Here is a 136,584-nt window from a genome sequence, read left to right as displayed (position 1 = left end):
TCTGCTCCACGTGAATTAACAAGTTTAAGTCAGATATATTCATTTCTTTGCTTATGGGGAGGTTCCCAGACTCTGCTGAAAATGTTATATAAATTTTGGTAAATGCTCTCATTTACTTTTGTAAAATCTGAAGAATTCCGAATTCCGAAACATATCAAACCTCATGGTTTTCTGGTAAGGGATTACATACTTGTAATTGTTAAGATTTTTTTATAATGTGTACTGTGTGCCAGATTATTCTAAGGGCTGTATTTATTTTACCTTAATTTATCTTAAAAAACTTATGAGAAAGATATAGTGGTTATTTCCATTTTACAGATGAGAAAACTGACACACACAAAGGTGAAGTAACTTACAAGGGGTGGAGCCTAAATTCATATCATGGCTCCAATCAGACAGCTGGACTAGCTTAGCTGGCTTTTGAATCGGAGTGCAAGGTTAACTTAGCAATAAAATCAGGCTAGTTTAATGACCACTCACACTCAGTTTTCTCATTGTAAAATGAGAATAATATGATTAGCTAGCTTACCTGATTACTATCCAGATTAAATAAAACAAGTAAATCACTTAACACAGTGGCACATAGTACCTACTCAATATACCTGTGCTGTTGTTATAAATGTTGGTCACTTTAAGTCAACCTGAAATGTCAGTCTCAATGGGGACCTTGAAGTACTTCGAAGCAACTTAGAATTTGCATCAATAAAAAAGTAAAATATCTGTTTGGACTACCTAGGAAGACACCTTAAAAAAATATGAAATCAAAGGAAATCCAAATGAAACCAAAAGTTTTGCTTGTGCTATGGTTTGACCTGTAGAACAGTATTTAACACAGAGTGGGTAATCAACAAATATTTCTTGAATGAACAGGGTTGTAAAGTTATAAAGAGGCAGCCACATGCTTCAAATTGTGAAATGATGATATATGATGGTAGGTAATAAAAATGTTAATGGGTTCATTGGCTTCCTATAAACAAACAGTAGAGTCCACAGTCTATATTTCATTAGAGTTGTGCTAAAGATCCTGCCATACTTGTCTGGCAAGACATCTAACAAAGAATAAAAGAATAGAGCTTTGCTTTCCATTTCAGTCCCTCAGGCTACAAACTGGCCAAGACGGGGGAAGATGGGCACTTGGGTGAGCAGAAGTAGGTAAAATGAGGCTGAATTTTAAATAATTGAATATGATGGGAAAGCTCTGGGTTCTGCCTGGGATGTCCTTAAGAGATGAGGCAGGGGGATTTGATATGAGTTCAAGTCATTTAGAAAAATATAAGATTTATGTTTATACTATATTGAGGGGAGACTATTTAAAACTAGTTATGTATATTTTTCTGACAAAAGGGCTTTGAAAAACTTTGAGCCTGTAGAGAGTTTAAAAACCCATAAGATAGTTCAGAAGAAAATAATTTATAATATATATGAATCACCCGGTAGTAACATTAGTAACAAATACATAGTGTACCAGAACTGTTACATTATTTGTTTCACTTAATTTTATCATGCTAGAAATACCACTTGTGAATTGTGATTAATGATTTATAATAAAAGCAGTAGAGCTTTCTCTCCCCGAGAGCAACTCACCCACCCAGGCCACATCGATCACTTAATCACTGACGGTCGATTTATTGGGAGGAAATAAATAGCCTGTTTTGGAAAAAGAAAGCCAAAAACAGTAGAACACCTGAAGTTATGTCCCTCCAGTTTGTGCCTGAAAAAAGCTCCTACTTATATTTCAAGACCAGTACAGATCAACAAAATGAAAAGGCAACTTACGGAATGGGAGAAAATATTTACAAACCAAATATCTGACAAGTGATTACTATTCAAAATATGTAAGGAACTCATACAACTTAATAGCAAAATAAGAAATAATCTGGTTTTTAAATGGGCAAAGGACCTGAATAGACATTTTTCCAAAGAGACATACACATGGTCAATAGTACAAGAAAAGGTACTCAGCATCATGAATCACCAGGAAAATGCAAATCAAAACCACAATGAGGGGCTTCCCTGGTGGCGCAGAGGTTAAGAATGTGCCTGCCAATGCAGGGGACACGGGTTCGAGACCTAGTCCAGGAAGATCCCACAGGTCGCAGAGCAAGTAAGCCCGTGCGCCACAACTACTGAAGCCCGCGTACCTAGAGCCCGTGCTCCACAACAATAGAAACCACCACAGTGAGAAGCCTGCGCACTGCAACAAAGAGTAGACCCTGCACAGCAACGAAGGACCAATGCAGCAAATAAATAAATTCTATTTAAAAAAAAAAACAACACACGCTGAGCTATCACCTCACACCTGTTAGAGTCACTATTATCAAAAAGACAAATGACAAATAAGTGCTAGTGAGTGTGTGGAGAAAAGGGAACACTTGGGCACTGGTGGTGGAAATGTAAATTGGTGCAGCTACTATGGAAAACAGTGTGGAGCAGTCTCAAAAATTAAAAATAGAACTACCATATGATCCAGCAATGCCACTTCTGGGTATTTATCTGAACAAAATGAAAACACTAACTCAAAAAGAGATATGCATCCCCATGTTTATTGCAGCATTACTTACAGTAGCCAAGATATGGAAATAACCTAAGTGTCCATTGATGGATGCATGGGTAAAGAAAATTTGGTGTGTGTGTGTGTGTGTGTATATATATATATATATATATATATATATATATATATATATTACATAGTGTCATATGTCAATTATATCTCAACAGAGCTAAAAACAAAAAAGAAACAATTGTTTTGGCACTAGATAGAGATGGGGGTTGTGCATTTACACATTACATTACATTGTGAATGTACTGAATGCCACTGAACTGTTCAGTTTTAAATGGTTAATTTTATGTTATGTCAATTTCATGTCAATAAAAAAAAGAAAGAAAAAGACCAGTAAAAATGTCACCTTTGGTAAAGTTATAACTAATATGCCTTCATATCATATTGTATTACAATTATCTGTTTATGTTTCTACTTCCCTAACTGGATTATGTTCTTAAGGAGAGGAACTGCATTTTATTTGTTTTGTATTCCTTACCTAGCCCCCCCGCCTCAAATAGTAGGCATTTAAGAAATGACTGAGATAATTACTGAATTGAGTAAGTCACATGTATTTCTCATCATTGAAAAGTTGAAGTTAAGTTTTGTATAACTAGCACATTTTGGGAAAGTCATTGATGTTTGTGATCATGAAGTGCTGAATGTGCTAGGTTATTAAGACCTTTTTTCATAAAATTACAGGAGATTTACCTAACAGAGCTGATAATTGACTTTATCACTCATCAAATTGCTGACACTAACACAGCTGCTAAAATTATAAAAAACATCTAAATTGTGTTGGCTTTTTAAAGATTGCTCTGTTTACTTCGGGCTGTGACGAACTTGTAACTAAGTCAACGAACAGTTCTAAGAGAGCTTAATTTCCCAGTAACGTGAGAGTGAGCTCAATGGTGGAATATGACCTAAGGCTTGCAATTCTACACGAGTGTTTAACTTCTTCAAGTAACTCATTAACTATTTGCCTTGCAAATAGAAAGGGCATGATGATTCTGAAAGAACTAGGCAGACTAATAAACGTTTCTGGAAATGGGAAATCCTTCACAATTTTACACTGTTATAGTGCTACACAGCTTGAGTTGTCTTTCATTCACTGAGATATTCCCTCAAATTTTTCACTGTGTGTGTAACTATACAAACTTCAAATGTGGTGCAGTTAGGGTTGTAAAGGCTTCATCTGAACTTTGTTTTGTGACTCATTTCTCATAACAAGGAACTTCCAACTTGGCACATCCTCAAATATGTGCACAGAAATAATTCTTCAAAGAAATAAACATGGTGACACAGTGATGAATTTAAAAAACATTCTATTAAAAAAGCTAATTTAATATTGTTTTGTGCAGATTCTTATATATGGTTGTATATCTTTTAGATTCTAACTAAAAGTGATATTGGTATTAATATGGCTATTATCTCAGTTTTACAAGTCTGGCTACAGGTATCTTCATATCTGTTGACTTGGGTAACGTGTCTAATGTAAATATAAAATTTTCTCAAATAAAGGAGAAATATTTTCAAAGTAGTACTAAGTGAAAACCAAGCTTAGCAACAATCTAGACATTTATTCCTGTCTTGTTCACCTTTTGTTTTTCTGTCAAAAAAACCCCTCAAAAAACCCCCTGAATTAATTATTTTACAATTTAAGAGTAAACTGAGCTGCAATGAAAGGATTTTCTTTCTTTTTGGTACATAACTATGTTTTCCGCACATAGATGGGTATGTTGAACAAGGAAAATAATAGTTCCACTGAACTGAGTGCAAATCAGACTTTTATAGGATTGTTATTAATTTATAATTCCATTAAAATAAAGACAAAAGAATAATACTCTTTTAATGAGTATGTGGATAAATATAACCAGAAAATCTAGGCTGATTATATCTGTGCTCCCTGGGAGCTAAAGTAATAACGGTAGTTACTAATATAGAACTAACATTTATTGACCATTACTCCATGCCAGCCAGTGGTCTGCACACTTTGTGAGTATCATTAACCTTCACAAACACTATGAAAGAGAACCACAATGAGACATGGGTTCTGAGGGGAACAGGTGTAGGACAAGGAAGGGAATAAAGTTTTGGACAGAGAGGTTAGTCATAATCTTAGCAGGAGAGCTCGGTTTTAGGTGGACTAGGTTTCAGTTCTGTTTCTGTGCATCTGTCCTAGCGAAATGTTCAATAAGAAAGAAGCAGTGAGTACAAATATATTCATCATAGTGGTTTTTAAATAGTAGAAAAATAGAAATAATATCAATCCAATTGTAGAATAATGGTGCATTAACTACAGTATATTCATTGGATAGAACCTTACGCTATCATTGAAAAGATGTTTCAAATAATGTGTACCAGTATAGAAAAATGTTTGTTGATAAAGGGAAACACTCTCAAAGAAATACAGTTCAAGTAGCCAAATATTTTTTAAGGAATTCTAATAATTTCCTGAGCTCTCGTCTAAAATTGTTAATAACTTCCCTTTGATACACCCCAGTAACACTTCTTATATCTCTTTTTCTCTCCTCTTCAATTTTCTGTAAACCCGTATTACTCTGGAGCCTCTTATTTACAAGCCACACTCCAATACACTTCCCCTTTTCTCAACTGTTTTGCGTTTCTGTTCATGCCTCTTTGTCACTTTTTTTTGTTTTTTTGTTTTTGTTGTTGGCTGCATTGGGTCTTGTTGCTGCTTGCAGGCTTTCTCTAGTTGCGGCGAGTGGGAGCTACGCTTACTTGCGGTATGCAGCCTTCTCATTGCCATGGCTTCTCTTGTTGCGGAGCACAGGCTCTAGGTGAGTGGGCTTCAGTAGTTGTGGCACGAGGGCTCAGTAGTTGTGGCTCGCGGGCTCTAGAGCACAGGCTCAGCAGTTGTTGTGCATGGGCTTACTTGCTCTGCAGCATGTGGGATCTTCCCAGATCAGGGCTCAAACCCGTGTCCCCTGCATTGGCAGGCATATTCCCAACCACTGCACCACCAGGAAAGTCCCTGTCACTTATTTTTAAATTACCCTACATCAATTAGTTTTTCTCTTCTTCCCACTCCTTACTAATCTTGAACTTTGCATCTCAAAAGTCCATCAATCCAGCCTGGCAGAGTGACCTTTTCTCTGGAGGAAAAGACGTGGCGGGGGGGAGGGGGGGGGCTAGGACAAAACAAAACAAAGCAAAACAAAAACAAAGTCAGCATTTTCTTTTTTAGCAGAGGGAGTGTCATTTCCACATTAAGATTTTTTTTATCCTGTTCAATTATGAACATGCTAACAGAATTTAAGATATCAAATATTGAAACTTGTTATCAAGTTCCAAATATTGAAACTTGGTATTCAAGTATGATTATCAAACTGGTTTTTTTTTGTTTAAATGTATCAACTTATAAATACTTGCACCAGAAATCCATTGTATAAGGCTTTATCAACATTGGGTATTTTACTTCTTTGTTTCTTTTTTCATGTGAAACTAGGAAAAATTATTTAAAAATACTGATAAATACACAGTTACAAGAATAGCAACATAAATGGAAGAACTAAAATATAAAGCACTAGAAAGTTCTCCCCGCCAGAAGGGCAAGGATTTTGTGGTACAAATGAAAACTTTTATTGGAACTATGTCCTAGGATCCTGCCAATCCCTTGCTTAGTCACATAAGTATGATTTACATATATCCTAGGTACACTGAGAGGTCAGAGTGCTGAGAAGTAGCCAGTTGTTAATAGGGAACATGTCAAGAGGAAGTAACACAGAAGTAGGGGCTTAAAAATACTTTAAATTGCTTCCTTGTTTTTGATTTTTAAAAAAATTTCCATTTCTAAACATAATTGATATCACTAGAGCCCTGCTGCTCTCTTTGATTAAATGAGAAAAGATTAATTACTGCACTTTGCACCACACTAGATACTTCCTGTAATATCCTGTTTTCTGTTAACTACTTAATAATTCAATTAAAACTCAGTAGAATTGTAAGTAGGTGGGATGAAGTCTCATGAGGTCTTGGATTTCCTTTAAAATACTTCAGCAATAAAAAGAAAGAAAAAGAGGGTGGATAAAGCCAGGATGGCTAATACTGATACGTTTTAAAATCTCTGTGTTGCATGTATTAGGGTTCATTATACTAGCCGCTCCACCTTTGTGAGTGTTTGTAATTTTTCATAATAAGATTAAAATCAGTAGTTACATTGAAGGCAATTTCAAGCTCTTAGCTTTAAAGAATAAGATTTCACATTCTATCGATGAAGATTTTTTTGATTTATGCAGAATAGCATTGAAAATTTCTTATATCTGAAAATGTTGTAACCATCCAAGGATGAAAAAAAACCCATGTATACCATAAATATCAGATTTAAGATATTTTGACATTAACAGTAACACCAATGCATTTCTTATTACAAGTGAAAAATCAAACTGCTCCTTGATTCCAAGATTCTTCACTAGCTCTCTCCCACTTCCCACATCACCCCTCTTCTTGCTCTTGTACCTCTGGAAATTTAGCTCTCAATTATTTTTTTACACCATACCTCTACTTTCTTAGGAAAATCACCTGTGTATAAAATAGTGTTGCTTGTATTTTAAAATTAAAGGAAATTAACTTAGAGCAGTTACAGTAGACAAAGCAAGAGGTATTTAAATCCATACCGCCTGTCCACAGCCACAGATTTCCTCATCCTAAAACCTGACTTAATTCCAACTTTGTTTTCTTATCTGAATAGTTCTGAATAGTTCTCACTCTTGATTTCCCCCCACAAGTCCCATTTTTGCCTTGAAATCTCACCAAGCATCTCCCTTCACAGAGATGTGTTTCTGCCTCCAAATTCCTATCACATTTACCACTTAATGTTCATACTCTTCTCTATTGTTACATTTAAGTATCTGAACTGAAATGGAACTTTTATGAGAGCAGTGACTGCTTTCTAGATCCCTCTGAGGTCTCAAGGGGCTGAATGTGATGTTTTGTACATAGGCTGAACATTAGACTAAAACTCTGCTTTGGTCAGAACCCACGCGTTCTTCCCTTACCCCTCTTTGGTTCCTTTTAGCTTAGTAACCAGCACGGACAATCGAATGTGAATCTTAGGGCTGTTATTGGTTTACCTAGCAACCAGGAGGGTTCCCAAGGATACAAACTCTGAAGACATACCCTTTTGATATGGTAATGAATGAAACAAAGGAGGTAGTCCTAAAACAGAGTACAGTTCCAACAAATTGGAATCATATGTCAATATTAGAACTACTGTATAATGAACCGTGGCTTTCTGGTCACAGGAAGAGCCATTATCGCCCTCTCTATAATCAAACGTTTTATTTCAGTCACATCAAGCAAACATCTCTAACATTTTAAAAGTGAAATAATGAGGACATATAGAGGAGTACCAAGAACGATATTACAACCAGCCATGTTCACATAAGCCAGATTCAGCAAACATTAGCATTTAGCCATTTTTCCTAAGAAATAAAAATTATTGAGTTGAAGCCCTCTTACCTGGTTTTCTTTCCTCTTTCGCCGGAAGAACAGCTATCCTGAAGTTGAAATGTATATTCTTCTTATACACGTTTTTACATTTTTTAGCGCATGTATATATCCATTATGTACTATGTAGTATTATTCTGCATGTTTACAAATGCACAAATGTTACACAAATATTATATAATACACTGTATCCTGCAAACTGCTTTTTCATTAAAAATTATGCAGGGGTTTCCCCCGCTGTCTGAAAGTTCATAGAGCGTTCCTGTGAAAACTTTCCTAAGTCAAAATTCTGTAAAGCGAAGAAGCAATTTCCTTAGGACACATCCTGCTAACGGGATGCACAAAATAAGTCGAGATAAAGCACGATACTCACACAGTTCAAAGCTATGGTGGCTTGATGCTGAGTGTAATTCCCAGGGAAGGAGCTTGGCATGCCATTCTCACTGCTCTGGCACACACTGCCTCTATAATCGTTGGCTGCAAAACAAATGCTGAAGGCGATTTTCACTTTTTGCCGTTTTCCTAAAGGTAAAAGTCCTCTTTGGATTTCATTAGATTAGTGTAAACCCATACTAATGTAGGTCTTTGGTGAAAGGGAAGCGGCGTAAAGCAAACGTTTGGAAAGCGGGGCATACCTGTATTTGAGATTGATGCCTGCAGATCTATTTAATAGATTCTTTTTAATTACTGCATAGGATTCCATACAGTGAATAACATACAATTTGCTTACTTATCAAAAAGCATTTAGATTATTTCCAATTTTTTGGAAATTATACCAAAAAAAGCCACAGTGAATAACTTTTACATGAGGACACGTGTGAGAATTCCTTTAGCGTATATACTTGAACATGAAGAAAACGTTAATATGATAAATTGTTACAGATTTTCTGGGGTTGGACCATGCTTATATTCATGGAATAAACCTTATTTGGTCATAACATTTTTTCAATTACTAGATTAGAAACACATTTTGTTTATGATCTTTGGCTCTAGTTCTTGTAGAACACTTAATTAATTTTGGTTCCAAGGTTACACAGCTTCATAAAATGATTTGGGGACCTTCGTGGTGGCACAGTGGTTAAGAATCCGCCTGCCAATGCAGGGGACATGGGTTCGAGCCCTGGTCTGGGAAGATCCCACATGCTGCTCAGCAGCTAAGCCCGCGCGCCACAACTACCGAGCCTGCGCTCTAGAGCCTGTGAGCCACAACTACTGAAGCCCGCACACCTAGAGCCCATGCTCCGCAACAAGAGAAGCCACCGCAATGAGAAGCCCGCGCACCACAACAAAGAGTAGCCCCCGCTCGCCGTAACTAGAGAAAGCCCTCTCGCGACAACGAAGATGCAACGCAGCCAAAAATAAATAAATTAATTTAAAAAAATGATTTGGGCAACTTCCCTTCTATTACTATTTCTAAAACAGTTTGATTACAACAGAACTCATTTCACATTTTAAAATCACTGGAGTATCTTTGTTTTGTTGATATGTTTTGAACACTTTTTCAATAAATATTGGAAAGTTAGCTTTTTCAGAACATTACCCATTTAACAATATTTTTATATTTATTGATGAGGTGATTCACAATATTTTTCTTATAGTTTTAACAGTCTAAACTGTATCTATAGTTATATTCTCTTTTCATCCAAATATTATTTATTTATGGCTTCTCTTTATTTTTTATTTTTGCTAGAGACATACTATTTTATTTATTTCTTCAAAGAATAAGCTTCTCCATTTACTTATTGTCTCTTTTTTCTCATTATTTTCTACTCATTATTATTTCTATTTTCTTTGTCATTGCTTTATTATTCTTTTTGTAAGTATTCCATGTGTGCTTAAAAATATACATTTTTCTGATTATTGTGTGTAGTAGGTCTATTAAAAAATGAATCAAACTCGTTCACTTGTATTACTCAAATGTTCTATATCCTTTAGAATTATATTTGTTTGATTCATCAGTTTCCAATAGCATTGACAGTTTTTTCTTGAAATGTATTGCTAGGAATACATATACCAGTATCTTCATTATTATAACTTTTCATGTGTCAATTCTTTCTCATGATGCAGCATTCATTTGTAACAGTATTAAATTTTTTGCCTTAAGTTTTTGTCTGCTGTTAATACTTCTATATCAACTGTCTTTTGCATAGTATTTTCCTTGCTAAATTTTTCCTTGTTTAACTTTTTCCATCATTTTATTTTCAGCCTTTTCATGTTGTTTTGTTATCAGTATATCATTTATAAGCAGCATATAACTGTATTTCTATGAATTTCTATTTTGAAATTATTTTGGACTTGCAAAAAGTTGAAAATCTAGTACAAAGAATTTTTATATACCCTTCACAAAACCCTCAACTGTTTACATTTTGAAAAATCACAATACCATTATCAAAATCAGAGAATTAACACTGACCCAATACTACTAACTAAGCAGTAGAATTTATTTAAATTTTGCCAATTACCCACTGCCATTTTTTTTTTTTTTCGGTACGCGGGCCTCTCACTGTTGTGGCCTCTCCCGCTGTGGAGCACAGGCTCCGGACGCGCAGGCTCAGCGGCTATGGCTCACGGGCCCAGCTGCTCTGTGGCATGTGGGATCTTCCCAGACCGGGGCACGAACCCGTGTCCCCTGCATCGGCAGGCAGACTCTCAACCACTGCGCCACCAGGGAAGCCCCCCACTGTCATTTTTAAGCCCAGGATTCAATCTAGAACATTAACTTTCCTTAATTCTGAAAAATTTTTAGTTTTCTGGTACTTCATCACCTTGACGCTTTTGAGGAGTACTGTACAGTTGTTTCATAGAATGTCCTCAACTTGGATCTCATTTTTCCTCATGATGACATTCAGGTTGTGTATTTTTGACAAGAATACAACATAAGTGATGTTTTGTCCATCTCAGTGCATCCTATCATGAAGTGCATAATATTGATATCTCACTAGTGATGTTGATTGTAATCACGAGGTTAAGATAATGCCTGCTAGCTTTCTCCACTGTAAAATTTCTATTTTTCCTTTTGTAATTAATATGTATCTTATGGAAAGATACTCTAAGACTGTAAATATCCTGTTTCTCAACATACATTTGCCTACATCCATCGATGACATTTTTTTAAAACAATTATTACCATGGTGTTTGCCACGTTGTTATTTTCTATTTGCACTATTCTTTCTACATTTGTTAATTAAAGTTCTCCTGTAAAGAAGAGCTTTCCCTCTCCACTTGTGGAATAAGAAGGTAGGTATTTGTTCTTTGTCCCCAGTTCCTGGCACAACACACCTAAAACCCCTGGAATTTCCTGAGTGGTAAGGGTGTTGTGAGCATCTTTTGTTCTAATACACTGAGTTTTGGCAGGCCCATAGATAGTTTCAGGATGACAGCTCGTCCTCAGAAAGACCAAACTTTGATTAGAAGCTTGGAATGTTCAGCCCCACCCATCACTAACCTCAGGTGAGAGAAGAGGGGCTAAAGACTGAGCTAGTCACCAGTGGCCAAAATCATGCCTACACAGTGAAACTTCCATTAAATCTCCCAAATGACAGGGCCCAGGGAGCTCCCAAGTTGGTGAATATATCCACGTGCCAGGAGGGTGGCGCACCCCAGCTCCACAGTCTCCTGAGTTCAGGACCCTTCTGGACCTTTTCTTATTTACTTCTTCATCTAGCTACTTATTTGTATCCTTTATAATAAACTATAATATTAAATATAGCAATTTCTTGAGTTCTGCAAGTTGTTCTAGCAAATTATTGAAACTGAGGGAAGGTTCGAAGAAACTGACTTTGTGGCCAAATTGGACAGAACTGTGGATAACCTGGGTATAACTTGTGACTGACATCTGCAGTGAGGGCAGTCTTGTGAGACTGAGCCCTTAAATCTGAGGAGTCTAATATTAGTACTAGGTAGTTACTGTCCAGACTGAATTGTTGAACTGTAGCCACCTGGTTGATGTTGTAGAGTTGGACAAGTGATGATGGGAAAGACACCATGTATTTGCCATCATTGTGGATCTGTATTTTATTTTAAAGGTTATAATTAGTGGTGTGATGGAGCCAATTTATACTGGCTCAGAAGAGCCATTTGTTAACTTCTATGAAATTTGTCGGCTGGTTGTTAAATACAATCACACACACACATACTACACAAATGGTAGCATTTTTATGTACTATTTTAACCTTGACTTTTCATTAATGATATATCTTGGAGATTGTTCTATGTTAACAGAACTTTTTTTTTACAGATACATTGAATTCCTTTTTTACTTTTAAGATGATCTAAGTTTGCTTTCATTATGATTGGTCTAGGTGTAGATTATTTTATTTTATAATATTTTATTTTGGACTTTGGTATACTCCCTAATTTTCAAGATTTATGGCTTTCTTTAAGTCTGGAGTATCTTATTTATTATCTCTTCAAATACTAGTTCCCACCATGCCATCTCTTTTCTTGAAACTCCTCTTATTGCTTACTTATTACGCCATTTAATCACATAGATATCAAACTTGCAGAAGTATCATTTCAGTTAGTAGCAAAACCTATGCCCTGTGTTTTTCTTAAGGTAAGCTTTTGTTAAAAAAAAAAAAAAGGCACCCCAACATACAGTGGCTTTAAAATGTCATTATTTAGTGCTCTCATATGTAAAAACCCTGGGGTGATTGGGCCACGTTTTCTGGACGGTTCTGCTCCACAGCAAGTCATTAAATGAACCTGTTTCCCTCAGCCTGCATCTCCACCATTGCCTAGGGTGAGAGTTCTTAATCATTTTTGTGCCGTGAACTCCTTTGGCACTCTACTCAAATGTATGGAATTTCTCTCAGAATAATTTTTTTGTTTTGTTTTGTTCATTTGTTTTCCGCTGTACGCGGGCCTCTCACTGTTGTGGCCTCTCCCATTGTGGAGCACAGGCTCCGGACGTGCAGGCTCAGCGGCCATGGCTCATGGGCCCAGACGCTCCGTGGCATGTGGGATCTTCCCAGACCGGGGCACGAACCCGTGTCCCCTGCATCGGCAGGCGGACTCTCAACCACTGTGCCACCAGGGAAGCCCTTCTTTTGTTTTTTATTTCTTGGCTAGCCGCAAGGCACCCAGGATCTTAGTTCCTCAACCAGGGATTGAACCTGCACCCCCTGCAGTGGAGGCGTGGAGTCTTAACCACTGGACCTCCAGGGAAGTCCCAGAATAATGTTTTTTAGTGTGTGAAATGAAATACACTTGGATTCAAAGGAAACCAATTATACTGGATTATGGTTAACAAAATAGTGTCCTATTGTGATACAATAAAACATACTTTTCTTCTTCTTCTTTTTTTTTTTTATTGGCTACATGGCTTGAAGGTTCTTAGTTTCCCAACCAGGGATTGAACACAGGTCCTCAACAGTGAAAGCGCAGAGCCCTAATCCCCGGACCACCAGGGAATTTCCAAAAACATATACTTGTTAATTCATTAATCCAACATAATCAATGGGTCTAATCACAACCATAACTCTGAAGTAGGACTGAGTTATGATATTTAAATGTTATTTAGAGAAATCTGAAAAAATGATAATGTGATATGAAAATATTCTTTTGGGTGGCAAATTCATAGGAATCAATATCACACTGTGGTTTGTGGTCTATACTCATAACTGAAAATATTAATTTTAGCTAATGGCTAGGTAAGACAAGGGTGTAATATTTTCCCATTCATGTTCATGAACCTAAGATTAAGAACCCCTGCTCTGGGGTGTCTCTTTGGCTTGAAGCTGAGTCCTAGGCAGCTCAGTGTTGTCACTTACAGAAAGGGGAAGAGTACAAATAAGTAAGTGCACACTCAGTGTTTTAAAGTTCTACTCTGGAAGTGGCATATATTACTTCTGCTCAAAAGGACTTAGTCAGTGGCCACATTTAGCTACAACAGAAGGTAGGAAATGTAGTCTTCAGCTGGGTAGCTGCATGTCCAAATATAACTACGTTACATGAATTTTAGTAAGCAGCTAGCAATCTCCTCCACATTCTTGTAAGAAAAAATAGTTTTTACAGATTTTGACTTATAGAGCAGATAAATGAGAAAGTGGGTTTAGCTGATCATTTCTTTGATGCATAAACTTCATAAGTATTTTTGTATAGTTTAGTTAGATGAAATATAGTTTCACATCACAAACCTATAGCAAATAACCTAAGTTAGGATAGAACCAGGGAATTAGCTCACCACAAAGTGGTGAATTAGGTAAGATTTATTTCAGTCATGAGAACATTCTCATTCTTATCCATTTTTTTCAAATACCCTCTTCACTTCTCTCCCATTTTATGAATCTCATCTTTCAATCTTAATTTCCAATATTTTATTTTGAAAATGTTCAAACATACAGGAAAGTTGAAAAAATAGTGCAAATGAATACCTGTATACCCTCCATCTAGATTCAATAATTGTTAATTGTTAATACTTGCCTTATCCTTCTTTCTTTATTTAATATTATATATATATATATATATATATAATATATTTTTTCTAAACAAATTGAATGTTAGTCACAGATGTCTGGGAGGAAGAAATTTTCTTCTGTCCTTCTAAGTTCTTCTGCCTGGTCCAAGAATTAAATTGGCATGGGATGGATTAACAGGAGAAAATCAAACAAAAATTTAATAGCATGCATAAATGGGAGAGACCCAGGAAAACTGAGTAACTCACAAAAATGGCTTAAATCCTCACCTGAGATACCATTTTCAGCTAAAGACAAAAGAGGATGTTGGGAGTAGTGGTTTGGGACTTCAAAGAGGAGGAAGGCAACTGACATGGAGATGGAAAGGCAAATGCTCCAGATTGCAGGTTGGGTGCAGGTGTACTCTATGTGTTTTTACAGCAGCTACCCAGGTCAACTCACCAAAGCACAAGAAGACAAGACAAACTATGAGCACACATAAAGCATGTGCTCACACAATTTCCTATCATATTATATTCTGTTGGCCAAAGCAAATCACATGGCCAAGCCCTAAATCAGTGGAGCAGGAAAATAGAGTCCACTCCAAATTGGAAGAGGGGTAGAGTGAATATTTGTGAAACATTTATTTTATCTATTACACTACGATTTCCAGGAATATGGACACAGAAGAGGATAGAAAGGATAGGCTTCAAAGGTCAGGACACAGAGAAGCTTAGATCTGGCCACGAGTGGTGTCGGGAAGGGGGAAATTTACCCCTCTACCCTTCTTGGGTTCTCGTGGCTGGACTAAGAGTAAAACTGACAAAAGTCAGATTAACAGGAGTAAAAGGAACAAATGTTAATTCACAGAGGTCTCATAGAAATGTGACCTAAGAAGTGGACAGAGGAGGCAGCTTTTATACTTTTTAGACAAAGAAACAGTAAAACTGTGAGGAATTGACAAGACAAAGAAACTTAGGTTTGGGGTGCTTAATTGGTGAAGAATCTAAATAGAGTTTAGTATTGGGGTAATTAATTAAATAAATAACAAGGTTTTCAATTATATCTCAATAGAACTGGAATAATTTAAAAAAGGAAAAAAAGTAGTAACAAGGTTGGTTTATAGAGGCTTTTCAGCCTAAATTTCCTACCTCTGGTGATAAAGGTGTCCTCCTCCAGAGGCTGGGAATGCACCTTGCACATGAGACATTTATTTCTTGTTTGACAGAAAGGAGGGTCAGGGTTTCCCTCTTTCACTGGCAGCTTCTTAAGAAACTTTAATTTAAAATAATCAATATGCCATTGAGACATATTTTGGGACAGCCTACCCTGGGTCCCAACATAAGAGATGGAAAAGGAGAAACAGCTCCCCAGACATCAAATATCAAGAATTAATGTGGAGGACCTACGATGTTGCATACGATGATAATAGTGATGAAATGATGATGATGCTACAGGTATCACAAAAAATCATAGACACTGATGTTGCGGAGAGAGAGGAAGAATCCAGAAATAAGAAGGAAAAAATAACATTTTATTTTTGATTGTATATGATGAATTATAGCTATTTGTGTGAGCTGCTTAGCCTTTATGATTCACAATCTTTATGTACAATAACTATCACAAACATTGAATACATCAAATTGTGTTATTTTAGTTATAGTAGAAAATTTATAGAATGAGTATTTATATATTTTTGGCATGCAATCTGATTTTTTGCTCATAATTAGAGGTATGCATCATCTAAACTAGGATAGAAACTAAGAGAATAGAAATTGTAAAATATATTTTAAACTATTTTACATAAATTAAGATAGTCAATAATTGGATTAGGTTTAAAGGAGATGGAAGAATGTAAGATACTTATGTACACAAGCCTATGTAACTTCTTGAATAGTACAGTCAACAAATAGTACAGCAAATAAGTTGTGAGGGGTTAGAGATAATCTCCAGAAATGACTGCCAGCAATTCCTGTCCATCCTGTACAACACATGCTGCTCCTCTCATTCAGACTGCCTTATGACTTGTTTTGACCAATGAAACATGGCAAAAGGTATATTGTACAGTTTTACCGGGCAGTTATGGACCTTTCCTTCAAGGAGTGATCTTGAACTTTTCAACCCTAGCTGAGCTCCCAGCTGGCTGTAGCTATAAGGGTAACCCTAGTCAACACCAGGTTGGCAGAGTTACCATTCAACTGAACCTAGTGGAGTCACAGAATCATGAGAAATTATAGTGATTGTTTTAAGCCATTAAGTTTTGGGATAGTTTGGTACTCAGTAATAGATAACTCAAAGAGAAATTGGTACTGGGCAAGGAGTCCAGTCACAACAAAAACCTTAAAATACACAGCATTGGCTTTGGGATTGGGTGGTGGGCAGAGAATGGAAGGATGCAAGGAGACTGTTGGGGGAGGCTGAAGAATCAGGGAAGAAGCTGTCAATAAAGGCTGGAGAAATTGCAAGAATAACACTTCGTGGAGACTGGAAAGGCAATGAGGAAATTACTACTGGGGACTAGGAAAGAGGAAGTCAAAGTACGTGGTGGCAGAACAATTAGGAAACCTGACAGCTGTAGTAACTTGGAAGAGAAAAAGTACTCAGTGAACCTATAAATTTTTTTATGGAGTTTTCCAGGCAGAACATTGAAAGTGCCAGTTGGTTTCTACTGGCAACAACAAATGATAAGGTATTAAAAGAGAAAAGTGAGAGTTAAGAAAGGGGATTGTTCTGTTTTCAAGCAGAATTTAGAGGACATATATATAAAGGGCCCAGGATGGTCTTTCCACCAAGCAAAAAATTCTCAAAGCTAAGAAATATCCTCAGAGCAAAGTTAAAATTCAGAGTTCTGCCAGTAAAACACAGTCAAGAGCAAGTCAAGGGTGCAGCTGTAAGATCCTTTGTTAAGACCTCAGAATGCTTAAGGAAGTGTCTTGTGGATCCTAAGAGTTACACCGAAGGGCTTCTAAGAATCATAAGGGCATCTGACCATGGCAGCCTAATATGCCCCAAATAGAAACACATGCCCTAAAATTCAAATGGTAGAAAGCAGGCTGCGAGACTGACTTATGGAAAAGGAATGATAACATAGGTGAAGCAAAGATCCCACAGAGGCTAAACCAAGAATCAATTAGACAATGAATTTGGAAAACTCCCAGGGATCAGAACTCGGACCTATCCATGGGGTCTGAGGACTGGGTCACAAGCTGACTTCAGATTGCTATGGACCAGTGACTTACATGTATCTTTCATTTCCTTTTTTAGAACATGAGTTCCTCTTGCAGTTATCTTATCCTTTTCTCACCAATGTATACTGGTATGTTGGGGAGTAGGGAGTGGGGATGGGTAGACAGGTATTTTTAACTCACAGGTCTCCAGGTAAAGATGAAATGAACCTGAGGAATCTCATCCACATCTGGATCTAATACAGATGACAAGATCTTGGACTTTTTGCTAGCAGCATAATGGGATGAGATTTGGGGGAGAGGGAGAGATGAATGTATTTTGCATATGGATGGAAGGTAAATTGTGCTGCTGGAGGATAGACTGTGGTAGATTGTTTCTCAAGATAGCTATCTTAAGAAACAACTGAGCCAACAATTCCTCCCATCTCTGCATGTGCATGTTCCTTCACCAATCCAAAGGTAGATTCTAATTTCCCTCCCCCAGAATATGGGCTGGATTGTAATTTACATGGACCTATACAATGTATTAGAAGTGAGGTTCTAAGTTATTAGAGAAATGTAGATCAAAACCACAATGAGGTGTCACCTCACACCTGTCAGAATGGCCATGATAAAAACGTCTATAAATAACAAATGCTGGAGAGGATGTGGAGAAAAGGGAACCCTCCTGCACTGTTGGTGGGAATGTAAATTGGTGCAACCACTGTGGAAAACAGTATGGAGTTTCCTTTAAAAACTAAAACTAGGACGACCATATGATCTAGCAATTCCACTCCTGGGTATATATCCAGCAAAAACAAAAACACGAATTCAAAAAGATACATGCACAGCAGTGCTATTTAAAATAGCCAAGACATGGAAACAACCCAAGTGCCCAACAACAGACGATTGGTTTAAGAAGATGTGGAATATATATACAATGAAATATTACTCATTCATAAAAAAGAATGAAATAATGCCATTTTCAGCAACATGGATGGACCTAAAGAACATACTAAGTGAAGTAAGTCAGCGAAAGACAAATATATGATATCACTTATATGTGGAATCTAAAAAATAATACAAATGGATCTATATACAAAATAGAAACAGACTCACAGACATAGAAAACAAACCTGTGGTTACCAAAGGGGAAAGAGAGGGAGAGGAAGGATAAATTGGGAGTATAGTATTAACAGATACAAACTACTATACATAAATAGATAAGCAATACTCATTTACTTTGTAGCACAGGGAATTATACTCAATATCTTGTAATAAACTATAAAGGAAAATAATCTGAAAAAAATATGTATATAATTGAATCACTTTACTGTATACCTGAAACTAACATAATATTGTAATTCAAATATACTTCAAAAAAAAAAAAGAACTGAGATTCTAGAACATCCAAGCACAGGTGGCCTTAAGAGGTTTCTACTTTTAAATTATAGTACAGATATGGATTTTAGGCCTCAAATCTCTGCTCTTGGTCCTTTGTATATTTTTTATTGTCATTATTATTGTGACAAGCCAAAGTTGAGCACTTGTTCTTGTGTTCAGTATTGTTTGTGGGCATTTGAGGCTACCTTCGTGAATACATTGGTGTAGACTTAATCACTCAATGTCCCTTTTTAAAGTAATAGTTTAACTACCACACACATAGCTATTTCAGTAAACCCCTTTATCTGAGAAATATGGTTAAGTGGTTATGGTCTTAAGGTAAGAGTAATGAATATCTGCTACTGTTTTCTTCCCAGAATCTACCCTATTCAACTGGCAACAGTATCTGAAATTTTCCTAGGGGAAATGCATCCTTTATAAATCATCAGTGTGGTTACTGTGGGACGTGGCCCTGCCCAGGTTTGATGCATCACACTTTCCCTGCCCAGAGAGACTGATTCTGAGGTTGGTGCATGAGCCGGATCAGGCCAATTAGTCAATGTATTGGAACCCTTTGAAAAGAGAAGCTATTTGTCTCCGAGTTACTGCTGGTAGGATTTAAACTTAGAGCTGCTGAATGCCACTTTTATTACCACATGTGTGGAGAGTCTGCATGAAAGTGAATCCTAGAGGGAATAGAGCCAAACCGAGGGATGGAGGGAAGCAGAATCCTGATCGCATCATCTGAGTCTTGGAATCTAGCCATGCTTGGGCTTTTCAGTTATGTGTATCAGTCAGTAACAATCCTTTTTCTTGATACATTATTAGTTCTTGATTATTATTTTCATTGTTATATATTATATCATTATTAAGTCTTAATAAATAAAACTTGTTCTTCAGCCTATTTTTTAGGGTTTTTTTGAGTTTTTTAATTGAAGTATAGTTGATTTACAATGTTGTGTTAGTTTCAGGTGCACAGCAAAGTGATATATATATATGTGTATATATATATATATATATATATATATATATATAGGTTATTACAAAATGTTGAGTATAGTTCCCTGTGCCGAACTGTAGGTCCTTGTTAGTTATCTAGTTTATGTATAGTAGTGTGTATATGTTCCAGCCTATTAGAATTGAGTTGTAATTAATGACTGAAGAAGTCTGAGTAGAGCTTGTTTTCAGAGCAGAGGTAGAGTCACAGATGTGGAGGGCAAACTTGTGGTTGCTAGTGGGGGGGGCGGGGAAGGGGCAGTGGGGTGGATGGATTGGGACATTGGGATTGACATATACATACTATTGTATGGAAGGGTAGATAACTAATAGGAACCTGCTGTGTAGCTCGGGGAGCTCTTCTCAGTACTCTATAATGACCTGTATGGGAGGGGAATGTAAAGAAGAGTAGATATATGTGTATGTGTGACCAATTTACTTTGCTGTACAGTAGAAACTAACACAACATTGTGGATGAACTATACTCCAATAAAAATTAAAAAAAAAAAAGAAAGAAAGGAAAAGAAGCCTGACTAATACAATGGCATATAAATTCATCAATTCTAGGACTTCCCTGGTGGCACAGTGGTTGAGAGTCCGCCTGCCGATGCAGGGGACACAGGTTCATGCCCCGGTCTGGGAGGACCCCACATGCTGCGGAGCAGCTGGGCCCGTGAGCCATGGCCGCTGGGCCGGCGCATCCGGAGCCTGTGCTCTGCAATGGGAGAGGCCACAACAGTGAGAGGCCCGTGTACCGCAAAAAAAAAAAAAAAAAAAAAAAAAATCATGAATTCTAGAACTTGGAATTTCAGATCATTCTGATCTTACCTCAGTGTCTTTCCAAACTGAATATTGGCTAAGACTGGGCCATACTAATGAATAACACTTTCTCCTTATCTAGAAGTGAGTTGTAAGAACCAGTGCGATTGTGCTGTTGCATCTACATGCATGCTTATCCCACAGTTCCCGCACAATATTTTTTTTCTCCAAAGGCATGGAGAATGTTGTAGTATAATAGGGGAAATAAACAAAGCATTCTCAAGTGACTGGTTTATTCATTTTAGGAGAGAGTATGTATAACGAAATGCAGTTTTGCTCAGAAATGAAAAGGGTCCTCTCTGCTATTGTCAAACTTGTTTTTATCAACTCCTATATTATATTTTATTTTGGTTTATCAGTCTTGAGTACTTTATTGTCAGGTCTTCATTGGTAAACCCCTTCCCTATGACAGTACAATGTGTACTCAGTTTTGGAGCATGGAAAATACATGTACTTGTTTTGGACCTGCAGTTTGGATATATAATTGACAGCTTTGTGCTTTGATGTTTCAAAAATTTGAAGGCTATAATGAGGAGTCACATTTACAATCATCAATATATTCTCTACAATGAATATGCTCCCTTAACTAAATCATGGTGCTGGAAAAACACACACACAAACACACACATACACACAAAGAGGTTTCTACTTTTTTGGGATCCAGCAGCAATATAAATAAGCTTGGGCTAGACCACTGAATAGTGAGAGACCATGCACTTCAAAAGAAAAGCCCTGGCTGCCAGTGCTCCCTGTTAAGGCCCCAGACTTATAAGGGAAGTCGTCCTGGGTATTTCCATCCAGCTTAGCTCTTAGATGCATGAACGACTTCAGCTGGCACTATATGAAACAGAGATAAGCCATTATCACCGAGCCCTGCTCAAACTGCAGAATCATGAGCAAATAAGTGATCGTTTTTAAAAGCCACTAAATTATTGGACTGATTTGTTATGCAACAATAAATAACTAAAACAGGGTGCCTAAGAACATTTTTGGGGATGGTGGAACACATTTAGGGAAACAATGGTTTAATAATTAGGGATTCAAATATGTTGAATTTGAGATCAGAGTGGGATATATAAACAGAAATGTTCTGTCAAATTTATAACACCTTAAAGAAAATAAAACAGGATTATATATTTATAAAATAATTTAAGTACTGATTGGTTTAACAACTATTTACTGATATCTATTATGTTCCAGGCATTCTGCTAGGGGTTGAAAGACAATGTAAATGTTTCAAGATGTCTTAAGTTAACTTAGCCAGTTAGCAATTTTGAGAATATTTTTGTATGTATTTGTAGCTTTTAGCAAAGGTAAACAGGTCTATTTCTGTATTCTCTCTCCATTCCCAACAGCCTTGATATCAGTAGTATCTTACAAGAAAGATAAGCCATAGGCCAAATTCTGGCAGATGTATTAAGATTTATTAGAATATCATTTTGATATATATAAAAATTATGGCCCTTCCATGATGAGAAAGCAGAATTCTATTTAAGAAACGCATATTAAAGTGATGAAGGGAACCAAAACTACAGTATTAATATTTTCATGGTAGGTTTGAGAATAAGTTGTTTGTCATTGGTATATTTTAATGTTTTATGTTTTGCTGCTTTGAGGAGTATGGCATATTTAATATTTTACAAATTATCTTTATGATTCCAATATAAAAATTTCATTGATTTATATTTGCAGTTTTAAGTTGAAAGGCATAAGACAAAGTTATTAGGCTTTATAAATAGCATTATAACTTTTAAAATAACTTAAGATTCAATATCAATACATATATATATTTAATTTTCTAGATTTAGGAGTTATTTACATACTTGGGGAGTTTTGCCGATCAGACAATTGAACTATTTAACTAAAACTATAAATGTGACAAATATTAATCAAAAGCCTCTTAAAAGTAATTGTTAAATTTTTTCATATTTATAAATTAATAATTTGGTAAGTGAAATTAAAAGCTTAAGAACAAATAAGATTTTTAACTTATAACTTTAATAAATCAGACATTAATTTTAATAACCTCAAGTAATCTTTTGGAGTCATTTTCAAGGACACCAAAATATTCTCATTGATATAATGCAGATCGAGAGTTCATCAATGTTAGGTGCAGTTTTTGCTGAAAAGGAATAAATGCTACCATGTATGTGTGTTTTTTTGCTTTGTTTTTCTATTTGTTTAACAGATAAAATTTACATTTCTAAAATTTAGTTTGAATGTTTAAGTATTTTAAGTAATAAACTGCTAAGAAAGAGATTTTTATTTTCTTTTTTTGAGTACTACACTGTGAGGAGCAGAATTGTTTAAAAATGGCCCAGAGAACTCACTGCAGTTTTCCCAGACAAAAAGCAGCTATCTCCCAGGGGGCAGGGCTGCTGTTAACCTCAGCTATCCATCAGCTGGTGGCTTCTTCTACCTAGCAGGAGGGTTACAATTTTCCATGGGTCGAAAGATCTCCAGAAAGGGCTGGATCTAGGATTTGTGGGGCCTGAAGTTTACAGTCTCCTTTTGATAACTTTCATTTTTATTTCCCCAATAAATCTTACTCCTTAACCATATCATGTGACACTGTGGAATTCACTTTGACCCTCTTCTTAAGTTCTGCTGTTTGTGTGCTGATTCAGTGCTATTACTTTACATCTCTTTCACATGCAGCAATGGGAGAAATTAATTTGAAATTTTATCCTGCTCAGATACAAAGGAAGTGTAAGATACAGCCCTGCAGTCACAATTACGTGGAAGTGGAATGTAAGAAAGCTTAGAAAGACACTTGGAATAATTAAATTAGAAAGTGTCATTCCTATGAGCAAATTACAACAGATGTGAAAAATGTTTTAGGAATAAAAGTGGATATTGCTGTAAATTATGTGTTTTTGCACTATACAACCCTTTTTCATCTATGCGGTTAACGTGCCTTTTTTAGTAAATACATGATCTTCAAGAGAAAACCTATCTTGAAGGAAAAAAACCTATCTTCAAGAAAAAAACATCTAAGTATATGAGCTTTGTTTTCTGCACATGCTTCTGAGTGATAAGTAGTTTTAGAAGGAAGACTCTAGAGGTTGGGGTTTTGTGCCTGGTTCTGCTCTGCCTTTTTCCTGCCATGTGACTTCACTTGAGATCCCAGGTAAAGCAGAGATCATACAGCTTACTCTGCCAACCTGACAAAGTTATTTTGTCGTTTAGCCAAGTGGACGTGAAAGGATCTTTAAAGTTCAGAAGAGAGGTGCTATTGTACCCATCACTTAGTCATTGCTCCATAATGATGAGCACACAGCCTGCCCCGTGCCTGGAATACACTGCTCTCCCCTCTCGCGTATTGGAAGGGCACTTCCCCTTTAAGTCCATGTTCAAGAGCTATCACTTCCTAGAGCTTTCATGTGGGTGTTCAACTTCATCTGAAGTCTTCTTTAGTCTGAAAGCATTTACTGATCATCGGATTATTTAGCTCATACTTTTTGTTATTTCCTTGAATTATTGTATATATATATATTTTAATTTGGCCACGCTGTGTGGCTTGTGGAATCTTAGTTCCCCCACCAGGGATTGAACCCGCACCCTCAGCAGTGAAAGTGCGGAGTCCTAACCACTGGACCGCCAGGGAATTCCCAATTGTATTTTTCTAACAGAGCGTAATGTCACGTATTGAAGGTAGGAAGTGTACAGTATTCAACTTCACAGGCTGAGCGGGTGTCTACCTATTTTTTGCTAGGCAATGTGGCGATTCTAAGGTGAACATTCTTCCTCTTTCTAGGAGTATCATAATGTAGTAGTAGAGATGAGACATTTTACTTATTAAATATTCATATTTATTACCACTGAACACTATAAAATCATTAACATCTAGACGGTATCTGAAGCCGTAGGAGTAAAGGAGTTTGATCTGAAAAGATTTTAGAGAGAAGAGAGCCTAGGGGAGAGAGCCTCAGAGATTCAGTATCTAAGACATCAGGAGAGGATACTGAGAGTCCAGGGAAGCCTGTGAGCCTAAAACTGCTCTTTCAAAAAGTCTATTTTTAAAAAACGAACACTGAAAAAAAAATTACTCAGTCATAAGTCATGAAGGAAATGTAAATTAAAACCACAGTAAGACACCGCTCCCCATCTGCTAGAGTGGTTAAAATTTATTTATTTATTTTTGGCTGCGTTGGGTCTTCATTGCTGCCCACGGGCTTTCTCTAGCTGTGGTGAGTGTGGGCTACTCTTCGTTGCGGTGCCTGGACTTCTCACTGTGGTGGCTCCTCTTGTTGCAGAGCACAGGTTCTAGTCTCGCAGGCTTCAGTAGTTGTGGCTTGCAGGCTCTAGAGTGCAGGCTCAGTAGTGGTGGAGCACGGGTTTAGTTGCTCCGTGGCATGTGGGATCTTCCAGGACCAGGGATCAAACCTGTGTCCCTTGCATTGGCAGGCAGATTCTTAACCACTGCGCCATCAAGGAAGTCCCTCTCATGTAGTTTTAATTTGTATTTCCCTAGTGATTAATGATATTGAACTTCTTTTCACGGACTTATTTGACACCTCTAGGTCTTCTTGTGAAGTATGCATTTGCGCACAATTATGAATATTAGTATACAAAGCCAATTTTTGCTCCACAGATTTCTTAGTTTGTTAGGATCATTGTTTTTACTGTGATGCTGTGAGTCATCAGTATTTTGTATTTGAATAAACTTTGCAAAAATTAAGTTTCAATGCTGATATCTTTAAATGGAATTTACAGTAACCTTCACAATCATGTTAGAAGTTTAGATGTTTTACCTTTGACAGAATGACTTTCAAAAACTTAATTTTGATTGCATGAATTGTATTAAAAAATTATTGAAATGAACTGATTTTTTAATTTGAAGCATCTGATAACACTGACATAAAAACAGGCACCATTTAACTATTTGCAAAGCTCTTATTCTGCTAATGGAGCCAACACATTAACAGCTCTTGCTCCACTTTTCATAAGAGCACAAGAAAACATTCAATAAAAAATGAGTGAAATTAATGGAAACAGTCATTTGACCTAATGCATCACAAAGTGATATGTTAATAGGTTTTCTACACCTGCACATGTTAAATTTTTGGTCTTTGGGCATAGTCTTTTTTAAATAAGTACTTACTTTTCAAGTATACACCAATGCTTCTTCCATTGATTTGTGTCTTCTGGATTTTTAGCAGTCATTTAGCAGTTATTACTGTTGTCCCCATGGTAGATATAAATAGTGGCAAATATACTGTGCAAGTAACACTTTTATCATCAATGTTCTTAAGAAATGGAAACACAGTACTTAATTTTTCATTGAACATGCATGTTATGGGTTGAATTGTGTTGTTTTCCTTAAAATTCATATATGTTGACATCCTAATTCCCCGTATAACTGCATTGGAGATAGGACCTTTATGGAGCTATAAGATCATAAGATCAATGAGATCATAAGGGTGGGGCTATGATCCAATATGATTAGTGTCCTCATAAGAAGAAATGCCAGAAATCATGCTTACTTTCTCTTCAACATGTGAGGACACAATGAGAAGGTAGCTGTCACCAAAGAGCTCTCACCAGAACCCAGTTATGTTGGCACCCTGATCTTGGACTTCTAGTCTCCAGAATTGTGAAAAAAATAAATTTCTGTTAAGTTACCCCCTCTATAGTATTTTGTTAAGATTGCCCAAGCTAATACAGATAGGAGGACACTAGAAGGTTTTGAGACAAGGAGTGACATAATCTGACCTTATATAGGGACTATTCTGGCTGCTATGTTGAGAAAACCTAGACAACCATAGGTAGCTAAGGGAAGAAACAGGAAGACCAGTTAGAAATGTGGTGGAATAATATACATGAGATATGCCGGTGGCTTGAACTGCTTGGATAGTAGCTAGCAGATGGTGAGAAATGGTAAGAATCTGGTTTCTGAAGCTGCAAGTGTGCTGACAAATTAAATGTGATGTACAAAAGAAAGAGGGAATCAAGGATGGCTCAAAAATTTTTTGCCTGAGCAAGTGGACAGATAATGAGAACAATTAATGAGATAGGGAAGAATGCAAGCAGTAATTTAGGCGAAGACTTACTAGTAAGATCAGGAATTCTATCTGAGAATGTTATACACATCCAATCTGCAGGAAAGTGATTCTGGCTGTGGATATAAATTGAGGAGCTGTGAGCATTTAAATAATTTTTAAAGCCATGATGTAACATAGAAGAGCAAATCTGACTCCACATTGAACCTATTGCTTGAGTTCTAACCCTTGTGCTCTGTAACCTGTGCTTATCATGCTGGCTCTGCACCTTTTGTAAAAGAATGTTGCCTAGAGCCTGAAATATGGAGGATAGCTTATCCTTAAGGCTCTGACCTTGAAAGGTATAACAATTTTCCATATAGATATAAAAAGTTGCAGAACAGAGAATAACATTTTTGTTGGAGGTTTGTAAGAACATTATGACCAGACCTATGTGGACAACTGCAAAAACAAAGGATTCTGGCAACAAGAAATTTGCAACAAACAGCCATACTTCTTCCTGTTTTCGTATAAAAGAAGCCTGAATTCTAACTCGGGTAAGATGGTTCTTTGGGACATTAATCCGCCATCTTCTCGGTCTGCTGGCTTTCTGAATAAAATCTCTATTCCTTGTCCCAACAATTAGTCTCTCAATTTATTGGCCTATCCTGCAGCAAGCAGTATGAGCTTAGACTTGGTAACTCTTCAACCAAAACAACATAATTCCAAAGGATTGAGTAAGAAGCAGAAATCAGAATCCAGCTGGCTCCTATTAAACTAGACAAACTAGACCAGGAATGGGCAAACTTTTTCTATAAAAGTCCAGATAGTTAATATTTTAGGATTTTCAGGCCATATGGTCTCTATCACAGAAATGCAACTCTTCCATTGTAGTGGGAAAGCTGCCATAAACAGTATGAAAGTGAATGAGCATGGCTATATTCCAATAAATTTGCATTTACAAAAATAGGCAGTGGGCTGAATTTGGCTTGTAGGCCATAGTTTGTGGACTTCTGGACCTCTAAACTGGACAGTAAAAGAGATTTTCAAAAGTGTAAAACAATGTCAGTTTTCTCAGTAATTTGTTTTGAAGAATACAGTTTTGTTTCATTTTTCTTTCATTAAAAACATGCCCTTGTACACTGTTGATGGGAATGTAAATTGGCGCAGTCATTATGGAAAACAGTATGATGTGATCCAGCAATACCACTTCCGGGTATTTATCCGAAGAAAATGAAAACATTAACTTGAAGGCCATATGTACCACCATGTTCATTGCCACATTATCTATAATAGCCAAGACAAGGAAACAACCTAGGTGTCCATTGACAGATAAATGAATAATGAAGATGTGATACACACACACACACACACAGTGGAATATTATTCAGCCATAAAAAAGAAGAAAACCTTGCCAATATGAACGGCGCTTGAGGGCATTATGTTAAGTGAAATAAGTCAGATAAAGAAAGACAAATGGGGCTTCCCTGGTGGCGCAGTGGTTGGGAGTCCGCCTGCCGATGCAGGGGACGCAGGTTCATGCCCCGGTCCAGGGGGATCCTGCATGCCACGAAGGGGCTGGGCCCGTGGGCCATGGCCGCTGGGCCTGGGCGTCCGGAGCCTGTGCTCCACGGTGGGAGAGGCCGCAGCAGTGGGAGGCCCGCGTACCGCAAAAAAAAAAAAAAAAAAAAAAAAAGACAAATGCTATATAATCTCACATATATGTGGAATCTTAAAAAAAAAATGAGCTCATAGATATAGAGAATAGATTGATGGTTGTCAGAGGCAGGGGGTGGAGGTTGGTGAAATGAGTGAAGGGGGGAAAGGTACAAACCTCTAGTCATAAAATACATGTCATGGGGATGTAACGTACAGCATGGCAACTGTAGTTGATAATACAGTATTGCATATTTCAAAGTTGCTAAGGCAGTAGATTCTTAAAAGTTCTTATCACAAGAAAAATTTTCGTAGCTATGTGAGGTTACATACCTAGTAACTAGACTTACTGTGGTGATCGTTTTGCAATATATACAAATATTAAATGATTATGTTGTACACCCGAAACTAATATATGTCAATTATACCTCAATAAAAATTTTAATAAAAATAATTTTTAAGTATTTATGTTAACATGTAATGGGTTTTTAATTATCATTTTTAAATGAATTAATAGATTTTCTAAGTTTTGACTTTAATTTTTAGGAGAGTAAATATTAATAGGTATAAGCCACATAACCAAAATCTCTTTGAGGTTCTCAATAATTTCGAAGAGTATAAAGGGAGTCCACAATGTTTGACTAAAGTACTGGTTTAGAAGTTGGGGACTTGAGTAGGAGCCAGAAAATGGGACCAAAGAGGACCAGCTCATGAGGAAAGAGGAAAACCAGAAATGTGATGTCCTGGAAGCCAAGTGAAGAAATTGTTTCAAGGAGGAGGGTGAGGGTAATTGTGCCAAATGATTGTCAAAATTCTAATGATAAGGACACAATCAAGGAATTGTGGAGCTTCCAGGGAAAGGAGGGCCAATTATTTGTGGTAGAACACTGAAGAAGAAGAAGGTGATGGCATCCAGAGCACTGGTTGAAGAATTTGCCTTAAATGAGTGAAAAGTCCCCCCTTCTGCAGAAACAAGAGGTAGTAAATGAAGGATGAGGGCAACTACTGGCAAATTTCTAGATGCAAGAGCAGGAAACTGAGGGAGTGCCAATCGAAGGGCTTGTATTTTCACCAAGAGGTTAGAAGGGAGACATCTCTTAGGATGAGGGTGTGATGTGTTTGGAGGCTTAGAGAGTGGAAAAAGTGAAAGGTGAGAAGATAGCTGACTAGAGAAATGAGAAGGCTAAGCAGGTAATGTTGAATTTCCACGTGGGGTTAGAGATATGAATGTATCATCTAATTCACCAATTGATGTAATTGATGGATATTCTCTAGCAAATATTTAACAGCTCAGGTGTTGGGACAGAGAAGACAGACAACAGAATGGCTGGACCAGTGATAGGTAAACTTTTTCTGTAAAGAGGTTGATAGTACATATTTTAGGAGTTTGGTTCATATGGTCTCCATCACAGCTATTCAACTCTGTCTTTGTATTGTGAAATCTGTCATAGACAATATATAAATGAATGAGCATTTTTGTGTTACAATAAAACTATTTATGGACACTAAAATTTGAATTTAATATAGTTTTTTAATAGTTATTTATTTAAATTGTTTTTTTTTAATTAAACATTTTTTTTTCTTGCCATACCATGTGGCATGTGGGATCTTAGTTCCCTGACCAGGGATCGAACCTGCACCCCCTGCAGTGGAAGCACAGAGTCTTAACCACTGGACCACCAGTGAAGTCCCTAAATTAGTTTTTATTATTCTTCTTTTGATTTTTTTCAACTGCTTTAAACTGTACAAGTAAATATTAGCTTGTGGGCCATACAAAAACAGGCAACAAGTGGATTTGTCTGTAGGGACCAGAGTTTGTGAGCCTCTACACTAGACAATGTGACAGATTAGAAAAAAGTTGCACCCTTGAAGAACTGCCCCAGAACTTTGAGTAGAGCCGGGGTTGGCTTTCATTTGTAGGGTGCACTTGTACAGTACACAAATGCACCTATGTGTGTGATGGTGCTCACAGAGTTAGAGTCTATCTAATGACATGACAACAGGAAACAAAGCATGGGAATTAAGGATATCAGCACAACAATGGCTGAAGTGATGTGTCACTGCAGTGTAAGCTGGATAGGAGTGGAAGTGAAGGTGGAAAGGGGCTGATAGACACCCAGGCAGGTGGGTCAAGGACCCTTAAGTCTTGATGAACCCAAGGAACTGATGTAGTAGGAATGGTGAAAGGAAGAGTTGGAAGGAAGATGAAAGTCCTAGAGTGGTGTGTTTGAGTTCAAGATTTTAGAGTGAAAGGTTTTCAGATAATAACAGGATGTATGTGGCTCATCCAGGGGTTAAAGTCTGTGATGAGAAAGAAGGAATGACCAAGTTGTCAATAAGTGAATGTACAAACAAAGGTTAGAGGTTGCTACAGCTGATGACATAAACCATAAAGGAATAGTGAGGGTGAAAGTGTAATGATCTGAAAATGGTTCAGAGCCAGAGAGAAATCCATCAGTTGCTCTGTCATATGCCTGATAGTCCCTGACCACCTCCCTTCCAAAAATTAGCTCCCAACTTTTTGTTCCAACATCCCAAGGAATTAAGTCCTTCAAGATCCATTTTTTTCCTCCCCAAGAATTGGTCTAGCAGAAAAACAGCAGTGAAGAAACTTAGAGGCTAAAAGGTGAGGGAGTAGGAAAGCTGGGTAATATTTTTTGCTTCATTATATTCATATATTTCAAGTCCTACCAGTGCTCCAGCTGAAAGTATCAGAGGCTTCTTAAACTAAGTATATGCCCGAACAGAACTTAATTTTCTGCTTGACACAGTCTCCCAGCTCCCCCTACCTACAATTTGCCTCCCCTTGAGTATACTCTATTAGTGAAAGACATCACCAACCCTCCCCTGCCACAGCTCCTTTCTTGGTTCTCCTTAATCCCCAACTGTGTTGAGATCCATTGCTACTCTTCTGCTTTAGGTTCTCATCATCTCTTACCTGGATGACGACAACATCCTTTCAATGATCTCCCTAATAACTCTGACTTTATTTAAAATTTTCATATATTGTTCTTCATGGATTTTTTGCATTGATTTTTGAAAATATTGCATTAAAATATCATTGATCTTGTTGACTGAGTTTTTGGGGGCCTCCTTAAATGGTGCACACAAAGTAAGTGCTTCACTCACTTCACCCTTGTCCCAGCCCTACTTAATATCTCTGTTCTTGTCTCCCACAATCTGTTTTCCATTTAGCGAGGGCAGCCAACTAAAATGCATATGTAATCATGTCACATTTCTGCTTAAAGTTCTTCAAGGGATTCCTCTCAGGCTAATTCGACAAGACCTCAATAAACTTAGTCTTTTTCCAATTCCCGCTTACTATTTTAGCCTCTTTTCTAGATTTCCTCCTCCTTTTCTCATCATCACGATGGCTAACATTATGTCTCAGTACAGAATGAGCAAGTTCTTAAAGCTTTCCATATATTATCTCACTCTGTATGATGAGGTAGGGTAAATACTTTTGTATTATATTATTTATTTATATATTATATTGTACCCAAAGACACTGAGCTATATACTTCCACATCTCCCTTCCTCTAGGTTTTTAAAAGCCTTTTCCACATGTTTCCACTGCCTGGAAGGCTCTCCAATCTCCTTTTATGTTTACTTCTTGTGGTAGACTAAATAATGGCCTCCCAAAGACATCCACAGCCCAACCCCCAGAACCTGTTACTTGACATGGTAAAAGACACTCTGAGGGGCTTCCCTGGTGTTGCAGTGGTTAAGAATCTGCCTGACAATACAGGGGACACGGGTTCAATCCCTGGTCCGGGAAGATCCCACATGCCGTGGAGCAACTAAGCCCATATGCCACAACTACTGAGCCTGTGCTCTAGAGCCTGTGAGCCACAACTAGTGAGCCCACGTGCCACAACTACTGAAGCCCACGCACCCAGAGCCCTTCCTCTGTGACAAGACAAGCCACTGCAATGAGAAGCCCATGCACCACAACAAAGAGTAGGTCCCGCTCGCCACAACTAGAGAATGCCTGCATGCAGCAAGAGAGCCAATGCAGCCAAAAATAAATAAATAAAATAAATAAATAAAAAAAGAAGAAAAGAAAAGACACTCTGAGAATGTGACTATATTAAGAATTTTGAGGTGGGGAAATTATCCTGTATTATCTGGGTGGCTACAATGGAATCACAAAGGCCCTTACAAGAAGGAGGCAGGAGGATCAGAGTGGGAGAGAATGTGACATAGAAGTAGAGGTCAGGGCTTCCCTGGTGGCGCAGTGGTTGAGAGTCCGCCTGCTGATGCAGGGGACACGGGTTTGTGCCCTGGTCCGAGAAGATCCCACATGCCGCGGAGCGGCTGGGCCTGTGAGCCATGGCCACTGAGCCTGCGCGTCTGGAGCCTGTGCCCCACAACGGGAGAGGCCACAACGGTGAGAGGCCCGCATACCGCAAAAAAAAAAAAAAAGAAGTAGAGGTCAAAGTGATGCCACCATTGCTAGAAGGGGGACATGAGCCAAGCAATGCAGGTGGGCTACAGATATAGGAAAAGACAAGGAGCCAATTATCCCCTAGAGCATCCAGAAGGAATACAGCCCTGCTGACACCATGACTTTGGACCTCCAATGTCCAGAACTGCAAGATAATAAAATCATGGGTTTTTAAAACTGAGATGTAATTGACATAGAACATTGTATTAGTTTCAGGTGTACAATAAAGAAGATGTGGTATATTTATACAATGGACTATTATTCAACCATTAAAAAGAATGAAATAATGCCATTTGTAAAAACGTGGATGCATCTAGAGATTATCATATTAAGTGAAGCAAGTCAGAAAGAAAAAGACAAATATCATATGATACTACTTGTATGTGGAATTTTAAAAAAGTGATACAAATGAAATTATATACAAAACACAAATAGACCCACAGACATAGAAAACAGACTTATGGTTACCAAAGGGGAAAGTGGGGGAGGGATAAATTAGGAATTTGGGATTAACATATATACACTATTATATGTAAAATAGATAACCAACAGGACCTACTGTAGAGCACAGGGAATTCCACTTAATATTTTGTAATAACCTTTAAAGGAAAAGGATCTGAAAAAGAATAGACATATATGTATAACTGAACTTCTTTGCTGTACACCAAAAACTAACACAACATTGTAAATCAACTATACTTCAGTAAAAATATATATATATATATAAATATATATAAAATGATTCAATATTTGTATACAATGCAAAATGATCACCACAATAAGTCTAGTTAACATCCATCACCACATGTTACAATCTTTTTTCCTGCGATGAGAACTTTTAAGATTTACTTTCTTAACAATTTCCAAATATGCAATACGGTATCATTAACTATTGTTGCCATGCTGTACAAATGTGTGTGGTTTTAAGGTACTAAGTTTGTGGCAACTTGTTACAGCAGCAATAGGAAACACTTCTACAGGGAAGCCTTTTTTGATGCCCCCAAACTGAGTTAGATGTTCCTCCCCAATGTTCTCTCCCCTCCCTGGCCTTGCCTTTCTCGTAGTACTTGCCTTGCTGCATTGCATTTCTGGGTTAGGTATAGATGAGCAAGCCTTGCTATCCACAAATGTCTCTTTGGCATGAAAACAATCAAGGCCCACAAGACTCAGGAAGAAACTTTGACCTTCCCCCAACTGCTTCAAAGAATTAGATAGAGAACCTGTTTCAGGAAGGGAGCTATTGTCATAGATAATTATAGTATGAACTATTTGTGTAGACAGAGAGGAACGTAGCAAAGTCTGTTTGTTAAAATTTCTCTCTGGGTCTCATTGTCTCTGCATGACCCAGCAAACATTTGTTTACCAAACATTTGCTTTTCCATCTCTGTGTAAATTGCCTTCCTCCACTTTGAGGTCCCAAACCACTCCCCACAACATCCTCTTTTGTCTTTAGCTGAAGATGACATTTCAGGTGAGGGTTTCAGCCATTTGGGTGGGTTACTCTGTTTTCCTGGGTTTCACCCTCATATACATGTTATTAAACTTTTGTTTGATTTTTCTCCTGTTAATCTGTCTCGTGTCAATTTAATTCTTGGACCAGCCAGAAGAACCTAGAAGAGTAGAGAAAATTTTCTTCCTGCCCCACAGGGGACCATCTCTAACTCTAGACTGTAAATTCCTTCAAAAGAGATCATGCCACTCCTTTGTATCCCCAGAGCCTGACTTACAGATACACAATTGCTGCTCAAGAGATTTGTTGAGTGAATGAATGAATGTGACTTCTCAATCAAAGAGGGCTGAGATTACGTGTCAACTGAAATAAAAATACGCACCACTGGATAAACAAGGTCCTACTGTATAGCACAGGGAACTATGTTCAATATCCTGTGATAAAACATAATAGAAAAGAATATGGAATATATGTATGCATATATGTATGTATATGTATATATGTATAACTGAATCACTTTGCTGTACAGCAGAAATTAACACAACATTGTAAATCAACTATACTTCAAGAAAATAAAATAAAATAAAACATAAAAATTGTGAGTTAAGCGCTTCCCTGGTGGCGCAGTGGTTGAGAGTCCGCCTGCTGATGCAGGGGACATGGGTTCGTGCCCCGGTCTGGGAAGATCCCACATGCTGCGGAGCGGCTGGGCCCGTGAGCCATGGCTGCTGAGCCTGCACGTCCGGAGCCTGTGCTCCGCAACGGGAGAGACCACAACAGTGAGAGGGCCGTGTACCGCAAAAAGCAAACAAACAAACAAACAAAAAAACATTGTGAGTTAAGCTTTATTTGGGGAACTTACTGAAGACAATAGCCTGGGAGACAGGCTCTCAGATAGCTAAAGTGAAGCAAAGTGTTCTTTACCCAAAGTGAGGAACCTGAAAAGAGCTCAATGAGAGATGAGCAAAAGCTCTATCTATATAGGCTCTTCCTCAGCTCAAGTCAGATGTTTCTAGATTTCACAGAGTGGGTAAATTATCTATTCATGCTTTGGAATTTGTACATTGTTTAGAAGATTAGAAATCCAAAGATTTCCCAAAGTTTCCTTTATATCATGCAGAGAACCAGAATTTTTAAGCAAAACCATTGTGACTTTTGTGACCACATAATAGAGAACAATATAAAAAAAAGTGTAAAGCACCCAAAGAGCAAGGTACCTATTTTCTCCTAGAAACTGTTTCAGTGGTTTCAGTTACCATCACCATGTGATGAGCCCATAAATGTATTCTTCTCTGTGGATAGGCTACACTCTAGGCGAGAAGAGAGCCGAAATGAGCCTTTGATTCAGTTAATTATGATTGCTACTGTAAAAAGTATTTAAAAGAACTGTTAAGTTTTAGCTTGTTACTTAATGAAACATCTAAACAAAAGCATCATATTCTGACATTGACATCAATCTCTAACTTATTTATTTAATTTGACCCCAAGCAAAAATTTTCCAGGCAAGTTCCAGATGCTGTTCACCAGCTATTTTCTCCTCACATCTTCATTATTAAATCCTCATGCCTCATTATTCCAAGCCTGTAATAATTGAGGTCATTGACGAAGGTGTCCTCACTCTGCTAATCCCCACTTATTTTTTCCCAAATTACTAATCTTCAGGGAATATCTCAAACCATCATTTCTATTTCTGAGTCAGAAAAACAAAAAGTGGAGAAAGATATGCATGACAAGGACTCTTGGAACATTAAACTTTAACATGGGCCATGTGACAATCTCTCCTTTACCTGGAAAGAGATAGATTTGATACACTGTCATTGGAAATTCAAGGTGCCTCAAAGCTAGGATTATTTTATTCTCAATACATAACTTTTAAAAACTAAAACAAGATCTAGGGAAAGAGTATGAAGGATGTTTTTGTCTTTGTATCTTTCTCTTTGTTATGAGAATTTTTGTGTACATGTGTTGAGGAGGGGGACATTTCCCCCTCTACCTTTTTTGCATTCTTGTGGCTGGACTACTAATAAAATTGACACAAGACTGATTAATAGGAGAAAAGGAAACAAAATTTAAATTCATGCATATGGCGGACCCATAGAAATGGGACCGAAGAAGTGACCAAAGGAGGCAGCTTTTATATTTTTTAGACAAAGAAACAATAAATTTGTGAGGAATTGACTGGACAAAGAAACTTAGGTTTGGGGTGCCCAATTAGTGTTCTAAACAGAATTTGGGCTGGGGGTAGTAAATTAAAGATGTTGCCAGGTTTGTTTACACAGGCTTCTCAGCCCCAATTCCCTGTCTCTGGTGATAAGGGTGTCCTTTTACCTCCAGATGAAAAGAGGGCACCTTTCACATGAGCCATTTATTACCTGCTTTCAGGGAGACAGAGAGGAGGGTCAGAGTGGCCCTATTGCATTGGCTGTTCTTAAATAACTTTAATTCAAAATAATCAATATGCCATTGAGGTACATTTTGGGGCGGCCTACTCTGAAACCCAATACATGTAATGCTTCAGTTAAAAGAAGCCCACCCTTCAAGGCCCTAAATATAAAAAAATAAAATGTTTTAATTTGGTGTCACTTTAGGCATCAAGGTCACTTTACAAGGAAAGAGGCAACTAGGTCATGACAATGGGTCCTGACCATAGATGGACTTTTCAAACTTTGGAGACAATTAAGGCAAGAAATTTCAGCAGCAGTTGCTTTTGCCCTACTGGAATTCTGCCTGAGACTACCATGTTAGAGCTAATCTAACCCGCCATAGGATGGCAGGCCATCTCAGGAGACCTGAGACCTGTTGCTGACGGCCAGTGCCAAACTGCTCGTCTTGTAAGGCCACATTTCCCCCTGGCCAACCTATATGCAGCTACAAGAGTGGGCCCAGCAAAACTGACAGAGGAGCCATCCAACCAACCCGCAGAACTGGCATAAGGAATCCTTGCTGTTAAGTCACTAAGCTTTGGGGTGGTCGAAACAGATTGGAACAGTTGAGGAAGACATCATGAAACTCAACTAAAAAGAAACAACAGGCCCCAAATGGAGTCATTTATGCTAAGTCCACATCACCAAACCAAGACTTAATACCTAACCTAATTGCTATCTCAACCCCCTAAGAATGTGACCTTTAACCAGTCAACCTGGAATTGTCTGTCAGGACTAATCGAGGTAATTTGCTCAATAGGTACTTTCCTTCCCCTTAGGAAGGTGACCCTGCCTGAAACTGCATTCTTTGTTAATAATTTTCTGTTTCTGCCCCCCTTTTTGCCTTTAATAACCTTTCCTTTTCTGTAACTCAAGGGAGCGCCTATCTATTTGCTAGGTGGATGCTGCCTGATTACCAACTGTTTAATAAAGCCAATTTGATCCTTAAATTGACTCCAATGAATTTTTATTGCTTAACAACATGTACAAAACTAAACTCAATTTTCTTGACCTTCCGAGTCCACTTTTTCTAGTAATAGTGCCTTCATTTCTATTCCATTGTGTCTTGAAACAGAGGCACACTTTTTCCTTCATTTTCTTTATTTCCCCCTCTAATATACAGTGTGTAAGTCTCATTAATTCTTCCTTAATAATTTCCTTCTCCATTTTCCCTTCTTTTAACACTGTTACCATGTTTATGTTAATTTAATAACTAAAGCACAGCAATGATTCTTTGTTTTTGAACTTTAGCAGTTCAGTTTATCCTGAATCCTCATGGAGCTGTCATTGTAGTAAAATATTGCTCTAATTATGCTTCTTTCCTCCAAAAAATCTTTAAATGGCTTCCTTTGCTGACACAACACTGTTCTTACTCCTTCGTTTTATTGATTGAATCACCTCCCTCCCAATTCTGGTTGCCATGTGTAGTCCGGGGCATAACCTATCTTTCTTCCAAGCTATCACTTTTCTCCAAAACCCCCAATTCTGGCCCAATAACACTAGTTATTATTTCTACACTAATCCATAAGCATTCTTTCTTCAATACTTTTGCTCTTCCCTGACCATTCTCAGATTCTTTTTTTGTCCAAACCATACGATTAACACCCACTATATAGGCATTTATTATAGTTACATTTTTCATATGTAATAAATGTTCTAACCACACACCTAAACTGCAGACTTCTGGAGATCAAGGTGCATACCTCAGACCTTGTATAAGGATGAAGTGTTGTCAGAGTAAAGAGTGATCAGTAAAGAGTAACTGATACTGAAGGAAGCAGTCAGGTTTGGGTAGGTGGGCAGAGAAAGGGCATTTGAGAGGAACAAGAGGAACAAGAGAAAATGCACCGCTTGTTTCAGAGGCTGGACATATGATATCAAATAAAGGGTCAATTTAATTCCTTAAGAACAACAACAAAAGCAGGGCTCAGCTATTCTTCTTCCCCTTGCTTACTTTTCTCCAAGGCACAAGGGTGGGTCATTTTTGCCTCAGGACTTTTACACTTTTACACTTGTTGTGGAAAATATAATCACCAAAATAGAATTTTAAAATTACTTTGTTGTTTGCAAGAGCCCTGTTACAGGAAGGAAAGAGGGGGAGGGTTCACGAACTGTAGGCAAATTACCACCGTACCCCAGTTCCTTAACATATAAAATGACAGGATCTATTTTATCCAACCCTCCCGCCCCCGCCATCCCCCAGAGTTTCCTTGTGGTTAGCAGGGGGGAAATGCCTCCTACACCCAGCAGGGTGGAGGAAGGGAGGGCCTTGGAGTCAAAAGTTCCTGAGAGCTCTTTAAAACGGCGCTGTTTGCATAAATTTGCGGGTTTTTTAAATTTTTAATTTAAAAATTTTTTTTAATTTTTTGGCCATGCTGCGCAGCATGAGGGATCCTAGTTCCCCAACCAGGGATCGAACCCATGCCCCCTGCAGTGGAAGGGCAGAGTCCTAACCGCTGGACCTCCAGGGAAGTCCCTATCTGCATATATTCGAGAGGGTCACACAGCTGGTCCAGTAAAACACTCAGGAACCACCATTTACACAAGCCCTTAACTTCTCTAACAACTGATACGAAGTGCTGTAACCATTCAACAGACTCATTTATTCAACAAATATTCTCTGAATACTAGAGAATATTTGAGATAAACACTGTTCTAAAGGAAACATGCCTCACAATAAACAATATACAAAAATCATATACACAGAAGTTTTATGAAAGAGTAGGGAAATATATATACCATGAAAATACTGATCAAAAGAAAGCTGGTCTAGCAATATTAATATAAATGAAATACACTTTCATACAAAAAATATTACTAACAGTTCACTTGTAATGTTGAAGTGATCATCAGGAAGACATCACAATTTTGTTTCTGTATCCTCTGAATAACAGCCTCAATATATATAAAGCAAAAAAGTTGACCAAACTGTAATGGAAAATAAATAAATCCACATTCTTAGTAGATTATTGTGGAGAAGCTAATTTCTTTACCATCCCTTCTCTCCCTAAATCTTTGCATTGCGTATTCCTCTCCTTTTTTCCTGATATTATCTTCTTAGAGAGCTAGTTTCAAGTTATTCTATTTAAAACAATGCCTCCCTATTCTTTTTTTTCATTAAATTATTCTATAATTTAGACAGTAAATATGGTCTATTTTTGCTTCTTTCCAATAGAATACATTTGATCACATTTTTTTTATACGGCAGGTTCTTAATAGTTCTCAATTTTATCCACATCAGTGTATACATGTCAATCCCAATTGCCCAATTCATCACACCACCACCCCCAGCGCCCGCTGCTTTCCCCCTTGGTGTCCATATGTTTGTTCTCTACATGTTTGCTTCAATTTCTGCCCTGCAAACCAGTTCATCTGTACCATTTTTCTAGGTTCCACATATATGCATTAATATTTGTTTGGTAATCAGATATTTGCCCCACCATGAAGGTAAATCTTTCAGATAGAAAAGTTATCTCTGGTAATAGCTCTCTCTCTGGGCCAAGCCTCCTATCTAAATTCTTTTAGACAGTTAAGAGAGAGAGAAAAGTTTTTCTTGAATCGGCTGGGTCTTGATTGCCTTCAGCCCAAAATAATCCACATATGCAGCGGGACATATTTTGGGGTGGTGTATTCTGCTTTCCTTCACTCTAAAACACAAAGAGTTAAAATAGCTATGACACTGTTATTATGCCTAAGAAACTTGATAATATTATCAAATTTCCGGTCAAAGTTAAAATTTTCCTGATTGTTTCAGAAATGTTCTTGCAGTTGATTTGTTAACATAAGGATCCAATTAAGATTCATACACTACATTTGGTAGAATTGCTTCTTAAATCGTTTAAAGTATGTAACATTTTGTCACCTTTTTTTTTTTTAAAACAATATGTTTGTTGGAGAAATTGTTCTATAGACTTGCCCTTAATTTCGTATTTTTCTGATTGCAGCCCCATGATGTTATTTAACATGTTCCTTTGTCCCCTGTATTTTCTGTAGAACTGGTAATTAGGTATAGAGATTTGATCAGATTCAGGTTTAGTTTCTTTTGGCAGGAATACTTCATAGGTGTTGTACACATCCTATGGTATCAAATCAGGAGACCTATAAGCCTAATTGTCTCTCCTTTTGTGATGTCAGGAGCCATTGATCACCATTGCATAAATCCAGGATTTCATTAGGGTTTGCAGTCTGGTAATATTTTTGTTGCTGTTTTTTAACTTTTTAAAATTGAAGTATAGTTGATGTAAAATACTGTATGTTACATGTGTACAATATGGTGATTCACAATTCTTAAAGTTATACTCCATTTATAGTTATTATAAAATATTGGCTATATTCCCCATGTTGTGGAATATATCCTTGTAGATTACTTTATACCGAGTAGTGTGTACCTCTTAATCCCCTACCCTTATATTGTTCTTCCTCCCTTTCTTCTCCCCACTGGTAACCACCAGTTTGCTCTCTATATCTGTGAGTCTGCTTCTTTTTGGTTATATTCATTAGTTTGTTGTATTTTTTAGATTCCACATGTAAGAGATATCATACAGCATTTGTCTTTCTCTGTCTGACTTATTTCACTTAGCACAATGCCCTCCAAGTCCATCCATGTTGCTTCAAATGGGAAAATTTCATTCTTTTTATGGCTGTGTAGTTTTCCATTGTGTATGTATATATATATATATACACACACACACCACATCTTCTTTATCCATGCATCTTTTGAACACTTAGATTGCTTCCATATCTTGGCAATTGTAAATATTGTTATGAACATTGGGGTGCATGTATCTTTTCAAATTAGAGTTTTTGTTTTTTTCTGGTATATACCCAAGAGTGGAATTGCTGGGTCATATTGACAGTTCAATTTTTAGTTTTTTGAGAAAACTCCATACTGTTTTGCACAGTGGCTATACCAGTTTATTGATACATTCCCACCAACAGTGTACAAGGCTTCCCTTTCTCCACTACCTCATCTACATTTGTTATTTGTGTTCTATTTGTTGATACACACTCTGACAGGTGTGAGGTGATATCTCATTGTGTTTCTTTTTTTAATTGAATATAGTTGATTTATAATGTTGTATTAGCTTCTGGTGTTCAGCAAAGTGATTCATATATAGTTTATATATATATATAAACTATAATGGAAAAGAATATATAAAGAATATAAAGAATATATATATATATTCTTTTCCATTATAGTTTATTACAAGACACTGAATATAGTTCCCTGTGCTACACAGTGCAGACTGGTAATATTTTAATATTACTATTCCTTCTTCAATTATGAACTGGAATACATCTATATAGAGAAACTTTCCCTTATAAACTATTCCCTCAGGTTATCCGGAGGTGCAGTTCTTCTAGGAAAGGCAAGATAAATGCTTCATTCATTCTTTGTTTAGTTTCTGTCTTCAGAATAATGAGTTGGTTTCCTAGCATTCTCCAAAGGGAACAATGAGGCTTTTTATTCTATTGTTGGAAATATCACCATGACTTTTACAAATTTGAAATGTTCCAATAAAAGTATACATACATTGATGTGGTCCAAGAATAAATGTATGTATATTACATACATGTATACAACACCAATATTACTACTAACAATTTGATCACAGAAAACAGATTAAGATTTCTTTGTAGTTATTTTTGTCCTTAGGATACTTCCCAGTGGGGATACATAGATAAATTCCTATGTTGTAAAGACATTTGGAATAATTTTTTTCTATGTGATTAATCTGCCATCTTTCTACATAATTAGGTTTATTTATTTTATTTTGATTTCAATTATTTTTTAAATTTTACTTGGCTTTAAACTCACATATTTCCAAAGTCTATGCTACAAAACAAGGTACCTTTTTGAAAAGATTAACTTTTTTCCTATCTCACACACCCTGTCTTCTCTATCTCCTCATGGCTAACCATTTTTATTAGTTTTCATTTATTCTTCATTTTAAAATAATATATGTGAATACATTTCTCTATATTGTTATTCCTCCCCTTCCTTAGGTAAAAGATACCTGGTGTTTTATTTTTTTTCCTAAACATGTTTGTTTTCTAAACATGCTTGTTTTTCACGCTTAGCCAGTATATCCTGGTAATTACTCCACAGTAGTATACAGATACTGTCTTTATTCATTTTATAGTTGTATACTATTTAAATATGCAAAATAACATAGTAGTTTATTCAACCTGTCTTTTCATGATGGGCATATATGTTGTTCTTAGTCTTTTGCTGTTACAAAGAGTGCTATCATTTATAGCCTTGTGCATTCAACTTTCTGTGTTTTTGTTAGTGTTTCTTTGGGATAGGTTTCTGGAAGTGAGAGTTTTGCATCAACGCAAACACATTTGCACTTGTCCTGAATATCACCACGTTCTCCTCCATGTCGGTTATGTAATTTTGCATTCCCACCAGCAATATATGGTAATATCTGTTTCCCCACAGCCTTGCCAACAGAGTATGTTGTCAAGCTTGTGGGTTTTTCTCCATCTGATATGTAAGAAATGGCAACTCATAATGGTATTAATTTGCATCTTTTTTTTATTATGAGCAGCTTTCTATATGGTCAAGGATCATGTGATTTTTTTTTCTGTGAGCCATCTGTTTATATTTCTTAACCATTTTTCAAAAGCTCTTTTAGATGTTCTTTATACATCAGGGATAGTGCTCCTTTGTGATACAAGTTCCAACTATTATTATGTGAGGAACATGTACGATTTTTCCTTTTCCATACAGCTATTCAGTTATCCCAACATCAGTCATTAAGAAATGGAACATGGCATTGTTTTGCAGATGAAAGGGGACCAATGTAGTTGGAATAGGTCAGTGGGAGAGTCATGAAAATAAAGCTAATAAAGTTGGTAAGGGGTAGATTATATAAAATTTTACAGTACAGATTAGAAGTTTTCATTTTTATCTTGGTAGCAGTAGATAGACAGTGAGGAGTAGTATATGTCAGGGGGTGTTTGAGCAAGCTTCCCTTGGCTGGGGGTGGTGGCAGTGGGTCAATTTCTTTACCCAAGTTGGAGGCAAGACAAGCCACAGAGGTTATGTAGTAGCAAAGGTCCCAAGGTATGTAACTGAATTTATACTTGGAATATTTATTCAAATCCCAACATATTTAGTATTAAAAGACATGTAGTTGACTTTTCTTGTTCCAATATGGTTCCCATAGGTATTGCTAAAATTTCAACTGGCCGCATCTGAATTGCAGTAGCTGTCTGCATGGATGGTGCCTGTAATGTGTGAAGCTACTCCCTCCTGTGGGAAGCAACTCAACCTACAGCAGGTCTAGAAATCCCTTATGCAACTGTCTGGAACAGAGTGTGTAGGCATCGTATCGCAGTGGGCTGTACAGGGATACTAGCCATAGATTCGGCTCACTTCTGTTCTTCCCATCAATTGCAGTAATTACTAACTGCCCCACTTGTTAGCACCCCTCCTCTAAATAGTCCACAGTGAGTTCAGCTTGGAAGCTGAACCTTGCTCAAGACACATTTAGTAAATATATCTCTCTAGTTTTACTTTTTAAGGTACATTGTATACATTATTGGACAGCCCCTCTAACCAAACGAAAATATTGGAAGTTAACAAAGGGGTTGGGAAATTATGTATCAGTGTAATCCAGTCAATGTTACAGTCAGTGTCTTTGTGAAGATAATAGCTTATAGCAGCGGTCCCCAACCTTTTTGTCATCAGGGACCGGTTTCGTGGCAGACAGTTTTTCCACAGACAGGGCGTGGCGGGGTGGGATGGTTCAGGCTGTAATGTGAGCGATGGGGAGCGATGGGGAGCGGCAGATGAAGCTTCGCTCGCTGGCCTGCCGTTCACCTCCCGCTGTGCGGCCGGGTTCCTAACAGGCCTCGGACTGGTACCGGTCTGCAGCCCAGAGGTTGGGGATGTCTGGCCTATAGGATTCTAAAAACTCTTAGTGCCACCTAACTGACAAAGGAAAAATAATGTAAATAGAGTGTTGAGTTAAAACTTTTAAGGGTCAGTTTTATAACTTGTAATGAACTGAGGTGAATTGGGATCTATTTCGGTTTGTATATACTGAAATGAAACAATTCATTCGAAAAACAATCCCCTTGAAATGGAACAATCTAGCACTAGGTGATAGGGTTAACACAGGTGGAGAATCATGGTTTGACTTGAAACAAACCCAACAAGGCAAAAATTAAATAAAAAACCCACTTCGGACTGATGCCCTTCTCTTTAAGTTCTGAACATTTTTACTTTCTTATGAAGAAAAGGGTCTCACAAGAATAAAAGGCCGTCACCTCGTCTTTGGCAAAAAATTCCCCTAAAATAGAGTGGTGCAAATATATTCGCTATTTAAAAACATCACTTTGGCTGCTTCACGGTGAATGGATCAGAGGAAAGCAAGAGTGGAAGTGGGGATACCAGTCATTCAGGTGATAAACAATGGAGGAAAGTAGATGGATTTGAGAGATGTTTAGGAGTTATAAACCATGGGACTTGGTGATTCACTGGATGTCAACGGTAAGGAAGAGGAAGAGTCAAAGGTAATTGTCAACTGTGGCTAGACTTTTCCAGATAGACCTTAAGTACACATAAATGGAAAATCTCTCAGCTTTGCAGTACAGACACTAATAAAGGGAGCTTGTCCTGGTGCTGGCACGATAAGAAAGTCAAGGCCTTTAGCCTGCTTATTACACTTGCGTGACATGGCTCACTGAGCGCATTGATGGTTACTGACACAAAGCAATGGGTTCCACTTTAATAATCTAACGATCGGGAGCACATCTTACTCAATGTGGTGAGGATGCCCACCATCCACTGGGCTTGGCTTTATGAGATTCAAGGAAACCAATGAGAAGATGAGCCTACCTAGCTGCCTATTTGGCTCATTTTTATCCTTTATGCAGCTGATTTGCTGCTTTAGAAGTAAATGAATGCAAAAGGAACTGAACCGAGTTCAAGTTGTCATTTGTATTTACCCTCAATCTTAAACCAGTGAGTCTCTGGCTTGAGCACTTGCCTAGGCATCTGGTTATGCTACTGTTTGAGATGGGGACCATAGTGGAAGAGAACTGGGCCTTTTATTTTGCTGCTGTTTTTGTAACTGCTGTTGCTGCAGCTGTGTGAGAGGTAAAGAAAATAAATTCCGTTTTGGATATGTTGACTTTAAGGTCGCTTTGATATTCCAAATGGAAATAGGAACTAGGCAGTTGTATATATGGGTCCAGATCCCAGAAGAAAGTTGTGGGCTAAAGATAAAAATGTGAGAATCCTTAGCCAAACAGATAGAAATGGAAATTATGAACATGAATGAGATCACCTAGGGAGAGAGTATAGTCAGAAGAGGAGCAAGAACGGGACTCTGAGAGAAACACGCTATTTGTCAAGGACAGAGAGTGGGCTGAGAAGACAGATGTATATAGCAGAATAGGAAAGAGAAGCTTGGGAGACTGTTTCAAGGGGAACGTGATCAACTGTCAAATGTTATTGAGAGTCATGTAAAATGCAAACTGTCCACTGGATTTAGCGAGCAAAGTTTATTGATAGCCTTAAGCGAAAGCTGTTTTGGTATAGCGGTGGTAGCTAAAGCCAGATAGAAATAGTTTTAGGAGTGCCTGGGAGGTGAGGAGAGGACACCAAATATAGACAACCCTTGAGGAGCTTAACTTTGAGGGGATGGAGAGAGATTAACAGATTTTAGGAAGCCAGGAAAGAAGAGAGAGCAAAGTAGTAATAGTATATGTGCTAAATGTTACATAAATTAAATTCCACAAACATTTGTTGATCACATGAGGGGCACAGGGCAGGGAACTGAGAATTGCAGGATGAGAGAGTAGAAAGCAGTCCTTCCCCTCAAGGTGCTCAACGTTGAATAGGGGAGAAACAGCTAAATAATTATGTATAAGGACAGTGTAGTAACACATGCGCTAGACACAGTGGTAGCATAGTATGTTTGTTACAAAGGAGAACAGGGAAGACATTTAAAGTCACGTTTAAACTGAGTTATGAATTCTTAACTGTTTTCTCGGATGACTATGAGAAAGGTATTCCAGGCAGAGGGAAAAGCATCATTTACCGGAAAACTGCATATACAGCCTTTAAAGAATATGGGTTCTTGGAATGGCATTGTCTAGATATAAATCCTGCCTCCAAAATTACCAGCTCTGTGACTTTGGGTAATGACCATACCTTTGCCAAGCCTCCACTTCCTCATCTATAAAATGAAAGCTGATAATTCCTACGTCAGATTTTTAGGGAGGCATAAAAGCTGAGATGCACTGAATTCAGCAGCTGGTACACAGTAAATATTCAATGTACATTAGTTCTTGTTATTACTGTAGGATCTAAAATGCAAAAAGTGTGGCAAGGTATGAAGCTAAAGAAGGTAATCAGGAACCATATCATGATGGATTTGTCAGGAAATTCAGCATTGTTCCCAGCACTAATGAAAAGAAACTGGTGCAATTATTAGAAGACAAACTGAAGTCAGGCTTAATTCTACCAAAAAAAATTTTTTTTTCAGGAAGCATCTTAATTATAATCTCCTGTTGATGAAGCCTAAAGCAGCAGCTATGTACAAGTACCTCTCAGGCTACTAATTAGGAGGCTGAACTGTTAACCTCTAACTGTGCAATTTGCAATTTTTTTTTTTTTTACATTACAACATCTTGTAACACAATGCATTATTTTTCATTAAGATTGTTGCTAAACTTCAGTTTTCTAATTCTTCTCTTTATATTTTTTGGTATTTAAAAAGAAAAACTGGTAGTATGGCAATGCTTTGATTTCAGTAAAAAAGCTCTTTCACCTCTACCACCAAAACAAAACAAAACACACTAGGGTTAGCTGATCATGTACTATAGCTGACCTTAAGAGTATGGTAAGGGCATTTTTAAGTGTAGAGTTAGACTCCATAAAAAAACTGCAGGTAGACCTAAGGAAATTTGTATTGGAACTGTGGTCTCTATCCTTTTGTCATAGTTTGGATGGATAAAGGTTACTCTAGTCCAAAAAGTCAGTGGTTTCTCTCTTAGATTTTTATTTTGAGGTAGTTCAACTTCTCACTTATGTAAGCAATATTCCTTCTGTAGAAGAAAATTTTGCTTTGAAAAGATAATTCTGGGTCACCACTGCCTAGAGTACTTAATTTAACCTGTTGAGTAATTTTTTTTTATTGAGGTAAGATTGGTATGTAACATTACATTAATTTCAGGTGTACGACATAATGATCTGATATATGTATACACCACAAAGTGATCAACACAGTAAGTCTAATTACCATCCATACAGTTGACCACTTTCACCCATTTTGCCCACCCCCAACTGTCTTCTCCTCTGGTAACCACCAATTTTTTCTCTGTATCTATGAGTTTAGTTTTGTTTTGTCTGTTCATTTGTTTTCTTCTTTAGATTCCACATGTAAGTGAAATCATATGGTATTTGTCTTTCTCTTATATCACTTATCATGATACCCTCAAGTTCCATCCATGTTGTCACAAATGGCAACATTTCTTTTTTTTATGGCTAAGTAGTATATACATACTGTATATACATACACCACATCTTCTCTATCCATTCACCTATCAAGGGGCACTTAGGTTGCTTCCATATCTTGGCTATTTTGTAAATAATGTTGCAATTCAAATGCATACATCTTTTCAAATTAGTGTTTTTGTGTTCAGCAAATACCAACAAGTGGAAGAGCTGGACCATATAGTAGTTTTATTTTTAATTTTTTGAGAAACCTCCATAATGTTTTCCATAGTGGCTGCACCAGTTTACACTCCCACCAACAATGTACAAGTGTCCTCTTTTCTCCACATCCTTTCCAACATTTGTTAAATTTTGTCTTTTTGATAGTAGTCATCCTAATGGGTGTGAGTTGCTATCTCATTGCAGTTTTGATTTGCATTTCCATGATAATTAGTGATGCTGAACATCTTTTCATGTGCCTGTTGGCCATCTGTATCTCTTCTCTAGAAAAATGTCTATTTAGATCCTAAGCCCATTTTAAAATCAGATTGTTTGATTTTTTGCTATTGAGTTGTTTGAATTCTTATACATTTTGGGTATGAACCCCTTATCAGATATATGATTTGTATTCCCATTCGGTAAGTTGTCTTTTAATTTTGTTGATGGTTTCCTTTGCTATGCAGAAGCTTTGAAGTTTGATGTAGTCCCACTTATTTTTGCTTTGGCTACCTTTGCTTTCGGAGTCAGTCCAAAATTTCAGTGCCAAGACCAATGGCAAGGATCTTACTGCCTATGTTTTCTTCTAGGAGTTTTATGGTTTCAGGTCTTACATTCAAGTCTTTAATCCATTTTGAGTTAATTTTTGCCTATGGTATAAGATAGTAGTCTAGTTTCATTCTTTTGATGTAGCTATCCAGTTTCCCACTGTATATTCTTGGCTCCCTTGTTGTTAGTTAATTGACCATATATTTGTGGGTCTATTTCTGGGCTCCCTATTCTGTTCCACTTACCTGTGTGCCTATTTTTATGACAATATCATACTGTTTTGATACTATAGCTTTGCAGTATAGTTTGAAATCATGGACTGTGATACCTCCAGTTTTGTTCTTCTTTCTCAGGATTGCTTTGGCCATTTGTGGTCTTTTGAGGTTTCATACAAATTTTAGTATTGTTTGTTCTAGTCCTTGAAAAATGGCATTGTAATTTTTGATAGGGATTACATTGAATCTGTAGAATGCTTTGGGTAATATGGATATTTCAACAATATTAATTCTTCCAATCCAGGAGCATGGAATATTTTTCAATATTTTGTGTCTTATTTCTTTCACCAATGTCTTATAGTTTTCAGTATACAAGTCTTTCACCTTGTATTAATTTATTCCTAGGTATTTTATTCTTTTTGATACAATTATAAATGGGATTGTTTTCTTAATTTCTCCTTCTGATAGTTGGTTATTAGTTTAAAGAAAGCAACAGGTTTCTATACATTGATTTTGTATCCTGTAACTATAGTGAATTCATTTATTAGTTCTAACTATTGTTCCGTGGAGTCTTTCTTTATACAGTATTATGTCATCTGTAGATAGTGACAGTTTTACTTCTTTCCTTCCAATTTGGATGCCTTTATTTTTGAGTATTTTTAAAGTTGAAAGTATCATCCTGATATCTTCATTTGGGAATTTTCCACTCCTGATGAATCCAGTGGTATAATCTTTTTACTGGAATGGTTAATGCTGATTTTAGTATTTGATATGGCATGTATTGTTATTGCTATTTTTGATGCGTGGTATGGAGTGATTTGTGTTACCTCTTGCGTGTGTGTGTTTCAACTTCCCTAATTTTTTTCTGATGGTCTGAGCTTATAAATTAAGCCTCATTTTAGCATGTATCTATCTATCTATCTATCTACACAATTGGGTCGATTCTTCAAGATGTTTAATCAAGCTTATTTCGTCCAATTAGTCGAACACAATTTCCTATGGTAGGAGGTCCTGAACTACTGCCAGCATTGTAGGTCTTATCGTTAGGTTTGCAGATGTTTAATAACCACACTGAGATGATCTAAGAGTGCAGGGCAATTTCTTTCAAGCAGTGGCTTTGGATTTCGAAATTTTTTGTTTTTGTTTTTCCCCCAAGATCTACCTTAACATCTGTCACCCAGTACACGTGTATATGACTGAATAAAGAGTGTTACTGCAGAATACTTACTCGACTATCCGAGAGGTTCCTGAAATTTTTCACTCTGTTTCAGATATAAGAAAAACTGTACCCTTTCCAGGTGGAAACCGGTTAAGCTGATTTCACGAACTGCTAGTGGGTCGTTAAAGGCAGACTGAAATCGCTCCTCTAGTAGTCTCCGCTGCTGCTCCTTCTGTCCCAGCCTTTTGGAAATGCATTGCAGAAGTTACCGAGCCGCAGCTGCGGTTCGTTCCTAGAGGGTGGGCCGGTTTTCTTCCTGGGAAGCAGCAGGGTGCCAACCTACAGCCCCAGACTCGGTGGATGATGCGGGGCTCGACCCGTTTCCCTGCCTACCAGCTTCCTCGAAGTCCGTCCCGCCTCCTTCATCTGCTCTCCGCGAATTTAGTGCCTCCCGGGAGAAGTGGGCCGAGCGCCGAGCGATCGATGCCTCCTCCCCGCCCTGGGAGCCGCCATTTTGGGGGGAGGAGAAACACTCGTAGGGGCGGCTGCGGGTCAATGGGATGTTGACTAGCTTCTGCTTCTCTTGCCAGCGCTGTGGAGCCGGGGCAGAAGCCTCCACCGGGGCCGCTCCTCCGGCTGCCTCTCCGGAATGAGGCCTCAGTTCCCGCGCAGGACGGCTTCCTTTTTCTTCCGAGAGTAAGTGGCGGCCGGCGGCGCGGCACGTCCCCGCGCACCCTCCGCTGTCAGTTACCCCGCGCGCCCCAGTCCCTCCCCCGCCCCGCTGGGCTCTCGGCGCAGACTCGCTTGTTTATTTCTGCAGGAGTCCAAGGAGAGGCCGAAGCCGAGACGATGCCTGGGAAGCTGAAGGTGAAAATCGTGGCCGGGCGCCATTTGCCGGTGATGGACCGAGCTAGTGACCTGACTGATGCCTTCGTGGAGGTTGGTGCAAGGTCCTGCCCCTCCAAACACAGGGAGCGCCGAGCCCTGTGAAGGATCTTAGTCACCTCGCCCGCAGCCTCTCAGCTTATTCCCCTGTCGACCGCCCTGCTGGGTGCCGTGCTTGTCCAGCCCTCCCTGGAGGGCTGACTGCCGAGACTGCAGCCCATGTGATAGGAGCCCTGCTCGCAGGCGTCCGCGGCGCGCTGTGCCGCGCGGGGAGGCTGTTACTGCTCTGCCTGCAGGGTGACCCTGATGTCAGGACTCCTAACAGGCCACCTGCCAGTCAGGACATCCCAAGGAGTGATCACGCGGCCACTGAAAAACACACACACACACACACACACACCCCTTTCTTTGGGGGGGGGGGAGGGTAGCTAGCTTTTAATGCTAGAGTGATGGAGATGATGTTTAAGAATGTAGATACGGTCCGTTATGGGCACTGGGGGAGCTGCAAGGCGATCTAGTCTTTAACATAGGATTTTCTGAATCATCAGTGTAAGTTCTAAAACACAAGTGTAACATTTTTCTTCTCTCGTATAGACTGGTAGGTCTGAGGAGCTGTTTCAGGGTAATTTAGTGCCTTGTGGTAGGAAGCCAATTAAGTGCCATGGATTTAAATTGCAAAATTGCTTTTTAAATCTAATGATTAGTTTAAAACTCATGCTAATTAGCACAGGCCCCGGAAAGTAATAATCCAGAGAAAGAAGCCAAGTAAGATTGTAATAAAAATTGTCACGATGAGCCAGAGCATTAGAACGATAATCATTTGGGCTATTAATGTTTAGAGTTGATAGATGCATGATAATACACAGCCTGATTCCATATCAATATACAATATTATTGATGTTCGTTAAAGATTCTCTGACCTAATCAGACATTGCCATTGCAATTCTCAAGCTCAACTTCATTTTTATGTGAGGAACAGTTACTGGGTGTGTTCTTGGGCCAGGTGATAGGTCATGGGGATACACAGATTGCCAAAGCCCCGTCTTTGCTTTCCGGTATCTCAGAGACTGACCCACACAGTTTAGGTTAATAATAGCTAATACGTATTGAGTCTCATTATTGCCAGGTCTGTGCTAAGTTTTTTTCAATTCTTAGTCCTTATAACAGTCCTGCTATTGTATTATTTTCCCATATCGTAATTGAAGTACCTGAAAGACACAAGTTTTTTGTTTATTTGTTTTAATATCACATGGACTTTTGTTTCCAAGCAATATATACTTGTAATCAATTAAAACATATCTGAAAGGAACCATGAAACCTGAGAACTGCTATGGGGACTTGCTGGTACATAAGAACCTAGCAAATTCAGGAAACAAGGGAAAATGTTCTGAGATAACATTTGCATCGTCAACCTCTATTGACTGTTTTTACAATTAAAAATATTTTATAACTTAAAAAAAAGCCTAGGAACAGTAAATAATTTGCCTAAGGTGCCTTAACCTTGTAAATCTCCAAAGCCTAGTGGTTTGTTAATCCAGGGTGCAAATACTGACTCTCCAGACAAGATGATGAGTGTTTCTGTAGACTGTGGAAACTTAATTCTGTCTCTGAAGGTTTAGGGAGGTTTCCTAAAAAAAGTGACATTTGAACTGGGCCTTGTAGGGTACCCAGGATTTTACCAGGCAGAGGGAACATCAGAGGCACAGAGTGGCATACATGGTGTGTTAGGAAACCGTCTTAGTTTGGGATGTGTCTGGAGTCAAAGCGGATGTGTGCGTAGTGGAGGTTGTGAGGGATAAGGCTGGGAAGGTAGGTTGGCGCCAGCGCCCTTTTATGTGTTTTTTGTAAATAGAGGGCAAACGGGGGAAGTTCTTCAAGCAGAAAAGAAGTAAGATCATGTTTAGATTAGGTTGTTTCTTTGTACGATGACTTGAATGGTGATGTTATCGATGGACTGGATAGATGAGAGATGAGGCAAGGAGATGAGTTAAGAAGGTGGTAAAATTACCCAGATAATATGTGCACATTTAGACTGGCAATGGGAACGGATTAAAGGGGAAAGATTTGAGGGACATTTCTTAGGTAAAATTCTCAGGCCTTGGTAACAAATGGCTTTTGCTGGTGAGGGAGGGGTTGGATTAAAGGGTGACTCATTAATTCCTTCTTTCAACAAATAGTTACTGAGTGTCTGCTCTTTGCCAGGCCCCATGCTAGTCACCGATCTAGCTGATGCATATGTGCTGGTGAACAAAATAGACTTGGTTCCTGTTTTTATGGAGTTTATATTTTGGTGGGGGAGCCAGACATTAAAAAGTAAAGAAAGAGTACATTTATTTATTTATATTTATATTTTTTATTTATTGGCTGCATTGGGTCTTCGTTGCTGCGTGTGGGCTTTCTCTAGTTGTGGCGAGCGGGGGCTATTCTTCATCGTGGTGCGCGGGCTTCTCATTGCAGTGGCTTCTTTTGTTGCGGAGCACGGGCTCTAGGGAGCGCGGGCTTCACTATCAGTAGTTGTGGCTCCTGGGCTCTATAGAGCACAGGCTCAGCAGTTGTGGTGCACGGGCTTAGTTGCTCCGCAGCACCTGGGATCTTCCTGGACCAGGGATTGAACCCGTTTCCCCTGCATTGGCAGGTGGATTCTTAACCACTGCGCCACCAGGGAAGTCCCAAGAGTACATTTATAATTACAAGTTGTGATGAGTGCCATGAAAGAAAATGATAGAGAATCTCAGGAACTTTAGGTTGAATTATCAGGGGAGGCCTCCGAGGAAGTGCCAGTTAGGCAGAGACCTGTGGATGAGAAGGAGCTAGCTGCTCAGGGTGTGTTTGTGTGTTTGTGTGTGTGTGTGGGGGGGTGTCTGTGTGTCTGTGTGTCTGTGTAGGGGAGGGGCCGGGCAAAAGGGGCCGGAGGATAGGAGAGTCTCAGCAGAGGGAAGATCCTGAGGGTTTGCTTTGTTTTAGGAAGTGAAGGAAGATGTGTGTGCTGGCATGTAGTAAGTGAAGGGGAGAGTGCTGTAAGGTAACGTTGGAGAGTTAATCAGGGAGCCAGTTGTGCAGGATCCTAGAGGCCATGACTGAAGGTTGGATTTTATTCTCAGTTCATAGGGAAGCACTTGTTGAGATGAGCACTCTTGTTGCTGTTTGGAGAATGGACTGCAGAGGGGAAAGAGCTGAAGCAGGCAACTAGTTAGGAGATTCCATTATAGTTCAAAAAAGAGGCAGTGAGGGTCAAGGTGATGGTTTTGCGAGTAGAAGTGGATGGATTCCAGATATGCTTTGAAGATAGTAGAGGATTTGTTGGTAGACTGGAGTAGGGATCAGGGAAAGGGAGACTGAAAGGTGATTCCTAGCTTTCTGGAGTCACTGGGGCAATTTTCTCACTCTCCATAGGGTTGAGATAAATTGAGTGGGTTGAGAATCAGCTTCCATTTGGGCATGCTAAATTTGAGATGTCTTTGGTTCCTTTAATTGGAGTTGTCAAGGAGAAAGTTGGATTTGTGAGTATGGTGTTTTGAAGAGAGGTATGAGTTAAAAAGAAGCTCACACAGGCCAGTGCTTCTCAACTCTGTGAGACCTGGTCTGCCTTTATATAGCAGGTATTTTGAAATCTTCCCTTTACTATCTTGGTATGATATCTATAGCTAATATAACCTATCTATGCCCACAGTTTAAAAATATCAGTATAATGCTCTAACTGTAATATGATAGAGAAATAAAAGTATTTTTTAATGTGTTTCAATATGGAAGTGCTTGTTAATGACCGCAGAAGACATGAAGTAATCAGGTTGCGCCCATGATATTTACTGAGCCTTTGTTTATATCGGGTACTATACTGGCTGTTGTAAAGCATGCTGGGGATAGAGCAGTGAGCAAAATGAAAGTTTCTGTAGTCACGGAACTTAGGTTCTAGTGGGAGGAAGGAGTTAATCAAAAAAATAGTTAAGTAAGAGATAAAATATGCTAGATGGTGAGAAGCTCCCCATGTGGAGAAAATAAAGCAGAATTCAGGATAGGAAGTACCTCACCTCCATGTAAAATCACGTGAACATGACTGCTCCTCTCACAGAGTGAGACAGGTGTGTAGTTTTGGCATCTCGGATGGGCCTTCACTGCCATTGGTTATCTGATTTCCCAAAATACACTACAGTCAACTCATGGGAAAAAAAGAGTTGTCCATTAATTTTCACAGTGGTTGCATTTCTTGACAGTTAATGTGTATTAAAACCCATCATAATATTCTATCTATAAACCTGAGTTAGGGTCTAGGTGGGTTTTTCGCCCATGTGGCTATCTGGTGTGGATATTTGAAAGTCATGACATGAGACAAGTCTTCACTGTTGGGGACTGTCTCTTGAATTGCAGGACACCTAGCATCTCTGGTCTTCCTTACTAAATACTATTATTATTCATCCCAAAAACGAAATTTTTGAAATTTAGAAATTATTCGTCCCTAAATTTGTAAAGTTTCTTTAGAAGTTGGTTCTGTCCCCTTTGCAAACCATTGACTTAGGGGAGAGAAGAGGGAGCGAGAAGATGGATGGATCCTTGAATGAACATGACATTAAGAATTTATTAGAGGTGGAGGACTAGGGGAAGGACACTGAGATTGTTAGCCAGTGGGTAGGAGAAAAATCCAGAAAGTAATGTCTCAGAAGGCAAGAGAGGAAGTTTCTAGAAAGAGGAAATCCTCAACTGTCAAATGGCACTGAGAGGTCAAGTAAGGGGACAGAAATCACTGGATTGGATAACATAAGGATGTTAAGGGTCCTGGCTTGAGGAGTGACAAGGACGGAAGCCCATACTGTAGTGATTTAGAGGGTTAAAGTACACGCGAGGGCTTCCCTGGTGTCGCAGTGGTTGAGAGTCCGCCTGCCGATGCATGGGACACGGGTTCGTGCCCCGGTCCGGGAAGATCCCACATGCCGTGGAGCGGAGCCTGTGCTCCACAATGGGAGAGGCCACAACAGTGAGAGGCCCGCATACCGCAAAAAAAAAGTACACGGGAGTAAGGAAGTAGGAGAGGCGTTAATAAGCAATTGTTACAGGATATATGGCTGTGAAGGGAGAGGAGAAATAGTGTGATATTCGGGGGGAGTATGCAGTTTTTAGTACTTAAAAAAAAATAAGGTGGAAGATATTAGAATATATTTGTGTGCTAATAGGAATAACCCAGCAGAAAGGGAAAGATTAACGCAGGAAAAAGGGGATAATGAAGGATTACAATATAATAAAGGGATAAATTTTGTGCTATGGACTCTAAGTACTGTATAAGCTCATAGGAAAGGGACATAATGAAGCCCGAGCTGGTGATGAGAAATCTTTGTGCTGGGCTTGAAAGATGGTGCCATTTCCATAGGCAGAGAGGAAAAGGGGGCATTTTTTGGATGAAGGGGATAAACGTTAAAAGCAGAAGGAGGGAATATAGCACATGTAATTGAAGGGAGGATTCTTGTTGAATAGACGTGGGAAATAAAATTTGGCTGGGTAGAGAGGATGCGGATTACTAAGTGGTCTGAAAACGTTGGGGAGAAGTCTATACAGCAGCTGCTCTCTTAACCAGTTTCTATTAACTGCCTCATCACAGTGCCCAGGGCTCTGCATTTCTGCCATAAACACATTCTTGAATACCCCATACCGTTAGATTATACTCCAGTGTGCCTGCTTCTCCCATCAGTTGGCTGATATGCTTTACCAAGAGGCAGTTGCATTTATTCCCTAACCTATTTATGCCAACACTCTTTGTTATTGTTATTTATTTAAATCTTATACAAATCAGTGAAATAAGTGGGATAATGAAGTTGATAATGCTGTGTAAAGCATTATGGATACAGTTGCTAAAAATTGCTCTTGAATTAGATGAAGACTGTAAAAAATCTAGGATTCTCTATCCATAGTTATTTTACCAGTGATTTTAAGTTTTACCACATTTTAAAGAAACCCAGACTGGCAAGCACAGATGATATGTTATGAGAGAGTGGCAAACACAGATGATATGTTTTGGTTTATGCAGAAAAGATGACACAGAACTGTCAACAGTGGACCCTTACTCAAAGAAGAGCCTTCAGTCTTATGATAAAAGATAGAGGAATGAATATTTATTTATATGTTTTATTTGAAAACGTTTACTGTTTGTATCATTTTTAATGATTATCTGATCTAACCAGATTATTTGATTGACTAATCAGATATTGGTCCTGATTGCGTTGGGGTTGAGGGAATTTCTACTATATATGATGTGAGGAGTTTAGGAAGCCAGTGAAGACCAGGTAGTACTTAAGGATGATTATTGTGGGAATCTCCAGGATGAACAGGATGGGATTCTGTACAAGGGGAGTATTAATCAAAATATATCCCAATATTAATGTGCATGTTACAAACTGTTCCGCTAAACTACATTATCATTTTGTGTTTATCCAGGAGCCTTTGAGGGAACAGGGAGAGGAAAAGAAATTAATATTTAATGAGCATTTTCTACCAGACATTTTGCTAAGTCTCTACATACATTATCCTGTTTAAGGCTCACAGCAACTCCCCTTTTCAGGGGAGGAAGCAGCTTTAAATAACAGGTTAAATAACTTTCTCAAGGTAATTTAGCTAATGAGTGGGGAAAGAGAATGCGTTTACCTTACTAGGGAATCTTGTTAAAATCCCTGATGTTCTTTAACTAAATTGTAAGGCATTCATTTAATTGCTGAGTAATAAAATCTCCTTTGAATTAAATAAGGCCAAATGAACTCTGATTCTTCTTTAGTAGAAGGGGAATCACCACAATGTTGGCAAAATACACACTCTAGCCTTTTTCTTCTTCTAAAATCTTGTCTTTTGCTTGTTTGTTTAGTATAGTGTGGGGACTATCAGATTTTTACTATATCTAGAATGGACAGTTGACCAAAAAAAAGAAAAAAAAATCACAGTATAGCACTACATTATAATGGGACAAAACTGAAGAGGGCTCTGAAATCATAGCTTAAGAAATGATATGCTGTTTTTGGCAGTTGAGCCAAACTCCTTAAGTACATTTGGCTTTTGAATGGTTTTGAATGCTTTTATGACTCCTAATGACATTTTACTTCAAATAAAGCAGTTTTTAGGTAAATTAAACAATAAGTATTTCTTTGATATTTTGAATATTAAAATGTAATGAAAACTAGATAAGTAAATGAGCAGATTTCTTCCCAGGTTTCTTTTTCCTTGTTTCATTTCTTTAACATTTGTGATTTAAAAGTAAAAAAAAAAAATTATGCAAGTAATACAGTGGGCCCCTCGTATCCCTGGGTTCCACTTCCTCAGATTCAACCAACTGCAGGTAGGAAATATTTGGAGAAAAATTCCAGAAAGTTCCAGAAAGCAAAACGGGACTTTGTTGTGTGTGTTCGCTATTTACATAGTATTCACATGGTATTTACAACTATTTACATAGCATTTACATTGTGTTAGGTACTAAAGAGATGATTTAAAGTGTATGGGAGGTTGTGCATAGGTTATGTGCAGGTACTGTGCCATTTTATATGAGAAACTTGAGCGGCCACAGATGTGGATATCTGTGGGGAGGGGGGATGGGTGGGAGGAGTCCTGGAACCAATACCCATGGGTACTGAGGGATGACCGTACATGAATAGCTCCTGTTAGAAAAGATTCAAATACTCAGGTAAAACTTGAAAGCCCCTTACTTCTTACTTACAACACTGTACTGTGTTGTCTCTACCCTTATCAGTCCCTTCTTCAGAGATAATTCCTGTCACTTCTTTGGCACGTATTCATGTACTCCTTCTCCCCTGCTTTAAAAACAAAAACAAAAACTTTTACATATTTGTAAAAACAAATGTAATCGTACTTTTTATATTCTACTACTTGGTTTTTTCAGTTATTATGCCACTGACATCGTCCCCTGACAGTACATGTAATCAACTCCATTCTTTAGTAGGGAGCATGTGATTTATTTAGTCATTTTCTTGTTGTCACTAGGTTTTTGTATATCTTTTGGGAAGGGGCCATATGTGAAAGTATTTCAGGATAAATTCTCGGCAGTGAATCCAGAATTTTATAACTGAATCAAAACAGTTTTTGCCATTTGAATTTTATTTTAATTTTTGATGTTTTTGAATTTTAAATAATCCATTTAAAAAATAGGTAATATATGTGCATGGCTCAAAATTCAAAAGGTACAGAATGAGTCAGCCTCTCATCGCCTTTCCTTTAACCGATCTGTCTTGTTCCGTTTAGTGGCCGCTGTTAACATTTGTTGTATATCCTTCCAGAAATAATCTGTGCATATATAGGCATATATCATATGCCTTATAACATTTCGTCATTTTTTTTCCTCTACAAAGAATGCCGTACATACTGCTCTGCAGTAGAGGGATGTATGTATCTTGGACATTGTTCCATACTAGTGCACGGAGAACTGCTTCGATCTTCTGTATAGCACTGCATTGTGTGGCTTTCCCATACTTAATTTAACCAGTTCCTGACTGATGGATTTCTAGGTTATTTCCGATCTTTTGCTACTATAATGCTGCTTATATATGTCATTGTGCACCTGTGTATGAATTTAAAGGGTATAGGCATTTAAAATTTTGATAAGTGTTGTCAGACTGCACTTTGTGAAGATTGTTGTAATTTGCATTCACAGCAACAGAGTAGGAGAGTGCCTCATTCACAGTGTGTTTTCAAACTTTTTGTTCTTTGCCAACCTGAGTAGTAAAAATGTCGGTTTAGTTTGATTTCTCTTAGTCTGAATGAGGTTTTCCGCTCTTGATATACTTAAAAGACATCTATATTTCTATTTCTTTGAATTTCCTTTTTTTGGTTGGTTTGTTGATCTTTTTCTTATTGCTTTGTAGGAACTTGTTAGAAGTTGAAGAAATTAGCTGTTTGTGACATATTTGGCAAATCCTTTTTCTCACTTTCTTATTTATCTTTGACTTTATCATATTCCTTACCATTCAGGAACTCATTATTATTATTTTTTTTTTTTTTTTTTTTCTTTTTGCGGTATGCGGGCCTCTCACTGTTGTGGCCTCTCCCGTTGCGGAGCACAGGCTCCGGATGCGCAGGCCCAGCGGCCATGGCTCACGGGCCCAGCCGCTCCGCGGCATATGGGATCCTCCCAGACCGGGGCACGAACCCGTATCCCCTGCATCGGCAGGCGGACTCCCAACCACTGCGCCACCAGGGAGGCCCGGAACTCATTATTTTTATGTAATTTCTTAAACCTTTTCAACCCTCTGACCAAACTGCCTAGGTACCAAATGGTTGGTATCATTCCTTGATAATTCAAATTGCATGATAAAATAACTAGAAAAATGTACAGAAGATAATAACTATAGATTTGGGTATTTTGCTTTTAGAACATTTTCTGGACTGATTAAACATTAATATCTACAAGTATTATAATACCAATAGTAGGGTTGTAGGTCAAGAAGGAAAGGAGATTTCATAGATTATCTGATTGAACCAGCATTTCCTAAGTATCTACAACATGCAAAACTCTTTACTGGGTAACGGGATAAACCTTTAATGAATTTTGAGGTTAGAAAACATACTTAATGGTGATAACTGATAGAATTAGGGAAGAGCTTAGAGAGATCAAATTTAGGAAAGGTGAGACCATCTAGGAAGTAGTTTCTTAACTGTTTTGCTCTTAAGCTTCCTGACCGCTTCTCAAGTCCAGCCTGAGGTTTCACAATCTCCATCCTTTCTTAGAAGCAAGTCCCAGGGATTTAGCCTCCTTTCTGCCTTCTTCCTTTTCTTCTTATTTACTTTTGCATTTTGATTTAGTGTCTGCCAAGACTGGCTATGAAACAGGGTAGTCTCCCCATTCCAACCCCTTTTATTGTCCCTGAAGATAGAAACATAAAACCCTTAATGACCATAGTTTATTGCTGATCACTGTGTATGCACAGGTAAGGATTTAAAAAGTAACAAATACTGAGGAAATGAGAAAATATGAGGATATGTTACTAAGTTCTTATAAAAATGGGCTGTAGTTCTGGATTCCCTCGATGAGATGGTAAGAGTCAGCTGTCCTTTCTACCTTCTGATTATATTTTGCTGGTCCTCCACCCTTAAGACTTTCCCCTTTTGTCTGAGCTCCTGTTTAGTGAAGGCCATGTGATTACTTTCTCCACATAATGGTCTGATTTTAATTTCCCTGTAGAGCCAGTGAAGCAGAACAGTGGGTGATCCCTTGTTCCAGGTGTAGTTTATAAACTTGCCTGGACCCGTCCATACTTTTCTTGCCTTTTGTCTCAGGGGATAGTTGTCTTTTATCCCCTTCATGGTTAATCCTCCTATTGTTTAGCTGATGTTAAATTTTAATTTTATTCACATTTTTAATATTTTTATTTGAACTGTTCTTACTTGTTTTTAGGTAAAATTTGGTAATACCACCTTTAAAACAGATGTGTATCTCAAGTCACTCAACCCTCAGTGGAACTCAGAATGGTTTAAATTTGAGGTAAGTTTTTAAATGTCAGCATTTTTGTGTGTGTATTTTTGAGGTGACCCTTTTTTCCCAGGAATGATTGGACTACATTTTATTTCAGGTATAGTAGTTTTCCTACACCATAAAAATATTTCCTAAGAATATTGAGTTTTCAAAAAATTATGTTATAGTTCAGAAAATATCATATATGAATAGGAGAACCCAGATTAAAAAGGTGTTATATTATTATATAGTAATTTTCTCTGGATTTTAGCATATACCAAAAATCACTTAAGAATAATGTACAGATTAAACATCTTTTTGAATTTTATGTGATAAAAATACATATCATAAATATTGCCATTTTAGCCATTTTTAAGTGTACAATACAGTAACATTAATTGCATTCACATACATACAATGTTGTGCAACCATCACCACTATTTCCAAAATTTTTTCATCACTCCAAAGAGAAAATACTCATTCAGCAATGACTCCGCATGCCCTCCTCTCTCCAGCCCCTCGTAACCTCTAATCTACTTTCTGACTCTGAATTTGCCTATATAAGCATTTCATATAAGTAGAATCATAAGTATTTGTCCTCTTGTGTATGGCGTCTTTCACTTAGCATAATGTTTTCAAGGTTCATCCATGTTGTGTAGCATGTATCAGAATTTCATTCCTTTTTATGGCCGAATAATAGTCCATTGTATGAATATACCCTATTTTGTTTATCCTCTATCTGTTGATGCACACTTGGGTTTGTTTCTGCCTTTTGGCTATGGTGAATAATGCTGCAGTGAACATTGGTGTACCAGTATCTGTTTGACTCCCTGTTTTCAGTTCTTTTGGGTCTATACCTAGAAGTGGAATGGCTGAGTCACATGGTAATTTCTGTGTTAAGCTTTTTAAGGACCTGCCAAACTTTTCCACAGTGGTTGCACCATCTTACATTCCTACCAGCATGTGTGAGAGTTTTGGTTTTTCCATATCCTTGTCAATACTTGTTATTTTATTTTATTTATTTCTTAAATGTAAGCCATCCTAGTAGGTCTGAAGTGGTATTCACAGTATAATTTTAATGTGCATTTTTATTATGAATGAAGTGAGTTTGATTTCCTATGGCTAAGGACCACCATCTGCATTCTTTTACTTTGAACTCTCATATTTAAACCACCTGAAGAAGGTATTTAGGTTTCGGAGGTTGACTTCACCAGACTTGATGACCAGTTTAATACAAAGAATGTAGATGTGAGGTGTTATCTGATTGGTTTTGATTTGTATTTCCCTAATGACTAATCTCTCTACCTTTGCTTAGAGATAAATCTATAAGATTTCTTTTCCTGGAAATAAGTCATCTTTTACATTTGGTATATGTATACATTTATGGTAATGAAGATTTTTAAATTATAAGATTTAATTTTTAAGATATACTTTTTTAGGTGGATGATGAAGATTTACAAGATGAACCTCTCCAGATCACAGTTCTTGACCATGATACATATAGCGCAAATGATGCCATTGGTAAAGTGTACATTGACATTGATCCTTTACTCTACAGTGAGGCTGCAACAGTCATCTCAGGATGGTTTCCAATTTATGATACCATTCATGGTAAGCAGTTCATTTTAAGAAAATAAGTCACAGTCTTTTAATTTATCCCTAAAGACTTTTGTGCTGTGCCTGGTATTTTTAAAATGCGTATCTTCAAAAGATGTCTTCTCTTTTAGTAGACATGTGGTAGTCTGTATTGTTGGTAGAATTGTAACTTTTCTGACCATAATTTGAAATAATGCCTGCTAAATTTGTATAATATAGTAAGCAAATGCATCATTTGAAAATCATCTAATATTGCTACTCTGTTTCTAAAACACATTTTAAAATGAATAATCTTGAAACTTTTCTGCTTAAAAATTCTTGAGAGGAAAAAAAATTCTTCAAAGGCTTTTTGTTGCCTAAAGCAAAGTTCTCAAAGTGTGGTCTGGGGACATCTGTGGGTCCATGAGATACTTTCACAGGCTCTGTGAAGTGAGATGAGAACTGTTTTCAGGATAATACTTACATGACATTTGCCATTTTTAGTCTCACTTTCTTACAAGTTGACTGGAGTTTTCAGAGGTTTTATGATGTATGATGTTATCACACATTGAATGTAGAGCAGAAATTAGAATCTAACTATTTCATTAAGCTACACACTATAGAGATTGGCAAAAATGTAATGTAATGCCACTCTTATCACTAAAATTTATTTTGTTTTTCAAAATAGTTATTTTTATAAAAAGTGTTTATTTTGACATAAATTGATTTACTGCTACTTTAAATGAAGTAATAAGTAAATATTTGTCTAAATTCTCAATTTAAATTTATAGTATGGTAAATATTGAAGGTTTTGACCCACATAGACAAAGATTCTTTGAGATCTTCAATAATTTTTGAGATTGTAGAGGGGTCCTGCAATCAAAAAGTCTGAGAACCACTGGCCTAAAAATATGTCATCTCTTTAAAATGGCAGATGGACCATTATGGGCATAAGGAACTGGCAGATGCTTCTGCCTACAGTCTTGCATTTTTCTGTCTATTTTACATTTTTGACCTGGCAATTCCATTGATAGTAGTTTATTATAAGAAGATAAGATGTTTGATGAGATTTGTGTGTATTGTGACATTATTCATATTCTATATTATTTATTGATGTTTAAAATGGTAAAATAAATTGGAGAACAGGATTTACTTAAATAAATTAGAGCATCTATAGAATGAAAATAATTAGGAAACAAAGTTAGCATTGCTGTTATGATTGATACGTTATTTTTAAATCATTAATTATTTGCCTGATTATTTAATTATACTTTATTTTCTTAAGGTAGAAACTTGTTTTTCCTTTTGAAATTTTAGGTATCCGTGGGGAAATCAATGTAGTTGTCAAAGTAGACCTCTTCAATGATTTAAATCGATTTAGGCAGTCGTCATGTGGAGTCAAATTCTTTTGCAGTAAGTAAATATATTTTATTACTCATTTGATAGGAAATTTAATAATTGTTAAATATGAGAAATCAAATTAATGTTTCAGAAGTCTAATGGAAAACCTATTATACTTTGGTCTTAATGCCAAAGAGAAAATTGTGAATTTTTCAGAAGTAATTACTGTAGCTCTGGGAACTGTTTATCTGATTTTAAAGTAAATGATATCTAATTTTTCACAAGTTCATAGAAAGTTGTTTTAGAAAAATCCAGTGGGGCATGTGTGTGCATGCGGTCATCATGACAGTGACACTGTGGCCCACAGGGAGGCTGCCTCTGGCTGTTCCCCACATCCCCGCTTCTCTAGTCTCTGTGCCAGCCTCTGCCCACAAGAGTGTGATTAGAAGGAATCACATTAATCATTGCTGGTTACAGTCACTTAACTCCAGTAGAAAGAGTAACAGGTGAAGATTTTGGGATCTTTTTCAGAATTTTTAAAGAAGAATCCATATATTAATGAGACAATATTTACATAAACCTTATGTTTAGTGATATTGGGTCTGAGGTGGAGAATTGATTGTTAAAGCACTACATAAGATTACAGCTCTGAAATAAGAATGACTGGAAACAAGATTGAAAATAAAGGTGGAATGTTTTTTCCTGCAATGCAACAAATTAATTCATCCTTAGAGAAATTAGATATGGGGATGCGAAGAGTGCATTTGTAGGTGAACTGTGCACTTGCTACAGTCCTAACTCAAAACCCAACAATTAAGGAATAAACCCAAACGGACCTATTCAGAAAGAGTCCACAATTCATTTAGGCCACATGTTGAAAGAAAATCACTGCATTGTTAAACTAGGTATGTGTCTGCATAATATAAAACATTGTGGTATGACTCAGGTGATACACTGTATCTGAACAGTAGCCTATGCTACTTTGATGTCAGCGGGTTGTCAGAGGTTAGCGACAACATAGAGGGAGAGGACTTGTCACACTTTCTCAGCCAATGAAAACAAATCCCATTAATGTCTACATTTGGGAAACAAATTTGATGAGGCTACACGTGTGGCGTATTCAGACTTAATTCAAATGGGCTCTTCAAAACCAGGCCATACAGACGTGGAGCCATTTGTGGTGGATGGACGTGTATATCTTGCAGAAGTCTCAAATGGCTTTAAAAAGCAGAATTATTTAAAAAGCATAATTACTGGACACTAATTTATAGAGAAGATTGCAAGCTACTCATCTAATGTATGTTTTACTCTTGTACCAGTAGGTCAACAAAAGGTTAAAATAATTTTCACGTATTTGTCTTACTTTATAAAGGTTAATATTTTATTGCCTATTACATTTCTTTCAAAAGTTAAAACAAATTACTTTTGTCAAATGTGTAAAAGATCTGACTATAATTAAGCTTTGAATAACTGTCCAAAAAAAGAAAAAGCCAGTGGCATTTTATGCTGGTATAGGATGCTGAAAGATAGGAGTGGCACACTAGAGGCAGCACTGTGGTACTATCCACAATGACATAAACATCTACAGGTATGGAGCCCTGCGGATGCCATGAAATATGGGTCACAATTAAACAGATCTGGGCAGTTCATAGCCAGCCTGGCCTAATAGGGTTGAAAACTCCTATGTGGTTGAGTTAGTTTCAAGGCATGAATATAGTTTGGTATAGATGTTCTCACATTCTCCCCTTTTTAATAAATCCAGTGACGTTGTTCTATGTATTGAATGAGTCTGTTAAGTAGTATAGTGACTACTGAACCAATTGGCCTTATAACCATGGATTATTAGAAACTACAGGCCTGTATGACTTCTCAGATTATGTCAGAAAGGTAATGGTTTGGTTTTTAAGGCTGCAGTATGTAGTGTGCAGAACTTTTTCAAAGGGCTTCCAATAATTAGAGTGTTTTGGTATTCATTATCTGCTTTCTGATTTTTTATATAATATCAGCTAGCTCACTTTAATTTTGACTTTTTTACACTTCGTATTGAACGCTATTTAAGATGGTCTGTAGCTGTTTTCTAAATTATAAAAATACAGTTTATATCTACTATGCTTACTTGAGAAAAGCGAGAGGCCTCATGAAGGAAAATGATTATTTCTAAGAATAAAATGGAACTTAGAAGACTGTTTGATTGAAAGTATTTTTATGATTGTATTGAGGTTATCACAGTAAAAGATGTTCTTGTACTATGTATCCAAAAGGTAAGAACTTAGTTGTACATTTTTAAAAAGTTAAATTTAGCCTTGTGATAAATAGAAGCATAATAGATAATTTTTTTTAACAGCGACATCTATTCCAAAGTGCTATAGAGCTGTAATAATTCATGGATTTGTAGAAGAACTTGTGGTCAACGAAGACCCAGAATATCAATGGATTGATCGAATTCGCACACCAAGGGCATCAAATGAGGCCAGACAGAGACTCATTTCTTTAATGTCAGGTATTTAAAAAATAATAATAATAACTTCATGGCTGATTGACTTAATCCTCCAAAATTCTTCACTTCCTTTTGACATACTACTAAAACTTTACAGTGAAGACTATGAATTGTTAACTGACTGATTCCCTATCCCTGGCCCTGTCCTCCTGAACACATGTGCATTGCCATCTTATAACAAGACGAAACCTGAATCAGAAGCTTATAGTTACATCTTAACTAGGTAGTAAAAGGAAATTGTGCTCATGAAGTGGCATGGTAGAAAATGCCCTGAACAAGGAGGTAGGAAACTGAGTCCTAGTTTTCCTCCTTGGAGTGTTTATTTGTAGTCAGAGCTTAGGTAATCTCTCTTAAGGTGTTTTGTTTAAATGTTGCCTTTTCATAGTCCTTCTCTGATGACTTGTACCTCCTTTTACCCCTACTCCCCCGCCACTCTTACCCCATTACTTTTCTTTAATTTCCTTTGAAAAACTTATTTCATCTAAAGTTTGTATTTATTATGTACGTATGTGTGAGTGTATATATACACTCGTGCATACATACACACTCTCACACAGATATATCAGATAATAAATATGTTATATTTATATTTAATAAGTACAAATGTTATATTTATAATAAATTTATGTATTTAAATAGAAAATAGAAATATATTTATACTTATATTAACATATTAATTATATTTAATATTTATAAATACATACAAATGTTATATTTATATTTAACATAATGTTACACTTAATATGTTAAATAATCTGATTTTCTGGACTCTTTCCTATTACCACCATGTCCAGCTTTGTATTATGCAACATGCAGATAAGAGGCTGACTGTGTTTTCTTCCTTTTTTCGTAGGTGAACTGCAGAGGAAGATTGGCTTGAAAGTACTTGAAATGAGAGGAAATGCAGTTGTCGGGTACTTACAGTGCTTTGATCTGGAAGGCGAATCTGGGTTAGTGGTACGAGCCATAGGAACAGCGTGTACACTGGATAAATTAAGTAGCCCAGCAGCATTCCTTCCTGCATGTAATTCCCCATCCAAAGAAATGAAGGAGTAAGTATGAATCAATAAATTGTTCTTATGGAGCTTTTTATCTTTTGTCTACATATTTTCATTTGGTTTGAAACATTTTAGTAGAGTTGTTCAACATACATTTTTTCCTGCAGCAATTTTCTTATCAGAGATGACTATCAATATTTGGAGCTTAAAACTATTTAGATATTCCTAATATTTTATTTATACTGTCATGAAATTCAAATTAAGTAATGTAAAATTAAACTTGTTCCACATCTTTAGACACTGTATAGCTAAAGCACAAAATGAATGTTTATGCATTCTGAAGAATTTTACTTGTTGTCTGGGGAATGCTTAATACCCTATATCTGATAATCCAATTATGCCTATTATTAGCAACATAGGATAGAAAGCAGGAAAGATTGACCTGTGCAGGGGTCTCAAACTCCAGTGTCTACAGAGGCCAAGCAGTTTATATAAATAAAATAATTGGGTATAATGGAGAATACTGGGGACTGCATAAAGCAGATGTTGGCAGACTTTTTCTGTAAAAGGCCAGATAGTTAATATTTCAAGCACTGGCCATATAGTTTTTATGTTTGTTTACCAGAAAAAAAAAGGAGTTTGTCAATCTTGATCTAAAGGAATTTAAACTCTTACATTTTTTGAAAAAAGTATTTGTGATCCAACAGAACACTTCTGTTGGCTCCATTTGGCTAATGTGTCATCATTTGTGCCTAAGGCAGAGATTCTCAACATGGTGTTGGTGGTGCTATCAACAACGAATGCTTGAAATGAATATTTTCTGTTGTAATGCTTGGGGTGAGGGGGATGATTCTATTGGGGACCAGAAATGCTGACTGTCCCACACAGCTAGGGACAACTCTGTACAACAAAGACTTGTTCCATACTAAATGCCAATACTACTTCCATTGAGAACCATTGCTCTAGAGATTCTTCTAGATCAAGGGTCAACAAACTTTTTTGGTAGATGACCGGAATGGAAATAGCAAGGACTCAACTCTGCAGATGTTGCATGAAAGCAGCCATCAATAGTGTGCAAATAAATGAGTGTGCCTTTGTTCCAATAAAACTTAATTATTTTCGAAACAGATGTCAGGATGGATTTGGCCTGTACTGTATATAGTGTGCTGACCTCTGTCTTTTGTCATCAGGAGGTCAGAGTTCTGTAGTCAGAAAACCCAAAATGTTTCCCAGTTCAGCAGTAGTCAAGAGAGGTTGCCTAGAAAGCAATCATAATTTTTTTTTCAAACAGTCTATGTAAAAGTGAGATTCTTTATCTCAACTTTTTCTTTTTGTTTAATTGTTCCTTTCTTCTGGCCTTTAGTTATTTGGGTTAAATTTTAGTCACAAGAGGGAGCACAGTATTACATATATTGCCTAATTTTATTTGGAAATACATTGATAAGTGAAATAATTGTTTTAAATGATTTATTGAGTGAATTTGCTTTATCTTCCATTTAAAATCTGTCTTAAAAAAGATACGAACTGCCTTCTGCTACAGGTAAAGTCAGATTGCAGGTATAACTTTTTGAGGGATTTAGGTTTTTGTTCTCTTTCCGTAGCAAATGTAAGTAAAGAGCTGGGTCCCTCTTCCTTCTGCCACCCTCCAGCTTTATCTGTACTGCCTGAAGGGGCCTGGCCTTTGCAACTGTGATGTCTGAAGTTTTCCTCTTTTCACTGAATTACTTAGTGGAAAGAAAGCTGCAGTACCTGTTGGTGCCTTAAAGTGATACATGGATGGTGGCGGAATACATTTCGCCTTCATTCAGGAAGAGCTCCATTAATGTAAATCTGAGCTTGTCTAAGTTTTCTTTTTCTCATTTTGTTGTAGCCATTTGCCTTAAATTGTCAGCTATTCACACCATGAAGAATTTAAGTGGCTTCATTAAGATTTTCTAATGGCATATTACTGCATAAGTCATGTTATTTAAAAAAAAAAAAACTCAGGCTGCCTTATTTCAACCAGCTTCTTTGTATTTTTGTTAATGAATCAATTTGGGCGCTAGTTTAAAATTGTTTTATGAGTCACCTGATTATAATGATTTTGGTATTTAATTTTAACATTGTTGATTCTAGACAGAGATTTGATAAGGTAGTTTAGATTATGTTCCTGCCTGAATAGATTTAATGTTAGAAATACCACTAGGGTATTCTTGTAAGGCAACCTTTCATGCAAGGAGATTGATAAGAATTAGGACTCAAAGAATACATCATGGTGATGCTCTCTCCATTGTACTTGGATTTTAATTTGATGTCATAATTTGAACATTTAATGATGTTCATTTTATTTTACTTTTATTAATGGTGTGTTCTGCTCCATCAGTTTGTGTTTTCCTTTTAGATATTTAGTGTATTACGGAATATAAAGCTCTTTGGTGTTTCCTAGCTGAACTATCTTGATGGTAGAAAGTGCATTTAAATATGGTTTATTGATTCTCTACTTTAAAAAAAAAAGTACTTTCTAGGAGACATCAGTCATAGCTTCTCCTCTGTCCGGCACCGATTCTTAGACTGTTTAACTCCATTAGCCACTTACTTCAACAGAGAAAGAAAAAACAAAAATAAAACCTCACCCAGTTGCTTGTGTAGAAATTGCTCACCAATGAGATATTTGATTTTTACCAGTTAAACACTTAAAAAATTTAAATTAGCAACAAAAGCAGAAACATTTGTCCTATAGTAAAAACAGTGATATTTTCAGAAAGTAGATGGTCTTTAAAAGACCATTATTGTCAGTTAACGAAAACTCATGTTTGGATCTTGATAAATTGTGATTATTGGGAATGTTCACTGGGCAGCGGAAAAAGAAAAAAGGCCAGGAAAAGTTGGGCTCTCGATTACTTTTAATTTGAATTCTAAAAAAATGGGAGTATGATAGTTTTTCAGAGTGTAGTGACTTAATTCATTTCCCCTCATTGTGCATAAGGGAAGGCATTGCACAATGAAATACTTGCTAATATGAAGTCTAGGATTCTTAATTATATAATATACCTTTTTTTCCCCGTCCACTATAACTGCTCTTTCAGCTAAATTTCTTTGTGAAAATTTTAAGTGCCATAGATGTATGTATCTGTGTATCTGGTCTAAGTATCCTTTACATGTGCATAGATGTGATCTATTGAAGAATATTAGTTGATGTCTTACACAATTTCAATTTAGAATGTAGTTTAAATTCTGTTTAAGTTTAATAATCTATTCTGTTTGAAAGCTACACAAAAGTCATTATATTGCTTAACTAATTTTTTTTTTTTTTTTTAAAGCGGTGTCCCTTTGCTTTGTTTTGTTCCCAGTGTAACCTGGTTTTAAGCTATATACTTGGGGTGCTGAAATATGGAATAATTGGATCTACTTATATTAATTCAATTCACTCATTTCTCTTTATGCTGTCATTTTTCATATTCTTATATAACTCTGTCTTGATATGCTAGACAGAAACAGTTCTGTTAGTTAAACTTCCTTTGTAGAAAAATATAATTATATCAGCAGTTATTCATATCTCAGTTTCAAAGTAGTATAAGAACATCATATTTGGCTTTTCATTTTTATGTGTGTTTTCTTCCTGAAATATCGTTTAGTAAGCTCTGTGGTGATCAAAATAATAGCAAACATTTTAAAGTAACTGAAAATCCAAATTTTAATCTTTTTCTTACTTATTTCCACTGGCAGTTCTGCTTGCTATTTTTCTTATTCACATTCCTAATTTATTAATCTGATTCTTTGTAACTATTTCTTAACAAATTAATATTTAGCTCTTCTTTTTTATCTCAACTTGTTTTGTGCATGCTAGGGATTAAAAAATAATTCTTCTCTCCTAACTAAAAACTCCTTTGAAATTATTTTAACATAACTTTGCTATCTCTTGTATGTATTGTTTTCTTTTCTTCCACTTTGACCACAAATTCCCTCAGGTCTCCGCTGGTTCATCCTCCAAGCCATGGATGCCGCTCGACTCACAACAGCCCAATTCACACTGCTACTGGCTCACGACTTACTCAGAACTTCTCTGTGTCTGTTCCCACTCTCATCTATACTGGTACGAGACTGCTCAGACTCCAGAGCTGGGGAAGCAGGCCACGGGCAGAGTGGCTGCAGAGGGCAGGCAGGCAGGTAGCGTAGGCAGGTACCACAAGTCTTTGCTTCCTCCTTTTCTCACTCGTAGTCCAGCGGCACTGAAGAAATCCTGTTTTTAGCCGCCGCAGAGGCTCTAACTACATGGAAGTGAAAGTGTTCTTCCAGCTTCCAAAGTCTCTTCCATAGATCCTCTAAGAACCCTATCTTGTATATGTATACTGTGCGTTTTTAGGAGAATCCTCCAGTATGTATTTTTGCCATTATTTCTGCATTTGGTTAGAAATAAAATTGATGATTGGACTCTAAGTGAAATAGCTACCAAAGCTTCTGATTTGCTTATTTTCTTTATATACAAAACTTGTTACAGTAGGGTCTGTTTCATTCTGTGGAAGAGAGCTGTTGGAAAACAGGTAAGCGACTCTTCTGCATAAAATGCAATGTTTCTGTGTAGCCTATATTCATTTTCCACTCTGCTGTGTTTTTAGCTGTGGCACTCTTGATGCTATAGGATAAGGAAACATGTTTTTCTTTTCAAGATATCTGTGTGTGCAAATATAAAAAATATTGTGAATATTTACACACACCATTTGCAGTCATCATTTTTTCTTTCGTAACTTAAAAAAGCATTGTTTGTTTGAAAATATTTTTATTTATGTATTTATTCTTTTTGTTTATTTCTTCTTTTAATGTTTTTTTACCCCCTTAGTCTGCCATTTCATGCTTTTTTGCTTTTTTACTTGGCTTATTAACTGTTTCAAGGCAGATAATTACTTATCTGGAGAATGATGAATGGTTAAACAGCAATTGGATGTCTTTGGCCTCACACCCAGCTCCACACTTAAGAAATGACTGCTGGCCCTGCCCCAATACTTTCCTGGTGTTTAGATCATGCTGCCTCCGTCAAGTCCTTTGGCACATGATTACTTAATATTTCTCCACCTTCTTCTGGCAGGATTCCCTTCAATGAAGATCCCAATCCCAATACTCACTCATCAGGACCCTCAACCCCTCTGAAAAACCAAACTTATTCCTTTTCACCTTCCAAGTCCTACAGTCGACAGTCCTCTTCTTCTGATACAGATTTGAGTTTGACACCCAAAACTGGTAAGGCACTTCCACTCAGTTTTTCTCTTTTTTCTTTTTTTTCCAAATTTGTTTATGTTCCTTATTAGCTTTCCATCCAAGCCTTTCTTCCTGTTTTTGGCATTTAAGTTAAAAGATAATGTGAATACTGATCATTTTCAGTTACTACAATTAAAATGTGAAAATTTTGTGTAGTTCAGAAGTTATCTTGTTCAGAGAGTGACATTTTGTTGATTTAATCATAGCGTAGATAAGAAGGCCAGGATTTATTTTTGCATGTAGTCATTTTCCATTTCATGCTCAAATTAAGAGGAATAACATCGTAAAGCATTTGAATAGAAAGTAACACTAGTAGCTTGCGATCCAATTCCTCATGCAGTATAAGCATTTTTGAATTCATTGTTTCTATTTTGGAATTTATTCTAAGATTTTATTAAGAAAAAAATCTTATCACTGATATGGTTATTTTGGAGTACATATATCTATTTATTAGCTTATTATTTAAAATATTTGGTTTTGCTAATCTTACTCTCTAGGTAAGAAAATAGCATTTTTGCTTTACTTATTCTTGCATATTTGCCAGGGTATGAAATTCATAAATTTTCCCTCTCCTATTTGTATTTTGTTAATCTCTGAGTTTTTGTGAATATGTTTTATGATAAAAACTGTTTAAAAAATCAAATTAGTTTCTTACTCCTTAAAATAGAATTAGCTTATTTAAATCATTGAATTATTATTCTTAAGAAAAATAAAAAATAAATAAAACATTTAAAAGTTAATAGTTTGCAATTTTTGCAAATAGTATTTTTGTCTGGGAGTTTCCTTGCCAGATTGATGAAAACATTTTGCCTAGTTTATTTGCATTATTTTAAATTTATCATCTTTAATAACTTTATTTTTGTGTTAGACAAGAGATTTAGAAAATGACCCCAGATTTTATGAAAACAATGAAAAGAACCAGCACTACTTCCAAAGTAAATAAAGGGCATTTTAAAAAATCCTATAGACATAATATCTATTTTTATAAAGGTAGTCACAAAATGTAAAGAAGATAATTATTAACACCTAATTCTTTGAAAATAATTGCTTTATTTTTACATGTATAATTATAAATAACAACCTAATGTGATATTTGATAGTAATGGATGCTTTGGAATATGGCATCTTCACCATATTTGTGTCATAAAAACTGAACCATTGAAATTGTAGTGAAGTGGGTTTTTTTGTTTTGTTTTGTTTTTAAATAAAGACTGAGGTTCTGGCCTTGAAATTCATAACAGTGAAAACAATAAAGACCTAGGATAGCATTTGAAGAGTAAGTTTTCTTAAAAGTATTTTTGAGGCTTTGTCCCCTGGTTGTTTATTTGTGTATTCCAGGTCACTTTTCAGTATTTCTTATCTTCCTTTTTTTTGCTATACTACAGACACATTTTTGAAAGTATTTCCTTGGTTTTTCTGTTTCTTTCTTTTCATTCACCAGAAAAGCCAAGTCTAAAGAAGATTGTCAAGTAATAAATTAACTGAGCGAGACTCTCTTCCCTTAGCTTTCTAGTAGGCAATCAATTGTACTATCAACGAAAACTTTTTTGCATTTTATTTTCTAGCTCCAAATTTTTAGTTTTTAAAAATTAACTTACAAAAGGGGTATTATTCTCATTTTTTTCTATATTTATAAGCTGTCGCTAAATTAATCATTTTGTTTTCCTATAACCTCAATCGCATATTTATAGGGTATTAACAATTTTTAGTTGTTTGGCCTTATCATGGGTCCCAAAAAAATCTTCAAATACTCCTGAGGAGCATTCCTATTTCTCATGGAAATTTAAAGTGGCAAAATTATGAATGTTCTAAAATTCCTAGAGCTATAGTTCAGCATGTATTTCATGATAGATTAGTTGTTTATGATTGATTTATTCTAGGTAAATTGGAGAGCCAAAAAGAGAATAGAATAAAGTTAATAAAACTTAGACTGAGAAAGTTGTTTTTCTGTTTGTAGTTAAAGCTATCACCCACCTTCTGATGGGTCTTCAGATGGGTTTTTTAAAAATTTCATATTGATTTAAATATTTTTGTAGAGTCTAATTTTTGACATTTTACAAGGTTTTCTTTTCTTTTTTTTTTCAAGTATTCAACTAGTAGGAGTGGAATTTTAGAATTCTAGTGTTAGGATATTGATATGACACCTGACTCAAGCCAGTTTTTACCTTTTTTGGTCAGATTTTTGCCATGTATGTTTTTTGTGATCCAGAGGGTATTTCTTTGGCTCTTAGGTACTCAAATCTTTGTAAATATAAACAGTATTGTGATAGGATTTGCGTATTTAAAATTTTAGAGGAAAAAGAAAATCATTAATGTACATCTCAAAGATGGACAGAAAGAAGTTAACATTTTATTTATTTAAACTTAATAATGGTGACTATCTGCTTAATGTGGTAGCAAGTATTGATATTTTTTGAATGGGTATTCAATTAAAATACTCATAAGTGGTATGTTTTAGTTAATAACATTTGAAGAACTCTACTTTTACCACTTTGAATAAGTTTTTATATTTGAGACAACAAATTTCTGGCTTTAAAAAATGTGGTACATTTTAGCTTTACACAGTCTTAAGCAAAAAATGGCAGGAAAGTCAGCTAAAAGTAATTAGAATGGCATAAAATCCTATGTTAGTGATTTAAAAAATTTTAATGAGCGCAGAGTTTGTAAAGGTTTTGTCGAGTTTTAGACTCTGCCTTTTATTTATATTATGTTGAATAGATGATCTTGCTGATGACTTCATATGCTTACTTGATTTGTGTATGCATTTTACAGTTCATTTCTACTGTTATGTTTTGCTTCATCATTGCTTTCCTTATCCTGTATTTTCTGGTCATCTTCTGAATCTGCAACTTTTCTCTGCTACTTTCCTCCACAGCACCTTACCCACAGGGGGCTAGGATTTACCTGTGTCCCAGCTCCCCCTCTCTCTCTTGTGGTTCCCTTCATCTTAAAAAGTCCTGTCTTCTCCTCTCGGAATCTAGCCTTCCCCCTCATCCTTCTAGCCTTGTCAGCCCAGTTCTGAGGAAAAGTGTTTCTTTCAGTGAAGAGCTGTTCCTGGCTGCTTCTGGTAGGATCATATTATGTCAGCTTTTTAATCCCTTTATTTTAAATCATCTTTGAAAAAAATTAATTATTTCATACCATATAGAAGTACTGGGTATTTTACACAGGATGTACTCTTATTTTTCATATTGGCAGACAGAGTTTAATGGTTAGAATTATTATGAGGACATGATTGAGGATTACTTGATGGATAATTATGAATATTCTGCTAAAAGAATTTTATGTATTAAAAAAATATATGTCTAAGGACACGTAGATCTGCATATTTCCAATAATTATTAGATTCTCATTATCAGAGTTTCTGTTTTAGATGCTTTACTTTCTTTCCTTTCACACCAACTCCATTCATTTTGGACCTATACCATCATGTTGTTAAACCATATGGTTACATTAGTAAATTATTCTGTTTGAATCAGTTTAAGTCTCATTTTGGTGATATTGTTTCATTGTCCATTTTTTTCTGTCCGTTGCATTAATTTTCAAGTTATTCTGCTCTATTTTCTGATATTTCATTTATCTCTACAAAATTACGTTTTATTTTATGGCTTTCAATATGCTTCATATGAAGATCTTAGTTTCATTTCTGTGTTTAGTATTGTATAGTCTCTAAAAATTACGTTTAGGTTACTACAAGAAAAATACATTTCTTTTTTATTTTTAAAGAACAGAATGGGACTATACACATGCTAACTTTTGTTTCCTTATCCAAGAACAGCTAAAAATATAAAAGTAAATTAGTTCCTTTTTTAACTCATCGTAGTAAATCTGCCTGCATGTATCTTCAGTTTTAAAAGGTGGGACTAAACTATTAACTCTAGTTTGTAGAGTACTGGCTTCTCACCTGTCCCCTGCTTTCTATAATTCTTTGACTATAATTGGTCTATTAGTATTATCAAAATAATAAACTAAGATAGGGAAAGAAATTTAAAATTAAGCCTTTAAAAAAATACATCTAAGAGCTTGGGAAATGTAATTCTTTCATCCATGACTGTGTACATTTGTGAGGTGTCTATTATATGCCTCTGGTTTTTTAAAAAAACTCTTTACGTTAATTTTTGCAAACGAGTGTTGAAAACTGTGATATGAATATTAATACTGTTTTGTCATGAATGTTATGTTTAGGAATGGGAAATTATCAGAAAACAGATGTGACTATATTTCAAAATTGCCTGAAATTATTCATGCTCTTTAGAGAATTTTGGAATATTTTATATAAGCCCAATTAGTGCTTTTTCTCTCTATATATTTACTTTTAAACAAACATTTAATTTTCTCTTATTTCTTCTAGTACTCTTAAATTGTTAGCATGGTATAAATAATTGGTATTATATTGATTGTTTTTTATTAGAAGATTCAACTTTAAAAATTGAATATTATATAAAAATTTATATATAAATTATATAATTTATATAATAAAATTATATAATAAAATTAATATAATTTTATAAATGATTTTTAGAACAAATTAAGTCCAAAGCTTGCTGTGATCAGTAGGACTTTGGCATCTTGCTTCTAAAGAAGACTTTGTCAATAAAAAAAGTAAAATATGTGCTTAGTTGCCATCACAAATACTTTAAATGTTTGTATTGTTTTTAACAGATTTTGACTCATGATATTTATGAAGATGAATGCAATTAAACTGTCTGTTTCTCTAGTTGTTTTTTGGTTGTTATTTATGTACTGATGTTCTGTAGGAATGGGAAGTGGTAGTGCTGGAAAAGAAGGGGGGCCCTTTAAAGCTCTTTTAAGACAACAGACTCAGTCAGCATTGGAACAGAGGGTAAGAGTCACTCAACATTCTTTATTCTTACACTGTTAATATGATTTTATTATCATGCTTCCATGTACTTATAACTTATTTTTATAAACTAGTTTTGGTCATGTATCTATAATACTGTAATTTCAATCCAAAATATATTTAAGGTATCAGAGTAATTCATTTATGAATAATTACTTTTAATTTGGAATAATTCTATAAATATTTTTGTTTTATGTTCCAATATTATATTAGAAATAATCTATTTAGAAATATCTATTGAATGATGAAATCATTTCTGATTTTACATTAAAGTTACAATATGTAAAAGAAAATAGATAATTTTCTAGAAAAAATTTTATTGATGTTATATTAAAAATAATTCTTTAGTATATTAATATATTTATTTTCTGAGATGATTTTTATCACTGGCCAATGTCCTTGGGGTTAAGAAATTCAGATTCCATATTTCTACAGATTAACATAGATAATGTGGTTGTTCAGTATGTGCATACATCACTTTTAATTGCTATAAATTTGTTTTATTAAATATGTTGTATGGAACAATGAATAGTTAAAGTTTTGGGATGATTTTCTCTTTTTATATTTTATTTTTTTGTATAAACTTCATTGCTAAGGGAGGATCACCTCATAGGTTCTGTAGGAGGCGGGTATGTTTCTGAACCTGTGTGAGAACTTATTTCATGTATCAGTAGCTTTTGTAGTTTTAATCTTGATCATTTAAATTTTATTTAAGCTGTTAACAAATGTTGCCAGCTTTTTTTCTTTTCATAATGCAAAGTTTTTTTTCTTTTAATTTAATAGCACTATGAGGCTCATTTTTTTTTCTACTTAACTAATACAGTGCATGATTTTATATGTCATGTCAGTTATTTTAAGGCACAGTTCCATAGCTTTCATTATGTCTGATTTGGAAGTTATAAGCGTTCACAGAATTTTCTTTTACATGTTCCATTTTTTACTAGCATTAAATTAAAAAAAGATGAAACATAGTGAATGACTGTAAAAGGGTGTATTTTATAAACAAAAGGTATTTCTTTTCTAGAGGTTGACTTTTGAGAAGGGTGTTTTTCAGATCCTATTATTATAAACAGTACAATAAGTAATTTTTTTAGACTTTCTTCCCTGGTGCTGAAAGTATCTGTGTACGCACTGTTTGCCTGTTAGACGAGGCTGGAGAGAACAGAGCTGAACAAACAGAGCGATGGGACTTTAGCAATACCTAGTTCTTTGCCTTATGCTCTGTCAGGCAGCAGTTGCCTTTCAGCTACTCTCACATCTGGCAGGCATACCAACTACTGCCATCAAGTAGCCCACCTAAACATTCAGACTGTGCACTGAAACCAAACATAGACTAACAACATGGGGAAGAGGGTCAGATAAAGGTGTTTGTGTCACTTACAGTTTTTAGGCCAAAGAGCTCTTACCGCCTCCCTACTCCCAGTTTTACACTCTCTCGAGTCCCGTACACTAGGAATATTTCCTGTAATCTAATTACCATTCTAGAATTCACAGGAACAGAAAAACTTGAGTTGCCTTGACATTTGCTATAATGAGATTTTGCTTGTGTGTTAAGCCCGTGACTTCACTCTCTGTACTAAGAAGTTTGAAGAGCACCTAGCTTTAAAAGAAAAAAAAGTACTAATCAATGAAAATTGTTTTGGATTTAGTTTGGATAATATTTATGTTTTCAAATATGCTTTCAAAAATTCTTAAAATTTTGGACACATTAACACATTGGGCATACATTACTAGATAATCCTCGTGGCATTAACAGCAAAGGTGTGGAGAACTACAGTTTTCATTTACAACTTTATAAAACCTTAGTTGGCAATGTATTTACATTACCAAACCTTGCAGTGGCAGTTACTTGAATTTGTGAGCCTCCCTCTCTACCCTGTGTACGTAATAAATAGAAAATGCATTATCTTGTTTGGCTTTCCCATTTACCTGTGGTTGCCATTAGTGTGGGAAAAATATGTACAGAAGTATGAAGAATTCTCCCTGTATGTGTACAGATATGCCTTAACTCTGCCAAGTTGAACACTCGATCAAGTCGAACACATGATCTACTTATCATTTTGTATATTCATTTTAAAATACTCATTTCTACCCCTTGCTACCTTTAATAAATTATATGGCTTTTTTTTCTTATGGAAAAGAGAAGCTTTATTTGTCCATCATCTTTTATTTTATGAGTTATTCAAGTAGCAGTTCTCAAAAATAAAAGCGTTATTATTTTTTTTCTCTCACAAAAGCATTAAAAAATAAGTTGGCAAGATCTTGGTAATAGGTATCAGATTATTGGGAGATGAGAAATAGAGATAAAACTTTTATTTAGATTTAGGTTCTGCCTATGAACTATTTGCTGTAAAGCAAATAGATTTATTTTTTCGATATGATTTTTTTTTCACTTGTAAGAAAAATGAAGTTACTTTTTAGATTCCGGGATGTATATTTTTCTTCAATAAAGAACCCTAATTGACTTAATTTAACCTAGTATTTCCCAAATATATTTTACCATGGAGTCTTCCATTTAAAGAAAGAAACTTTCTTTAACTTTGGGAAACTTAGATATAAAGCAGAGTTTTTTGACAAATTATCTTTTTAGAAGTGGGGATAAAATTATATAATAAATCATAGTAGGAACCTGGCATGGAGTTTTATATCTAGAAAGTTTTCTCTGGTGTCTTGAGATAATAAAAAGAATCTCTGATTTCAAAACAAATTGCTTAAATATCTTCTAAGAAAAATCCTATTTAACTCTTAAAAAAATCCATTTTGTTCTCAGAATTTTCAACTAGCCTGTCTTTGAGCACATGCTATTAAATGATTTATGCTGCATGTACTTGGCTTATGTCAAAGTATCAACATATGAAGTCTTATCTAGGCTGCACAGGGCAAGATTTTTTTAAAATTAATTAATTAATTATTTTATTTATTTATTTTTTGGCTGTGTTGGGTCTTCGTTGCTGCACATGGGCTTTCTCTAGTTGCAGTGAGCAGGGGCTACTCTTTTTTTTTTATTTAAAATTTTTTTTATTGGGGTATAATTGATTTACAATGATGTATTAGTTTCTGCTATACAGCAAAGTGAATCAGTTATCCATATACATATATCCACTCTTAGATACTTTTCCCATATAAGCCATTACAGAGTATTGAGTAGAGTTCCCTGTGCTATACAGTAGGTCCTTATTAGTTATCTCATTTATATATAGTAGTGTGTATATGTCAATCCCAATCTCCCAATTTAAACCTCCCCCCTCCCTTACCGCCTGGTAAACCATAAGTTTATTTTATACATCTGTAACTCTATTTCGGTTTTGTAGATAAGTTCATTTGTAGCCTTATTCCATGTATAAGTGATATCATATGATATTTGCCTTTCTCTGTCTGACTTACTTCACCCAATATAACAATCTCTAGGTCCATCCATGTTGCTGCAAATGGCATTATTTTCTTTTCTATGGTAGAGTAATATTTCATTGTATATATACCACACCTTCTTTATCCATTCCTCTATCAATGGACATTTAGGTCGCTTCCATGTCTTGGCTATTGTAAATACCACTGCAGTTACCACTGGGTTGCGTGTAGCTTTTCGAATTATGGTTTTCTCTGGATATATGCACAGGAGTGGGATTGCTGGATCATATGGTAATTCTATATTTAGTTTTTTAAGGAACCTCCATACTATTCTCCATAGTGGCTGTATCAGTTTACATACCCACCAACAGTGCAAGAGGGTTCCCTTTTCCCCACACCCTCTCCAGCATTTATTGTTTGTAGATTTTTTGATGATGGTCATTCTGACCTGTGTAAGGTGACACCTCATTATAGTTTTGATTTGCATTTCTCTAATAACTAGTGATGTTGAGCATCTTTTCATGTGCTTTTTAACCATCTGTATGTCTTCTTTGAAGAAATGTCTATTTAGATCTTCCACCCATTTTTTCATTGGGTTTTTTTGTTTTTGTTTTTGTTTTTTTAATATTGAGCTGCATGAGCTGTTTGTATATTTTGGAGATTAATCCCTTGTCGGTTGCTTCATTTGCAAATATTTTCTCCCATTCTGAGGGTTGTCTTTTCGTTTTGTTTATGGTTTCCTTTGCTCTGCAAAAGCTTTTAAATTTCATTAGGTCCCGTTTGTTTATTTTTGTTTTTATTTCCATTTCTCAAGGAGGTGGATCGAAAAAGATCTTGCTGTGATTTATGTCATAGCGTATTCTGCCTATGTTTTCCTCTAAGAGTTGTATAGTATCCAGCCTTACATTTAGGTCTTTAATCCATTTTGAGTTTATTTTTGTGTATGGTGTTAGAGAATGTTCTAATTTCCTTCTTTTGCATGTAGGTATACAGTTTTCCCAGCACCACTTATTGAAGAGACTGAGGGGCTACTCTTGGTTGCGGTGTGTGGGCTTCTCATTGCGGTGGCTTCTCTTGTTGCGGAGCACAGGCTCCAGGCGTGTGGGCTTCAGTAGTTGTGGCATGCAGGCTCAGTAGTTGTGGCTCATGGGCTCTAGAGCACAGGCTCAGTAGTTGTGGCACTGGGGCTTAGTTGCTCCGTGGCATGTGGGATCTTCCTGGACCAGGGCTCAAACCCGTGTCCCTTGCATTGGCAGGCGGATTCTTAACCACTGTGCTACCAGGGAAGTCCAGGATATTTTTAATATAAGGGCTTTCCAGAGAAAATGTCTTCTGTAGTCCCTGGCATTCCCACCTGGACATTGAAAGCAGGGTGTGCTTGGGCTGATCTTAAGGAGGCTGTCCATTTCAGTGAAAGAGAACCTATAGATTCATCAGGTATAGTAACAGACTAGAGATTAAAATCAATTCTTTAACTCAGTGTTTTAACCAGAAATGGCAAGAAGCCAGGTGATAAAGTCTGTGGTTCAGAGAGAACCTAAGCTCTCTTCATCTCAGTTTTTGACCTGAAACATGGAGATGATAGTACCTCTGTCTCAGGGTGTGGGAAAGATTGTGAAGCATAGTTTTAAGCTACTGTGCATAGGACTGGCACGCTGTAAGTGCTCCATAGTAGTCACTGGTGATGGTAGTGGTAGGATAGGTATTTAACAGTCAGCTGAGATACTGGCAGTAGCTCTTCTGAGAGAATTGTCTGAAGATGCTAGTTTGGGTTGATTAACGATGTCATTTTAATTGTAGGTTAAATTTGTGTGTTAAACTGAGGCAGTGTGCTGGATGAACTGGGGACAGTTAGGACAGAGTTTAAGTTGGTAGGGTGGGTCTCCGCCTCTTCGGGCAGCCATTCCCCTACATTTTCTGCTGTGACCGGCTCTAGAGTGATGCTTTCCCTCCTGTCCCTTTATCCCATCTTCTGAAATCTGGGGAGAAGAGTCAAAGAATCCTGAATAGAGATATCATTTAGGTTCCTTTTTTTCATACTTATCTGAAATCTTATATGCAGATGGTTTCCAGCATGGAATTTACCTAATTTATTTCTCAATTTTTGGTGCAACTAGTTTTCCATTTAGCTTACAGAATTTTTATTTTCACTGTCTGTTACCCAGAATATTTAAAATGTTAACTATCAAGATTAAGTGTAAAGTGCTTTTTTATACTTGGCCACAGTAGTTTGAGGAAATTTAAAAACTTCCATATTCTTAAAATTGAAAAATCTTAAAGATCTAACTTATTAGGTAAAATACTAAAGTTTCCAGTAACATAAGCTTACCTGTACATTTCTCATTTAAAACTTATATTTTAAAAAATTTAGATGAAAATAAGGAGCTATCTTGACTAACCATTTTATAATACTTTTAAGTAAAATTCTCCTCCCGTCTTCTCCCTTCTCTTCCTTTTCCTCTTCCTATCAGCTGGGCCAAACCTGTCCACTTCCATTGACTGTTTTTTTTACTCCTTTTTATATAGCCTAGGTTTTTCTTGCCCTTGTTAAAGATTACTTTTAAATTCGAATGAATTTATTTCTAAATATGTGTGTATATGTATACACATATATATGCACACACATATTTTTTAATACTGTATCTCATGGGTTATTGAGGTGTGCAGGACTGTTTGCCTCTATGGTAAATGGCTCCAAGTTGCTATGCTGTGTGAATTATGCTTTGGTCAGTTCGTATTCTCCATGATTTAAGCAGACAATCAGTAATCTTGCTGTGTTTAATGTGCCTGCTTCTAGTAGTATTCTGTATCTCTTTATCTCCCAGCTTTTATTTGCTGCATTTAATCTGCTGTGGGTCCAGAAAAAAAGATACCAATAGATTTTAGAATATGTTCCTAACATTATACATTTATAATTACCATATATCATCATATGAATATGGTCTGTGGGGATCTCTTATGAATGAAGTACCTGAAGTTTAGTACTTGGAACCGTAACAGTTCTTTTGACTGTTGAGAGCCCTGTTTTGCTTATTTTCCAGTTCTCAGTTATGTTCTGAATAGCTGAGGCTACTGGTAAGTGACTTTTGGTTAAGTGAGCTACATTAATCTTGCAGCTAGACAGTTTGAATATTAAGTTTCCCTTACTTGCATCCAATTTGTACAACGTGAGAGGCTTCTGTATTTGGGCAACCACAGGAACTCCCCTTTCTTTCTGGGTGTTGTTTCAATGAATTTCCTTTCTCTGCTTTACCATTTCTCTCTTGCATGCTTCTCTTTGTCTCTAAATTGACAAGTTTGATATCCTTGAGAGAGAAGGGGAGAATAAAGCCTAAAAGAACTTGTAGAATTTTATCGCCCCCCTTACTGTCATCTGCATACCTCTCCCCTTTCTCAATACACATTTATGTTTTTACATTTTTTTCCTGCCGCCCCCATGTTGATAGAGTAAATAATCTCGCACAGTGATTCTCTGCCCACCTGAACTTGACATTGGCTCTTCTCTTCACCTTTCTATGTAGCTCTCAACCTGCTCTGCTCATCTGTGTCTCCTACTCCCTGAGTCCCACATTCTTTTCCATCTCCGGCCCCAGACCTTCAGAGTCTTTACCGGTAGCCCGGGATAGGGTATGTGTGTTGAGGGAGAGTCTACGCCCACTGAGAAGTAGATGTGGGGTAGCGGGGCAGGCAGATTCCCCCCCGCCCTCCTGTCTCATTGCCACCTTGCATCAGAATAGGACATTGCGAGGAAGGAAGAGTGTGTTCAAATATCTTTTTTTTGGGGGGGGGCACGCCGTGTGGCTTGTGGGATCTTAGTTCCCCGACGAGGGATTGAACCTGGGCCCTCAGTAGTGAGAGCGAGGAGTCCCACCCACTGGGCTGCCACGGAAACCCCCTGTTCAAATATCTTAATTTGGAACTCTGAGAACGTTTTTTTTTCTCATTTAGAATTGATAAAAAGAGTGTTCACACGTGGGAAAATGGATTTAGAACTCTAACATCCAAGAAACCTTTTAATTACAAAGCATCTGTAATGCATAATTGGTAGCCTTTTGTAAGGGGTAGAATTCATTTCCTTATGACAAGCTTTTTAACAAGCACACTTTTTGTACTTCACACATGGTCAGTTGTTTTCTTCCCCCGTTCTTTCTACTAGGAATTTCCATTTTTTACCTTGACCGCGTTTCCTCCTGGATTCCTCGTGCATGTCGGGGGAGTTGTTAGTGCACGCTCTGTGAAGCTTTTGGATCGTATCCACAATCCTGGTATGTTCTTTAGAAGTTTGTTTTTGATGTTTCATTTACTTACATTGGGATTATTAATATTGATTTTTATAACTTTTTAAGCCAAATCTATCCAGAAAGAAAAATGACAAAGTATGAACTGACGCACATTGCTCTAAAATATTTGCAGTAATCTTAATTAAAAATAATTAAACTAAGTAGAAGTATATATTTTAGTTACTTTTGTATACAGAACAAATCTTGATTCATCTTTGGCCAAGGTATATCACTTTGAGGGAATCCTTAAGTCACTCTTGAGTCAGCTATTATTTTCTTTGACCCATGCAGATAACAAATTTTACAATTTGATCATTGTGGCCATTAGCTTAAGATGTTAATTCTTTTCACTAGCAATAACTCTTTATGGATTTTGAGTAATTTCCTTATTCATAAAAGAAGTATTCTTTTAAAATGTAATTGTAAACATTGTGTAGAGTGCCTAAGAGTTTAAAAAAGGCAACTATTCTCTTTGGGTCCTTGGTTTCTTTTATGTAGCTATTTGTTCCATATAAGTGAACAAGAAAAAATAACAGCTCACTTCTTTAAAACACGGGGTCTTGATTATAAAAGAGAAGAGGCATGGAAGTCCTAGTAATTTCAAGCCCTTGGATTAAAAATGCTTTGATGATTTTTCTAAACCTAAAATAAGCATGATAAGTATGGTAGGAACTTTCCTGTGGAATCTGTTCTTACATCTCTCATTGACTAGATGCCCAATAACTTGCTCAAATCATTTATTATTTTGATCACATACCTTAAACCTGAAGTTATATTAATGTTCTTACTTGGCACATAATACAGATATGTTTTTGAAAATTTTAACTTGTCACTTTCAGTAACCTCTTCCTGGGGCTTGTACCGACAGCTATATAAAAGAGAAAAATGCTTTGAAATCATTGTATGCTAAACACAAATAGTAATTTTGAGGATACAGAGCATTACCGTTCTTTTAGATTTTTAGGAAATTTAATCTGTGTCCCATGGTTTGATGTCATTTGAGTTAAGCAGAATGGAATATTTCTAGACCCTGAACAGGATTTCAGAAAAGCAAGACTAGCTAGGATTATTTAACTCTAAAGCTGAGCAAATACATCTTTTAAGCACCAGTCTTCTCTTTTTCTTCTCTGGTTTATTTTTTTTTCCCTGTTCCTTCCTTTTTGGGTCAATCTAAGATCTTACCTTAATGTAGTATTTGCGTATTCTGCAATAATTAAAAGGCACGTTTAGACTGAGGCCAGTTTACTGGATTGAGACCTTGAGGGCTATGCCAAGTTTCATACCGATGTGTTTAGGAACTTGAATTATTTGGAAAGTGCAAGGAAATACTGAGTTAATACTTGACATTAACTGGGTGACCCAAGGCCAGTTACCTGTGTTTCTGTGGACCCTTGACTCAAATATTTTGATAGATGGCACCCACCCGTGGATCTAATAGCTCCAAAAATTCAGGAATATATTCAGTTGTTGGTGATGTCTTCTGTTTATTGAAAACATTTTGGTGTCATCATTACTTCCATGTACTCTGAGTAAGCTGTAGAGTCTGGGAGAACAAATGAAGGTTACTTAACTAAGTTTAAGTAGAGAGCCATATTTTACATGGCATTACTTAAAAGCAACAACAACTGCTTTTGGGGGTTTTCCATGCTTGCCAGTTTATTCTGGCTGTGTAAGAAATGTAAGAATCCAGAGCCAGGGAAGAAAACACAAATCCTTCCTTATTACAGAATATGTTTTGTGTATTGTAACTACAGCTCATCCATTCTCTTCCTTTCCTTCTCTATCAGAATATTTTTTCAATTCACATAGAGAAATTCTCAGTTACTAATGTTTTATTTCCCAGAAGACTGTGGGCATATACATATAAATATAAATACTTTAATGTTATATAAGTTGTATTTCAGTTTTGTTTTATTTTCAGTTAAACACAAATCAATTACATAGTCTAATGGTCGAGTTATTATATTATTTTGATATAGTCATCACATTCTTTGTATTGTTTTTTTTGTATGTGTATTATGCATTAAAAAGGAACATTTGCTTAACATTTTCTTAATCTCCAGGCCCCTTAAATAATTATTCATGAAAAAATTTTAATTTTGAAAAGAGCTGAATGTTAAAACAAAACAAAACTCAGTTAGCATCTACCATAATGATGATGTATTAATTTTATTACACTGAGTTACTCTGCCGAGAGAAAATTATGATGGATGAGGTGCATGTGCTAATGTTAAAAGTGCTGTATTGGACTCTCAGATGAGTCTTGCAGCTATTTTTTGACTAGTGAATATGGGAAATTTTCTTTTCACACTGAGTGTAAAAGGAAAAGTCTTATTTTAAAATCACAACCACCTACTAACTCTATGGGTTGTTATTTTGAAGTTATTTCTTTTAGAACTTCCTCTTTTTAAACATTAAGCAAACAGGGTCATACAATAAGGGAAAGAATGGGGTGGTTTTGAAAAGATAATTATCTTTAATTAGACTTTAGTTAATGTTAGATTATGATAGCATGTTCCTTCTTCTCTATCTATTTCTACTTCTTATTAACTCTGCTGTCTGTGTCTTTCTAGTTCCTGTCAAGTGGTGTTGTCAATTGTGTTCTTATTTGTAGTGTTTTTTGTTTTTTTCTTACTATTCTGCACCTAAAACTGATCTACTAATTTGCTGTTTTGAACTCAGCCTTTGTCGGAATTATGGGTAACACAAGATCTTACAAACTACTAGACTGGAATAGTTTCAATTCAGGTATTTTAATGGTCATTCAGTACTACATATGCTGACAAAAATTATGGCAGCTCAGTGAAGTTTTTAGAAATGTTCTAGATTAAATAGGCTTAATGTCAATTCAGTTATACAGATACATTTTGTAATACGTATGTGATAACTTTTGTAATCTCCATGGAAATGGCAAACATAAAAATGTATTAACTAAAATGAATTAATCAAAACCATAGAAATACCATAAATTATGAATGACTTCTGTTAGGTGATTAACTTTCAGAATGATAATTTTAAATTATATTTATTACATTTTGGACAGTTTTTTCATATCAGGTAAATGACACTGGCATTAGCTTTGTGATTAAGGAAATAATAATTGTTAAATATATATTATAAGTATTAAATGACTAGCTTAATAATTGTAAAGTATATTTAAACTTCAATTGAGATTTGATTATAATATATTTAGTGCTCTATAAGTATTATAAAAGTATAACAGCATTTTTATTTATAATTCTAGAGTGTTCCAAAATTTGGTAAGTAAGAGCAGATTTTGGGGGGATTAACAGCTTTCATAAGCTTTCCTACTTCCCCTTCTAAATGAGAATATATTTTTTCTTTTTAAGTAATTTTACATATGAATATAGTTTGTAGCTTTTAAAGAAACTAAACTAAGATAGCTTTACAGCTGATGATGTGGTTTAGAGTCAAAGGCAATTTTTCTTTTTGATAAAAGCATGTTCTCTTAATATAAATATCTACATTTTTATGTTGTTTCTATTTTAGATTTAAATTAAATAATAGAGCCATTTTCATTTAGTATAAGAAACTGGTATTTTCCTATAGAACTTTTTCAGTTAATTGCGTCAGAAAGTACATCTATTTACAGAAAAATAAAAACAGAAACACCAGGAGGCTTAGCATTTGAGATAATATCCCATAATCTTTCCAATATTGTAAACTTTTTTTGTTCTTAGGAGTCCAGGATGTAAGTTCTGATGTAAGTAGTGCATGTTTGACTATGAAGTAACTCATGTTCATCATGTAGATTTACCTAAAATCAGTCTAGTCCACAATCTGATCAAGTCCAACCTTTGCAGGTTTAGACGGACATCAATTGGTAAATCTTTGGGGAAATTACCTCTATTTCCTATCCAAGTTTTTACCAGCATGTTATCACATTGATTAGAATTAATCATTTGTAATGTCATGCTTTATACTTAATTTTTAGTGAGAAATTAAAAATACCCTGCTGGATTCATTTAATAAAAATAAGAATATATTTTTAAAACATAGGCAGATTAGGGTAGTGGGCAGAGAAAAAGGCTAATTACATAAGAACAGGACATTCAGGGCATCAATCATTAATAATTTAAGGAGGCTGAAACCTTGTGAGGGCAAAGATGTTTAGAATGAGAGATGTATTAAATGACAGAACAGTTTTGGAAAAGTGGAAAAGGCAAAAGTTAAATCTTGTAGACATAATAAAGACTTTGTCTCATGAAAGCAGAATTACAGAATTTGGCGAGGAAAAACATGGTTGAGGAAGCAGTATATCTTGCCATCATTTAAAATAAAGTCCAGTAGTAAGTATAAGAAAGAAAAGGTGGATATGTTATAGCATATTAAAAGATGACGCTTTTAGTTTAATGTGCTCATAGTTGTATGCTTTTGATTGAGGTGTTAGAATCTTTTGATTCTAATTGAGGTGTTAGAATATTTTGATAATAGTTGGCGCATATTCAGAAACCAGGTTTTTTCGGATACTAGTTTCAGAAAAATAACTTGATAATTCAGAAAAAAAGTGATTTGTTTGGTAAATATATTCAAATCATTTATATATTTTTCTGCATCATTAGGGAATATTTAGCCACTCCTGTCCTGTATTACCATAGAAAATTAAGAATTGACCACATCAGTAAGAAAAGTAGTTGTTGATAGTTTTTATTAATGCTAGAAACTGTTCATCAATATTGTATTTTCTGGACTCTCTGAATACCAGGTGTTAGATGCCTTCCAAGAGAAAAGAGAAGGGAACACATGGTAGTCAAACATACTTACTAATTATTAGACATTCCTATTTCAGAAACATTAAAATGTGGAAAGATATAGGAAAACATTTTATATCACACAATAGTATTTCATGAAATATGATATATCATGCACACATTTATTAGAATTTATTTTGTACCATACAGTTCACTAGATAATAGGTGTGCAAAGGTGCCAGTCCTCCTATTTTCAGAAAGCTCTTATTCTGGGAGGATAGAAGAATATGTAAATGGCTTACTGTGTGTTATGGAGTGATACAAGATACAGAGTTAAAGAGGAAGGCAGGATTAACTCTGTGTGGCAGGGAAGCTTATAGAGGTGGTAATTCTTGAGCTCAGTGTTGGATGGTATATGGGAGATTCACGCAGATTTATTTTCAGACAGTGTATTTGGAGCCATGTTAATACATTCTTTGAATGTAGTTCTGAAACTTCAAGCATTTGCAAAACAATATCCTAGCCATTACTCATTTGATGATGTTTATTACATAGCTACTTCATACTTATTTTAAGTTTTTTGCCTTTAATACAGAATGTCTTGGTTAGTTTACCTTTTTTTTTCCTGCCCCCTTTTCTCCTGCTTTGTTGCCTTAGTTTGTGTTAACTACAAGTGATAGAAAATATTTTTATAGAGCAGGAAGAAGGGAACTCAGTATCTGAGAATTTATTTAAAAATTATTACCTTTTCTTACCTTGTTTCTTATTTTTTTGGCCTGGTAACAGACTTTGAGAAAGACAAGATGAATCTTGCTGCTAGGAAGGAGGATGTAACATTTGCAGATCTGTATGTGACATGCCAGGAACAGGAGGTGCATAGGAATAAGACAGGGTAGCCCCTGGCCACATTTGCATTAAATCATTGACTGGAGGTTGGAGAATGGATTTAAAAGCAGCAAGACTAGAGACAGGGAGCCCAGTTAGTAGACTGCAGTGGTACTGGCCAGATAAGTGACCTAGGATTTGGTGGTAATAGGAGAGCGAAAGGTTTATAGTGCACTTGCTATGTACTACATACTCTTCTAAGTGCTTTATGGTAGTAGGTCATTTAATCCTCAAAACACAACCCTGACATAGGTATTATTCCTATTTTGTAGATGAGCAATATGAAACGTAGCAGTTTCCCCAAAGTAAAATAGAAAGTGACTGAGCCACACTATCAACCTTACTACTTTGGCTTCAGGACTTACACTGGTAACCATAAATTTACAAACTATTTATAATGTAAAATCCACAGGACTTGGTGATTAGTAGGATGTGGTGAGTGAAACAGGCTCTTGGCAACTTTCAGCTGAGAGAAAAAGATAGATTATGGTTATTCCACATGTCTACAAGTCTGACATCCCAGGGGGCATGTGGAAACTCAAGTCTATTTGAAAGTTTAGTTGTAAACTTTTAAGAGTAAATTTTCATAGCCCGAGCTTATTGTTTCTCAGATGGCTATGATCTTTTTTTTTCTTCTGAGTTTACCACTAAAGGTATTTCTGAATAGCTCACACATACATGTTTCTTAATTAGTAATAGTCTCAGTGAGTTGAGGAAAATTTATTATTCTTTCTTGTGTAGGATGCATGTCAGCTTAGGTAATTTTTTCAGGAAGTGACAAGAGGAAATATGAAGTAGTTATATAATGTGGTTTGAAAAGTACTAGTTTGAAATAGCTTATAAACTTAGACAATATTTTTAAGAGTGTTTTTAAGTCCTGAGTTAGTAAAACAAGGTGTTTGAAACTAGGTAACTTTTCTTTTGTTTCTGAGAATATTCTAAAAAGTTTTTTTTTTTTTTAAGTTTTAGACAGATTGTAGATTTTAAGACATATTAGACTGAAGATTTTCTCAATCTTATAGTAAATGAACTTTGGCTAGTGATAATGCAAGCTCTAGATTAGTGGTTTGAATTTAGAATATATTACTCTTTTTTGTTAGTTTTTAGAACTGTAGTTTAGAAATTTCACTTTATTTTGGGGGCAAAAATTAATAGTTAAAACCTAAGAAATGTATAGTTACTGCTTTAAAAATATTTAATTTTAACAAAATACGAGTCAGCTGACATATAAGGAAATATTTATAGAATATACATATCAGTCTGATCATGCAAATTTTTCTTCAGTGGTTGTTTGTGGAGTGCCCACCATGTCTTGAGCACAATGCTGGGGATTGGGAACACCAGTGTTCATGCAGTGTAAATCCTCATCCTTTTTACATACCTGGTCTAGGCTTTTTCTTATACTATTTTACTGTGTTTGTGTGTGTGTGTTCGTTAAATGGAGATGGGCTTTCTTGGAACTTGAATTCTGCTGATGATCTCAGCAATTATTATTTTTCTGCGTCTGAGAGACACTCATGAGCAGCTGTGCAAACTAAGCCTAAAGTAGTTAAGCAGATTTTGGTTTTCAGTATTTTAATAAGGTTTTCAGGAAATAGATACATAGAGTTCAAGAAGGCATAAATATAGCATGCGCGATATGTGAGCTTTTCTTTATAATGTGACATATAACTGTAATAGATAATTTTCTCTATATACATAATGTAATGATATTCATTACTTTTCATTCTTTACTACCTGTTAAAAAAAAGTCAGATGGGTAATCTCCTTAAGTGTGAAATTTCACTCTTTTCATATATATATGTATATGTAAAGTGTAACTGGATATTCCGTTACATTATTTTTTTTTTTTGCATATCAGAAATGCATTTTTATTTTTATTTATTTATTTTTTTTATTTTTTTATTTTTTTTGCTGTACGCGGGCCTCTCACTGCTGTGGCCTCTCCCGTTGCGGAGCACAGGCTCCGGACACACAGGCTCCGCGGCCATGGCTCGCGGGCCCAGCCGCTCCGCGGCATGTGGGATCTTCCGGGATAGGGGCACGAACCCGTGTCCCCTGCATCGGCAGGCGGACTCTCAACCACTGCGCCACCAGGGAAGCCCTGCATTTTTATTTTTATTTGAAAACAACTTAAATTTTTAGACAAATGATTTTAGTATATAAATTTGATTTTGTTTTTATACAGAATATAAAGATTTCCCTCACTGATCTTCCATGTGAAGGGGATTACAAGCCTAAGCCTGAAGGGAGATACTTTCTGCACACAAGTGTGTATCTTACGTGTCGGGTACTGGAAACCAATGTGTAGTGCTTCCACACATAAATTAGGTCAAGTGACACCACATATTAAAAAGGGGATAAGAGAAAAATTCTATTAATCAGATTCAAGAAGCAAACATGACACAAAAACTGCAGGTAAGACCAAATGAGTAACTTTAGTTAGGACACTGCAAGTTATACTAGAGTAACAGGTTTGTGAAGCTAGAGTGTGTACCCCACATTAAAACAGCAAGAAAGAACTATTTATATAGAAAGGCTGGAATGAGGGATTTTTTTCACGAAAGCAAATTAACTTCTTGTAAACTGCCAAAACAAAACAGAACAAAACTGAGCATTATGAGTGTTAGTATACTGAAGGCATATTATACCAGTTTTTGTGCAGCATGCTAAAGTTAGTTAGAACTTCTTCACTGGTGCATATGAATCATTAATAGTCATGGAAAGTTTTTCTTGCTTCTTGCCAAATTTCAGGCATGTCTTATTTTAGATGGAGTATAGCTTTTATCTATAATTTCATCCTGTAAAAACATATGAAGACAACGTTCATTCTGTGCCAGCGGATGACCAGCGACCTTGTTTATAAACTGCTCCAGCCCTTGCTTCCTTTCTTCAATAAAATTGTCATCAAATATTCCATCATCTCCTCTAAAAGGAAGCTGACGCAAAAATGCTTTCCCAGGGAGTGGGGGAACTACAACCTTGCTCTCTCTTTCTAATTCACTTCGCAGCCATTCAAAGTCACTGTATCTTCTTCTAACGGTAGATTCCTTCAGCTTGAAAATAGGCAGATTTGTCTTGACCCTGATTTCGTAGGTGGTGAACCGGCCCCGGCCGACTCCCACTGTCTGCGGGTTGCTCACATCGATCTCGAGGAAGTTGCTGGGAGGCCCGTAGGCGTCATTCAGGTTCTGTGGCTTGGTGATCAGCCGCCGGGTGTCCGCCACGGTCTCCGTCATTTCGCTGCTGCAGCCGCCGCCACCGCGGGCTCCGTCCACCCCCTCGGTGTTCCACCGACCCCGCTGCCGCCGCTGCTGCCCGCCGCGGGGACGCCGGGCTCGCGCGCAGCGGTCGCAGGGCGAACGAGCACCCCGTTACATTATTTTAATGTAACATGTAAATGTAATATATCATTCTCTCTCTGTGTAAAATAATGTAACTGGTCGCCAGTTACAGTATATATAAAGAGTGAAATTTCACAATCAAGGAGTAGATTACATATTTGACTTTTTTTTTTTACAAATAGTAGAGACTCCAGTTTGATCCAACATGGATTGTATCCCAGCCACCATCCTAACATTATAAATTACTATGTCTTGAAGTTTGCTATGACTTTGCACATCACTTCTTCTATAGTGAGACTCTTCTTTTTAGTCTGTATTGAATCACCACCCAGTTTAAGGTTGTATACTCCCTTGAACCTGAACTCTCTAATTTCTGTTTCATTAGGGGAAATATATCTTCTTCAAAAGGTTGTTTTGGGTTGGAATATTAATTTCAGGTATTTGAGAATGCAACTTTTTGTGCTGTCCATTAACAAGATACACTATCATGGGCTTCCCTGGTGGCACAGTGGTTGAGAGTCCGCCTGCCGATGCAGGGGACACGGGTTTGTGCCCCGGTCTGGGAGGATCCCACATGCCGCGGAGCGGCTGGGCCCGTGAGCCATGGCCGCTGAGCCTGCACGTCCGGAGCCTGTGCTCCGCAACGGGAGAGGCCACAGCAGTGAGAGGCCCGCATACCGCAAAAAAAAAAAAAAAAAAAAAGATACACTATCATTGTACTGAAAATCCTACCTAACACTTCATCTTCTCTTGCTTATTTAAAAATTAGATTGAATAACTATCCATTTTCTGTTTTTCTTTCAACTAGATTAAAGGATTCCCAAGGACAGAGTTATTCTCTTCGAGAGCTATATAAAAATAGAACTAAATTGAACACTTTAGTAGTCAGCATTTCTTAGTTGTAAGTGTGTAATTGCCTAAAATCTCAAAGGGATTCAGTTTTATAAAAGCATGTTATGTTGAGTTGTTCACTTCTTTACTTTTTGAGGTGTAAACTATTACTGTCATTTTAGGAATCTTTACCAGTGTCACCTTACTTCAAAAACAAGATAAAATGCTAAAACGATGGCAAGATATCAAGCTATGGCCATGCTCTAGACAAGTAACAGTAGTAAAATGAATTGACTGTGGTGTCAACCCAGGCGTGAAGACATTACCCCTAAAAAAGGCATCAGTGAGGTATTGATCTAGATAGAGCTCAGTTCATGCCTACAATTAAAAGGATACAGGAAAAGATTTGTGATATTAACAATGAAGAGTTTCGACCCTTAGAAGAAAAACATAGAATAGTATGAAATATAGTTTGTATAAATAAATAACTTTTAATATCTCCTAAAGTGATAATCTTTTTATAATTATAAATAATTCTATAGATTATTGGGAGGAGCATGGTATTTAAAGTGAAAATATTTTTTTCTTGACATCTCTGAAATGTTTATTTGCAACCCTCGCATCTCAGCTGTATATCCTTCAAGTGACCAGATTGTATCCAGTTTCATATATGGCATGTATAGTTGCCAGTAAATTTTTAAGCCAGACTCTTTGTTTTGCCTTTTATATAAGTATGGTAAATCCTTAGTTTTTACTTTTGTAGGGTGAATAAAACACTTCAAATTCACTAGTGTGTTTCCTGTAAGAAATGTAATTAGCTGTTTCTAAGCTTTAAAAATTCCATTAATAGAGATTAAATACTATGATATTTCTCAATTTTCAGTGGTAGTAAGTTAGGCTGAGTTATGATTACTACTTGACTTTTCTCTGGCTCATCTCTGGCATTAAGTATAAACTAGGCTTTGAAGATAAATTTAATTTTTCTGTAATATTAAATAAATTGATTTATCCTAATTTTATCTTAATTAACCCCTAAATTCAATAGCCAAAAAGTTCCTTTGACTTCTTGCTTACAGTTGTAGGTAATTATTGTTATTGTTAATCCATTTACTAGTTTGTGATTAAGTGCTCCCTACTGTATGCTTGCCTTGCTTTCACCTAGAATCTAGGGCCATTACTTTCTGTAACCATTTCAGTGAGCTGCCATAGTTTTCAGTCTGTACTGTCACCTGATCCAAGCATGCGCCAAAACATCCACTGTTTCTGGCTCTTGTCTGCTGAATCTGCTTTGCAAAACCCTTCGTTCTTTGAGCTTTTGCTTTAGCCAAAAACCAAATTTAAGAAATTCTTTGGAGTGTGGACATATGCCATTTGCTTCCTTAGCCCCCCGTTATGTAACTCTTTAGCTTTTATTAAGCTTGTAAATGCTTTATTAAGTACAACAGTGGCATCCCCATGTGTAATTGTGTGGCTCATGTGTCAAAGGCTGCTTGTGAACTTGTCAGAAGAGAATGAATGCTGTACTTGCACTGCATTCAGCATTTTTTCTTGTTTTTTTTTTTTTTTTTTTTAAATCAGCCACTTATTCTTTCATAGTGTTTGGTTTAATTATCTGATTATTTTATGTATTATACCAAGGTAAGTTTGATGTAAAAAACCTTTGTATTCTGTGTGCTTACATGTATCTCATAGTAATTATTATTACATATTTTTCCATTTAGGCTTGCTGGCCTTTCTAAATAAATAGATCTTGAACTTAAAATAAGTAACTTCCTCCATTTTTCATTAATTTAAACAACAATATTGTGGATTACTTCCTGTAAAATTCACTTTTAAAACAGAAAAGCTACCATGTATTACTTGCAGCAAGATGTAGGCAAACCTAATGTGAGAAATCTAAAAACGTAGTATATGATTATTTGGTTTAGCAAGTAAACTGTAAACTACCGGAATGATTTAAAAAGTAAATAGCATGTTCTACTATTAAATTTTAGAAAAGTTAGACTTTTTATTTTACATAGTTTTTCAGGAAAATAATTATTTTCTAAACTGAAATATATTTCTCTTATTTGTGATATCTATTTTCAAAGAATCATAAGTACTTTGATAGATTGATCAGCTACTTGAACGTATATCATCTTATGATATAGAATTTCCCTATTAGGAAAGGATGATGTTAAATAGATATCCGAATTGGTCTGAAAACATGTATGTCCTAAAAAGAATAGATTTGAAAGTGTATTTGTGCTGTTGACGTCTACATGTCAGGAATATGAAGAAGTTCTTTAACATAGTAGTGTATATGCAAAATAGGGCTACCTAATTGTCTCACACATTCCTTAATTCATAATATTGATTGCTAACACCATATTGTAGTATTTTCTGTTTCTTTTCCTTCTTTATCTCGTACTCTGATCTTTTCCTGAGTTTCCTGGAGTTTGCCTTTCTTTCTTTTCTTCTGAAAGAAAGTTTTAGGGTAGCTCTGTATTGGATCCAAAACTTTAAATCAAGAACTGGCTGGCATCATTTGTAGTTCTGGCTTTTATCTCCTCATTTTTCCCCTTTGCTGATCTCCTCCCTGCGGAGGAGATCATAGGAATGTGAGCTATACCAAGGCTTTTAACCTTTCTTTACTTTGCTGTCTTCAGTATTTCACTAGTGAGTATGATTCTACTTATTCTACTTATTTTGAAAAACGTATTTGAAAACTGCATAAGTACTGAAATTCAAAAAAGAAGGCTTTTGGATTGTTTGATTTTCAGTCTTAATAGTGCCTTTTATGTGGAAAATTTACAGTAAGAACTTAGCATATTATTTAGAGTTGTTTTTTCTATTCCAAATTGTTCCCAAACGGAATTGCCACAAAAAGAAACAAATTAGGAGATGCTGATTATAGACCGTTTCTGTTTTTAACATCTTTGCGCTTAAAAAGTTGCTATATATGCAGCTGCTGTTCACCAGTAGTTTGCAGCTAAATGCAAGTGATTAGGAAGTATGTGTGACAGATGCTCCATCTATAATGCTCCATTACAAGCAATATTGGACTCCTCTATGGTAATAAAATGCAATTCTGTGATTCTAAAGCATTTTCTTAATGACAGAGCCATTTATGGAGTTACAGTGTTCTATCTGAAATTTGTCCTTATATACATTAACCAGATTCTTTGTATTAATCTTTTAAATGTATTTGCTTTCCTTATTTTGCATTGTCCAGTCCCTTTATTTCTTGCCACTTTGCTTCAGGACCCACATCTCTTTAGAAGAATGGCTACAGATGGCTTTCTGCTTTTTAACATTGACAAATCTTTGTCTTGGAAAGAACCCAGAATATAGTGCATTATAAAAAATAGGTACCAGGAAATGAAATCAGAATTTAAGTTAAAGTTATGGATATGACTCATAAGGTATCCACTCAGTGAGGTGAGACATAGGATGTCCTTTTAGGTTAAGATTGGAATCTGGAAACTCTGGGTCTACCTTTCAAGTTGTATCTAATAAAATACGTCCCTATAGATGTCCCTTAAAGTAATAAAGCAAATAGAACTAGGTGGTTTATCTTCTAGCAATCGAGTTTAAAATGTTAAACTTTTTGAGAAGTAGCATTAAATTAAAATGTTAATAAGCTTTTTGAGAAGTAGCATTTTAAAGATGTGAAGTTTTAAAAACTGTTGTAGAATAGTACTTCTTTGCCTTCCAGAGTATGCTTATTTTAAACATTTCTTGTTCAAATAGACAATGTGCTATATTGAGTATTGAACTGATTTAAAACTTATTTTTCAGATGAACCAGAAACTCGAGATGCGTGGTGGGCAGAAATCAGACAAGAAATAAAATCACATGCCAAAGCATTAGGCTGTCATGCTGTAGTGGGCTACAGTGAATCAACTAGCATCTGGTAAATGAAAACAACTTGATTTTCTAGATGCTGTAAGTTACAGATTGTCATCTGAAAGGGGGAGAGCTTTATGCAGATACAGGGAAAAGAAGAATAGTGGAGTGGTCCAGGAGGATGGGCTTTTTTAGAGTATATCACACCGAGGTTAATACGCCATTTTTGCTACTTAATTAATGTGAAACTTTGGGAAAGTTACTCTACTCCTGTGAGCCCCAGTTTGTACACTGAAGTGGAGATAATAACTGCCTATCAGTTAAGGTTATTGAGGGATTAAATGAGAATATAATACTGGCACATAACAAGTATTAACTCTAGGCCTACTTTACTCCAGTATGTGACTCCGCTAACTCCTTCCTCTGGGATTTTGGAACCCTTGATCTATTGTAAATGAACTTGCCATGTGTCTTTAAAGTTCATTGTAAACTCTTTCTGCCTTCTTTTACTAACTGTAACTTAACTTTCTCCTGCCAACAAGTCATCCTTTTTTTTTTTTTTTTTTTTTTTTTTTTTGCGGTATGCGGGTCTCTCACTGTTGTGGCCTCTCCCGTTGCGGAGCACAGGCTCCGGATGTGCAGGCTCAGCGGCCATGGCTCACGAGCCCAGCCGCTCCGCAGCATGTGGGATCCTCCCAGACCAGGGCATGAACCCGTGTCCCCTGCATCGGCAGGTGGACTCTCAACCTCTGCGCCACCAGGGAAGCCCACAAATCATCCTTTCTAACTCTACCCAGTTAGGAAGGGACTTCCGTACTCTTAGTTCTCAATCCACTTTTCTCCTCCCTTTCATTTGGACAGCCTCTCCTCCTTAACGTCCATGCCATTCCACAGTTCAGAATTTTCTACCTCCAAAACTTTCTTCTGCCTTGTTCATTACTGCTTGGCCCATCTCCTCCAGTTAAACAAGGTTATCTCCCTTCTAACAGCCTGGCATTGTACTTTCTCATTCTCAAATCCTCTGTCCCCACGTGACTTTCAGCCTTATTTTGGACCTCACTGTCACTTGAAACTGCTTCTCTTTAAAAATTTGAAACCATAAAGTTTCCCTCTTGGATCACAACTTAATATTTTTCCACCCATCCCATTTGCTCATTTACACCTAGTTTGTCTTGACCCTTATCCTAACCAAGAGTTTTCCCAGCTCCTTACATAGGTTCTGACTTGACTTGCTATCTGCCATCCTTGAACCCTACTTCCCACTCGTTCAGAAGTTTGTATTGGATGTCATCTAGAAACGGTGTGACCTTCTGCTGTCTTCTTTTTCCACCTTGTGCTGGATAATTCTTACTGCCAGCTATTACATGGATAACTCTCTTGTGGTGGTGGCGATCATTTTTGTTGGAGAAAAAATGATTAGACTGTAGTAAATGAGGATGTTACAGAGCCATGCTGTTTCGTCTTCTGAGGACCCTTTCTTTTCCTTTGCAGACCCTTGAACTGCTGTATTCCCATAGTAGCTGTTCTACTTTTGTTAAACTACTAACTTTGTTATGCTTATCCTGCCTTACTCCCCAGTAGGTTATTGCTTATTGCTTGCTTATTCATGGATTTCGTGTCATGCGCTCTCCGGTCTTAGGGATATGGTTTTAAAAGACCTAGTTCTTGCCATCAGATTCACATTCTCCTGGAGAATTATGACAAGTATAATATATTTTATGATAGAGACATCCTAGGATGCTTTAGGATCTCAGAAGGCTGGAGGTTAGAATTAGGATTAGAAGAAAGTGTGAAGGAAGTAACTGAAGCTTGAACTGAATCTTGGGAGATGAGCATGAGTTATATCAATGAAGAAAAAGGCATAGGGAGGGTTTTCAAGGTGAAAAGACTAGCATGTGGAGAAGGCCAGAGGTGTAGATCAGTGGCTGGAGATAAAGCACAGTTGCAGGAGTCTATAGAAATGAGTTCAATTAATTTACTTAGAAGTTTGCATTCACCTGATACAAACTTCTCTTTTCCCTCTAGACCTCAAAATATCATTGTCTTTAAATCCTGTCTTTACTAGTTTTTTCTGTTCTAACCCATCCTACTTACTATTACTGAATTCAGTTCCCTGAAACGCATACCTTGAAATGCACACCTGCTCTTGTAGCTCCTTGATTTGGCGCCTTCTGTGGCTCCCTGTTACTTTTTCTGACGTTCTCAGTGCCCACTTAAACATTGTAAGCCTGGCCTCTTACAGACCATTTCTTTTATATCCTTTCTTCTGGTCCATTTACTCTTTGTTTCCAGCATTTTGTCCCTAGGCTGCTACTTTTCTCATTAGCTTTGGGTGATCTCGTTCAATAATTATGTTGATTGTTTAATTTTTTGGTTTTCAAGCTGGGTGGTATGTAATCAAGAGTTTCAAAGAATTCTTTTGAAAATCAGTTTTTATCATACATATAATGATGTAGCATAAGCTCTGTTTGGTTTATTTTGTATTTTATTTGTTTCAGATATCTTTTTATTATTAAGTTTGAATTAAGCTATAACAATATTGATATTTACATAGTTGTGCTTTTAGAATAATTTTAATAAAATTCAATATACATTTAAAGAGTATTTTAATACAGTTTGATGGGTTATTGCTGGATTCAGCAATATAGTTTATTACTACCTTTATTTTGAAACATTCCACTCTTTATCAGCTTTACCATATTTTAAAGGAATCACACTGCTGTATTTAAAATAAAATGCCTTTCCATGGAAAAATAAAAAAATAAAAAACAAAGAAAATAAAGGAATCAGTTGTCATTAATATGTTTTTATATCTTTTTAAAATATCTTTAATATCTTTTTTTAATATCTTTATCTTGTACAGTTTTTAAATAAGAAAGAATTCTTATCCTTTCCATTTTAACAATATTACTTCTGTTTTCTATTCTAGGTTTAGGAGGTAATCCTGTGATATTAATATTTAGTAGAGTCTAACTTTACATTTAAATTGTCACCCTTGTAATCACTTTGATATTTAACATTTTCCAAAGTTAGATTCCCTGAAAATGTTAACTTGTTTATGTTTTTTTCTTTTGTAGTGAAGAGGTCTGTATTTTATCTGCATCCGGCACAGCAGCTGTACTGAACCCTAGATTTCTGCAGGATGGCACCGTGGAGGGCTGTTTGGAACAGAGGTTGTCATGACATCCTGGCTTATTTTCCTTAAGGGCAGAGAAGGGAGAGGTTGACTTTCTTCCTCTCAGAGCTGGGCTAGTCCTTCTCTATGAGGGTGGGTTATAGGCGTGCAATTTTGAAATCAGGACCAGGCACTTTACTGATTTTTACTTAATCCGTAGCAACAAAGAAGTGTTGGGTTCTGCACTGTATGACACATCATTATTTCTAATATCTTGATAAATGACACATATGATTACCAATCGAAGGATTTCAAGTATACATTTTTTTGTTTGCTACAGTGTAGAAATAAATTATTTTATTTGAGTTTTCTCTTCCTTTCCTTTTCCTTTCTCTTACCTCCAAAACAGGAAAAGGTCATGAAACAATTTTCATAAAATTCTTAATGTATAAAACAATCAAAACACTATGTTATCCGAAAATTATGTATAAAAGCTTCAATTATGTTATAAAACTTCATGAAATATAACTTTAATATATGTGAAAGAGAAAGTAAAAATGAAAGCATTAGGTAAAATGAGATTACTTTTTGGTTTATTTGATTATTGGTCCCTTTAATCTGTTAGCTTCCATAAATGTCATAAGTATTTTCCATAAAGCGAAGTTATCAAATATATATACAAAAAACTATTAGTTTGGTACCAGAGTTTTCCCAAATAATATAAATTTTAAATACTCCTTGCCCTACACTATGCATATTTATTTTCCCCCAGTATTAATGTATTAGTGTATATTAAGGAAGAAAGCAAAAAAAATTCTGTATGTGATCAAATTTAGTATAAATTTGCAAGTCTCTGTATAGCAAAGAAAGATATGCTAGCTCTGGTAGGCACACAGAAGACCTTGGTCAGTTTCTTCTTTTGTCAGTATTAAAAATGGGTTTTGACCATAATATATTTCTGAGCATTAAAAGTCATGGTAAATAGGAAAGTGGAGGTGGGACATTTTGAAGTATATTGAACAATTGGAATATTCCTTTGAGAAAACTGACTTTGCCAGTGAGTTGTCCCAGTCCTGTCATATAGTTCTCACCTGTGTCAATAGATTCCCTCCTTCACTAGATAGAAGCCTAATTAAACAAACAGCCTTTCCCATCCAGATTGGTTGTTTCGGTATTGTGGCTTGGATGGACACAGCTCTCTTGAATGGCAGTCTGATGCAACAGATACCATCCCTACTTGTAAAAGAGGAAAATGTCTTTTTCTTTCTGCTATGAAATTATTAGTGCTTAGTAGAGAAAATTTGAAAAATGTAGGAGAGTAGAAGGAAGAAAAAAATTCCCTAGGGTATGAGTATTCAAAGATAATGCCTTTTGTACATTTCATATTTCAAATGCTTTCATAAATTTTAGCACTTTTATTTTTTATGCCTTATGATGTTACACCACTTATGTTCAAATTTCTGTGAGGTGTTTAGTTAAAAATTGCCCCAGTTTTCATCTTTCTGTGTCCCCTTGTAACACATGGACTTTGGATTCAAACAAACTGGCATAAAAATCTGAGGTCTGCTACTTAGTACTTAGTGTGACTGAGCAAGTTACTTAATATCTCAGCTTGGTTTCAGGCCAAGTGGAACTAGTTTTTGTTGCCCTCTGTTGGGTGTTATATTACAGGGAGTGAGTATTTAGCTATAGTTTTCTTACTTAATCTTCAAAAAAACCAAAAAAGACCCTTTCTAGGTGGATATTGTTGTTGCACTTTTATAGAGGAGGCTCTGAGAGGTTAAATGACTTGCTCAGAGTCATACGGCTCTTCCCAGATCTGTCTGATTCCCCTGTTACTTCTAATAGGCGAGAATGCCATCTCAACAATAAAAGAATAATATCTGGGAGAAACTTAATTTGATTTAGAGGGTTATTGTGAAAATTCAGTGAAATAATATATACAAAGGATCTACAGAAAGCCTGACTCCTGGTAGGCGTTGTATGAGTTTTCTGTTCCCTTTTTAATGTGTCTACTTGCCAAATTTCAACTTTTTTTTTTTAAATTAAAAAAAAATTTTTTTATTTTTTGTGGTACGTGGGCCTCTCACTGTTGTGGCCTCTCCCGTTGCGGAGCACAGGCTCCGGACTCACAAGCCCAGCCGCTCCGCGGCATGTGGGATCTTCCCAGACCGGGGCATGAACCCATGTCCCCTGCATTGGCAGGCGGACTCTCAACCACTGTGCCACCAGGGGAGCCCCCAAATTTCAACTTTTAAAGGGTTACTTTAGATGAAAGGGATTGGAGAACCCACATCTTACCAGAGCCATAGAAGATGTGGCTGTGTGAAAGCTGGGATTTCTCCATGGAGCTTCCCTCTGTTTCCCTTCCTGTTCTCCTCATTTCCTCATATTTAATGACTGAATGATTAAATACTTAATCATTCTAAAATGATTTCATAAACAGCACAGTACAACAGACATTTTGCAATGAACGGGGAGGTTGTGGGTTGTTCATTTTTGCTTTATGTATGATGGATATTCATTTCTGAAACACAGGTGTTTTGGTTTCACAGAAATGCTAAAACAGACATCATAAATTAGAAACTTTAGAGTATGCCTGGCTTTAACTTACATTTTTTCCTCTTAAACAGATTTGTTTTTAACCATAGATTTTTTTCAAATTGTTAGGTTGGTTAAAAAGTTTTTTTTCTTAGGAATTATTTTGTGATTTTTTTTGTGTTATCTTTGTCACACAGTAGAAAAATGTCACACTTATTGTCTAGCCATTTGTTTTTATGTTGTATCCCAAAGGAAAAACCATTGGAATGATTGTGGTTTTTGTCAGGTGATAAGTAATCAAACATAAGAATTGATGCAAAATGACTCTACTTGTATAAGCCTCTTCTTTCATAGCACAGTGCATGGTTCTGATTTCCTGGTCATTTCTTATCAGTCATAGTGATACCTACTATGGTCGAAGTTGTGGTGTAGTATGTATACAAGTACTGGATTTGTAATATATGTTTTTGAAAAAATGCATAGAATTTTCAAGAATACCTTTTTTTCTTAATGTATTCTTAATAGGCTAGAAGAAAATTTGCCTGCAGGCTGTGGATTTTGCCATATACCATATGATGAACTGAATATGCCATTTCCAGCTCATCTCACATATTGCTATAACTGCAGGAAACAAAAAGTTCCCGATGTTCTCTTTACAACTATAGACCTCCCAATGGATGCAGCAGTTATTGGAAAAGGTTGTCTCATCCAAGCAAGGTATGTTTGTGAAGATGGTATTTGGGGTCCTTGAAGGAGCATAGGGTATGGAGTCAAATAGACGTATTTTCAAATATCTGCTGCTTCCTACCTGTGTGATCCTGGGAAGGCTTGGCAATTCTATCTGAACCTCTTATTTTACTGTATGGGAAATATGGAGGAAAAATATCCTCTTTATGAAACTCAGATAAGTTTATATGCAAAAGCAGTTTTAAACATTGAAATTCTGTACAAATGTGTATTATTATGAGGATTATTAATTAACCTGTTGCAGGCTGGGGGTGTGACTCGGTATGCTTTAATGACATTAAGTATCTAATACATTGTGGAAATTGACTTTTTCGTCTTTTTAAGAACAGTGCTATGTGGTGTTTCCTTTACAACTTCAGTTAGCTGTTAAGAGTTCCTTTTAAAGTGTACTGGAATAGGAAATGCTAAATTATGGTTGGCACACAGGAAACAGCTGCAGCTATCTAGGTCACCAACAACTGCCAGGCTACCAAATCCATTGAGCATTTCTGTCCTCATTTTACTTAACATCTCAGCAATAATCACACACTTGATCATTTTCTCCTTCTTGAAACTTTTGATTTCACAATGCCACACCTCCTCCTTTTTACTACCTTTATGTATAGTCTTCAGTCTCCTTGTTGATTCCTCCTCATTTCTTGTTCCTTGAGAGCCGTGAGTTTGGACCCTTTTTCAAAGCTTTCTCCCTAGTTGAACTCATCAACTCCTATAAGTCTGTATGCTGTCTGTAAGTCTAGGACTCCCAAATTTATAGCTCTAGTCCAGAACTTTCTTGTGAGTTTCAGACCCATATACTTTCCTGTCTGCTTTACACATCATTTTCTTAGGCATCTCATACTTGTTCCAAATTGAACTGCTGATTTTCTCCATTTCTTTCTTTGGTCTTTACTGTTTTAATAAGTGATACTTGCTCTATCCAGTTCTTTCTTCCAGATATGGTATTCTACCTCCCCATATCAAAGTTATTACAAAGGCATGTTACATCTTCTTCTAAAGTATGTTTCTAATCCTTTTGCTTTCATTCCCTGTTGCATCTTAGACCTTCCATTTAGGATTGTTTTTCTTTTGCTTGAGTTATCTTGAGTATTTTTTTTGGTGGATCTGCTGGTGGTGAGCTGTCTATTTTTACTTGTCTGAAAATGAGTCTATTTTATCTTTAAAAGATATTTTGGGCTGGCAGTTATTTTCTTTAAGCACACTGAAGATACCCTTCCACTGCCTTCTGGCTTTCATTGCGACTGTTGAGAAATAACCTATTAGCCTAAATGTTGTTCCTTTGAACTTTGTCTATTTTTTCCCCTCAGGCTGTGTGTGAGCTATTTTATTTGTCTTTGGTTTCTGCAGTTTCCCTATAAAGTGTTAGGTATGGAGTTCTCTTTATCCTAATTGTTATACCTTGGGCTTCTTGAATCTGTAGATTGGTGTCTTTCATGAATTAAAAAAATTTTTTAGGTTCTGTGTTTCATTTGTTCTCTCTTCTTTTTTTTTTTTTTTTTTTTTTTTTTTTTGCTGTACGCGGGCCTCTCACTGCTGTGGCCTCTCCCGTTGCGGAGCACAGGCTCCGGACACACAGGCTCCGCGGCCATGGCTCGCGGGCCCAGCCGCTGCGCGGCATGTGGGATCTTCCGGGATAGGGGCACGAACCCGTGTCCCCTGCATCGGCAGGCGGACTCTCAACCACTGCGCCACCAGGGAAGCCCCTGTTCTCTCTTCTTAATACTCCAATTAAAAGTATGTTAGACTTTCTCACTGCCTCCTCTATATCTGTTATTTTCTTGTCTTATGTTTTTTAATCTTTTTGTTTCTTTATGTTATATTTTGGATATTTTCTTGTTTATCTTTCTTTAATTTTCTCTTCAGCTGTCTTTAATATGCTATTACACCTAATAATTGGGTTTTTTAATTTTTGATAATCTATTTTTATTCCAAGAAGTTTTATTTTGTTCTTTTTCAAATATATCATATACTATAGTCTATGATTGATTCTGTAACTGATGATTTTAATATCTAAAATCTTATTTTTCTGTTATTTCTGCTGGTTACTGTTCATTATGTTTTACCTGCTTTGACTCACAGAAAGTTACAAAAATTGTATAGAGTCCTGTGTACCCTTCAATGAGCTTCCCCCATTGGTGACATCTCATACAGCTGTAGTATAGTATCAACTAGGAAATAGACATTGTTATAATACTGTTAACTATGCTACAGACCTTATTCAGTTTTACACTTTTCTAAACTTGCATTCATTTATGTATTTGTGTATATATGTATAGGTCTATGCAGTTTTATCCCACAAATAGATTTGTGTAAACCACCACCACAGTCAAGATACAGAACTGTCCCACCACCACAAAAGAATTTCCTTATGCTACCTCCTTATGTTTGTACCCTGCATTGCTCCTTGCCCTGGTCCTGTGATGCTTTTAGGAAGATTTTTAAAGATATAGTTTATTCAGTTTTTTTTTTTTTTTCTGTTTTAGGTAAGAGGGAATTAGTCTTCATCAGCAGTTCTCAGAGTGTGGTACCTAGACCAATAGCATCACCATCTTTGGGGGACCATATAGAAATGCAAATTCTCAGGTCATGTGCCAGACCTGTTGAATCGGAAACTCTGGGGATGGTAATTGTTTTTTAACAAGCCCTCCAGGTGGTTCTGATGCAAGGCAGAGTTTGAGAACTATTGTCCTAAATAGCCTGGCTTGCCAATTTGGGGATCTTTCCTTCATCTTCACAGCTACCTTTTTTAGTCCAAGCTCTCATTGTCTCTTACCTAAATTTAAGCCTCTTGTCTGCCATCCCCACATCATTTCTCTTATCTTTAGTCCATTCTCTGTGTAGCAGTATAAACGATGTCCTAAAATATACTTTGGAGCGTGTTACTACCTAAAACCTATGTGGGGGTTCCCATTGCTGGCAGAATAAAATCAAACTCCTCACCATGACCCGAAGCCCCTAACATGCTCATGCCCATGCTTAACTGCACCCTCATCTGTGCTGCCCTCACCCTTGCTCACTTCACTTGACCCACAGTGGTCTCCTTTTGGTTCTTCTAATATGCCAGCTCCATTCCGTCATTGTCTTTTTCCAGCGCTCTCAATTCCATCGTGCTTTTAAGATCCCAGTTCAGGTGTCATCTCTGCTGTGAGGCCTTATGTTGAGTTATTCTCACTTTTCTTCACCTGGTTTATTTTCTGCACAGTCTGGATTCTTAAGCTTTATCTGTGGTTGCCTTGTTTCTTTGTTTATTCCTACTCCCCTCCCCTCTGCCCCCACTGGAATATAAGCCTGAACAGGGATTTTGTGTTTTATTCATTGATCAGTGCTCACCACCTAGAACAGTGCCTGGCACATGGTGTATACTCAAGTAGGCTTTGTATTCTTTTTTTTTTTTTTTTTTTTGCGGTAGGCGGGCCCCTCACTGCTGTGGCCTCTCCCCTTGCAGAGCACAGGCTCCGGACGCGCAGGCTCAGCAGCCATGGCTCACGGGCCTAGCCGCTCCGCGGCATGTGGGATCTTCCCAGACCGGGGCACGAACCCGTGTCCCCTGCATCGGCAGGCGGACTCTCAACCACTGCGCCACCAGGGAAGCCCGGCTTTGTATTCTTTTAATGAGTAAATTAAGATTTTTCCTTTGCTATCCACCCATTATATGATCACAGGGAGTTATGAAACCTAAGGTGCAAAATTATATTCTCTAGTGATTTTGATCAGTATTTATTTCATTTCTAGAGATTTTGAGATGTTTTTCCTTTTTATTCAAATAGGACTTTTAGCAAAAGTATGTACAGTGAAAAAAATGACAGAAAAGATTATTGATAAAACTTAAGAAGTCCATTTGAAACAAGTAAACGTTTTATCAAGCACACTTTTAGAAACTTTAAGAAAACTGGACATTTCTTAAGATTGTACCAAGAACACTCTCCACTGACTAAATTATTTTCCTTAACAGGTTGTGTCGCTTAAAAAAGAAGGCACAAGCAGAAGCAAATGCCACAGCTATCAGTAATCTGTTGCCATTTATGGAATATGAAGTGCATACTCAGCTAATGAATAAACTAAAACTCAAAGGAATGAACGCTTTATTTGGACTGAGAATTCAGATCTCAGTGGGTGAAAATATGTTGATGGGCTTAGCGGTGAGTTTCGATGTTTTGGTTTTGTTCTGTGATTCCTGTAGTTGTAGATTCTGTTTTATGTGATTCAAAGAGTCTTCTAAAAAGACTTATCTAAAGATCTGGCATTAAGGCTTCTAAGGCTTAAGGGACATTATAAGAAGTAAAAAAAAAAGTCTAGTGATAGGCTTTCAAATGTTTTTATATTTATAAATTATTATTTGAAATTAAATTAATAAACTATTATATAAATTTATTTATATTTATACTATTATTATATTTTTGTATTCTGATCATAATTCCTATGGTCAGATTTCTAAGAATTGCCATGTATAGCTTGTTTTGTAAATTGGCCACCACTGTTCTGAACTTTATTATTGTTTGTACATTGCTAAAACAGGGTTTCTCCTTCTTGGCACTATTCACATTTGGGGCTGGATAACTCCGTTATATGGAGCTGTCTTGTTCACTGTAGGATGTTTAGCCGCATCCCTGGCCTCTGTCCACTAGATGCTAGCAGCTTCCCCACAGTGTGACAACCAAAACTGTCCCCAAACGTTACCAGATATCCTTTGGGGGACAAAATCACTCCTGAGCAGGGAGGACCACTGTGCTAAAAGAATCTTTAGTTTTAATGGAGAAAATCAATACATGAGAGACATGTGCACCAGTGCTCAGCAGTGGATTGTGCAATAAAATACATGTGTTTCTGAAGTGCTAATAAATTGTGAGGCAGTGAAAAGGTTTTTATCTCAGCTTCACATTCACCTTGGCTTATTAGAAAATAAGTTCCGACTAGAAAGTTATCAGTGGGGAAAGTGAGAACTGCCTTTTTAAGTAGCCTGAGACCCAGAGAACTAGATACCTGCAAAATATTTATGGAAATTCTTTCATATTCTCCACACTTTGCCAGCCAGAATTTTTGTCTATGTCACCAGTACTTTTCAAATTGGAATTCTCTGTCATCTTTCTGAGACATGCATAGAATTTAATTTTAAGAAATTTATGGGGGACTTCCGTGGTGCTTCAGTGGGTAAGACTCCACACTCCCAATGCACAGGGCCCAGGTTTGATCCATGGCTGGGGAACTAGATCCCACATGCCACAACTAAGAAGTCAGCATGGCGCAACAAAGACCCAGTGCAGCCTAAATAAATAAATAGATAGATAGATAGATAGATAGAAATTTATGGAATTTGGTTTCTTTTTCTCAGTATGTATTTGTAGATAAAATGCTAAATTGTTTCCTGCTTCATCTATTCTTTCTATAAAAGCAAATATGCAAATTTATGTATGTAGGGGATAAGTGTGTGTTGATGATTAATTAGGAAATCTCACTTTTTTAACAAGAGGAATTTGCAGTGATTAATAAAGGTAATCTGATTCATATTAAAATACTTGATATTTAGGTTAATTTGGGGAAAAGAGTGTTAGTTATAATTCACCCATCTAAAAACTCACAAGCTTAGCGAGGGCATAACATAAATGTGTAGTCAGGCTGAATATAGAACTGTAGTTATTGGTGGGTGTCTTGGGAACTAAGAGCTTGGTTTAGATTCAGAAGTTTAAAGAACATTGTGCCAATTGTAGCGAACACTTTCGATGGTTGAGCCCCAGGAAACTAGTTTGTGACCCTGGTATAATTCTTCAGTGCCTGCCTCAAATACTGCCTTTTCTGATTCTTACTAATCTTTTCTTCTTGATCACTAGTGACACTCATTATAACTGTTTGAGCTTTTATCTTTGTGCTGTTTTAGCCTGTGCAGTTAAATCTCAAGGTCCCGAGAGTAGCCTCCATGATAACTAATCTCCGACGAGTGCCTCCTGGGTGTCTGGCACTGGTCTGCTCCAGAAAGAATGTATAAGACACTTTACTTTATAAGACAAGGAAACGGATGCTGTGATAGGTTGAGACTTGTCCAAAGTGATATGGTTATATGTACCGGAACTCAGTTTCAAACCCAGGCCTGTCTAGTTCTGGTGTTTGTGTTCTCAGCCATTCTGGGCTGTTGCCTCATTAGTGAATGCAGTTAAGAAAGTGTTAAGAAAGTGTTAGAGATAGGGCACTATGGTGCAGAAGGCGTCTGAGCTTGAGCATCAGAGACTGGGTGGTGAGTGCAGTCATGGACACATGAACAACCCAGGAGAAAGAGCTTCTGGGGATCAATTTCATCTGCTGCACAGACTTCCTCATAGAGTACTATACCCTTTCTAGGAAAGACTTTTACAAAATTGGCAATTGTGTAATAACAATAACAACAACAACAACTCTAACAATTCAAAATATGCAAATATCCAGAGTTAAAAGAATTGTCTTCTCTTTTCTCCATTCCACTCCTTTGATGTTAACAATTTGATGTTTGTACTTTTATACATTTTTTTTTTGCTTTGCTTTACTTACAGAAGCATATTTAAACATAAATGTACATAGGTGTGTGTGTGTGTGTGTGTGTGTGTGTGTGTGTGTGTGTGTGTGTTATCTTGTTTTGATTTCCCCTAATAGTTTTTCAGTACTAATGGCATGTAGTACTGTTACAAAGTCACAATTCAGTAGTTATTTAATTAAATATTTAAAAGTCTGTATCAAGTTTTCTCTCTTGGTGATTATGGAGGCAGGATGGTATAGTGGAAAGTTCTTGGTATTTGGAGTCGGAAACAGATGCAAGTCTCTTCCCCACATTTATTGACAGTGTGATCTTGAGTAAGTTTCCTATCCTTTCTGAACTCAGTTTCTTTACTTGCTTTGCATGTTTCCCTTTTACTTTTGCCACTTTAAATGTAAACTACTCATTCATGAAAAATTTACTTTTCAACAACTTTCAGTCATATTTTTATAAGCTGTTTTTTTCAGTGCAGTTTTTTTACAATCATAACAAAAAAAACTTTAAAGTCCAGTTGGGTATGCAGTGAAAAGTAAATCATCCTTTCACTGCTGTCCCCAACCTACCCAGAGTTCTTGCTGAAGTAACCAACCCTTGTTACCAGTTCTGATTTTCTGTGCCCTTCCACATATGTCCTATGCAAGCACTGCGTGCTAATTATCTTTTTCCTCCAGGGCAAGGACCACATTCCTGAATATGAAAACTTAAAGACTATTATTCTTTAGATATTTTTTTCTGATTATTTCCCCATTATTTTTACCAGTCGGCCACAGGTGTGTATTTAGCAGCTTTACCAACACCTGGTGGTATTCAGATTGCTGGGAAGACTCCTAATGATGGCTCGTACGAGCAGCATATATCTCATATGCAGAAGAAGATAAATGACACGATTGCTAAGAATAAAGAATTATATGAAATCAATCCTCCGGTAAGTGAAATAATTATCTCCACTGTGAATATGTAAGTTGCTATTTCGATTTTAGTATATTTTTAGGTTCTCTTAAAAATTTTTCCGCCACTGTCTAGATTTGCTCTCCTCATTGCTCATTCTTTCACCTCCCTTTACATCCATGCTCAAATGTCTTATTTTTTAGGGAGGCTGACTTTGACCACCCTATTTAAAAAATTAACTCTCCTGTCAATTTTTGGTACTTCCTATCCTCCTCCTGTGTTTTATTGTTTTCTGTTTCTCTTACCTCTGTGTGTCTTTGTGTGTGAAATATGTTTTTGATTTTTGTCTACTGCTTGATACTCCCAATAGAATGAAGCTCCATCAGGGCTGTATTCCTAATGGCTAGACCAGTTCCTCCTGGTAGTAGCCACCTGATAAATACTTGTTGAATGCCTAAAGGAATGGCTTAAAATGTTCTTTTTTAGTAAAAAGAAAGATTGCTTATCTGTGGTAAAAATGTTCAAGAATACAGAGTCTTTTCTTTCTCATTTTTGTAGTCACTGTAATAGGTACCCTGTCAGGTTTATCTAGGGCAGGTTAATGTGGAGTGTAAGTAAGATAAATGGATGCAAAGGTGCTGCAGAGGTAACTGTGTTATGAAACTGTGTGGTTGCAGTCTTACGCAAGGTATGCCCTAGCAATGAACATTGAAAACATTTTTGAAAAACCTTTTTTAAAATAATCCTTTTTTTTTTTAAAAGATAGTTCTGTTACACCAACAACAGGCTGTGTCTTTTACATTTGTGCTTACATACCCACATTCTCTTGATATTCCTTGTGGCCAGCAGATATTTAGAACCTCTGATTAGCTGTGATCTTTGGCTAAAAAATGGGTGAAAGCTTACTAACCCATATAAGATTGTAGCCTACACTGACCTCAAAAAGATCATTACTGTAACTATCAAAGTTTATTTAGCTAAATAAGTTGCATAGCAAATACATGTATAATATGTGTATTATATAAATATACACATACATAGATACATATATCATATTCCACATTTTACTATGTGAGGCTTTGAAAAATTACCACTGCATAAGATATAAAAGATTAGAATCTTATTTGGGTACATAAATCTTTAATTTTTTACAGGTTATTAAGACTTTTAAATGCTGAGTAGAAAATACCTTCTGATCTGGAAGGACCGCCAATTCCCTACTAATTGTAGTGTCCTCTTTTTACACTAGATGTCAGTGTTGTCTTGCTGTGTCTGTGATGGTTTCTGGATTAGTGTATGAAGGTTGTTATTACCAATTAAAGGAAATAACTATGTACTCTGTAAAAGGTTAATTAGTCATAAAGGTTATACTTAAATATGGACTATGAATACATTTTACATACTCCTCTCCCCCCCGGTAGTTTTCTGTTAATATAAAAATGTAAAACCAGACTGAAGCATACAAATATCAAATCACTATGTTGAACACCTGAAACTAATATGTTACATGTCAGTTGTACCTCAATAAAAAAAAAAAGACTGCAGTTTACAAAAACACCCCAAAACAGAAAAAGACAGTCATATGATATAAATCAATTATATTTCTTTTAGGAGATATGTGAAGAGATTATAGGATCACCCATTCCAGAACCTAGACAACGCTCAAGACTTTTGAGATCTCAATCAGAAAGCTCTGATGAAGTTACAGAATTGGACCTTTCACATGGGAAAAAAGATGCATTTGTTTTGGAGGTATTATTGCATTGGACTAATTTCTTAAAGTTTTTGGAAGATAAGATATATATTTTTGCAGTCAGGTCCTAAATTGGTGTGATATTTTTGTATCATTACAACTGTTAAAAATATCAAAAGAATATTTTATTACAGAAATTACAACAAACTTGTTAACATATCTTTTGTTTAACAAAAGTTAAAAAAGTTTTGGAAAACTTTGTTTTGGAAAAATTAGTGTTTGGGTTGAAATATAATTAAAATATTAAACTTTTGGAGCTTTTTTTGTAAACTTGGATTAATTTCAATAAGATGGTTCTCTTCTTTCACTTACTATAATTATTACCTGCTTTATATGTTATAACATGTTACTATAATTATAACATTTTTACATTTAACACAATAATATAAGCACTGTGAATTCTGAGTGTAGTGTTTTTTTACTGAATTCAGAGGGTGTAATTGAACTTTCATTGTAAAAACGCATCCAGAATGAACTAACTTTCTTGGAGAATAAATGTGACATGAAAGGTTTATGGAGCCTGTGCCCTCACAGACCTTCTTCCCATGCACTCCCCTGTAGAATGGTTAGCTCTGAAAGGATAGACGATCTTCCTTTGATATTGAAGGAAAGGAAAATAAATGAAGATACTTAGAAATGTTTTCTGGTAAGGTGCCAGTTGAGAGAAAAAATCAGATACCTGGATCTCAATAAAGCAGGAAGGTGCCAGTAGAATTGTATTGGGTTGGGATTGGAGGTTTGAAGAGTCTAGAATAGTGCCCTTGAATGTGATCAGGATGTCAGCTGTGGGAGATGCTCAAGGCTTAACTGAGGTGAGAGTGTTACCTTGTAGAAAACTCAAACTATATGAATTTGTGCCTCTTTCTCATAATCTCTACAGTCTGAGAATGGAGAAGAAAAATGGAGGTTGGTAAAAGGTTAAGGAATAAAAAGTTCCAGGGTACAGTTTAGAGCAGTTGTACTCAAAGTGCCCTGTGATGGTGGCATCAGCAACAGTTGGGAGCTTGTAAGAAATGCAAACTCTGTGGCCCCTACTTCAGACCTAGTAAATGAAAATTTCAAGGTGGGGCCCAGGAATCTGTTTAGCAAACCCTCCAGATGAGGGTTACTTTCACTTTGATCCAGAGCATTTTTCATATTTTCTGATCCAAGGATCCTGGCTAAGTAGAGAACAGAAGTGACTGGAGTATGGGCAGAAGAGGGCAAGGTGTAGATACAGTGAGAGAGATGGGGGTTATAGTTGGAGAATGCTGGAGATCTGAGTGTAGAATGTTTTGGGGAATACCACAACCGAGTTATGGCCATGACTGTGAGTGGCTAAAGCAAAGTGGAAGTGAAAGTGGTTCTTGACATCTCGGGTGTAAGTCAGGACTTAGATCCCCAGTGTACAGATGAATGTCAATATATGTCCAGTTGGATATGTTCATTACTTATAATTCACAACAGAATATTGTGATGTAGGAAAAATGGAATTTGTACTTATTCTTTTAAGACATGCCTTTAAATTTACCCCTATGTAATTTTATTTTAAAGCAGTTCTGTATTTAGTCAAAAGATTTTTTAAATTGCACTTTATTAATTTAAACAAATAGAGATAATGATTGCTTGTTATCTTTGTAAATCTTTTGGAACATGCCCTCATAAAGACTTGAGAAAAGGCTCAATTTTTTTAAAACTCAATATACTTTATAATGTAAAATATTTCATTTAGAAGTATTTATAATTATTGGGGAAAAATTTATAGATACTACAAAAATTTTTTCAAGTTTTGTATTTTAACTTAGGGAAAAATGGCCCTACTTTTCCTTGACTCTTACATTTTCTATTTAATAAATAATAAAAACAATTTTTAAAAATTTGAAACAATTATATATTTACTACTTATGTGATGGTTCATTCTTTCATTTTCAGATCGATGACACAGATGCTATGGAAGACGTACATTCTCTACTCACTGATGTTCCGCCTCCTTCAGGTGAACAGAGAAAAATTACCTGGAGATTTGACTAGTTTTGCATATCAGTATTTCAGTTCATAATTATTATAGCACTAACTTTATTTTAACGGCTTTATCAGTGTTACCTTCTGTCACATTCTTTGCTGTTCCAAGATTGAAACCACATCGTTTAAAAATATTTACATTAGAACTTAGGTGAACTGATTTTTAATCCTTTTATGTTTATGCATTACAAAAAAACCATGATAATTTATTAACATGGTCTAAAGTTTCCCAGAGATATAGAGTTTTAGAAAAAAAGAATGAATGGATCTTAGTTAGAACTTCATGTAATAATTGAAAAATGTTATTCTTTTTTTTTTATTAGTTTATTTATTATTCATTTTTGGCTGCATTGGGTCTTCGTTGCTGCACACGGCTTTCTCTAGTTGCAGCGAGCGGGGGCTACTCATCGTTGCAGTGCGTGGGGTTCTCATTGCGGTGGCTTCTCTTGTTGTGGAGCTCGGGCTCTAGGCACGTGGACTTCAGTAGTTGTGGCATGTGGGCTCAGTAGTTGTGGCTCGTGGGCTCTAGAGTGCAGGCTCAGTAGTTGTGGTGCCCGGGCTTAGTTGCTCCACAGCATGTAGGATCTTCCCAGACCAGGGCTCGAACCTGTGTCCCCTGCATTGGCAGGCAGACTCTTAACCACTGTGTCATCAGGGAAGCCCCCCAAAATGTTATTCTTTAACACAAAAATAAATGAAATGTTATCATATGTTTTCCCTATAATTTATTTTGACAGGCTTTTATAGTTGTAATACAGAAATTATGCCTGGTATAAATAATTGGACATCTGAAATACAGGTAAACCTTTTATTCTTTATTTTAAGCAAATATAGCATATGTGACTTTAACAAGTTTTTTCTTAATATATGTTTTCTTTTTGGCCTCTTTACTGCAGTTAAAATCTTATCTTTAAAAAAAATACCACAGTAGTTATGATTGTTTATTTTCTGTTACAGTATTTAGTTCAAAATAATGAAATGACATGCCATTATATCTCCCCATATTTAGATGTTCACATCAGTAAGAGTAATCCGATTAAGCAGCCTTAATCTAACTAATCAAGCCCTCAATAAGAATTTTAATGATCTCTGTGAAAACTTGCTCAAGGTAGGAACCTTTTGACTAACTATACTTTAGCTAAAACTCCTCAGGACCATGAAATTAAAGAAGAAAAGTATATTGTCTGGAATACCTTACACAGTTGCAGGCCGAATTATTTTTATTTACTTATCAGTCTTAACCTGTCATCAAGTAAAATGCTAAAGATGTCCTCTCCATCTTAATATGCCACACTATAAAAGGAATATATTTTAAGTTATTTCATAGCGTTAAACTTCATAAAAATCTATATTTGTAAATTTAAAAAACCCCGTATTTTTTTATGACTTAGAAATATGATTAAATCTTATTGTCTGCTTAGATATTAAAAATGTATTCTTAATGAAAGAATAGACGAAACAGAAGTGTTTTAATCTTCTCAACTTTATTTGCCATAGTATAATGTACATTAAAAGATCAGTTTTTATAAATTTTTAAATTAAAAGAAATGATATTACTAATATTTTCTTTTGTGTAGAGCCTGTATTTTAAACTACGGTCTATGATCCCCTGCTGCCTTTGCCATGTAAATTTTACAGTATCTCTCCCTGAAGATGAATTAATTCAGGTAATTAAGGTTCAGTCTGTTATTAAAGAAGATTTCTAACTTTGGTCTGTTTTAATATTATACATTTGCCATAATTAAAGAAGTATAAGCTGCTTTACTTCAAAATATTTTTAAACGTACTAGTATGAGTCAGACCTTGTCTGTCTGTTTCACTTTTGTGAACTCTAGTTATCTGAAGGTGTACTCATATGTGTGTTCCAGCGTATGTACACTAGAAGGTGTGCTTCTGTGCGACTTCTCTAGACCCCATCTTTTAGAGAAGGTTTTTGAGCTCTTTCTGGAATACCTACGTTTAGGTATACATGTTGGGCTTAGTTGTAGTCTGAATGTCTGAGTTTATGTGCAGTTCTGGTTGAGAATCTTAACCGGAAAGGCAAATTACCCAGTTTGTATAAGTTGTTCCATGGTACTGAAAAAGAATTATAAGAAGCTTTTTTGGGGAATGATTGTTTTGCTAATCATATTGTTTCTGTGATTCTAGGTTACAGTCACAGCAGTTGCAATAACTTTTGACAAAAATCAGGCTTTACAGACCACAAAAACACATGCTGAGAAGTCATTGCAAAGAGGTAAACCTATGGTAGATGGGAGCATATTTCATGTTTGTCTGTGTTATAGTTCAGTGATAAAATATAGAGGATAGGTAGAATAAATAAATGACGTGTTTCTTGACAGGATACTGTCACTTTTTCTGTTTTCTTTATCAAGATAACTGTGGATAAGCATATGGCTGACGATATTTTTCACACATGAATAGGTGTTTGGCTGCTATTTACATAGAAAATGCTGCTGTTTTTTAGAGTTAGCTTATAACATTAGTTCTGCAGTAATTTAGAGGCTCCTATCCTAGGAATTCTGGGGAGGTCCTCAAGGCATCTGAGAACCAACTGATGTAGCAAGCACCATGGATTTTTCTCAGGAAAGGTCCCATAGTGTTCAGCAGATTCTCAGAGTTGTTCTTTATCCAGTAAAATTTAGGAAGTACCATGCTTAATATATTCCAAAGAAATGCAAAATCTTAGAAACCATTTGTGTGTTCTGAAAAAAAAGAAGAGGGAAATATAGTGTACTTTCTAAAGTTGAATGACTTACTGGCTAAATAAATATTCATGATTAATCTAAAATTTTTTAAGTTGAATATATCCTACATCTATAGCATTGAATTAATATCAGATAGATGTATTAAATGATTCTGTGTTCAGATATTTATCAAAAAATATAGATAATAACTGGTTTAAGTGTCATAGAACTAGTATAGTACAAAAAGTAGGATAATAATAATCATTAGTGAGTGCTTATTCTTTGCCAGGCACTGTGCTAAGAGATCTATATACATTACCCTTTCTAAATCTACAAGAGCCCCACCAGAGAAGATAGCAACCACTCTCAGTGTCTGCAGGTAAAGGACCCCCATGGAAGAAAGCAAGGACAAAACAACCAGAATTAACTGAGTTGGGGGGAAATTTATATGTTATCCCAGAGTAATTTTTAAAAAACTAGTAAGAGATCATTACTAATTAACTTGTGTTTTTCCTGCCTCTCAAGCCTCTACAGATAATGAAGAACTTCTACAGTTTCCCCTCGAACTCTGTTCAGATTCACTTCCTTCTCATCCTTTTCCACCGGCTAAAGGTTGGTTAAATAAGGGAAATGCAAGCACAAATATTAGTTTCTAGATCCTTTCACTTGCTTCTTCACTGTAGGTAATCTTAATTTTGAGATGGAGATTTATTCTTCATTTCCTTATTGTATGTTTCTTCATGTTCATAAAGGGGAGAGAGTAATGTTCCTTTTATTTTAATTTCTCAAGTAATCTCATCATAACTTATTAAGGTAATTTTTTGTGTGATATTCCATTCTTGTAACTCAAATGTATTAAAGTTTTATTTTCAGAGATTTGGATTTCCCAAAGTAACTATTCACATATGGTATATTTTGATATTTATATTATATCTGGTAAATTTTTTTCTAGCAACACTAACCTTCGGCAAAAATTTTTAGATTTTCATAGACAAACAGAATACTTATTTTCTTCAGAAGCTATGTGGAGAGGTTTTGGGTGGAGGTTAGTACAAGTGAGAAAGGGATGAGCTTTCTGTCTTTTGGGTGTCTTGGTTATATTTGAGGAACATTTTTTCAAATGCAAAATGATTGTCCCTTAATTCAATAGCAGTAGATCTACTTAGATCTGTACAATCTTTGGAGAAAAGTGGGAGGTGTTTTTTTCCATTTCTCTTCTGATGTCAGTGTAATTTTTATTATAAAAATTTCAGAATTACTGTACCTTATCTTGTAGCATTACATACACAATAAATGTAGTTTGTGTTTTTTCCTAAATTTTTTATTCTTAGAAATGGTGCTTTTGTTATTTAAAACCAAATTGGCCTTTCTAATTTTTCCGTTTTATAATACAAGTGACATTATTTTATGGTTTCTACTTGTCAGTAACTTTATCTGATACCATATTAGTTATAATACAGCATAGTTTTATATTCACATTGCCTATATGTCAATAGAGTCTTTACTAAATCAGTGCAAGGCCTGTGTAGATAAATAGATCTTGTCTCATATTTTGAAGCTGAAAAGAAGCTACTTTCAGATTCTGAACTTTCTAACATGGTAACTGTGGTTCTTTTTCCTTTTTGTCTAAATTAAAATTCTAATTTAGAACTCCATAGGGAATTTCTTGAAAGAATAGAGAGGAAAAATCAAATCCAAAGACAATCTGAGTTCAGATTTATAACTTAAACATAGCTTTCAGAACAAAAAGCAGAAGAGTCTAGAATCTTCCTTGAACTGACTAGATAGGATTTTATTTTAAACACCTATTTTCTACAGAAACTTATATTTAACACAGGGTTAGTTCCAAACCACTTTTAGGTATCACTTCTTTTATCCTTACCCAGCAGTGGTGGCGAGGGGGAAACCAAAACCAAAAACCCAATCAGCAACGATGAAAAGGTTTGATCAATTGCTAACCTATACAAATATTTATTTGTGGATTTGGGGTCCCTGTTAGCTCAACTTTACCATGTTGTTAATAGCTACTGAATTCTGCAGAAGATTAGATTTAAACTCTGTAAATTGGCCATATCTATATTGATAACTTACAGTTTCTGCAATAGCTTTCAAAATATTTTCAAAGGTAATGAGAACTAGTGCTTTTTGAAGTCATTAGTATATTTTGCACAAATGATACTCTGAACTTAAAAACAAGGAAAGAAGAATTTGAGTAGAATGAGTCATATCTGAACAATCCCTAAAATATTTGCAATTTATTTTAAGGAGCATGGAGAGGGGCCATAGGTGGAGTAATAAACCAAGAGACCTGGCTTTTCTTCTCAGTTCTGCTACTGATAAAGTGTGAGAACTTGGGCCAGGTAACCTCTAATTAAGCCACTTAAGTCTTAGTTCCTCATTTGTAAAATGTGAAAGGATTAAGATTCTCTCTAGCCTTTAAAATTCTCTGATTTCTTGAGTTTCTATAGTTTATGTTTCTTCAATTATTAACATGTCCCTATTATTAAAAACATAAAAGCTAAATTATGCCTGAGGTCACACTGAGCTTCTGTTAATTAATTTTCCAAATAACTTCAAATCAGTTAAACCAATGATTTTTAAACTCTGTTCCTCCAGACCATAGGGTTTCTTCAGAGGTGCCTCATGGCCTTCCAGGAGGCAAGGTGCCGGGGGGGTGAGAAGATAGGTCTCTAGACCCCTTACTTCTGAACTAGAGCAGCTTCAATGCACTACGCTTTATGTATCAGCTTTCTATATATGGTTTTGTTGGAAGAAAGTGTTTCAAAGAGTTTGAAAATCACTGAATCAGATCATGCCACCCTTATCATCATCATCATCATCGTCACCATTGTCAGCTTCATAATGATCAATATCATCACATCTAATACTAATATATATAAAACTTTAATACTAAGTGCTTAACTATAAAACCTATGTGCCTTTCCTTGAATGTTACATTTTAAAATCATCAACGAACACTAAAAAGTTTATCTGTTTATTTTTTTTAAAGTCGTGTAAATTGTGGTTTACGTTGCATGCTTATGTATTGTCTTTGCTTCCTCATGTTTTGCCAGGAGAACATGGGCTATGATGTATATATTAGAAAAAGTTATCTCAAAGTATTTTGGAAAATTTGAGGATAGAATTGGTTTTGAAAAGGTCTGAAAAGTGTAATAATAGAGTGTCATATCATGAATGTAGTAATTGAACATTGTAACATGAAGGAAGGCTTTGAATAGAGAATAGAAATATCTGGGAAAAGATAAGCTTAGCAGTTTAGAGGAAATAGGTGGGAGAGAGAAAGGTGAGGGTGAGGAATAAATGCTCCGAGAACTTCTCTACTTTCTTATCTGCAACCACAAGAGGTTTAAAAGTTAACTAATACTGATAAGTAAATAAATATATAGTTTTTATAGTTTTGTTAGGTCAGTTAGCTAAGCTGATCGAGATTTATCTTTTTTAATTCTGAAAACTTTGAATACGAATTTATTTTTCATGTTCTTATCACAAATGGCATAATTTATTAAAATTTTTTATTTCTTTTTATGTTGACAGAGTACTCTCAAGAGCTATGCACAGTATGTTTATTAATACTTCCATCTTTTCGCTTGTAGATAAACCTTTCCTTATCTTTTTGTGTTATTGAAAATGAGTGAGTATTATGTGAAGAAAAGATGCTTCAATAACATGTTTCCTAACTGACAGTGTAGAGTAAGCTTGGGCCTGAATTGTCCATCCATGCTTAATTTTTTTTTCCTTCCATCTTTTGTTATATTTGTTACATATTTTGTTTCTCAAGGTAACAGAATAGTTTGATGTATGTCTCAAATTTGTGGTTGATTTGGTGTTACCTTGATAGTTACTATGGTTTTTCCGATTTGAAATATTAAAACCTGCTGAGCCTAAGTAATTTCTTAAAGGACATTATCATGTGAAGGTCATCAAAATTCTTTGATGAATACTATGAGGAACAGAGATAATGTGGCATCACCATAAATTACTTTTTTTAAAATATGAAACTATTAAGAAAAAAGATGACTATAGCAAATTTTTTATACCACTTTCATAATGTTTTTTCCTCCTCATTAATATCTACATGTCAGCTTTCTGAATATCTGTCACTTCACTCTGAAATGGTTTTTTAAGAGGCTTTAAAAATGATATATTTTTATGAAATGAAAATGAAAAAAGATGGAGCAAATATAGTAAAAATAAGGAATCTGAGTGAATGTAATCTGGGTAAAAATTTTTTAAAAATCAATAAGATATTTCTCATGAACTGTAATTAATCTTAAAAATTTTATGCATGTAATTTCTGTAAAAGGTTGGCATGTTACTTTAGATACATGTCTAAAGACCTGAATCTCGAGATATTTGATACCATATTGTGGGACTTAAGAACTTATATTAGACAAATGTGTCTGAATTATATACCACTATAAATAGATCTCAAATATTTTATAAATCTAATCTATAGTAAGATAATTGCTTTCATTAAAATTCTGAGAGTTTAAGGCTATAAAAGGGTTTAATTAAGTCAGTTTTAGTATTTATATACTGTTGGATGAAACTGTATAGAGGAAAAGTTTTTTATACCACCCTTGTTTCTGTGTTCATTTTGCTTTATGCTGGGGTGGTATCCTCACATTCAGTGGCATTAGCTATAGCCTGGGAGAAGTTCTTTTTTCACTGAGCAGTTGCTGACGAATAAGACAAATATAGGTCAAATTCTGGGTTACAGTAAAAAAGAAAACAAGTTTGCTTACACCCTCAATATATTATACTCCATAATTAGATATCCACATTTGAAGCTTTTTTCTTTATTTTTATGGTAGGCTATCAGAATTACTTTTTGTTAAACCAAATTTGATTTTAAAAGACAGTTTAATTTTTTAAACTTAAATGACCTGCCTCACATTATTTTAAACTTGTAATTAGAAATATAAATCTATAGGAACTACAAAAGTTAGCTTTTCCTTTTTCCTGCCAAACTAATGGTTCTGAATTCTTACAAGTATATATAATTCTTTATGCTAACTAAAAACGTTTTTATGTATTAAGAGTTCATTGCATGTCTGTTTTCTCTCTTACTTTTTTAAGATATATTTTGTCACTGTGACCAAATGGTAGCAACTATAAAAAATGCTAAAGTTCTTTATGTTATCCGTGGCCACAGCAGTGAGTGAGGGGTCCTGAAAGGAGAAAAATGCTGAGGGGAAGGAGAATGAGAGGAAAATAGAAACTAAAGAGTGGAAAATGTGAAAACCTCACCCAAGAAGTGGGAAGGAAAGAAAGAGTTGATGGAGAAGTAGAAATAAGGAATCTTAGCTTCTCCAAGAGCTCAAGGGCAGTGAAATCCAGAGTCAGAGGAAGAGGGAGTGAAAAGCAAAGAAAATTGAATTGGGTTACTGACCCAAAACAAGGATTATTTGGAAAAAAGGATACAAAGGATGGGAGTGAGAGGAAGAGTGAATGATGGGGATTGAAGAAGAAAAGTGAGTTAGAATGTTGCACACCCAGGGTTGGAAGCTATAATGACTCAAATAGGGCAGCTAATTGTCTTTTGTCATCTACTGTATGTATTACCTGTGTAGCTATGTAGTTGAATTTTTTTTTTTTTACCAGTGGAATATCCAGATCGAAGCAATTTGTGTCTTTCTGTATGCCTTAGTAATTTTTAACTATAATATGGCAATTTCATTATCAATCCACCAATATTTAAAGACCATTATGGACCAGATTTATACTGAATGTTTATATACATCATTTGTTTAACTCAGTCATTAAGCCAGATTTTATCGTTATAAGACATAGCTGATCAATGCATTATAGGTTGATGGAAGTGCTTAAAGGGACATAAAACCAAATTTTGATCATAATAATTTAAAACTAAGAGTGGTTAAACAGGAAAATAAAGCATACAGTTTAAGGACTCCAGATTGCATATATTTTAATCTGCCAGAGAATCTTTTCAGAATTTGCAGGAGGTTTTTCAAATTCTGTAATTTTCTTAGGGTGACTGGAAAAGATTATCTCAAATACTTTTTAGCTATTCAAAGCACAGGTGATCTGTAAATTTTAATGGTAGAAAGTAAGTTGTTAGAAGAGTAGTCAGTGTAAAACTTTATCATAGCTAACCCATACCTTTGTCATTGGTTATTTAGGAGAATGGAAGCATCTCAACTTCGGAAGCACTGGCAGGTGTCTAATTGAGGGAGGAGGAATTCTTGCCACATTTTTTTTCTGTTTTTCATCTATATGCTCATTTCCACTAAACTGCTTTAATCTAGGTTAATCCCCCTCCCCACTCCGCTAAGGCCTGTTAAAAATTGCTCAAGTGTAGTAAGAAAATAGTCAATCTGCATGTTCTGTTTGCCTCAGTAACTTTCTAGGGTTGTTTTTTGAGGGATAGCGGGATTATCAGTAACTGGTGACTTTTCAAAAAAGCAAAATTGTATTCAGTGGGAAAGGAAATGCTAAGAGAAGTGGGCTGCTGGGTGGCTTGATGTAGACTGTCTTTGCAGCTACAGTGGGGACCTCGCATACGAAGTATTTGTGTCAAACTCTTCCACAGAGGTGTGCAAATAGCCAGAACTGGGTGCCAGCTCCTCAACAAAGCCCAAAGGACTTCTAGAAGATTTCTACCCCTGAGTATGAAATATGTTGTCTTTTTTTAAGTATTGGCTTAGAGATTGCATACGGATTTATTTATTCTTAAGCAGAATTACTGCTTCGTCCGTGAGCCGGACAGCTAATACCTGCAGTTCCTTCTCTTGTGAAAAGCCTGTTACTACCTGGGAAGCCAAACTGTAATCGGAAGGAGCAGAGTGACCGCGAGTCTGAGGTCATGAGGTACTTGAGGTGTTCAGAGCAGTCCGAGGTGCTGACGTCCAGCTGCTGCCAGGACCAGCTCCTCTTGGGCCTTTTCTCTGAGAGAAAACATGAGCATCCTGGCAAGCATGTTAGGAGATGAACCTGCTCTCCTTCAGTGAGGTCAAAAATCTCGTCGCTCAGCCTTTCCCTCCATACCTCTAATTGAAAAGTTTTGTTCTTTTCAAATTTTAATTCAAACACATTCATATTTGAGGGCAGGGAATAAATATTTTCCCTCTCTTGTTTCTCCTCTTCCCTACCTTTCGTAAAATTTATTTTGGAAAAGTAGTAAGTGTACTAAGTGTACATGGTGAGAAATTCAAATACTACAAAAAAAATCACATTGTCCAAAATAAAGCTTCCTTCTCCCTTCATTTTCCTTCCCAAGAGGCAGATACTCTTTAACAGCTTATTGTCTGTCTTTGCAAAGATACTGTATCCTTTTTTAAAAACACAAATATTCTACAGATCATTGTATACCTTTGTTTTTTTCCACCTGACATATTTAGAGATGGGAACAGATACCTTCCACATGTTTAAGCTCTTTTCATGGGTACTTGCCATTAAATTATATACAGTTGCTACTAGAGAATTCCGTATTACCAAGATAATATCAAGGTATAGAGGACAATTTTAGTAATTTTCACTTTTTCTTTTAGTTTCCTCCCCCTCCTTCCCATCCGCACATTTTAAAGACTTTCACAGAATACCTAAAGCCGACTATATTTTCTGTGTCTATACTTACCGAGGCTATACTGCACAGGACATATGAGAGCTCTGGGACCCTCCTGGGATGTATGAGCCTGGGGTGGGCTATTTACTGTCCCAGCTTCTGCACTGGGTCTGTTTCCAGGCTGAGCTGTCCCTAGAGATCTGGTAAGCCTCGAATGTCAGTTCTGTTCTGGTCTTCCCCCTGTAGGTCCCATCGCTTCCTGGGCTTCCATTGCCCCTCAGGATCCTGAATCAGGAGGATACTCCCTCTAGAACTATAGTCTGAGGGCATGATGGTCAGGGCGCGTCCAGCGTGATCTCCTCATAGCCATTGTATGGACCTCACCTAGTGATCCCTTTTATTGGACAGTTCTGTATTGTAAGAGGATTGTCAGCCACTGTACACTCTCCAGTATTAGCTTGTGGTCATTGCCTTAAAAATTGGGGGGTGGGGTGGGTGCGGGAGATACTTCCATTACACCCAATTAACAGAAACATTCTATAAATCCGATTTTTGAAAAGTTTAACTTTTGCTAATTTAAGAATATTACCAGAAGGTCAACACATTAAGCAGAGACAAAAATACATATATTTACTTAGTTTATAATTTAAAAAAAGACTGGCTGACCCAAATTATTCTTAGTGTTTTTATGTGTTATTTCTGTCTTGGCCACACTATATTCTCAGTTCTGAAATTCTTTGAAACAAAAATTCAAATAATGCTAGTGTGGATAGAGCCTGAACATTAGAAATAGATTATGAAGTTTTCTATTTTTATAGTACTGTTTAAATTTGTACAACGACTTAAATATCTATAGTAAAAATATAAACTATCAGGGAGAATGCAGGATGCTGCTTTTATGAGCTTACTGTAAAAAGGATTCTAGTTTGGGATTCCTAGTTATTTCCGTGGAGAGCGGTCACCTTTTAGTTCCACAAAGTCTTGATAGCTCCAGAAGGAGCTGTTGAAAGCGAAGGCCTTGAATGAAGGGGTTGGTGGTGAGGGGGCGGGTCAGGCTGAGGTTTGTGTTTATCTGTGAGACATAGGACATTGCCTTGTCTGTAATTTTTAATCTTACTGGCTCTTCCGCCACAAACATTTCCCTTCTGTTTTTCATTTCAGATTTTCTTCCCAGTAGGTTGACCCTTTTCTCTGTTCAGTCTTCTCACGTCCTGCTTCCATCCCACTAACATTTGTTACTGTGTTGATATTTTGTGTGTAGAGTTTCTGAAACTTTTTTTGTGTTGTAGTAACAAGTAATCTTTCTTGGCATGGTATTTATTAATGGAGCTAGTTTTCATATATCAATAGAAACTGTGTTTTAAACCTAAATACTTCTATTTGGTTTACTTTTATAATGAAGCCATAAAGATTTCCTCCTATTCGTCTGGCTTTTAGAGAGTATTAACCAAGAGCAAAGAAGAGATACTGGCATATGCTTAGCACCCAAGCTAATGTTGTTCATATTGTCTTATTAGAACACCTGGAGAGTGCAAGTTCTAACTCAGGTATACCAGCTGCACAGAGAGGTGAGTTTGTCTAATTAAGCAAATAGTCTCCAAAGGTGTGAAATTCTAGTGTGGTGATTCATGAGCGTACAGACATCAGAGAAATGCACTGGACGATGGAATAGACCCCAAAATGTGGCTTTATTGTAGTTAGAATGTGTCTTACAAAATAGTAATTAAACGAATATTTACATTTTTAGCCTTTTAATAGTGTCCCACTTTCTAAAAATAAGGCTTTAGCTTTTTAACATTGTTTTTTTAGCTCGGCAGTAGTAAAAGTTATTCTTTTTAAAATAAGAACTTGTTCGGCTCACACTTGCTCCTCCCCCCATGTTATCAGAAGCTTTGTCGCCAAAATCAGACATGGAAATAGAATATTGACAAAAATGACCCTTTGGCTTTCCTACTATTGGTAGAAAGAAGATATTTTAATAAAAGATAAGTTAACTAGTGATTTTTTTTCATGTATTCTTTACCATTTGATTCTCATTATTTTTAGTTTTGATTTCAGGGTAAAATTAGGGCAAGGAATTATTCACAAAGTTCTGATTGTAAATTAAAGCCCTGAATATAAACAGCTAAAACAGTGTGAAGTAAAAAGAATGGGAAATGAAGTTAGTTAAAACACAGCGTATGGTCCTTTCCCTGATCTCTCTGTTAGACCCGCTTCCATTCCCCCTAAGAGACCACACAGCTGTGACATCACCAAAGATTCTCAGCCAGCCGAGAACTTGGTTTTGGACAAATCAGTGTCTAAAGCTTGACTCTTTACTATCTCTCTTACCTGACTTGAAAAGGACCACTTTTTCCCCTAAGTTACAGTTAAATTACGTCATCGGAAGGAGTGTTACGACGAGTAAGAGACGTCATCCATATTTTTTCTTTGTTTTTTCTTTTGTTTTCTGTCTGTGTTTTCAGCAACGTCAGTTGATTACAGTTCCTTTGCAGACAGATGCAGCAGCTGGATAGAGCTCATTAAACTGAAAGCTCAGACCATAAGGCGTGGATCAATTAAGACAAGTAGGCGGATGTTTCTACCATGTTACAATCTGAGAAGCATATCCTTGATTTCCCAGTGGTGAAGGCTAGACCTGACTACTCAGTAATAACATTGCCAATCAATCATGTATTGGAGTGTGAAAGCTGCAGACTCTAAAGGTCATTTAGCAAAAGCTATTGAAGGGCCTTTAGATCTTTTTAACTTTAACTGTAGGGTTGTGTTTTTAGTATTTTATTTTTGTGAAGGTATTCTTGAAAGTATATAAATAGATATTATATCATCTAGTGTAAGGAAATGATGAACTCTCTTATTGAAGAGACACTCTTCCAGGACCCAAGGTACTAGGTAGTGTACGGTATTTGTCAGTTTACTAAGAGTGATATCCAGAGTGATAAAAGAATGAGGTATTTCCAGAGAGAAAGTGGTCAACTCTTATCTCACTGCTAGACTCAGGATCAGTACTTACATGTTCTTTATCTATACTCCATGTGTTTTGGTAGACTTTGAGGTATTTGAGTGAAAGATTTTACATTAAAGGGAAGGAACTGTGTTTTAGGGGGAAGATTACAAGATATGGAACCAGCCAGATCTGGTTTTGAATCCTAGTAGTGCCATTTTAATAGCTGTGTAACCTTGGGCAAGTTATTTAAGTTTTGTGAGCCTCAGTTTCCTCATGTGTAAAATGGAGATAACACCTACGTTGCTGGGTTATTGTAAGGATTATATATATACATATATGTGTGTGTGTGTATATATATGTATATATGTCTGCTTTATAGTAGTTATTTGATAAGTGGTAGCTATTATTTGTTATTTTATGAACAAACAACTTTTAGACAGCCAAGGTCATTTGTTGAATTTTTTAAATTACGAGTTTTATTGAGAAGGTTTGGAAAAGAAACCTACTACAACTAGTTAAGATACGGTTTATCTACAAGTTGACAATGATGAAGTCGTCTGAAAAAAAGATGGAAAAAGCTGCACTGGGAAATGTAACAACTTTCACACTCTCCTTATGATAATTTGTTCCTACAGCAGATAATTTTTAATGCTCTACCGCTTTTTCTTCACTTTATAACGATCATTGTGTGTGTAGCTCCACCTCATCAACATTTTCTTTTGCAGGAATGCCATTTTTCTTCCAAAAGATTCCATTCCAGCATTTCCTCTTATGTTTTTCTTTCTGTCTCTATTTTTAATTGCATGCAGTGCATGATAATTTCTTTTCTTTGATGACATGGCTTAGCCTCACAGACAGCTGAATGTTGTCACCACTTATTTGGAAACCTTAGGGAATAATTGAGTCACCAGCATATGATCTTGATGCTTTCTCTTCTTTCTCCAATTTTAGCTGTGACAGTCGAAAAAGCAAGTCCAGTGGGTGAAGGAAATTTCCGGAATCGTTCTTCTCCACCTTGTGCAAATTCTACAGTTGGCGTGGTTAAGATGACACCTCTTTCCTTCATTCCTGGAGCAAAAATAACGAAATATCTTGGGATAATTAACATGTTTTTTATTCGGGAAACCACTTCTCTTCGTGAGGTAATTTTATAATTGTTATTTAATTGTTTTTGTGCATTTTCTGTGGTTGAAGATATTAGTATCAAAACCAAACAAGTTTCAAATTGGTTGTTTATTTGCCAGAAGTAACATACACACACACACACACACACACACACCCTTTTTTTCATAACCTGTCTGGATTGTCTCTAGCAGCTAGTATTATCCCAAGAGTTGTGTTGGGTTTAATCCCATTTGTTATTAGAAACTCCAGGTCCTTATCATATGGTAACTAAAACAAATAAATGTATCCGTGTTTGATTAGAGGTTTAAAATAGCCCTGAAAGAACAGCTTAGTCTTCTCAGTAGGTATTTGCCTGAGATATATTTAAATAGCAATTTTTAAGGGTTTACATTTAGAAATAGTAAGGGACTGTATCATGGAGGATGTCTTGGGGATTGTTTATGTCATTTAGCTCTATTGTTTTCTTCCTCTGAAAAAGACTGAGGCCACTTGTTTTCTTCGCCTCTTGCCATCAGTGTGTAAAAATGTTTGTTCAAGTTCTTACCTCACACTGGCTGGGTATCATTAAACTTTAATTTGTTTTTTAAGTAACAGCAGTTCTAATCTTCTACTTGATGTAGTCAAAGTTAAGAATCAGAGTCAGCCTATTATATTTTGCATTACAGAGGAATTTAAACTCAAGAAAAGATTATATTTCTATTTGTCTTATGTTTTGGAGCAGGACTGCTAAGCAAATTATTGTGAATGGGGAAAATTTTTAATTATTTAGGTGTGAAACCCAATAAACTCTTCAAAATTTACTTCAGCACTAGTTTGTATTTTTAAAAAGTGTGTTCATTATAAACATGACTTAACTATGCTTTTTCCCCATTGCTTCACTAGTAGTGTTTCTATACTTTCTTGGAAATAACAGCTTGCTTATTAATTTTTGATATCATGCTCACCCTCCTGCACCTAGCACAGTGCCTGGTGCAGAGTAAACATAAGTTGTTTTTGTGTAAATGAGAGAGTGACTTCTGACAGATTAACTAATTAGATAGATGTTTCCTTTAAGATAAATTACTTTTAAAAATCATATTCTAATTGTGTTGAGATGGGAAAGAAACTATCTTAAGATACTCTCAAAAACCTTTTAGTGTAGAATTAAAATAGGAGACACTTTTATTAAGTTTGACACAGAAATTTGGGTGTGAGAAGCTGGCATAGATTGGTGAATTGACCTTTTCCGGTTGCTCTTACTAACACATGGATATTGTACTCTTGAATCCATAAAATTTTATTTCCTAAGTGCCTTCTCTACTGCTTAAGCAACCATACCCCAAAATGTTACTTCACAGTAGAGTTCCTTTCAACAGAGGTTTGTAGTATTAACTGTATGGTATAATATCCCAAATTTATTCATTGCTTGATGAATTATTTGCTTACAATTATATAATCTTTTAAAAAGTACCCCTCTGTAGTCTCTGTTACTCTGCTCTCAGAATTTCTTGATTTGAGATGGAGGAGGAAAACTGATAAAAGTAAAAGAAAAAACTGTCCCAGGTGATGATTGAGTCAGAGGCAGGCTGACACAACTCACTTAATTCCTTAATTACCAACAGAGATACCTGTACAAAACTTTATGTAGCATCCTGTGACTTTTCAGAAAGATGTGACCTGGACGAATGGTTCTTCTAACAGTGTATTAAATTTTGCCCTTAACCTCCAGTTTAAAGTTGGAAATTTCTTCCTAGACTCTAAATAACATCCAGTAAAATTTGTGGAAAACTTAGGTTGAAAAGCATCTTAAGCTCTCATTTAGCCTTTGGTTTCTGTTTTGTTTGTTTTTGAACATGGAAAAAGTTCCCCAAACTATTGGATTTCATTCCCTAAGTAATATGTACAGACCACTTAGTACGTGCATCTGTTGAAGTAGGTGTTAGCGTATGTAGTTGTGAGCACAGCAGAGTCAGTTCCTGACCTGATGGGATTTAGTCTAGTGGAACTCGGGCATGGTGGACAGTAAATAAATAATCACGTGATTAATAGGTAACTCCTAGTAATAGTAAGTCATATAAAGAAATAAAACAGGGCCTGTCAGAGAATATAATGGGAGAACTTAATTTAGATCTGATAAGGAAGGTTTCTCTGAGGAAGTCACATGTAAACCAGGACCTGAAGAATTGAGTAAAAGTTACCCTGGTGGAAAATTGGGTGTGGAACCTTCATGTGCAATGACCCCGAGGCAGGAAAAGATGTCACACCTTTGAGAAACTGAAAAAGACGAGTGCGACTGGAACCTGGTTCATTTTCAGAATAGGAGATATGGATAGCAGGGAAGTCTCATTGTTTATATTTACCATCAATTTATTTGAATGATGATGGGAACGACTTGATAGAGGGAGGTGCATCTGTCCGCTAGCTCTGTGGTCCTGGCTCGTCATGGGCACGTCACAGATTCTCTGAGCTTCAGTTTCATCATCTGTAAAATGAAGATAGTAATCCCTGTCGTAGACATGTGCTCAGTAAAGGTTTGTTTGTTTGTTCATTCATGCAACAAATCCCCATTATGGAGGGAATTAAAATGATCGTCCGTTATATTAAGATCACTTAAGATGTTTTAATATGTATTCTTTGATGTTTTATGTACATTAGTTTACACATGTATCCAGTTTGGTTTTTTGCGCGTCATCATTTAGGAAGGAGGTGTCAGTGGTTTTCTCCATGCTTTTATTGCTGAAGTGTTTGCGATGGTGAGAGCTCACGTGGCTGCACTGGGAGGGAATGCTGTTGTCTCCTACATAATGAAGCAGTGTGTCTTCATGGAGAATCCAAATAAAAACCAGGTGAGATGGGGTTAAAAACCTCTGATGGCGGGAACCTGTGAATGTATCCCATGGCCTTTTCACCTCCCACCCTCCCCCGAAAAAGAGAATTGCTCTTCAAAGCTCTTTGATTCTAGAGGCTTAAAACATGTTTTAATGAATATGTTGGTAACCATGGTCCTGCATAGGTCAGATGCTGTTTTCACATCCCCAGTGACTAGTTATTATTCTTAAATACCTCTGGAAGTTTTGCTCCTAAATTACTGTTTCCTCCACGTTCTTGGTGGGTCTTTGGGATCCAGTGATGGCTAACGGAGGACAGTTACAGATGCCCTCTGGTTTGGAATGTGATGCTGTCCAGTTCTAACTGCCCTGCTGGTGAAGAGTACATCATGATGGGGCCACACTGTTTGTTTATTTCTAATAAGTAATATAATTCTGTTAATTGGGGACAAGGGAATGTTGCTTAGGTTAAATCTTAGAATAAATTTCTTTTATCAGTTTGTTAATAACTCACAATTGTTAAAGATCCCTTTAAAAAATTAAATACCTATATTAATGAGTTTCTTTGTTTCCTGTGAATTGCCTTCTTATCCTTTGCTCATTTTTCTCTTGGGTTGTACGCTTTTTCAGCTCTACGGCACTGCCCCCAGGGTAGCCAGAAGAGTATGAGCGTGTTGTTGAGTTTGTGACTGAACATGTCCTGTTGTTCTTATAGGCACAGTGTCTTATAAACGTAAGTGGTGATGCAGTGGTTTTTGTTCGTGAATCTGAATTAGAAGTGGTGTCAACCCAGCAACCAGCTGCCACCTGCCAGCCCTCATGTACTGGAGGAGAAGTTACAACCTGAAGTCAGTTAGAAAGAATGAGCTTCACTAAATGACATTCATGGGTCTCCTTTGTTTTGTCATTCATTTATCTTACTAGACGTAAAAAAAGAACTTGAGAGAACTGAGGAAGAATTGATACATTATGAGTATATTCGATTTGTCTGGGATCACTTGGAGGCCTGAGAATGTTCAAATCTTGACATTGTAGTTTGGCCAGCCTAGACGGACAGGCCCCGTGGAGCCTTGACCGCACCTCCCCCCACAGGAAGTTCAGATAAACTTCTCTGAGAACTGTAGTAAAGATGGAAGCTATGTATAATTTATGTTGATTTTAATAAAATCATAATTTAGAAAACGAAATGATAAGATTATCAGGAAATTAGGATAGCTCTCCTAGTGTAATTTAGAGAAACTGAGCAAGAAATGAACAAATTGTTAATGAGTAAGTCATCTGATTCGAGGAATGTATGGGGAAAATGGAGAAAAATTTTCAGAAAACTATGTGGGTTTCTTAATATGTTATTTTGATGAAGAATTTGGTAACAACTGAAAGGGAAAATTGCTTCAGCCATCTTTGAAAAAGAAGTTAAAATTCTGCAACTTGTATCCATAGTATGTCCTAACTACTGGAAAAGAAAAGTAATTTATCAGAGCCAGTGTCCTTCCATTGGAAGTTTAAATAAGGAAGGAGGAAAAACATTACTATATAACTTCGTTTCTAGCCAAGTTTCAATTTGTGTTTAATTTGTCTGGAAGAGGCTTGGCTTCAACTGGGAAGAAAAGGCCAGTGAATTTTGTTGAAGTAGTTAAAATATAATTGATCTAGAAGGAACATAAAATTATTTTCTGATAAAGTCATATTGCACTCCTACCAAATAAACAGAATTTTAGTAATATCTTAGGGATTTTTGATGCTGAGTTAGACTATTTGGCATAGAGTTTGGAAATGTAACTTGAATGTAAATATGCTGCAGAATGTTGAATATATAGATAGAAATACTTTTTTTTGTCAATGCCAAATACCTATTACAAGTGAACCTTTAAAAATACATTCCTCCTTTGCACAACAAAATTTCTTTATAAAACTCATGATTTTGCTCTTCCAGGGTAACAACTGCCCTAAAGATTAGGAGTCATTTCCTTGTTATCACAGGTGTCAATATTTTTCTGTACTTTGTTTATAATTTTATTTTTTAAATAAAAAGTTTATAAACTGGAATATTCCTAAATCTCTTTTTTTGCCTCTTTGATGTAGTACTGTCAGTGGTCAGAAATCACTTTCCATCTGATCATCTCCATTCATTTCTTTAGTCAACAGTCATCTGTTGTGCGTATACTATATGCAAGGCCCTGTTCTTAATTTTGGGGAAAAAATACATATGTAATTGTGCTACTCTCATTGCCTTTGGTAGGAAACCTACCCTAATAATTGAGAAAATGTGTGTAGCTTGGGATGAAGGTAGCTTCCCCAAGGAAATGATACTTAAGCTCAGTCTGGAAAAATAGGTCCCTGGAATTGACTGACTTGTTCATAGTTTTATTTATCCATCCATCCATCCATCCATCCATCCATCCAGCAGCTATTTTGGGATTCCTGAGTATGTTTCTGAGTCCTTTCTTGGCAGGGGATTCATAATGTAATTATCACTAATTGAGTACCTGTTTTGTGCCACATCCTGTGTATATGCATTATTACTAATTCTTAAAACATAAAACTAGCTGGGTGATGTTATCTCCAT

General features: G+C 36.2%; 2 protein-coding genes across 4 annotated transcripts; one reads left to right on the top strand and one right to left on the bottom strand.

Moving 5' to 3' along the window:
• Positions 1-49,823: 49,823 nt before the first annotated feature.
• On the top strand, positions 49,824-136,064 carry C2CD5 (C2 calcium dependent domain containing 5). 3 transcript variants are annotated; one of them, XM_081249197.1, is made up of 27 exons: positions 49,824-51,012; positions 51,137-51,255; positions 61,577-61,663; positions 63,073-63,244; positions 64,526-64,621; positions 66,894-67,049; positions 67,900-68,098; positions 73,107-73,258; positions 78,034-78,119; positions 85,642-85,750; positions 99,318-99,432; positions 102,443-102,538; positions 105,547-105,738; positions 109,718-109,904; positions 113,025-113,189; positions 114,764-114,904; positions 116,817-116,880; positions 117,644-117,705; positions 117,916-118,014; positions 118,484-118,573; positions 119,055-119,142; positions 120,119-120,205; positions 128,657-128,707; positions 129,605-129,706; positions 131,038-131,228; positions 133,890-134,036; positions 134,734-136,064. In XM_081249197.1, exons 2-27 carry the CDS (start codon positions 51,166-51,168, stop codon positions 134,863-134,865), a joined length of 3,156 nt encoding a protein of 1,051 aa, XP_081105323.1. In that variant the 5' UTR covers positions 49,824-51,012; positions 51,137-51,165; the 3' UTR covers positions 134,866-136,064. The 3 variants fall into 3 exon arrangements, with proteins under 3 accessions (XP_081105323.1, XP_081105324.1, XP_081105325.1); XM_081249198.1 differs by lacking the exon at positions 129,605-129,706 and having other exon boundaries at positions 49,825-51,012; XM_081249199.1 differs by lacking the exons at positions 128,657-128,707; positions 129,605-129,706 and having other exon boundaries at positions 49,826-51,012.
• Positions 93,455-94,699, bottom strand: LOC308625242 (sorting nexin-3-like). Its single transcript, XM_081249204.1, has one exon. The coding sequence runs from the start codon at positions 94,599-94,601 to the stop codon at positions 94,113-94,115; it is 489 nt and encodes a 162-aa protein (XP_081105330.1). The 5' UTR covers positions 94,602-94,699; the 3' UTR covers positions 93,455-94,112.
• Positions 136,065-136,584: the final 520 nt, after the last annotated feature.

This window comes from Mesoplodon bidens, assembly GCF_964165515.1.
Source record: "Mesoplodon bidens genome assembly, chromosome: 11".
NCBI lineage: Eukaryota > Metazoa > Chordata > Mammalia > Artiodactyla > Ziphiidae > Mesoplodon > Mesoplodon bidens.
The sequence above is the reverse complement of the archived record's forward strand: the minus strand, read 5'-3'. Positions and strand labels throughout refer to the sequence as shown.

Coding starts and splice junctions, on each gene's coding strand:
- C2CD5 (XM_081249197.1), top strand. CDS start 51,166: ATGCCTGGGAAGCTGAAGGTGAAAATCGTGGCCGGGCGCCATTTGCCG. Junction 117,706..117,915: donor ATTGGACATCTGAAATACAG/GTAAACCTTTTA, acceptor CCCCATATTTAG/ATGTTCACATCAGTAAGAGT. Junction 129,707..131,037: donor GCGTGGATCAATTAAGACAA/GTAGGCGGATGT, acceptor CTCCAATTTTAG/CTGTGACAGTCGAAAAAGCA.
- LOC308625242 (XM_081249204.1), bottom strand. CDS start 94,601: ATGACGGAGACCGTGGCGGACACCCGGCGGCTGATCACCAAGCCACAG.